The sequence below is a fragment of the Cervus elaphus genome, chromosome X (assembly GCF_910594005.1).
Source record: "Cervus elaphus chromosome X, mCerEla1.1, whole genome shotgun sequence".
In the NCBI taxonomy this organism is placed as follows: Eukaryota; Metazoa; Chordata; class Mammalia; order Artiodactyla; family Cervidae; genus Cervus; species Cervus elaphus.
Genome location: NC_057848.1, coordinates 76,955,629 through 77,096,855, shown reverse-complemented (window position 1 = coordinate 77,096,855; position 141,227 = coordinate 76,955,629). Strand labels below are relative to the sequence as shown.

The following is a 141,227-nucleotide window of genomic DNA, read 5'->3' as shown; positions in this document are numbered from 1 at the left end:
AAAATTTTTAATTAAAAAAATAGTAAAAATATATCTAGGAATTTCTCTGTAGCTGTTGTGGGCAGTGTGGGTTTGGTTCCGTTTCAGATAGCTCCTTGTTCCAGCTTACACTTCTCAATATCTATAGGCCCCTTCTGTTGTAGTCAGTGTTGCCTACAGACATTTTAATCTGTTGCACCTGTCACTTCTGAAGTGGTTCCCTTGGCTTCTGTTTGCTGGTCTCTTCAGTGTCTAATGTCCGCCCTGACACAAGCGGGTGGAGGTGGTCTCTTGTTTAGGTTTGCTTGTTCAGTCATGCTGTGGGGAGGGAGGGGCACTGCAGACTAGTGTCACTGGCGTGTGTGGGGAGCACTCGCAGTGTTCCGGCCACACTAGGATTGCCCCCACTCGTGGTGTGTGTGCTTTCCCTATCTACACTGCTCAGGCTCCAGGCTGCTCTATAGGGAGTGGGCCCTGAGTTGCGTGCGGTTCCAGTTTTTGGGTACTCCACAAAAGCTCAGACTCGGTTGGGCCTGCGTTCTGTGCCTTCCCTGGCCCAAGCAGCTCAGGCAGTCAGGAGCTTGACGAGCACACTCTCCCCGGGTGCAGCGTGCCTTATCCCCTCCGCGGTCCCAGCTTCAGTTTTTGCGCGTGTTGGTCGGGTGCGCCTGGTGTCTGTTCTGGGGAGCTGATCTCTGGCTGCGACCCTCCCAGCGGATGTCAACCATCCAGAATCTCAGGAAGCCTTTGGTTAGAAACTGGAAGCCTGTTTGCAGTTTGGTAGGGGATGCCATCTCTGGGGCCAAGTTTGCCCCTTTCCCCTCCCCCCTGCCTCCTGCCTCCAGCGGGGGATGGGCCAGTCTGCAGCCGACTAGCTCTTCTCTGGAATTGCTCAGTCCTTCCTTTGTTCCTAAGCTATGCCGCCTGCTCCTCTCTGTTCAGCCCCCACTTGCTGGTGGTGGATTTGAGCGTCTGGGGTACTTTTCTGAGGGGAGTTGCTTTTAGGCATGTAATCTGTGGGTTTTATTTATTTTTCCTCCCAGTTATGTTGCCCTCTGAGATTTGAAAATTTCCCCCAGACCCGCCAGTGAGAGGGTCTCCTGGTGTTTGGAAACTTCCTCTATTACGACTCCCTTCCCGGGATAGAAGGAAATGGCAACCCACTCAATTATTCTTGCCTGGAGAATCCCATAGGCAGTGGAGCCTGGTGGGCTATAGTCCACGGGGTCACAAGAGTTGGACACGACTTAGTGACTAAACCAACAGCCAATATATATAGATATAGATATAAAATGTCTCTTATTCATTTTGTTTCCTTGAATAACTCTAATAAACCTGGAACATCACAGCCAGCTGCAGCTGTTAGACTTGGCTTCATAGTCCTCAAACAGTACTCAGAAGAAACAGCAAAATCAAATACATGAAAATTAGTTCCAAACTATGGGTGAGAAAACGAAGATACCAGAAACAAACAGACAGATACTGGCCCGGAGGGGTTTCTTTTCCACTAGATTAGCTGCTCCTTTGCAAACCCAGAGAAAGCTTACAGGTGAGCTCTTCTAGAACTGGAGTAGTTAGGTGAGACTCTGACAAAGATCCAGAGGGCAGGAGAGCTGTGGCAGGCCTTGCCCAATAATCAGTAAAGGATGATTAATCCACATGGGGAGGGAAAACAAGTAAGCCTGGGGCCATTGATGTGAATCCTGCCCCAGGATCTGCAAGTCTTTCCCATGTGTTACTAGGCTTGTCCCTCTGATTGGCGTCAGCAGATGGATACATGCTGGACCTTCTCAATCCCTGGCATACAATAACCACTACCACACAGGTCCTATCTTTCAGATCACAAGTGTCTCCTTGATCTGTGGTCACCATTCATTCTTTTTATTTTATTTTCTCTTGCCTAACTGGGCAGCTTATGGGTTCTTAATTTTCTGACCAGGGACCGAACCTGGGCCCACAGCAATGAAAGCACTGAGTTTTAACCACTGGACCACCAGGAAAGTCCTACTTTTCATTCTTGTCTCATTTATACTTCATTCCATGTTCATGGTCTGTCTGAAGAAAATAATAACTTCTTACCTACTGTGCACAGAACATGGGTTTGAGGTATGCTCTTGGGATTCATATCACAATTATTCCTCCTACCAGATGAATATTCTTCATTGTTTTTTGCCTCAGTTTCCTAATCAGTAAAGTGAGGATCCTAAAAAGAACTATGTCATCAGGCTGCCATTACCCTTAGTAAGTTCATGAAAAGCATTTACACCAGTAAGCTTTCATGTAACAATAACTAGGACTGTTACATGATCACCATGCATGTCTCTGGGCAAATACAACCTCCTTTCTGGAGACTTTCCCATGCTAGCTCCACCAACGGTAATCTACTTTCTTGGATTCTTTTTCTACTTACCATTCATGTAACATAACCCACATCTTACAACTTATTGGCCAGTTTGCCAGTTGTTTTGTTCCACAACTATTACTTTCATCTATGCTAATGTCTTTGTTGACTTATTAACTTTTGCATGTCTATATCTATATGTCTTGTTCTTAAAACTTTTACCACCAGTTTCCAATTCATCAGCTTAGTAGCTCATTCTCTCCTGGTATAATATAGCTCAATATACAGTGCAATACATATGAAGATTCAATAGCACATATGGGGACACTGAAATAGTACCTTTCATTAGGAAAGCCCCCATGATATTCGATATTCCCCATGAGAATGTCATAAACTCCCTTGTCCACTCATTGGTTTTACCAGAAGGCACAATGCAGGTGGTGCCCTGATTAGAGGAATTGGCAAAAATGTACTGAAGATTTGGTTGACCGTATCAGGGCTGTCTGTCAAGAAAAGATGCACCAGGCTGAAATGTGTGTTGCAAGAGAGTTGACGTGGAATGTGGGCGAGAGAGGAGACAGTTTAAAGGATTAATGAGGAGCAAGTGAACAGGAGCAGGAATGTGAAAGAACATGGCCTTCTCAGGGAAGAACGCATATTCTGGCCTCAAGGGAGAAGAGAGTTAATGATATAAACTGCAAAAGGTAAACAGAAAAAGATAAGTGGCCCATAGCAAGGACACATGGGTTGGATGTGGTAAACTCCATTAAGATCCAACTTGCTTTTCAAATCTACCATTTGGATGTCAGTGTGCAGAACAGATCAAAACAGGTGGTCAGCAGAAAAAGGGAGACTGAGCACCCATTGTGGCGTCACTCCAACATCATGTGAGTCTTGTGCGTGCACGAGCCTGCCTTGTCTGTTACCACATGGAACAGGGCTGTGGATGTGGGTGCTGAAGACCAGGACAATGGCATAGCCAGACAGGCAGTGTACACCGTTATCAGCCGCATGTTGGACCAGGTCAACGCCTGCCTGGACCACTTGGAGGAGAGGAATGACCACCTCCCTGGCTGCCTCCAAGAGAGCTTGAATCCAACTGGCAGGCGCATCTTGAGATCCAGCAGCCACTCAGGGAGGCCCCAACCGATTGGCAGCCCCTAGTGGAGCCCTCCAAGGACCCCAGAGCCAGGCCTCCACTCTGCCTGCCTGGCTGAGCCAGGCTCTAGCCTGAGCCCTCACCACCTGGCTTACGACTGGCCTCCAGATGTCCTGGGAGATCTACCTGCCTAGGCCATCCTTCTGCTACTTCCCTTTTGCATGCTTGGCATGCCCCCACTACCTGGCATCCTCTCCTGGGGTCAAGTGTGGGCCTGTGACCCACCCAACTTGCCTACCTGCCCAAATCCTGGATGCTCCTCACTCTGCCCAGGCCTTGAGTGTCCCCACTGAACTAGTCTCCATCAGCATGTGCATGCATGTGCACACACACACACACAAACACACACACACAAAAAGTCATTCACGTTCTCAACTTTATATAATATGTGCAAACCTCCTACAAAAGATGTCTTCCAAACTTAATCCACCCACGAATGGAATGAAAGTGCCTGCTTTCCTGCATTCTGAATGTTAGATTTTCCAACCATCATTGTATATCTTATAGGGGAAAGTTGTGTTTTAATTTCTTTGGTTTGAATGTCTTTGAATATTTGAGGGCAGACTGAATAATATTTGAATGAAAATGATATTGAATGTTCACTGCACTTCTGTAACTATCCTCTGTAGATTGCCTGATCAAGACCTTGGCCCATCTATCAGTTGGTCAGTGTGAGAGTGTCCCTGGTCAACCCAGACATGTGCTTGGTTTCTGAACTGGTGGCGTTCTGGCTGAGGACTGTACCCTTAACCTGTGAAGTTCAGCCTAAATATGGATGGTTAGTGTCAGAGTTGCCACCCTCCTTCACCTCATTTGATGGGCTCCATGCTGCCAAAAACATAGGGCTGGGCCAGGGTGTAGAAATTGTGGTGGGTCGTCTTCTGGGACTTGGGTCAGTCACTGAGAGTAGACCTAACATCTGGAAGCATAATGGCTGCCCAAAGTTGACCCAGATCACTTGTCTAAATCAGCAGAGAAACTCAGACCACACATAGTAGGAACTGGATCTTCATGTCTGTGCCACTGTGGCTAGAGACCAGGACGCAATTGTAGCCTATGTCCCTAGTCTGTGTCCCTGGGATACAGATAGATAGATAGATAGATCGCTGCAGGGGTATAGAGACAGAAAAAAAAAAGAATGGGGAGGGAGGAGGAAGGCTGAGAGGACACCAGCACAGGAAGTAAGGCAGACTAGCCTGCATTTGCTTGAGGAGACTTGTGCCCTAGGGCCTTCCACGATACTCACAGCCTCTCCAGTCTGAGTCCACCCTTGCTGTAGGCTTCACCAGAATCTCTCAGTGCCTGGAGAACCATCCCAAATGTCATGAGATGACCACCAGTCACTCCCAAAATCTTGGCAAAAAGGTGCTCCATGCCTTTCTAGTCTTGGCATATCTGGGGTGGGGAAGAGAACCAGAACAAAAAGCAGAAAAGGAACCTAGAATGGGCAGGCCCCTCCTCATCCCTTTTTCCTATAGGCTTCCTGTCACCCAGTCATTCATCTCCAAGTTGACACCACATTTAAGGAAAAAGGAGGGTAGAAGGAGACATGGACCCCTTGCTCTGAGTCTGTGTGTGGTGGTGGTGATGGTGGGGCGGGGGGAAGGGGAACACTGAGTGTTACTGACTTAAGAGATCCTTGGTCTCCACCAAAATAACAGAGTTCTAAAAGTGCACATATGGTCCAGGGGTTATGTGGATGCTGCATGCATGTGCCTGTGCAGTGAGACCCTGCTGCTGAGTGCCAGGGTAGCCAGTGTTTTGCATAGATGCCCTTTCAGTATCATATTTATCCTCACAACAATAGTTATGAGGGAGACACATACAGCCTAGCCCATGAAAAGCCCTAAATAAGTGGGAAAAAAATTATGCACACTCCTCTCAAGTCTTCCCCAGGTCCAACATCCCTTGTTCTCCTACAAAACACAAAATATGTCAATTAATTAATTATTTAGTTAATACCTGACAATCCTGTATTCAGAGGACAGATGAGAAGTAGGACCCACCCCCATCCCCCCCCTTCCAAATCTCAGCCTGTTTCTCTCATAGCTGATGACTTGGACTTGCATAGCTAAGTCGGGTAGCTCACATCTTAATGGATAAGTCATTCTTTAACACAAGTAGGTCATAATACTAAGATAAAGAAGTAAATTACAGCTGTGATGACAGTACAGAGGACCTTCTTTGACCTCCACATCCTGAGGAACCCCTCGGGCAGGAGGTGACATATTCCAGCTTTGGGGGACCCCTAGACCAGTGTAGGAAGAGGTGAGTTTGCTGACAGCCGCAGCCTGTAAGATCTTTATGAATAATTGGGGAGAGACCCGAGCCCACCACCCAGCGGGCAAATCTTCAATCAGAACAGACTGTGATAGTCTTGCTTTCTTTTCCCCAGGAGGATGATTTCAATGAGCACAAGGTTTTAATGACTGCCCTCCACCCTCCCTGCCTCGGCTGTCCGCGCGCCCAAAGTACTGCCTCACTCTACGGCCACGTGAGCCTTGCACGTGCAGGAGCCCTCTGTATCTGGAGGCCACGTGGAACAGGGTGTGCCTGTGGATGTCCACACGGAAGGCAAGGATGACGGCTTCACCCAAGAAGCAGGACAGGCAGCCATCAACCCCATGTTGGACCAGGTCAACAACTGCCTGGACCACCTGGAGGAAAGGAATGACCACCTCCCTAGCCCCCTCCAGGAGTGCTTGAATCTAACTGGCAGGTACATCTTGAGTTCCAGCAGCCACTCAGGGAGGCCCCAAGTGATTGGCAGCCCCTAGTGTCAAGCTCATGTCCATCGAGTTGGTGATGCCATCCAGCCATCTCATTCTCTGTCATCCCCTTCTCCTCCTGTCCCCAGTCCTTCCCAGCATCAGGGTCTTTTCCAATGAGTCAACTCTTCGCATGAGGTGGCCAAAGTATTGGAGTTTCAGCTTCAGCATCAGTCCTTCCAATGAAAACCCAGGACTGATCTCCTTTAGGATGGGCTGGTTGGATCTCTTTGCAGTCCAAGGGACTCTCAAGAGTCTTCTCCAACACCACAGTTCAAAAGCATCAATTTTTCAGCGCTCAACTTTCTTTACAGTCCAACTCTCACATCCATACATGACCACTGGAAAAACCATAGCCTTGACCAGACGGACCTTTGTTGGCAAAGTAATGTCTCTGCTTTTTAATATGCTGTCTAGGTTGGTCATAACTTTCCTTCCAAGGAGTAAGCGTCTTTTAATTTCATGGCTGCAATCACCATCTGCAGTGATTTTGGAACCTCAAAAAATAAAGTGAGCCACTCTTTCCACTGTTCCCCTATCTATTTCTCATGAAGTGACAGGAGTTGGTGATGGACAGGGAGGCCTGGCATGCTTTGATTCATGGGGTAACAAAGAGTCGGACACGACTGAGCAACTGAACTGAACTGAGTGAAGCCCTCCAAGGGACCTGGAGCCAGGCCTCAACCTTGCCTGCCTGAGCCAAGCTCTAGCCTGAGCCCTCACCATCTGGCTTAGGACTGGCCTGCAGATGTCCTGGGGGATCTGCTTGCCTGGGCCATCCTGGTACTTCCCTTCATAGGCCTGGCATCACCTCACCTACAGGCATCCCCACTTAGGGTCAGGTGTTGGCCTGTGACCCACCCAACTTGCCTGCCTGCCAAACTCCTGGATGTTCCCCCCTCAGCCTAGGTTCATTAAGCAGATTGAGAGTTATCTTAATATTCTCTGGAATTAGTATCCCTGCACCATATTGCCAATTATATGGCTATTTCATAAAATGTCTGCCGGCTGCTCTACAAAGGGTTTGCAAATTTACTATTAGAAATTTTACACAATGTGTGAAGGGTTTTTTCTTTTTTTTTTTTTTTTTTTAAGCACAAAACAATTCTGCCATTCAGTTACCTTTTTGATTCTGTCCATTCATACTCTGGTAATGAGTGTTACATAGCGAAAAGTCAAGGGACTGTATTCTAATACAAAATGGACCAGGAGCTTATTGTGTGCTTCCAGATTTTTGTTCCCACGACCTCTGATGTTCTCCAGAACTATGCTGGGCCACTCCTTGTATCCTCACTCTTAGCAGGATCAGGAGATATCCCCAGCACCCGCACAATATCCAGGCACGTATCTCTCATTCTCATGAAGGGGCCAGAAGGATCACTTCACCTAGGAAGATGTCAGATTACCTACCATCTTTCTTACCTAACAAGGGGAAAACTTCAATTCCGGCCTGGAGACCCTTCACCCTGCCACCCAACTCCTTGTCGTCAATGCCCCAGATTACTGAGCCCAGAGTCCCACTTGGTACCTGATGTGATGCACACGCAGAGCCACATCTTCATCAATCATGCTTGGAGTCATCACAAATAATAACATCTACAAGTGGGAGCTTTTCCATCATACACATTTTATTGGAAAACAAAATTTTACAAATTCAAAATATTTTACACAATCTTCTGTTCCCCTCTGAAGGAGTGGAACAGTACATATTCCACTTGCCAAGACTGGTGAGATCATCAGAGCAACTGAAACCATCTGTAAACAAGGCCTCTGGTTATATTCCCTACTGCAAATGTCCACAGAGAATTCGCCATAAGGGTACAGGTTTTGGTAAAATACAAGTGAGCTGGAGGGTGAGCAATGGCTCCTACTTATTCCTTTTCCTTGAGTTACCTTTAGCACAAGTTCCACTGAAGGAAGTTCCCTGCAGCCTGAGTTTGACCAGGGTGTGGCAATCACAATTTGTGGGGGACAGACACCTGGGGGGACGTGGTATCTCATGTTAGGATACTGGAGGGCAAATACAAAGTGACATAAGAAACAAAGGTTTAATTATCCCCATTGAAAAGTGAGAGCAGGTTTTCACCCCTCCCTTTGCTTTAAAAGGTTTACTTTGGAAAACTTGTCAGTTCTTTCTCTGCCTCTTTGCAATATGTGGAAATCATCTTAAAAACCTCAAAAAGCCTCTTGCCAATTTGACAACCCAGGAATGCTCCTTTAAGGACTGGAAGCAAAAATCCTTGCAAAGGGGGAGAACTAGGTAAAGAGAGAACAACTTAAGCAGTTGAAACCAGAAACTGCTAGACCTTCTGGACAATCAGAAAAAGAAATGACCATCGAAACAGTGCACCAGAGTCAATAAAGCTGCAGGAGAAGATTATAAAAAGGCAGCATCTCAGGAGGATTACAACTTCCTCAGAAGCAAGAGGTGTTCCTTCTCAGAACTCCCTCAGCTTATGTTATTGTGCAACAGCATAAAACATTATAAACAATATTAAACAGTGCACAGAAAGAGCAGCAGTAGCAAGGGGAAGGGTTTCTTATCTCTCCTTGCTATTCTTTGGAACTCTGCGTTCAAATTCCTTTTTTACTTTGCCTTTAGCTTCTCTTCTTTTCTTGGCTATTTGTAAGGCCTCCTCAGAAAACAATTTTGGCTTTTTGCAATTCTTTTACTTGGAGATGATCTTGGTCACTGCCTCCCATACAGTCTCACAAACCTCATTACTTATCAAGGCATTATTCTCCACAATATACAAACAGCTCATGTAGGCCAGTATAAAAACAAAACAAAACAAAACTCAATCAAAAAACAGGCAGATCTAAATAGACATTTTTCCGAAAAAGACATGCAGGTGGCCAAAAAACACATGAAAAGATGCTCAACATCACTAATTATTAGAGAAATTCACATCAAAACTACACTGAAGTATTACTTCACATCAGTCAGAAAAGTCATCATCCAAAATTCTATGAACAATAATTTCTGTAGAGTGTGGAGAAAAGGGAACACTCTTGCACTGTCAATGGGCATGTAAACTGGTAGAACCACTATGATGGACAGTAGGGCAACTCCTTAAACACTAAAAAAAGAATTACCATATGACCCAGCACCTCACTGGTGGGCATATTCCTGGAGAAAACTTTAATTCCAAAAGATGAATGCACTCCAATCTTCATTGTAGTACTCTTTACCATGGCCAAGATACTCAACATTTTTTAATCATAGAAAAAATGGAAGAAAAGAAAAACAAAATCTTGAAGCAAACAATCTCTAAACAGGGGATAAAATTACTAGGTATTTGTAAAAGTAAATGCTTAACATTAATCAAACAAAGCAAGAATCAAGTATCAAAACCAAGTTGTATGCTAGCATTCAAATAGCAGAAAAGATGATTTTATACTAAAGGAAGAAGCATACCCTCAAGTCCCCGTCCCAGAACTTGGAATTCTGATCCAATGGTAAAGTGAGGTCATGGGTAATTTTTTTCTTTCTTTGTATTTTTTTCTGGCAACTTTATGTTTTCTGTTATGAGCATGTATCAATTTTTAATAAAGGTATACAGTATCTTTTCCAACATGTATAGAATACATCTGGATTTTATAAATTACATTGATAAGTATTCTTCTGTTTCTCCATGAAAGGACAGCAAAAGCACAGTAAATATTTATTCATACACACATGTATGAGAGAATACATCTGGATTTTATAAATTGCATTCATAATCATTCTTCTATTTCTCCACGAGAGGGCAGCAGAAGCACAATAAATATTTATTCTAACCCACATATAATCTGTAGAGTCCCTTGGACTGCAAGGAGCTCAAACTAGTCAATCCTAAAGGAAGTCAGTCCTGAATATTCATTGGAAGGACTGATGCTGAAGCTGAAACTTCAATTCTTTGACCACCTGATGTGAAGAACTGACTCATTGGAAAAGACTCTGATGCTGGGAAATACTGAAGGCAGGAGGAGAAGGGAACAACAGAGGATGAGATGGTCGGATGGCATCACCCATTTGATGGACCTGAGTTTGAGAAAGCTCCAGGAGTTGGTGATGGATAGGGAAGTCTGGCATGCTACAGTCCATGGGGTCGCAAAGAGTTAGACATGACTGAGTGACTGAACTGAACTGACTGATATATATATATGATCCTAATACAGCCTCAAAATGGACGTACTATACCAAGAGTGGTATACTAAACACATTTTAATAATATATTCATAAAAATAACCACAGATGAATACCTCTATGTCTGGTTAAGAGCATCCAAGAATCTGTACAGTTACAACAATAAGGCCATTTGAGGCAACATGCATGGACTGAGATGATCATACTAAGTGAAGTGTTACACACTTCACTTAGTAACAAACACCAAATATCACTTAAGTGTGAAATCGAAGATATGACACAAATGAACATATGCATGAAACAGAAACACACTCATGGACATAGAGAACAGACTGTGGCTTTCAAGGCAGACAGCATTGGGGGTGGGATGGAGTAAGAGATTGGGGTTAAGAGATACAAACCAGAGTATATGGAATGGATAGACAAGTTCCTACTGTAAAGCACAGAGAACTATATTCAGTATCCTATGATAAATCATAATGGAAAAGAATATATATGGGACATCCCTGGCAGTTCAGTGTTTAAGACTCCACAGTTCCATTTGAGGGGAGGCACGTTCAATCACTGGTCAGGGAACTAATCCCACAGGCCACACACTAAATAAAAGAATGTACACACATATACAATGTATATATACAAATGTATATGTATAACTGCATCACTTTGCCATAAAGCAGAAATTAACAGAACATTTGTAAATCAACTATACTTCAATTAAAAAGTAACATGACTGGGAAAAAAAAAAGATTGGCATATTTCATTGTATGTAAAGTTAATATCCAAAGAAAATTGCTGTAAATAAACATGGCTCACTACTTAATGGCAGGCTTGCTGAAATACTTAAGGAGACATATACTGATGTTTGCAATTTACCACAAAATGCAACAAGGAAAAAGATCAACTATTGATTGGAAATAGGGATGGACAAATGGATAGATAGATGACAAGGGAAGTATTGTAAAATGGTTACAAAACTAGAACCCTATATATGCTGTCTACAAGAGACCCACCTCAAACCAAGGGACACACACAGAGTGAAAGTGAAGGACTGGAAAAGGATATTCCATAGAAATGGAAACCAAAAGAAAGCAGGAGAAGCAATAGTCATACCAGATTAAATAGACTTTGAAATAAAGGCCGTGAAAAGAGACAAAGAAGGACACTACATAATGATCAATGTATCAATCCAAGAAGAAGATATAACAATTATAAATATATATGCACCCAACATAGGAGCACTTCAATATGTAAGGCAAATGCTAACAAGTAGGGAAGGAGAAATTAACAGTAACACAAAAATAGTGGGAGACCTTAATACCCCAGTCACACTTAAGGATAGATCAACCAAACAGAAAATTAAAAAGGAAACACAAACATTAAGTGATACAATTGACTAGTTCAGTTCAGTCGCTCAGTCGTGTTCCACTCTTTGCGACCCCATGGACTGCAGCGTGCTGGGCCTCCCTGTCCATCACCAACTCCCAGAGTTTACTCAAACTCATGTCCATTGAGTTGGTGGTGCCATCTATCCACCTCATCCTCTGTCGTCCCATTTTCTTTCCTCCTTCAAACTTTTCCAGCATCAGGGTCTTTTCAAATGAGTCAGCACTTCGCATCAGGTGGACAAAGTATTGGAGTCTCAGCTTCTGCATCAGTCCTTCCAATGAACATTCAGGACTGATTTCCTTTAGGAGGGACTGGTTGGATCTCCTTGCTGTCCAAGGAACTCTCAACAGTCTTCTCCAACACCACAGTTCCAAAGCATCAATTCTTTGGTGCTTAGGTTTCTTTAGAGTCCAACTCTCACATCCATACCTGACTACTGGAAAAAACATAGCTTTGACTACATGGACCTTTGCTGGCAAAGTAATGTCTCTGCTTTTTAACATGCTGTCTAGGTTGGTCATAACATTTCTTCCAAGGAGTAAGCGCCTTTTAATTTCATGGCTGCAGTCACCATCTGCAGTGATTTTGGAGCCCCCCAAAATAAAGGCTGTCACTATTTCAACTGTTTCCCCATCTATTTGTGATGAAGTAATAGGACCAAATGCCATGATCTTAGTTTTCTTAGACTCCTAGCTTAGCTATCCTTAATTAGCTCTCCTTAATGTAGTTCAAATCTCCTTAGTGTGGCTCTCCTTAGCAAAGCTCTCCTTAATTAACTCTCCTTATCTTAGCTCAGCTCTCCTCAGCTCAGCGCTCCTTAGCTTAGCTCTTCTTAGCTCAGCTCTCCTTATTTCAGCTCTCCTCAACTCAGCTCTTCATAGCTCTCCTCAATTAACTCTCCTTAGCATAGCTCTCTTTAGCTCAGCCCTCCTTAGGGTAGCTCAGCTGTCCTTAGCTCAGCCCCCCTTTTCTAAGCTCTCCTTAGCCAAGCTCAGAATGCCTTAGCTCTCCTTAGCTTACATCTCCTTAGCTTAGTTCTCTTTATCATATCTCTTATTAGCTATCCTAGAGAGCTATGTAGAGCTAAGGAGAGCTGAGCTGAGGAGGGCTAAGCTAAGGAGAGCTGAGTTATGGAGGGCTATGAGGCCTGAGCTTAGGGGAGCTGAGCTAAGGTGAGCCACTTAAGAAGTGGCTTATTTAAGGAGTAATTAAGTAAGTAAGTGCTTACTTAAGGAGAAGTAATTAAGGAGAGCTAAGGAGGGCTGAGCTAAGGAGAGCCACGGACAGCTTAGCTAAGGAAAGCTAAGCTAATGAAAGGAGAGCTGAGTTAAGCAGAGCCACTCTCAGGATCAGAGCCATGCTCAGGAGAGATAGGGGGCTGAGATTAGGGGAGCTGATTAAGCTTAGGGGAGCTGAGCTAAGGGGAGCTAAGCTATGGAGAGCTAAGCTAAGGAGAGGTAATTAAGGAGAGAGAAGCTAAGGAGAGCTACGCTATGGAGAGCTAGGAGGGCTGAGCTTAGGGGAACTGAGATAAGGTGAGCTAAGCTAAGGAGAACTGAGCTATAGAGAGCTACAGAGAGTTAAGCTAAGGAGAAGTAATTAAGGAGAGCTATGCTAAGGAGGGCTGAGCTAAGGAGAGCTACAGACAGCTAAGCTAAGGAGAGTCAAGCTAATGATAGCTAATCTAAGGAGAGCTGAGCTAATGATAGCTATCCTAAGCAGGCTGAGCTAAGGAAAGCTATGGACAGTCAAGATGAGTATGGCTAAGCTATGGAGAGCTACGGAGAGCTAAACTAAGGAGAAATAATTAAGGATAGCTATCCAAGAGTGCTGAGCTAAGGAGAGCTATTCTAGGGAAAGTTAAGCTAAGGAGAAGTAATTAAGGAGAGCTATGGAGAGCTCTCAAAGAAATAGAGGAAAACAATAGAATGGGAAAGACTAGAGATCTCTACAATAAAATCAGAGATACCAAGAGAACATTTCATGCAAAGATGGACACAATAAAGGACAGAAATGGTATGGACCTAACAGAAGCAGAAGATATTAAGAAGAGGTGGCAAGAACACACAGAAGAACTATACAAAATAGATCTTCATGGCCAGATAATCACGATGGTATGATCACTCACCTAGAGCCAGACATCCTGGAATGTGAAGTCAAGCAGGCTTTAGGAAGCATCACTATGAAAGAAGCTAGTAGAGGTGATGGAATTCCAGTTGAGCTATTTCAAATCCTAAAAGATGATGTTTTGAAAATGTTGCACTCAATATGCCAGCAAATTTGGAAAACTCAGCAGTGGCCACAGGACTGGAAAAGGTCAATTTTCACTCCAATCCCAAAGAAAGGCAATGCCAAAGAATGCTCAAACTACCACACAATTGCACTCATATCACACGCTAGTATAGTAATGCTCAAATTCTCCAAGCCAAGCTTCAATAGTACGTGAACTGTGAACGTCCAGATGTTCAAGCCAGATTTAGAAAAGGCAGATGAACCAGAGATCAAATTGCAAACATCTGCTGGATCAACAAAAAAGCAAGCAAGTTCCAGAAGAATATCTAATTCTGGTTTATTGACTATGCCAAACTCTTTGACTGTGTGGATCACAACAAACTGAGGAAAATTCTTCAAGAGATTGGAATACCAGACCACCTGACCTGTCTCTTGAGAAAATCTATATGCAGGTCAGGAAGCAACAGTTACAACTGGACATGGAACAACAGACTGGTTCTAAATAGGGAAAGGAGTATGTCGAGGTTGTATATTGTCACCCTGCTTATTTAACTTATATGCAGAGTACATCATGAGAAACGCTGGGCTGGATGAAGCACAAGCTGGAATCAAGATTGCCGGGAGAAATATCAATAACCTCAGATATGCAGATGACACCACCCTTGTGTCAGAAAGCAAGGAAGAACTAAAGAACTGCTTGAAGAAAGTGAAAGAGGAGAGGGAAGAAGTTGGCTTAAGACTCATCATTCAGAAAACTAAGATCATAGCATCTGATCCCATCACTTCGTGGCAAATAGATGGGGAAACAGTGGAAACAATGACAGACTATTTTTTGAGGCTCCAAAATCACTGCAGATGACGACTGAAGCCATGAAATTAAAAGATGCTTACTCCTTGGAAGAAATGTTATGACCAACCTAGACAGCATCTTAAAAAGCAGAGGCTTTACTTTGCCAACAAAGGTCCATCTAGTCAAAGCTATGGTTTTTCCAGTAGTCCTTTATGGATGTGAGAGTTGGGCAACAAAGAAAGCTGAGTGCCAAAGAATTGATGCTTGTGAACTGTGGTGTTGGAGAAGACTCGTGAGAATTCCTTGGACTGCAAGGAGATCCAACCAGTCCCTCTTAAAGGACATCAGTTCTGAATATTCATTGGAACATCTGATGCTGAAGCTGAAACTCCAATACTTTAGCCACCTGATGTGACAAACTGACTCATTTGAAAAGACCCTGATGCTGGGAAAGATTGATGGTGGGAGGAGAATGCGATGACAGAGGATGAGATGGTTGGATGGCATCACCAACTCAATAGACATGAGTTTGAGTAATTTCTGGGAGTTGGTGATGGACAGGGAGGCCCAGCACACTGCCGTCCATGGGTTCACAAAGAGTTGGACAATACTGAGTAACTGAACTGACTGACTGAAAGAGAGCTGAGCTAATGATAGTTATCCTAAGGAGGGCTACGCTAAGGAAAGCTAGGAGGTCTGAGCTTAGGGGAGGTGAGCTAAGGAGACCCATGGACAGCTGAGCTAAGGAGAGCTAAGCTAAGGAGAGTAAAGGTAAGGAGAGTTGAGCTAGGGCAGCTACACTAAAGAGAGCTAAGGAGGGCTGAGCTAAAGAGAGTGAGGAGACGCCAGGTTTGGTGGCTCCTCTGTCTCGTTCTACTCTAATGTACAACCAGGCATGACAAAAACTCTTAGACAACAGTAGCCATCCTAAAAGAGGAGGGAATATAAAAGACCTTGCAGCATGGAGGCTTTTCTCTGTAACCTCAGCCTTCAAACAATTGCTGATGGACATCTGATATTCACAAGCCCGCTGAACTCAACATGACCCCTACCCTTCAACATGTCAGGTGAAACACATAAAAAAACAATAATAATAAAAACAAACAGAAAACAAAAATGGGACACACTCTGGAAGAAAACATCACCAGGTAAATACAGCCCAAAATGCTTTCAAAAAACGAAAACCCCATGAATAGTGCTCAACAGGGTTTCTTATCAGACATACAAAATATAAACTGCCAAGAGACATCAACTCTGAGCACTGGAAAAGGCCACCATGGAAAACGGTCCAGACCAGAAATGGTAGGTTAACATTAGTGCCCAAACAAAAGTGAAATGGACTTACACTCCTGGTAAGAAAATTACAGTTAGCAAATGGTGTCACTGGGTGAGAGGCTGAAAGGTGAAGGCTGGAATAGACTTCTTCCCACAAATACTTATGCAATTCATAATCCACATGGACCTCCTGTATCAAGAGACATGTCCTCAACAGATTCCAACAACATAACTGTGACAATAACTGCAGCTGAATACTTCCAGGTATCTGTGGAAGGGAAGGAGAAACTGTTTACCTGCAATAACTACAACGGTGTAAATAGTCTTAAATAAGAAATAAAAGTTTCACTTAAAGAAAAAACCTCAAAGGCTAAAGAGACAAAAAGATTTTGGTGGTTTTCTCTTTCTCATTTTACTCTCCTTTACAACCAGGCCTGGGATAACCTCCCAGGCTGCTGTTACCATAGCAACAAGAGGAGAAATGCTGCCGCCTTGTGGACATTTTTTCTAACAGCAACCTTAAAATGCTTGCTGATGGCCACAGTATTCACAAGGGTGCTGAGCTCCAACCGATACCCACCCATAACAAACAACCAGAGCTCACATGGGGCGGGGGGGGGGGCAGTAAATAAAACAGAGGAGAAGCTAACAGGAAGAGGATATGAACAGGTAAACACAATTCCATGTTTATTTTAAAAAGCACATGACAATTTACACATTGGGTGAATTCTAACAGATACAAACATCGAAGTTGTGTGGACATGAAAAAAGGCCACTGTCAAAAGCTGGACATGGCGTCAATGGTAGAGTAACATTACTACAGTGGACGACTTAGGGTACTGGTGGGATGGACCTGATAAGTCCCATATGAGCATGACTAGAAAAGTGCACTCCCATGAGAGAGAAATAAATAAAGAAATAAAGAGGTAGAGACAGTAAGATAAGTCAGATCCTCTCCTGGAATATTTCAGAAATGAGCAGATTTTGCACACCACACACCCCAAACCTGGTTCTGTGGCACCATTCAGAACATTGAAGAAATGAAAGCAAAGATAGCGTACCTGGAGAGAGCAATGGATAAATAAACATAATAGAGGTCTAGAATGATTTTTGAATCAGGATTGAAATATGAACATATGCTGCCTTCAGAGATAGAGATAAATCCAGAGATCATCACACTGAGTGAAGGAGGGTTGATTCAAGAAACATTATGGGATGCAACAGACAGGTGGGATACAAAAATCCAGAGCAGTGAGCACCCACATAAAGGTGACATGGACATCCAACCTGGCATGAAACTTATGGGTAGCAGAGGACCCTGGTGGATGAAAGGGATACATCTGGAGCTTGGTATTAATTACTTCCCACAGATACATATAAAATACAGGATCCATGTAAACCTACTTCAGTGAGAGTGGTAGACGAAACACGTTCTAATAACATGTAGGTGAAAAGCACAACTGAATATCTAGTATTCTCTGTGCCATGGAACAAGAATCTGTACACGTAAAACAAATGTGTCCTTGTCAATCAACTTAAATAGAATAGGAAGTTTTACTTAAAATCCAAGTATGAGCAGTCACCAGGTTTGATGGGATCCTCTGGATTGTTTTACTCTAATGTACAACCAGGCTTGAGTAAAACTGTCAGGTGGTGCAAGCCATCCTAAAAGAGGACAGAATAAAGAAACCTTTCAGCGTAGAGGATTTTCTTTGCAACCGTAGCATGAAAACTATCGCTGATGGGCATCTGATATTCACAAGGTCGCTGGACTCGACATGACACCTAACCTTGAACATGTCAGGGGTCACACACCCAAAATTAAATAAATAAATAAACACACACACACATAAAAAAAAAAACTGGGACACTCTCAGGAAGAAAATATCAACAGGTAAATACAAATCAAAGTGCTTTCAAAAAGCAAAAAGACCATGAATAGTATTCCATAAGTTTTCTTATCAGAGATACAAAATCCAAACTGCCATGGGACATCAACTCTGAGCACTGGAAAAGGCCACCATGGAAAACGGACCAGACCAGAAATGGTAGATTAACATTAGTCAGCGGGATTCTTTTATAGTAGTGGGGGCATATCAGTGGGAGGAGCCAGTATAAGAATCACTGTCCAAGTGCCTTTATAGAAAAAAAAAATAGAAAGTATGACAGGGACTCTCCTCTCTTATGATACCTCAGAAATACACAGATTTTGAAAACCACATGCCCCAGAGCATGCATTGCAGCAACATTCCCAATGCCCAGAGATGAAACTACAGGAAGTACACGGGGATGGACAGATGAATGGATCAAGGAATGAGATATGGGTTCACGACAGATTATGATTCAGGCATTGAAGCGAGGAAATAATGACATTGTCAGAGGTACAGATAAATGTGGTGATAATCAGAGTCAGTGAAGAAGGGCAGCTGCTGCTGCTGCTGCTAAGTCGTTTCAGTCGTGTCCAACTCTGTGCGACCCCATAGACGGCAGCCCACCAGGCTCCCCCATCCCTGGGATTCTCCAGGCAAGAACACTGGAGTGGATTGCCATTTCCTTCTCCAATGCATGAAAGTGAAAAGTGAAAGTGAAGTCACTCAGTCGTGTCCAACTCTTCGCGACCCCATGGACTGCAGCCTACCAGGCTTCTCCGTCCATGGGATTTTCCAGGCAAGAGTACTGGAGGAAGGGCAGATGAGAGCTGTGTCATAGGATTTACCTTTCAAATGGGACAGACAATATTGCTGCCAGTGAGTACCCTGAGCAAGGTAAAATGGACACCCAGTGATGGGAACTCCCTGATGCTTACCAAAGGGGATGGGTGAGAGGAAGGCTTACATTGGAAGGCTGAAATTCACAGATTCCCACAAATACCTGTCACATACATAATCCACAGGGACGGACTTAGCGAGAGTGATGTACTACACACTTTCTGAGAGCAGGTCAGAGGAAATAAACACTGCTGAATGCCTCTGTGTATCGGTGTAAGGGAGCAAGAATCAGTACAGCCACAACAAAGGCAACTCTGCACAGCTTTGTCAAACAAGAAATATGAACTACAATAAAACTGAGAAGGAAGCAGACACAAGCTCTCGGGGCGGGGGGTGCGGGGGTGCGGGCTTCCTCTAGCTCATTTTGCTCTCATTTACAAGCAGAAATTGCTCATACCTCTGAAGATGCTGTTGACATAGTAACAAGAGAAAACCCCGAAGCAATGCTGCCGCCTTGTGGCCGCTTTCTAGAGCAGTAACCTTAAATTGTGGGCTGATGGACACTGACTATTCAGAAGGCGACTGGGCTCTAAATGACCCCTACCATTATGAAATGGCCAGGGGTCTCACACCAAAATAAAAACAAGAACAAATCACACGATCAGGAAGGAAAATTCAACAGATAAATACTTAGTTGATGCTTAGAAAGAAGCCTCCGGATATGTGCTTCGTTTGCTCTGTTATCACTGATTATGAAAACTTAAACTGCAACACAATATCACTACCGGTATGAAATGAAATGAAACAGGCTGGTATCCAAACTCTACAGACAGGGAAGAGTAGAGCAATATTAGTAAAGGAGACCCCTGTATGCCAGTGGTGGGAGGTAAGCAGTCGTAGCCTTTATGAGCATGACTGTCAAAGGGCCTTGGAATCACAAAATGAGACAGATAATGTCATATGGCAGCTTCACTCCCAGAGTATTTGAGAAATCAACAGATCGTGGAAAACACACAGCCAAACCCCCAACTCCACAACATGCACTGCAGCAGCATTTACAATGCCCAAGAGATGAAAGGAAAGAGAATCGTTGGGTGCAAACGAAAAGAGAAAGAAATGGGACACAAAGACACAACGAAATATGACTCAGACATTATGAAAATGCAAAAAAAAAAAAAAAAGCCATTTTCGGGTATACACAGAAATCTAGACTGAATCACAGTAAGTAAAGAAGGATGGATTAAAGACATATCACAGCATATACCTTCCAGAGGGGATAAAAAACATATTGATGACAATGAGTACCCAGACAAAAGTGAAATGGACTTACACTCCTGGTAAGAAAATTACAGTTAGCAAAGGGTATCAGTGGGTGAGAGGCCAAAAGGTGATGGCTGGAATAAAGTTATACCCACAAATACCTATGCCCTATGAAATTCATAATCCACAAGGACTTCCTGTATCAAGAGACATGTACTCCACGGATTCTAAAAGATAGCTCTGACAATAACCACAGTTGAATACCTCCAGGTATCTGTGGAAAGGAAGGAGAAACTTTTTCCCTGCAACAACACTGATGTAAATAGCCTTAAATTAGAAATAAAGTTTAACTTAAAGAAAAACCTCAAAGAGTAAAGAGACAAAAAGTTTGTTGACGTCCTGTGTCTCATTCTACTAGCATTTACAATCAGGCCTGGGATAACCTCCCAGGATGCTGTTACCATAGTAACAAGAGGGGGAAATGAAAAATGCTGCCGCCTTGTGGACATTTTCTCTAACAGCAGCCTTAAAATGCTTGCTGATGGACACACTATTCACAAGGGTTCTGAGCTCTAAGTGTGATACTCACACTTAACAAATTGCTAAGGGGAAAGAAACTAAGGTAAACACAGGGGAAGCTAACAGGAAGAGGGTATGAACAGGTAAACACAATTCTGTGTTTCTTTAAAAAAGCACATGACAGTTTGCACACAAGATGAATTCTAAGAGATAAAAACATCTAAGCTGCAAGGACCTGATCACCTCTGCCTGAGCATTTAAAAAGGCCACTCTTAAAAGCCGGACATGGCATCAATGATAGAGTAACATTGGTACAGTGGACGCTTTAGGGTATTGATGGGATGGACCTGGTAAGAGCCACTATGAGCATGACTAGAAAAGTGCAGTCCCATGAGAGAAAAAATAATAAATAAAGAGCTAGTTCTTTGGCCCATTTTTTGATTGGGTCATTTATTTCTCAGGAATTGAGCTGCAGCAGTTGCTTGTATATTTTTGAGGTTAATCCAGACATTTCTCCAAAGAAAACATACAGATGGCTAACAAACACATGAAAAGATGCTCAACATCACTCATTATCAGAGAAATGCAAATCAAAACCACAATGAGGTACCATTACACGCCAGTCAGGATGGCTGCTATCCAAAAGTCTACAAGCAATAAATGCTGGAGAGGGTGTGGAGAAAAGGGAACCCTCTTACACTGTTGGGAATGCAAACTAGTACAGCCACTATGGAGAACAGTGTGGAGATTCCTTTAAAAACTGGAAATAGAACTTCCATATGACCCAGCAGTCCCACTCCTGGGCATACACACCGAGGAAACCAGATCTGAAAGAGATATGTGCACCCCAGTGTTCATCACAGCACTGTTTATAATTGCCAAGACATGGAAGCAACCTAGATGCCCATCAGCAGATGAATGGATAAGAAAGCTATGGTACATATACACCATGGAATATTACTCAGCCATTAAAAAGAATTCATTTGAATCAGTTGTAATGAGGTGGATGAAACTGGAGCCCATTATACAGAGTGAAGTAAGCCAGGAAGATAAAGACCAATACAGTATACAAATGCATATATATGGAATTTAAAAAGATGGTAATGATAACCCTATATGCAAAACAGAAAAAGAGACACAGATGTACGAAGACTTTTAGACTCTGTGGGAGAAGGCGAGGGTGGGATGTTCTGAGAGAACAGCATTGAAACAAGTATACTATCAAGGGTGAAACAGATCACCATCCCAGGTTGGATGCATGAGACAAGTGCTCAGGGCTGGTGCACTGGGAAAACCCAGAGGGATGGGATGGGGAGGGAGGCGGGAGGGGGGATTGGGATGGGGAACACATGTAAAAAAAAAAAAAAAAGAACTTCGACCAAGTGAGCTAGGAAGTGGGGAACACCACCACCCTGCCCAGCGCACAAGGTGGTTTTGTTTTTTTGTTGTTGTTTTCCCTTCACAGCCTGGCCCCAAATCGTAATCACTATTTCCAGAAATGATTTTCACCAAAGAACTTCAAAATAGGCTCTGTATTCTGCTACAAGTCAAACACCAATGAAATAGAATCGCCCCCACACTGTCCTCTCTTTGGCACATTCATCATTAAAGTCTAAAACTTTTGTTCATTATGATAGGTACTGGGCAAAACAAATGCAAATCTGGTGACCTGGAGGTGATTCTCTGTGAACAAGTTGGAACCTGACCTTCCCTGAAAGCCTGATGCATGTGATGAATATTCTTGGTAAAACGTAAAGGCCTACTGTGGTGTGAATCATTGTTCACACCATTCCAGGAGGCAGGAATAGTGGAACCCTGGCAGCGAGACTCTTCCAACAGGGCCTTAACACCAGATGGCTGTGAACTTTCACCTCCCAGATCAATCTGTCTTCAGGTAGGGGCAGCCACTGCTTTTACTCCTTATCAGTAGGACGCGGGGCTATCTTTGCTTAAGACTTGCATGAACTGAATAGGCTTACTCACATTAGAAAAAAAAAAAAGTTGACAACCAAGGATTACAGGAGATCAGGGCCTGGAAAGTCCAGCAGAGAACACTGGAAGCTGCATGGTAATCCATAGGGAGCACATAGGGAGTATAGGGAGTATGTTTCTTAGTTGTGGACAGACACGGTGGAAACATGTTTGGGGAAAATTAGCAGAGAAACAGGAGGCAGAGTTGCTTGGAATATCTAGAATGAAGATCAAGGAGGAAGACTTGGAGGTAACCACAGGGACCCCCAGTTGAGGTGATGACAACTGAGGCTATTAAACAGTCTAAGTGGGAGTGGAGAAGCAAAGAATAGATGAGGATCTGGAAAGAAAATCCAACCAGATGGGAATGGAAGATGAGAGAGGATTCAGACAGGGACGGTCCCTTTAAAACACAGCCCCACACAGTTTTGGTGCTCAGTGCCTTTGTCTAGGTTAAGATAATGTCGAAACTTCCATCCAGTAAACACCCTTGCCGTTATTCAAACAAAAGAAAAACAGGGAAATATTATTAAATTTTAGGAAACAAATTCTGGGAAACCAAACAAGGGACTTTGGGCTTTACACTTCAATGCTAACTCCTTTTGCATCAGGGCTGAACTAATACCCCAACAGGTTGCTAGGAGAAATTATCTTGAAATACATGTTTAAACAAAAGACAGTATTAAGGCCTTCATCATTTACAGAGTGACCTGGTTCAAAGATAGTCCATTTAGATGTAATGGGTGGATGTACAGGAGTTCATAGATTTACTCAGAGTACATCTGAAATATTCCCTCAGTGTAATAACTTAATTGATTCACGGGAAGGCTTCTCAAAATAATTAGAAGAAAAATAATAGAGTAACGCCCACCTTTCATTTCAGTTCACTTCAGTACAGTCGCTCAGTCGAATCTGACTCTTTGTGACCCCATGGACTGTACCATGCCAGGCCACCCTGTCCAACACCAACTCCCAGAGATCACTCAAACTCATGTCCATTGAGTCAGTGATGCCATCCAACTATCTCATCCTCTGTCATCCCCTTCTCCTCCCACCTTCAGCCTTTCCCAGCACCAGGGTCTTTTCAAATGAGTCAGTTCTTCACATGAGGTGACCAAAGTATTGAAGTTTCAGCTTCAGCATCAATCCTTCCAATGAATATTCAGGACTGCTTTCCTTTACGATAGACTTGTTGGGCCTCCTTGCAGTCCAAGGGACTCTCAAGAATCTTCTCCAACATCACAGATCAAAAGTATCAATTCTTCGGCACTCAGCTTTCTTTGTAATCCAATTCTCACATCCATACATTACTACTGGAAAAACCATAACCTTGACTAGATGGACCTTTGTTGGCAAAGTAATCTCTTTACTTTTTAATATGCTGTCTAGGTTGGTCATAACTTTTCCTTCAAGGAGAAAGCTTCTTTTAATTTCATGGCGCAGTCACCATCTGCAGTGATTTTGCAGCCCAGAAAAATAAAGTCTGCCACTGTTTCAACTGTTTCCCCATCTATTTGCCATGAAGTGATGGGACCAGGTGCCATGATCTTAGTTTTCTGAATTTTGAGCTTTAAGCCAACTTTTTCACTCTCCTATTTCACTTTCATCAAGAGGCTATTTAGTTCTTCTTCACTTTCTGCCATAAGAGTGGTGTGATTTGCATATCTGAGCTTATTGATATTTCTCCTGGCAATCTTGATTTCAGCCTGTGCTTCATCCAGCCCAGTGTTTCTCATGGTGTACTCTGCATATAAGTTAAATAAGCAGGGTGACAATATACAGCCTTGACGTACTCCTTTCCCTGTTTGGAGCCAGTCTGTTGTTCCGTGTCCAGTTCTAACTGTTGCTTCCTGACCTGCATACAGATTTCTCAAGAGACAGGTCAGGTGGTCTGGTATTCCCATCACTTTAAGAATTTTCCACAGTTTGTGGTGATCCACACAGTCAAAGGATTTGGCATAGTCAATAAAGCAGAAGTAGATGCTTTTCTGGAACTCTCTTTCTTTTCGGATAATCCATCGTATGCTGGCAATTGGATCTCTGGTTCTTCTGCCTTTTCTAAAACCAGCCTGAACATGTGGAAGTTCACAGTTCACGTACTGTTGAAGCCTAGCATGGAGAATTTTGAGCATTACTTTACCAGAATGTGAGACAAGTGCAATTGTGTGGTAGTTTGAGCAATCTTTGGCATTGCCTTTCTTTGGGATTGGAATGAAAACTGACAACTTCCAGTCCTGTAGCCACTGCTGAGTTTTCCAGGTTTGCTGCCATATTGAGTGCAGCACTATCATAGCATCATCTTTTAGAATTTGAAATAGCTCAACCGGAGTTCCATCACCTCCACTAGCTTTGTTCATAGCGATGCTTCCTAAGGACCACTTGACTTCGCATTCCAGGATGTCTGGCTCTAGGTGAGTGATCATACCATCGTGATTATGTAGGTCGTGAAGATCTTTTTTGTATAGTTCTTTTGTGTATTCTTGCCACCTCTTCTTAATATCTTCTGCTTTTTTAGGTCCTTAACGTTTCTGTCCTTTATTGAGCCCATTATTGCATGAAATGTTCCCTTGGTATCTCTAATTTTCTTGAAGAGATATCTAGTCTTTCCCATTCTACTGTTTCCCTGTATTTCTTTGCACTGATCACTGAGGAAGGCTTTTTTATCTCTCCTTGCTATGCTTTGGTACTCTGCATTCAAATGGATACATCTTCCTTTTCCCCTTTGCTTTTCGCTTCTCTTCTTTTCACAGCTATTTGTAAGGCCTCCTTAGGCAGCCATTTTGCTTTTTTGCATTTCTTTTTCTTGGGGATGATCTTGATCCCTATCTCCTGTACAGTGTCACGAACCTCTATCCATAGTTCATCAGGCACTCTATCAGATCTAATCCCTTGAATCTATTTGTCACTCCCACTGTACAATTGTAAGGGATTTGATTTAGGTCATACCTGAATGGTCTGGTGGCTTTCCGTACTTTCTTCAATTTAAGTCAATTTCACAATAAGGAGTTCATGATCTGAGCCACAGTCATCTCCCAGTCTTGTTTTTTGCTGACTGTATAGAGCTTCTCCATCATTGGCTGCAAAGAATATAAGCAATCTGATTTCAGTGTTGACCATCTGTTAATGTCCATGTGTAGAGTCTGCTCTTGTGTTATTCGAAGAGGGTGTTTGCTATGGCCAGTGCATTCTCTTGGCAAAACTCTGTTAACCTTTGCCCTGCTTCATTCTGTACTCCAAGGCCAAATTTGCCTTTTACTCCAGGTGGTTCTTGACTTCGTACTTTTGCATTCCAGTCCCCTATGATGAAAAGGACAGCTTTTTTGGGTGTTAGTTCTAGAGGGTCTTCATAGAACCATTTCACTTCAGCCTTTTCAGCATGACTGGTTGGGGCATAGACTTGGATTACCATGGTATTGAATGGTTTGCCTTGGAAATGAACAGAGATCATTCTGTCATTTTTGAGATTCCATCAAAGTACTGCATTTTGGACTCTTTTGCTGACTATGATGGCTACTCCATTTCTTCTAAGGGATTCTTGTCCACAGTAGTAGATATAATGGTCATCTGAGTGAAATTCACCCATTCCAGTCCATTTTAGTTCGCTGATTCCTAAAATGTCGACGTTCACACGCACCTTTACTATTTTCTTTTTACCAGTCAATGAGCAGAAGGTAAATAAGTTGGCAGGGATGCGTGGAGTGAGACGCCCATGGCCCTTTAAACCTGTGGTTCTGGCCTTCAGCTGCGAGCTCAAGATCATGGGGCAATGAAGGTGATTCAACACTACGGTGGTAGACCACTGGCTGACTCATATAAATCCTTTAAGCCAGCAATACTTCTTAGGATGAATGCACTAATGCCGTGGTCCAGCCCTGGCAGGTCCAGGAATACCCAAGGGATGAGTGGCATCAGTGAGGAAGAAGATAGACACACACAGAAGGTTTCGTAGAAGAGGTAGCTTTTTTATTTTTAGGATAGCTCAGTTTTTATAGAATGACCGTTACCTCCCCCTGAAGTCATCACATATTACATCAGATATTGGTTTCGTGCTCCTGTCAATATTTTTCTTTCCCATGTTTTTCCCCTATGCATTCATCTAAAACGTTTCCGATTACAGGGTTTTTTCTTAAATGTCCCGTACATTAATCTTCTTGCCTCAATGGCCTAACATTTTCATTCTAACAAAACAATGTTCTACAAATCTCAGGTATAGTGTAAATTCTTTGGACAATAAAACAATACATGGGAAGGGTCACAGTAACATGCTTGACATTTCTGAGAATAGTACCATGAGAAAAACCTTGATATTTTTCTTTACCTAAAATTACAAAGTTTCAATTTACAATGATTAACTATTAAACAGCAAAAACACCTCTAAAGCAGCAAAACACCTCTATTAATAGTGAGATAATGGCAGTGAAGCTGGTTAATATAAATCTTCTATTGAAATCCTATGTACCCCATTTCCTAACTCTACAAAAATACCCATAATCTTCCATGTTGTTTAAAGAAAGGGAAGCAATGAACAATTAATAACAAAGAAATAGCAATAATGAAAACCCTCTCAACCAAGGAGCAAGTAAACTGAAGCAGTATATCTACTTCTAAATCTAAATGCCTCTACTCTTTTCTATTCTAGAACATTATAATCTTTTAAGTAAGCAGCCAACCTATACCTGTGGCCTTTTCTTTCCTGACTTGATGTTTATGGTCGTGTCCTGAGGCAGAGCAATCATGAGCATTTCTAAGTAGGCTTGGACTTTTCCAGGGAGGCCTTATTACTATATATTATATTTCCAAAAATTAATAGAAAGCCCAACAACAGTAAGACAGAAGGAGGAAAGGGACATACCGGGCCCCCGGGACAACCTCGAGGGGGAGAGCTGCCTTGCAGATTCCTTTCTCGTCCCGTGACCTTGTCACAGACTGGGTGTATCCCGGCAGCTCCCCACACACTAACAGAAAAAGATTCACAAAAGAGGCAACAGAGAAATAGCTTCTGTGACAAAACCTTTCCTCCTGGGGCAAAGACAAGTGATCCTGTCACCAAACCAGCTGCAGAGGCTACCTGTTACGTGCACAGTCAGGTGAGGCCTGGCTAACGCATTCATCCACAGCCTTGTCCCAGGGCTCCTCATTCCAGAACTGTGGGCCTGGCTGTAAACAGCTTTCAGGGGGTTAAGGGAGTCTAGAAGGTTGAAAGTTACTCAATGTGGAATGTCTGTAGCATTGTTCTGAGTAGTCACTGGGAAGACTTCAACCTCTGACATGCTCAACACCAGCATGAGAGTAACGAGAAAGGGCTTAGGGTCAGTGGGCTCAGCAGAGGCTTTACTGCACACCCAGGGCAGCTTGCATTGTTCCTCAGAAGTCTGTTTCTCTCACAGTCACTTGGACACCTATTCAGAAGCAACTCCCTCAGTTGCACCCCCATGGACCATGAAAACTTCACAGCAGGTATTAGAGCAGCCCCATAAGGAAACATGCGGCTCAGGCACAAGACAGCTTACTAAAACCACACCACCCTGATGCAAACACACCTACCCATCATGGAGATGTGATACAAGAGCACAAGCTAAGAAAAGCCAATAAGGACACGGGTGGAGGAGAGGAGGGAGAAGGTGAGATGCATGGAGAGAGGACCATAGACATTTACAAGACCACATGTAAGATAGACAGCCAATGGGGATTTGATGTATGACTCAGGAAACTCAAACAGGGGCTCTGTGACAGACTGAAGGGTGGGATGAGGAGGGAGATGGGAGGGAGGGCATATGGGTGTACCTATGGCTGATTCTTGTTGATGTATGACAGAAAACCACAAAATTCTGTAAAGCAATTATCCTTCAATTAAAAAAAAAATTTAAGCCCATAAGTACGGAAAAGATTGGGGTTTTGTGTTCATAGAAGAAAAAAGGCAGCATAGTTGATTTGATGCAAAGGCATTTCCACAAGGCAGGACATTAGAACACCTTTTCCTGCAAGGAGAGCCCTAGGGTTCACCAGTCGATAAACCGCTTACCACCTTACCACAGAAAGAAATGGATGCAGTCTTGTTGCTTAGCCACTAAGACATGTCTGACTCTTTTGTGACCCCATGGACTGTAGCCCACCAGGCTCCTCTGTACATGGAATTCTCCAGGCAAGAATACTGGAGGGGATTTCTAGTTCCTTTTCCAGGGGATCTGCCCAACCTCGGGACTGAACCTGAGTCTCCTGCATTGGCAGGCAGATTCTTTACCATTGAGCCACCAGGAAAGCCCCAATCCAGTACATCATCTTGTTAAATTAGAAACCACAGCATCATCTCTAAATATGGGCATTTCATAGGCACACACAGGTAGCTAGAAGCAGGTGCCCTTAGTGTTGGTTCCCCCAGAATCACAACCTAAAATAAGAATTCTAGAGCAAATAGTTTCCTTGGGAGATGTGCTTTGCAGAGGAAGGATGGAGAGCTTCCATAGAGATAGGAAGGGAGTCAAGAAAAGGTGCATTTGAAGAAAGATTATGGGAGCTTAATCCTGCTGGACAACTCTGCAAGCCTATGGAGAGTTATCTGTTTTATCATGTTTGATGATGAGGGAGCTGGGGTATTTATACTCCAGTTCCTAAGGGTCATGAAGCATCAATTCTCTGGCATTTTCAGTCTGCCCTGAGCACTGACAAACTAGGTTTCAGGCACAAGGAAAAAGCCTCCAAGCTACTGACGAGATGCTGGCAGTTTAATGTCTGGCTGGTATGTGCCTCAGCCACAAGTGAGAGGGGATGTGGGCAGGATCTGCTACACAGGTTTTAATCAGAAAATCTCCCAAATATTAGGCCAGGAGACAGAGTTTTTAGGCAAACATGTTGTTTCTCCCAAAGTATATTTTTCTCCCATTTCCTTCAAGCAGATCCCCATTTCCCATTTTCTGGAGTCATATCATTAGGAAGAGGCAAAGGTCCAAAAGGAGAAGCAGGTGTTAGTTTGCTAGGGCTGCCAGAACAAAGTGTCACAGACTGGGTAGCATGCACAGTGGAAATTCATTTACTTTTTAAAAAAATAATTTTATTTGTTGATTTATTTTTTGCTTTGCTGGGTCTTTGTTGCTGCACAGGCTTTTCTCTAGTTATGGAAAATGGTGGTTACTCTCTAGTTGTGGTGTGCAAGCTTCTCATGGTGGTGGCTTCTCTTGTTGCAGAGCATTGGTTCTAGGGCACACAGTCTACAACAGTTTTGGCTCCCGGGGTCTAGAGCACAGGCTCAACAGTTGTGGTGCATGCGGTAGTTGCTTTGTGGCATGTGGGATCTTCTCAGATCAGGGATCAAACCTGTGTCTTCTGCATTAGCAGGCTGGTTCTGTACTACTGAGCTACCAGGAAAACCTTAGAAATTCATTTTCTGACAGTTCTTAAGGCTGGAACTCCAAGATGAAGGTGTCAGCAGGTCAGGTTTCTCCTGAAGCCTCGCTCCTTGGCTTGTAGATGGTGGCCTCCATCCTGAAACTTCAGATGTCACCTTCCCTGTGCATGCCCAACCCTGAGTCCCTTTATGTTTCCATCCTTCCTCTTCTTATAAGAACCACAGTCAGAATGAATTAGGGTCCACTCATATAGCCTCATTTAACCGTAATTACCTTTTTAAAGTCCCTATCTTCAAACAGAAGCACATTCTGAAGTGCTGGGGTTAGGGCCGCTGCTGCTGCTGCTGCTAAATTGCTTCAGTCATGTCCGACTCTGTGCGACCCCATAGACCACAGCCCACCAGGCTCCCCTGTCGCTGGGATGCCCCAGGCAAGAACACTGGAGTGGGTTTCCATTTCCTTCTCTAATGCATGAAAGGGAAAAGTGAAAGTGAAGTCACTCAGTTGTGTCCGACTCTTAGTGACCCCATGGACTGCAGCCTACCAGGCTCCTGTATCCATGGGATTTGCCAGGCAAGAGTACTGGAGTGGCTTGCCATTGCCTTCTCCGTTAGGGCCGCAACATGTGGATTTGGAGAGGGGCACGAAATTCAGCCTATGACAGAGAGTAATGAGCATATTCAACACTTAGATTTGTAAAAGTTCTATTAAGAAGGACCAAACAATTGCAGGCAAAAAACAAATAGGTGGAACTTTAACTGCTCTCTTAATTTGGAAGAGACCTTTCACGAGTTTCTTGGGATCTCAGTTCAGGATGTGAGGATCACTTGCAATAAGATCAGCCTTGCCTTTCAGTAAATCTTAGCTCTATTGTATTAAATCCTGAAATGCAGAAATGGTAAGGACCTAACAGAAGCAGAAGAGATTTAGAAGAGGTGGCAAGAATACACAGAACTATACAAAAAAAGGTCTTAATGACCAGATAATCACGATGGTTTGATCACTCACCTAGAGCCAGACATCCTGGAATGTGAAGTCAAGTGGGCCTTAGGAAGCATCACTAAAAAGAAAGGTAGTGGAGGTGATGGATTTCCAGCCGAGTTATTTCAGTCTTAAAAGATGATGCTATGAAAGTGCTGCACTCAATATGCCAGCCAATTTGGAAAACTCAGCAGTGGCTACAGGACTGGAAGTTGTCAGTTTTCATCCCAATCCCAAAGAAGGGCAATGACAAAGAATGTTCAAACTGTTGCACAATTGTGCTCATGTCACATGCTAGCAAGTTAATGCTCAAAATTGCTCAAACTCCCTCAAGCTAGGCTTCAACAGTATGTAAACCGAGAACTTCCAGATGTACAACCTGGATTCAGAAAAGGCACCAGAGGAACCAGAGGTCAAATGGCCAACATCTGTTGGATCATAAAAAAGCAAGAGAATTCCAGAAAAACATTTACTTCTGCTTCATTGACCATGTTATAAAGCCATTGACTGTGTGGATCACAACAAACTGTGGAAAATCCTTAAAGCAACGGGAATACCAGACCACTTTCTTTGCCTCCTGTGAAACCTGTATGCAGGTCATGAAGCAACAGTTAAAACTTGGCATGGAACAATGGACTGGTTCAAATTTGGGAAAGGAGTATATCAAGGCTATATATTGTCACCCTGCTTATTTAACTTTTATGCAGAGTACATCATGTGAAATGCCGGGCTGGATGAAGCATGAGCTGTAATCAAGATTTCCAGGAGACATATCAATAACCTCAGATATGCAGATGACACCACCCTCATGGTAGAAAGTGAAGAGGAACTATACAGCCTCTTGATAAAAGTGAAAGAGGAGAGTGAAAAAGCTGGCTTGAAACTCAACATTCAAAAAATGAAGATCATGGCATCCAGTCCCATAATTTTATGTCAAATAGATAGGGAAAGAACAGAAACAGTGACAGAGTTTATTTTCTTGGGCTCCAAAATCACTGCAGATGGTGACTGCAGCCATGAAACTAAAAGACACTTCCTCCTTAGAAGAAAAGCTATGATCAACCTAGACAGCATAGTGAAAAGCAGAGACATTACTTTACTGACAACGGTCCGTCTAGTTAAAGCTATGGTTTTTCCAGTAGTCATGTATGGACGTGACAATTGGACCAGAAAAAATGCTTGGTGCCAAAGAATTGATGCTTTTGAACTGTAGTGTTAGAGAAGACTCTTCAGAGACCCTCAGACTGCAAGGCAATCAAACCACTCAATATTAAAGGAAATCAACCCTGAATATTCATAGGAAGGACTGATGCTGAAGCTGAAGAGAATGAGATGGTTGGATGGCATCATCGACCCAATGGACATGAGTTTGAGCAGGCTCCAGTAGATGGTGAAGGACAGGGAAGCCTGGAGTTCTACAGTTCATGGGATCAAAAAGAGTCTAAACAACAATTGTATTAAATCATGAAAGCTGTGACAACAAGATGAACTGACCTCTCCTGAGTGCCTTCTCCGCATCAGGCGCTGTGCTATGCAATCTACACCTATTAAGTGATTCCTATAGGTTTGATAATACTTAATAGATAAGAAAGCAGGTTTAAAATGGCAAAGTAACTGCATTTTTAGTTCTTTATTAAAGCAACCGAACCTGCCTTGTCATTAATAAGAATACGAAGAGAAGCCTCATCTTTACTGCAATTTTTATATTTAATTCAGCAAATATTTGAAACGTAAACCTATTAAGCACTGAGATCAGACTTGGGGGAAGATGGGAAGAGTGAGGTAATTAGACTTTGAACTTGTCCCAAGAGGCTGACTGTGTAACTGGGAGAGAGGAGAAATGGACCAGGTAAAAGGAAGAAAGGATACAGCCAGGCATGGTACAAAGCCTTGGGAGAACTTTGGCCAAGAGGACACTGATCCCTACAGAGAGGACGTGGGAAAGCTCGGAAGTGCAGTCTGCACTGAGCTGAGTAAACTTCAGGAGGAGACATAGAAGCAGGCAGGTTCCCCGAGTCTGTCTCCGTTCTTCAACAGTATGCTTTCATGAAAATGAGCAGGCAGTGTGAGCTGAGGCGGGAGCACTTTCAGACAGAAGATCAACGTCTGAGAGCAAAGCCCTGGCAAGGGCAACACTGTGTGGAGACGGTGCAGTGGAGGAAGGAGAGGGCCACCTGTAGGTTCTACATGAGTGCAAGTGTAGGCAGCTGGTGTGGAGAATGCCTTTATAAAATGAGCCAACATTAAAAAACCGGAAGATCTCTTACTGAACTTCAGCATTTTTGGCCACTCTGGACAAATCAAAAGGCCTGGACCTGGCCTGCACACCCTCCTATTGTTAGTGGCAGCTCCTCCTGGGCTAGATCATGCTCTCTCCATGTGTTCCAGCTCTCTTGCTCGCTGTGGTTTGCACCCGCTGACCTCACTTCTTCAAGTTGCCTGCCAGGGTCCTTGAGCAGCAGGGACACTGTCACTTGGCTGAATCTCATGGTGAGTCAGAGGACTAAAAAGGTCAACAGGTTCTGGGCTTAAATCTTGTTGCTACAATTTAACTACCTGTTACCTTAGCTTCCTCATCTGTTAAGTGGGTGTAATAGTATACTCAAATCTATAGCAACCACTCAGTATGTGTAATTTGCTTAGCATAGCATCTCGGCCCATCAGTTCAGTTACTCACTCATGTCCAACTCTGCAACCCCATGGACTGCAGAATGCCAGGCTTCCCTGACCATCACCAACTCCCAGTGCTTGCTCAAACACATGTCCATCAAGTCAGTGATGCCATCCAAACATCTCATCGTTTGTCACCCCCTTCTCCTCCTGCCTTCGATCTTCCCCATCATCAGGGTTTTTCCCAGTGAGTCAGTTCTTCGAATCAGGTGCCAACATACTGGAGTTTCAGCTTCATCATCAGTCCTTTCAATGAATAATCAGGAATGATTTCCTTTACGATTGACTGGTTGGATCTCCTTGCAGTCCAAGGGACTCTCAAGAGTCTTCTCCAACACCACAGTTCAAAAGCATCAATTCTTCAGCCTTCAGCCTTCTTTATGATCCAATTCTCACATCCATGCATGACTACTGGAAAAACCATAGCTTTGACTAGAAGGACCTCTGTCAGCAAAGTAATGTCTCTGCTTTTTAATATGCTGTCTAGGTTGGTCATAGCTTTTCTTCCAAGGAGCAAGTGTCTCTTAATTTCATGGCTGCAGTTACCATCTGCAGTGATTTTGGAGCCCAAGAAAATTAAGTCTCTCACTGTTTCCATTGTTTCCCCATCTATTTGCCATGAAGTGATTGGACCAGATGCCATGATCTTAGCTTTTTGAATGTTGAGCTTTTTCACTCTCCTCTTTCACTTTCATCAAGAGACTCCTCAGTTCGTCTTCACTTTCGGTTATAAGGGTGGTGTCATCTGCATATCTGAGGTTATTGATATGTCTCCCAGCAATGTTGCTATGCCAACAGCAAGCTGCTTAAAAACAGTCCCCAAAACCCCAGAGGAACGTGATTAGCAGGCTGGAGACAAGGTGGCATGGAGTACTTTCTTCTGCCCTTGTCAGCCAATGGTAGTTCCCCAAAGCAGATGAAAGACCCTGGCAGTGTTCCTGGTTCTCTTCCCTGTAACGTATTTGCACACCAAATTTACCCCAGCCTTTCAACTCATGAAACCCTCCCTGCTGTCCTAGCGACTGTGCACTGTTACTACACCCAGCATACAGATGTGAAAACTGAGGCTGCAAAAGGGTCATCACTGGCTCAAGACCTTAAACCCTGGCCTCTGAGCCATGACACCACAATGCCAAGGACAAACCCAGGCAAGGACACTGATCTGGGCTGCTCAGCCCTGCGCTTAGGCTGATGGCCATACACCCTCATGGGTAACTGGGGTACCTGGAGGGTCACCGGAGCACAGAAGCCAGGGTGGGAAAGCAAGAGACAGCTTCCAGATCATGGGCTGGCAGAAAAACCACAATTTTGCTCAGGAAAAACCTGGCCATTGCAATTTAGGGTCCAGGTTAATCCTAAGAATGTGACTAGCTACCAAGCATGGAAAAGTGAGGCCAAGGTGCCACTCCCTAGAGGCAGCTTTCCATCCTGTCCAAAGTTAATGCACAGGCTTCTCCGAGACAGAGGGGGGTGTCCAGCAGGGCAAGCAGCACCAGCAGCAGCACAATGCCCTTTCCGCTCATCTCTTCTACTTGCATTTCCTATCGGCGCTTGAGAATTGTGCTATGAAAGCAAGTCAACCAGGTGAGCCTAACGCTGCTGAGCTTCCGGTGTCATTGCCTGTATCCCCAAACCAGAGATTCTTGAATCATGTTAACACCCCCAGAATTGTGTGGGTGGACCCAGATTTTGTGGGGCTGTACTGGGAGACCACACCAGACTCCAGGTGTCCTGAAACAAGATGGTGGACAAGTTTCTAGAATTACAAACTAGTGAATACATGTGCTTGCCAAGGGTCCTTCCTCTTTTTAGCTCTAGGTTCCTCCCATTCTACCACAGAAGACCATGGTTGTTACCCTAAGATTCCATATCCTGAGGCAATTTGGCGATGGTGGGGTGTGTAGTCATCCAGGTTGACATGGGGCTGGCCCTCAGTCCTGCCTGTCCCAGGAAGGGCATCCCTGCAGGCCGAAGGCTGGAAGGTAACACATCCAGTACCCCTGGGCCTCTGTCAGTCTTCTGAAAGTGTTGGCTCTTATTGGGGCTAGGATCACTTGTGCCTAATGCTTTGTCCAAAAGCCTTGGAGGCCACAAGAGTTTAGGGATTTAGAAATCATTAACAGGGACGCAGAGATCATCAACACCCAGGCAGGGGCTGGCAAACACACTGACATGGCTGCAGTGAACCACATGACTGTTAATACCATGTGGGCTATATAGAGAAAATTCGGGATACTATAAATAGCTTCTTCATATCATCCATTTTTGGATTTACTAATAAAAGTGGTTATGTCAAGCTAGTGAAAACACTTGGCCACTGAAGTGTTCTGGGAGTCGGAATGGTGGACAGCAGATCATGGACCTGAGGCAGCTGGCAGATGTTGACTACTGCACAGTTAAGGCCCCCAGCTTCATGGATTCCTGGTCCTGCTACAGCCCCCAGTTCACAAAGCCTGGCAGTCTGACTCAGCTCACACTGCCTTCTGTCCCCAGGGGCCACTATATACATCTTTACTCAAAATCCACTGATGGCCCTCGTCCCAACCCAGGCCACATCCTATAGGACCTTTGGGACTGGAGACCGATGGTGTCCATGTTCTCCTCCTTTCCAAATTGGAGGCTCTTCACTGTCTCCCTGTCTCCCAGCTGCAGGCTTCAAGGTACACGCCTGCATTCCCACTCATCCTGGGGAAAGCTCTCTTGGGAAAATGAGATGCCTCTTCAATCACTATTCATAGTAGGTGCTTTCTGGTTTACAGATTGCTTTCACATGAATCATCCTGTGACTTCTCACTCCCATCAGATACACCAACAAATAGGATTATTCCTAATGGGGACATTTCACACTGTGCTCATCCTCAGATAAAGAAATGGAGACTCATAGAGGGAGTGATTTGCTGAGACTCACATTCCGGCAATGGTTGTGCTGCAGATCAATCCAGGTTTGAGACAGCAGAGCGGAGTGTCTGCTTCCTCCCACACCACCTCTGTGGAGGACCAGAGCCTGCCCAGCCTACCTGGGTAGCACTTCACATACCAGCACACAGCCTTGCCTCTGCAGGCAATGGATGCAACTTCACAGCACATCAGTCTCTAGAAATCCTCTGCCAAAACTCCTGGGGACCTGAACAGATTGTGTCAGGCTAGGGGCCCTCCACAAACTTGCCTGGTCCAGCTACACTTCTGGGCTCAGTTCCCTTCATGGGTCTGATCCTTTCGGGGGCCCTTCCCCCATTTCCCAGCCAAGGAGACCCTTTTCACAACAAGACCCAGCCCGGACGGCCCTCCTGTCTGTAAAAGCCCACCATGGTCCATCACTGTGAATCAGTGTTTGGTTCCCCACACTTCATGCTCCCCAACCTCTGACACGTTTCAGGCTTTGCTCGTTATAGAGGTCTGCCTGGAAAATGTGCTCCAGCCTCCCCACCCGCCAGCCCTGAGTGATGCAGGGGTGAGTGGACACCTGGCGCCCTGCACAGTGGAGGAGTTTCTTGCAGGACAGATATCTTTGGACTTGAATGCACTTTGCCTTGTGAGCTCTGGCATCCAGACCTGCCCTCTCCCATCAGGCTGTGCTTACACTGGGGCTAGCAGATGGCCGGGTGGCCTTCGCACTGAAAGCAGTTCTCCTGCCCAACCCAGCAGTTGTCTAGTGCAAAAGACACCAAGAGCCCCTCCCACCAAGCTGCGTGCAGGGCAGAGCATGGTGCCACCCAGGCAAAGGCACTTGACGTCCTGTGTGTACACAAAGCTACCGCTCAGGCACCAATTCCTGGTGTCACTTCTCCCATTTGGTCAATAGTGATCACGAGGCCTCAGGCACTGTGAGGGCTCAACCACCAGGGCCCACTGTGGACACCTCCAATGCCTGTCTGTGCTCTGCACCTCCCGACGGGCTGGCAGGAACTGTCAGGGCAACATTGCAGGTGAAGGCATGCCCTGCCTACCCCTGCCTGCTCCCTGTCCCCTTGGTGGTGAATCCCCAGCCAGCCTCCTGCACCAACTCCCCCCCGCCACCCCCAGGAATAGCCTCACAAAGGACCCATCCCGAGAAGGCTGGCCCTGCAGTGGTCTGAGGAGAAGTGGCACAATGGGGCCTTGGTAGGGGGTTGACATCCCCTGCCCCATTGGTTATGAGGAGCCGTCCTCGGGGTAGTCAGTGTGCCTTCAGCCCTGGGCTCAAGGCCACAGCCCAGCTGCTAGAACTTTCACTGGGCTGGCAGGGGGAAAGGAATTCCCTGGCAAGTGAGAAGATCCAGGCGTGTGGAACGTGGGAGGAATAGAGGGAAGTGACTTCTTTGCTCTGCTGTCCACAGGCAGATGACCCACTCAGGGTGAAGAACAGTGAGAACAAGGGGGGTGGCAGGGTCTCCCCAGTAGCTGACAAAGCTTCAGGCAGTGAACAAACATCAGCCCAGGATTCGACAGGAGTGGCTGAACCTCAGAGATGAACATTCTGCCAAGGCAGGCCCGAACCGCTGGCACTGGAGGTCCTCTTGGGAAAACTTGCATCCTGACACAAGGGCCAGGGAGACTGGCAGGCAGGGCACAAAAAACTGGGACATCCCAGATGTCTGAACTTCTGAGCCTGCAGCAGCCGCCCACCTCCCCCACCCAATAGTTGGTGTCCCCCCCACCCCCAAGGGAGCAAATGGGACCGGAGTCCTCCCCCACATGTGCCCTCCATCCCAGGAAGCATGGGAGCTGACTGCTCCGATCTGCGGCAGGACCCACAGCACTACCAGCACAAGAACCAAGGAACCATGGGAAGAGCTGGTCATCTACTGCCCGGCCACCAAGCAGAGCAAAGTTACTGTGCAACACAGGCCAGGCTCGACGGGCCTCGTGGTGGAGGAGACGGATGACACCCCCCACCCCTCACCACTACTCGGGCTGCAGCAGAGGTCACGCGGTCGCTCTGAGCAGCCAGGACCCAGGGACTGTGACAAGGTCTGCCGCTACCCAGGAGGACGGACCCACAGAGCAGGGCAGGTGGTCAGTAAAATGCAACCTCCCGGAGGCTCAGGAGGTGGGCAACCGACCAAGGTACAGTCCAAAACGACACTGAGGCCAAGGGCAGCTGCCCCAGTCATCAGGTTAAGATCCCTTGTCCAGGTTCAGCCCCGAGCCAGTTCTCAGGTCGAACTGAGGAACAGGGACAGGGCGGGCCCCTGGGGGATGGACGCTGCCGCACCACAGGAAACAGACACAGGGATGACCCCAGCCCCTCCCAAAGGGACGTCAGGCTCTGCGTCGGTGACCCCACATAGGGTGGTGGGACCACCAGAGGGGTGGAGGTTGCCAGACAGGGTCAACTTGACACCGAAGTGAGAGACACAGTTAACTCTGACTCTGCGGCCACTTTGGGAGGACCCCCGGGGCTGGGGTTTCTGGGCACAGGGGCTCAAGGGGCAAGAAACATAGTGCCAGTCCCGAGGACTTGCCAGTCGGTCTTGACCTGGGAGAGCCTGGAATGCAGTATCCCCCAGAGCTGGGTGCAGGGCTTAGTGAGACGTCTGTCGAGGAGTCCTTCAGAACCTGGGGGAACATGTGATGTGAGGAAAAGATGGTAAGGCCAAATGGAACTCCATCAGGTAAACTCCACTGAGTAAAAGAGAAACGCACAGAAAATGGGGAGGGGTGGATACACGCCCCACTCATGAACTGGAGAACTTTCCCACCTCTGGTGGCGCCTCATGGGCGGCCTCTGCTCCTGACTCCTCACATCTTCTCTGTGCTTGGCCAAGTCACCACGGTGGGCATGCAAGTTCTCACAGGGTAGCCGGATGGGGCTCCTGCCTAGCGCATGAGAATTCACTCACTGAAGTCCTCTCACCATGGGTATGGGATGGCAATGCACACTCCAGGCCGCCCTCCTTGCTCCTCAACCTCGCAAATTAAACAGCTGGACCCGTTCAGTGGGCCGCAGCCTGGTGTTTGGGTTGTGGCCAACCTGCTCAGACAGAGGACAGTGAAGAGTACATAGACCCCAGAGCTCAGGAATGATGGACACTCGTAAACCAGCATTTCCCACCCCTGGGTCAGATGTGATATAAAGGCCTGTGATGTGAATGCGAGCGGGGCAGCGCCAGAGGCTCACAGAAGCTCCCCAGGCCCCCCTGGGCAGTGCCCCAGCCCTTTGGCAGACAGCACTCCAAGCAGCGGCAGCAGAGTGGCCACCCGTGTCCGCAGGTCCCATGTGTGCCACGTCCTCTCAAAGAACTGCAACGGAACTGAGATGAAATCAGAAACGCGTCCGGTTCTCAGGCTGGCCCTTCCATCTAGGCGGTATGGAGAGGGGTGTGGACAACGGGAGCTGCCCTGAGGACAGAGAAGAAATAGGTCTGGCTCACCTCCTGGAGCTACATGGCTGCCCCTGGGCTTGTCCTGTGTGCAGGGTCCAAGGCAGGCAGGGACCAAGGGACCAAGGGACAGACACAGATGTGAAGGAGCCCTCTCTCATGGGCAGAGTGCGGGACGCCAGGGCAGCGTCTCCTTGGGGACTGCTCGCCCCAGGTGTGAGAGGGTGGATGGCGGCCCCCAGCGGGAGGGCCTGACAGACACGCGCTGACCTGTGGGGCACTTACAGTTCCAAGAGACCAGGTGAATACTGAGTCCATTGCTAGCCTGCAAACAGAAGAGGACGAATCTGCAATACAAACACCAGGGTGGGATGAATGCCCAGACCTCAAAAGAAGTGCCCACATCCCGGCACAAAAAGGACACATGACTCAGCAGAGAGATGGGCAACAGGTATTTCAGAGAAGAAAACACACTGGGCAAGGAGGGCATGAAGAAAACCGAGAATCTGGGTCAAGCCCATCCAAGGTCAGTGCTGCCTGCAAACGCACAGCAAGAGGAAAGTGGAACCCTCACCAAGCCTCAGAGACCCAGGTGGGGTGAGAGGCAGCACTCCCCGTGGCTCAGTCCACACATGTGGGCACATGAGGAGAGCTGGGGCCAGCAGCAGGGAAGGGACAAGTGTGGAAAAACGCCATGGAGCAGGTCCTCACAGCTGCCCCATCAGCAGCCACACTTCATAGGTGTCCAGTTCACTGGGCAACGTCTAGTTCAAAACCAGGATTAGGGAGGATCAGCAGGATCCCACCTACCATTCACAGAAACCTCCCTCACGATCTGAAACCACTACCAGGAGGTTCTGGGGTTTCTAGAGGCAGCTAGTAACCACTCTCAGGGTGAGGAGCAGAGCACCAGCATGAGGGAGTTGGGCGTGGTGATCACTCGGGTACCCGCAGTGCTGAGGCCTCAAATCCAGGACGCAGCCTCTGCCCCTCAACTCGTAGCTCGAAGGCTTCTGCAAGGAGAGAGCAGGCTGCATGCTAGAAGGGAAAGCACTGCTCCAACTCAACATTCCCATGGCAGCAGTTGTGTGGGTGCCCAGCTAATGGGAACCAGGTAGACACCGACCTTACCTTCCTGGGTCTCGGTGATACTCAGGGGTCCAGACTTGTGCCAAGCAGCTGCAGCCTGGGAAGAGGGGGGCAAAAGCAGGCAGCAAGAAGATGCAGGGCGCCTCAAAACTCCCAGATGAGAGCGGCTGACACTCGGGTGGACGGAGAAAGAGATGTTACAGTCATGCCTGGAAGGAGGACATTAGGTTGTCAGGACAAGAGGAGCCAGTAGTCCATGGGCAGAACTGCATGAGAAAGTGTGGGGTCCCGGATGAGTTCTGCACAGAGTGTAGGACCAGCACAGCCACCCAGAGTGCTGGGTGATGAGGAAGGAGACCTCAGACCATCAGAAGCCCCCCAGGGCACCATGGACGGGTTGGGGCTTAAACAGGAGAGGGCTCAGCTGCTCTTTCAATCCGGGATTGACGAGGACAGATGTCTGTGTGATGTGACACAGAACCGATGGTGTGTGCAACTCCAGCTGGAGGAGAGACAGGAGGGGTCCAGGCGAGTGTGGGGGCCGAGGTGGGGGGGGCGTGCTAGGCTGACAGCACTGGCCCCAGGCCATGAGGCCTGAGCTCAGCTAGTAACAGTGGGGACAGGAAGAGGATCGTTACTCTGATCAGGCACTTGGGAAGCTGGGGCACAGCAGGGAGGGCGGCGGTCAGGAGCAGAGTCAGGGGGCTGTCCTGGGTGGGCTGAGCCCCCAGACCAGAGGAAGAGGACAGGAAAGAGTTTTGAAGGCGAAGCTTCTTTTCTATGGGACATCTCAGGCCCCAGGGGCAGCAGGAAACTGAGGATTTTCCTTCGCATCTGCAAAAAAAAACAGATTGTTGCTCAGCACTGGGCCAGCAGGCCCAGGGTGGCTTGGAGGGGAGCCAGCCTGAGCTTTCTGCCCAGAGTTGGGGAACTCCGCCCAGAGGCTGCGCCTCTTCCCGCTTCCCTGGCCCCTGGGGTCCACCCTGAAGCTTGGATGCAGTCGCTGAGGACACTGGGTCGCGGTCACTTTGACTCTCGCCGAGTCTCGCGGACTGGATGCCTCTGGCACGGACTCAAAAGGGCACACTCTGGGCTCCGCCATGGAACTGGACAAGCCCAGCCTCCGTGGGTTCCCCAGGCCCACAGCTCCATCCCTGTAAGCCCCGCTCCGCTCCCCTGGTGGCTCCACCCCGCTCCGCCCCGCCCCGCCCCGCCTCCCCTCCTTCTCCAGAAGCTCCTCCTCACCCAGGTGTTTCCCACACTTCAGCCCCAGACCCCTCGCCCTGCTCCTCTCAGCAGCTCACTTCGTGGTCCTCCTCAGGGTCCCGCTCCAGGCCACAGGTCTCGAGGCTTCTCCCAGCCTGACCTTCCAGGCACCTCAGAGCGTGGCGACTCCTATTCTGTCTCCTAGCAGACAGGGGCGGCGAGAGAAAGCGCCTTTGTTCCTACGTGCGTGTCTACGTAACTGCGTGCCTGCGTACCTGCGTGCCTACGTGAGTACGGAAGCCGTACACACCGGAAATCAGGGGCTTCAGTGTTTTTGTGGGCGCGACGGGACTAAGGCTAACTGGCACCGTCACTTGACAGCGGTCCGTGTGGCGGACTACTGTCTTGCTTGGGGGCCGCTGCCCGGCCATCCCAAAAAGGCGCCCGCGACTCGCTCTGCTTGCAGGAAGGTAGGACCTGCCTCGTGCGCAGACGGTACCTCCGGGCGGGGTTTTCCAGGCTCTGGGACCAGGAGCCCCTGCCAGGACCTTCCGGTCCCCTCCACGGCCACAGTCCCCGCCTGCTTTCCTTCCACGTATGTGTCCTGGAGATGCCCTGGGACACATGCGAAGATGCCGACCTACCCTCCAGCCTCCTGCTTCTCCCCCGGACTGTGACCTCACACGAGCCCCACCGACCCGCTGTGTGCTGGGCCCTAACCTGAAGAGCTCACTGCTTGTACGCGTTCCCCTCCTGGTGGGGCCCAACCAGGGGTCCATGGAGGGCGGCCAACTGACTGTGCCGACCTCCGGATCCTTCCAGAGTGGCAGTGTAAGGGGAGGAATTGTTTTCTCTTCTTAGTTGCCCCAGTCTCCTGGGCTGTAAATCACCATCACTCCTGGGGGATGGGTTTCTGTGCTGACCGTTGAGACATTGTGGGGTCCCTGTCTCAGTCACATGAGGACAGGCCAGCTGCTGTGATGAGCAGAACCCACCCTGAGGGAACCTGCACTGTGTGTTTCTCATCAGTTGGGCCTTCCTGGGTCCCCGTAGTCTGAAGCCCCTGCCAAGGAGAAGAACATGATGGCTTGCTGTCCAACATTGCTGTCTTCTCATTGGTGCTTTTCTCCCTGTTCCTCTGGTCCTCGTAGAGGTGAAAACGTGCAGACAAGCAGTCGGAAGAGTGTTTTCATCTCTGGCCACCAAGCAGGCACCTTCTGCTTCGAGTGGTAGGAAAGTTTGAGCCCTTTCTTGGCCAGGGATTCCACCCACACAGGTGAGATTCAGAGGCGCCCAGGAGGAAGGGGTTGGGTTGGCTGAGACACTGAGTGGAGGAAACTGGGCAAGCCTGGGATCCAGTCACATACCTCAGTAGAAGACATAGCAATGGCCATGCCCCAGGGGCCAGCCAGGCTCTCTGGTAACCAAGCCAGAACCAGTGAAGAGGGTGACCCTTTGTCACCCAGCAGGTTGACAGAGGTTCAGGGGGATGATGATGCTCGGGGCCAGCCAGTGTGTGAGGACATGGCACCCTTGCCTGTGGTTGGTGGAGTGGACACAGGGAAGCCTTAGTGGAAGACCATTTGCTGGCGTGTGTCAGCACCTCAGGTGTGTGCCCTGTTCCCTGGACCGCCTCCTGCATGGCTCTTCAGTCAGTGAATGTGTGGTCATGTCGAGTGGCTGTATTGGCAGAATGAGTTTTCCCTACCTTTCCAGCAGGAGGGAAGCATCAGTAACTTGTGGGACCCCCAACACTGGGAGGTGTAAACAGACACCGTGTAAGAGTGAAAACAGACGCATGAAAAGAGATGTGCAGACGTGGAGGAGTGTGCCCAAGGTGCTGGGAGTGGAGAGGCCATCCCCCCTTGCCCCTGTGGAGAGATGTCCGGACAGGGCCGACCCTCTAGCTTCGTTTGCTGGCAGTCATGTTAGGGTCACACAGGCTGGGGGCTCAAATATGAACCGTGTTGGTTCAGGAGGCTGGCAGCTGAGGTCGAGGAGTCAGAGTCGAGCTGACCTTGGCTCTTGTGAGGGCTGTGGAGAGTCTGTCCCATCCACCCCCTCACTTCCGGGCTTTGCTGGCCATGGTGGGTGTGTCTGGGCTTGAAGAGCTCCGCCTTCCTCTTCACCCCAGTTCTTCTGTGTGCCTTTCTGTCTCTAAATGTGTCCTTTGTATGGGGACAGCCGTCCTGTTAGAGGAGGGTCCATCCTAATGAGCTCACTTGACCTCCATCAGCTCTGTGAAGACCTTCCCTTTGTCTGTAAGGTCATGCCAAGGTACTTGGGATTGAGACTCCAGCACCTGAATTTGAGGGGACATGATGTGACACCTCATACCCTACAAAGGCTCTGAGGTAGGAACAGACTGGAGTGTTCCAAGGATGGAAGGATGGCCTTCATGGCTACTGGGGGTGAATCCAGGGGCAAGAACAGGCCATCAGGCTAGGAACCAGATCACATGGTGCCTCATGGGCCTGGGAGAATTGTGGCTCTCCTGTGCTCAGGGAAGGAAAGGCCCAGAATGCCCTGGGCTGGGTGCCTCTGGGACCTTGTCCCCATCCTTACAGCCACGTGGAAATGGAAGCTCCCTCGGAGGTGCTGAGACTCTACTGAGGTCCGGGCCCATGGCTCTGATCCTCCGCCTCCACTCCCCTAAAGTGAACAGGGACCCCCCTCCAGGTACAAGGAAAGAAGTGAGGTTGGAGGTATGTGTAGTCAGGTCCCCTGCAGTCATGGGCTGTGACTCTGTGCCTCAGCGCCTCCTCAGGTGTCGAGCAAGGTGACAGTAACCCAACAGGTTATTTGAGGTTTGAATTCTGTGATCCCTGCATGGTGCTGTCCCAGGCCCTGGCGAGGACAGGGAGCGTGCCAGTCCCAGTAGTTGCTGCTCACCATTCTTTCTCTAGGCTCTGGGCAAGGGCCGGGGCATCTGATGACAGTGGAGGCAGTGGTGTGGGAAGGACTGGGAGGAATGGGGCTGCCAAAGGTTGGGGAAGATACCTGGCAGGGCCGTCTGAGGTCTAGGGCGCCCCAGGGTCAAGGCCAGATTGATCCGCATGGATCTGCCCTCAGCAGCTCTGAGCTAAGATGGAGATCGCCAGAGCATGGGCAGGGTTGGGGCCGGGAGCTAAGGGGTGGGGTGATGGCTGAGGGTAGGGGAAGCCAAGCCCAGGACAGTGCCTCTCTGTGCTGGGAGAGGACCAGAGCCCGGCCACTGGGCTGTGAAGCCAGGGGGCTTGCCCTCCCTCCTCAGTGCTCCCAGGCTTTCGAGTCCCTCTGTCTTGGAACTCACCACGTGCCTCTCTCCCACTGTCCTGCCCTCCTTCCTGACCTCCCCACAGACTCCATGTGATGGACGGGTCCTCTGGGTCGCCACCCCCCTATCAGTGGACCACGTGGAGACGGATGGAAGGAGCCAGCCCTCTCTGACCCCCCACATTCAGCGTCAGCAGGCTTGGAGGATGCTCAGGCACGTGGGGCTGAAGTCTAGCACAGGGCTGTGAGCTTGCAGGCCACTGTGTCAGGCTCCTGACCTTTGTGGTTCTGTGTTTCTGCAGCCAGGTGAGGCCCTGAGAGCCCTGGGAGATGAAGTTCGGCTGTCTGTCCTTCCGACAGCCTTATGCAGGTTTCATCTTAAATGGTGTCAAGACCCTGGAGACGCGGTGGCGGCCCATGCTACGTGGCCACGAGCACTGTACCCTGGCAGTCCACATCGCACACCGGGACTGGGAGGATGAGGCCTGGCGGGAGCTGCTGGAGCAGAGGCTGGGGATGAGCCCCACCCAGATCCAGGCCTTGCTGCGGGACGGGGACAAGTTCGGCCGCGGAGTGATCGCAGGCAAGTGACACCCTGCCCCACTCTGTCTGCATGGCCCTGATGCTGCCCTACATTGTTTTCTGTTGAACCAGTTGGTGTGGGGGGAGGGGGGAAGCTGAGGTTTCTTCAGAGGAGCAGCAAGGGTCCCTTGGCTGGGAGATGATGGCCCGAGGTCCCTGACCACCAGTCTGGGCCTCAGTCCCCATTTGTGCTCTGAGGCAGAGGCGGGTCCAGGTCTGCAGGTGGCACTTGTCTTTGTGTGTGTGTGTCCTCACGTGTGTGTGTCCCCATGTGTGTGTGTGCACCCGGCAGAGATCATGAGAGGCAGGAAAGCACCCAGCCTGGGTTCCCCACTGCCACTGCCTGCAGCCAGGCCTGAGCAAGTCCCCTGACTCCCCAGGGGTAAGACCCCACAGCAACAACTCTCTGCTGGTGAATCACTTGGGGAACTGATGCCCACAGGCTCCCCGCCAGGGCCCTCCTGTTCTGTCCCTCCAGCCTGCAGTGGGCAGACTGAGAGCTGCCTGTGGCCTGGTGGGTTCGTGGAGCACCAGGCCTCTCCCTTTCATTTCGATCCTTCCCTCGCTTGGCCTTGCCCCAAGTTCCCTTTGCCAATGTGAGCCCATCTGGAATGCTCAGCCAGAGGATTCAGTTCACCCTGGTTCCCTGCCATGATACGTCTTAGTTTCTAGCAGGCGAGACTTTGAATGACCTTGTTCTCATTCTGTGTCCTGTCTTTGCACACAGGTCTCGTGGACATTGGGGACACTTTGCAGTGCCCAGAAAACCTAGATCCCAAAGAGATGGAGGAGCTGGAAAATCAAGCCCTGTTGCCTGATCTGCAACAGAAGTACCTGACTGTGCTCTCCAACCCCCGCTGGCTGTTGCAGCCTGTCCCTAGAAGGGGCGGGAAGGACATCTTCCTGGTGGACATCCCCCAGCATCTGATCCCCTTTGGGCAGGAGGCCTGTCCAAGCTGAGCTTTCAAAAGGTGACAAGAGACCAGCACATGGTGACACTGTCGTCACCATTGCACCCTGGACGTGCCCGTCTGGTTCAGTCTGAATTGGCCCCACCCTGGAATGTGCTGCCAACTTTGTGTGGGTCGGGGTGCCGGGACACCCCTCGTGCAGTGCTGCTCTGGACTCAGCAAGAGTCTCCCGGACTTTGACCTTTACGATAAGATGGCGTTGCCATTCATTTTGGCCCTGCTGGGTCTGGGTGGTTGAGAGAAATATGTTGATAGGAAACCGCTTAGTGTTTTTCCTCTCTGTTCTGGTCCAAACTCGCCGATGTTGGAACAGTGTCCAGGGGGCAATGGGGGAAGGCTGGGGGCCAGGCTGTGTGTTGGCAGGTGGAGAGGCATCCAGCACACGGAGAGGCCCACAGGCCCAGAAACAGGCCCCTGGATCGGGAGCTAGAGATGCTCAGCTGCTGATCAGAAAGTTGTGGCATTGTTGGGGGACCCTTGAGGAGCCCCTTCTGCTTCAGGGTGCAAGACTCAAGGAAGGTGACACCCCCAAGATCAGGAGCCCGGCTGGGCCATCTGCTGAGTGGCAGGCAAGGCCCAGGGACCAGCCTGTCCTGGGCTCGCCTCAGCGCTCGGCTTGTGGGTCAGACCCTTGGCCGAGCGTGTGAAATGCTGCTGCTTCAGTTGAAAAGGAACCATGAGGACCGGACTGAAGCCTGCCTGGGCCATGGGCTTCCAGCCTCATCTGGTTTACCCTGTGCCATGTGTGAATAGCATGGACAGACAGAAAGAAGGGAGACTCACAGTTCTCATTCGATTCTTTATTTACTCCTGTGGAGTTTTGCTCTACTTTATTACAGCCAGAAATCTGTTTGATTACAAGAGAGTACTTTTGAGTGTCCCTAGGGACCTAGCAGTCAGGGATTGGGCTTGTCCTTGACCTGCTCACAGAGGACACACTTGTAATCTGAGGACTCTCCCTGCTCCTCCTCCACCTCAGGGGCCTCGTTTGGGGCCATGACTGAAAGGGCCACCATCAGGATGGAGTAGCAGGTGTTGTGCAAAGCCATCACTGAATCATAATCTGGGGGCTCTCGGGCAGTTCCCCTGCTCCATCCCTTCCAGAAGTAGCTGGGAGCACAGACGTGGCATTGCTGGACGTGCCCTCTCCACTGTGACCGCCCTGCTCACTGGGGAGATAGTTTCTCCCGGCCCGCCCAGCTACACTGCCCATAGACCAAAGGCCAGAGAACACAAATGAGCACCAGCTGGGGGTTCTGTGAGCAGGTGGCATTCCCTTCTGGACTTTCTTGCTCGCCTCTTGGGTGCACTGGTTGTGGTGGAGTCGAGGAGAGTGTCTGGTTGCCACTGCTCACTTCTTTCTCTTCGTGGTCGCTGTTGGGCTGGCAGCAGGCTGAGCAGTTGTTCCGGGGTCGCCTTTCCTCTGGATGTTCTGCAGGAGGAGAGGCTTGTCTCTCTGAAAGTTGGAGTTGGGATAGACCTGAAAGGAAATGAATCACTTTTGCCATCGGGTGGGAGAAGAGCCCTTCCTCGCTGCCCTCCTCCCCGCCACCATCCCAGCCTTGCCTAACTGTGGAGACAAGGTCTCTTCATTCCTGGCAGGTTATGAGTCCCTAGCATGTTGTTCCCTAGAGCTCCCCTGGGGCTGTCTTCACTTGAGGTGTCACTGGCCCTCCCTGACATCAAGTGGCCCCTCAAGGTTTGGGGTCACCACTGTGGGTCCTGTCTAAGAGGGATGGTAAAACACAACACATCCTGCTTTCTCCTCTTTCCTTAACCACCCTCTTATGAGAAAAATTTTTCCTGGGAAATGAAACCCATCCAGCACTCGGCTTGTCTAGTCTAGTCTCTGCAGAAGGGCTTTCTGTGTTATCATCATCATCTTCTTCCCTGCAGAGTGACCCGAAGGGCAGATTTTACTGAACCCATACAGGTTCAGTTCACTGATGAAACTCTTGATGCTGTCTGTCTCGAAGATCTGGTCCATGCCTCTGTGCTGGAGGACCTCCATCTGGAAGAGATCTACTTTGATGACCACTATGTCTTCCTCGTCATTCCAGCATGCAGAGGTGAAGGCCACATCCTCCACAATCCTCCAGAGCTTCCTGGGGAAGGACAGCCTGAGGATGGCGTTGTTCTCTTCCTCCTTGGCTGTTTTTGGGTTCAGGCCCTGTGGGGGCAGATTGTCTTGGAGGCTTGGATCTTTGCTCTCGGGTTGCTCACCCTGCTTCTCCAAAACCTCCCCTCAGTCCACGTTTAGATCTGGGGAGGAATCACGGGAGTCCCCTGATGCAGGTTCCCCATCAGTTGATGGGACCAGCTGGGCTGCGTGTGCCTCATGGGAACTCTGACTAGCCATGGAGCCAGTCTAGCTCAGGAGCATTCTCTACCCAAGTAGTGAATGCTCAGGGCAGAAGGGCCTCAGACCAGGGTCGGGGTGCCCAATAAATACTGTCTGGAGATTCTAGAATCTGGATCGTGGGACAGGCAGCCAATTAAGTGATCTGCTTCCTTAAGTGATAACAGTATTTATTTTTGAGGATGAAAGTGAGGTTCAGGAAGGGGGTCAAATATGGACTTTTGCTTTTTACTCAATTGTATCATTTAATATTATAAATATTAGATAAATGTTTGTCCAAGTAAATAAAAGGATAAATATATGTCACTTACCATTCAAGAGGGCAAATAAGACACAAACAATACCTGTAGAATGATCCCATTTAAATAAACCACATTGTATATGTATATATTTATATGTATGAGTGTTAAAGGAATAGGCAGAGTTCTGGAAGGATGTTCACTGAGAGGTTGACAGTGTTCTTTGTGAAGGGAAGGAGACAGAGGCGAGAGTGTGACACTATTTCTTCTCTATTCTTCCCATTGTTTGAACTGTTACAAAGAAAATACAGTCAGGGAGCATGGTAGCTGTTTTTATGTGTCAACTTGACTAGGCTATACTGCCCAGTTGCTTGGTTAAACATGTCTCTAGATGTTGCTGTGAAATTATTTTTAGATGTGATTGAGATTTTAATCAGTGCACTATAAATGGATTATTCTCCATAATCTCATAATCTAAGTTGGCTGCATCCATACAGTTGAAGGCTTTAAGAGAAAAAGACTGAGGTCCCTCAAAGAGGAAGAAATTCTGCCTCCAAACTGCCTCTGGACTCAAGTTGTAAAAGTAACTTTTCCCTGAGTCTTCAGCCTACCTGCTTGCACTTAACAATTCAGAGATATAGATACAGATATGGATATAGATTGTGTGTGTGTGTGTGTTTCAAACACATTCATTGGAGCTGAAATGGCCTGACTGGGAATTCCAGCTTCCTCACTTCTGTGTTCTTAACCAATTAAATTAAACCTTATAGGTTTCTATTTACTTATTGGTATATACAAGGGAAATAATGGAAATAATTATTTGCATTACTCTGAAAATCAAGTGACATAGTGCTTGCCTGGTTCATTGAGCATTATCACAAATCAGCAAATACCATTTATTGTGATTAAAAATGTTTTTTCAGTTTTCAGGGTAGTTTTTGGCAGACAAATGCTCCTACAGAGAACAACAGGAAAACCCCATTAAAACATCATGTATTCCTACCACACACCCAAAAAAATGATAATTTTGTGATATGATAGATGTGTTAGCTAACCTTAAGGCAGTAACACATTGCAACATATAAATGTATAAAGTCAATACATTGTATACCTTAAACTTACACGATGTTATATGCCAATTATATCTCATTTTAAAGGAATTTTTAAAAAAGAATAATGTAGGATAATGGCATGAGGGTGGACTAGGAATAACTATAAATGAGGAGGGTACCTAAAGCTCACGTGCATGGTGGGTTTGTTACCAAGTCCAAGCTCATGGGGCTTCAGGTGGCGCTAGTGATAAAGAACCTGCCTGCCCATGCAGGAGATGTAAGAGACGTGGGTTCAATCCCTGCGTCGAGAAGATCCCCTGGAGGAGGGCATGGCAACCCACTCCAGTATTCTTGCCTGGAGAATCCCATGGGCAGAGAAGTCTGGTGGGCTACAGGCCATAGCGTTGAAAACAGTCGCACACAATTGAAGCTACTTAGCATGCACACACGCACAATAAGCTCATATTGCTAAGCACATGACAGGCCAAATAAATAGACAAAGTGTTGGAGCAAGGAATAGTGACTTTATTCAGAAAGTCAGCAGATCAAGAAAATGGTTCGTTCATATCCAAAAGAACCATTTTACCCAAGTTAGAATTCAGGCTTCTTTTATAGTAAAAAGGGAGAGTGTAGCTGGTTGGTGCAGACCTCTTGGTGCTAGGCAGACCCTAGAGGAAATGTGATAAACCCTTGTTCTTGCAGGTGTCCAGGTAGGTCAGGTCATGAAGTTCCTGTAAACCTTCAATAAGACAAATGCTATTTTCTGTTCTGCAACTTTTTATCTCTGTATGAATGAAAAGTGTTATGGCTTTAAAGGCTAAACCTGGGAGTCAGAGACTTGAGAAAAAGTCTATTATATGTTTTAGGTGATAGGCAATGTTCTTTTATTGACTGAAGAGATGAAGGTGCAGAGCCAGCATGACTAAGCGCAGGTGACAGCACAAAGATTAGAGCTAAAGGAAGAGGTCCAATACAGAGTCAGACTTGTTCTCTGATACAGATTTATGGGATTTTCTGCAGTTCCTTGGACTGTTAATGTACATGATACATTTTTCCCTTTGTATATATACAATATTTTACAACAATAACATTAATAAATAGCAAACACAATTATTTAAAGTATGACAAAAATAGTTTAAAGCCATTGGAGAACTACTGAAGTGATCAGGACTTAAGGAGCCAATATGCTGGATAAAGGAGAACCATGGGAAGATACACTGACATTTTGCAGCTTCTTTTCCTCTGGAGACATTTGCCAATTCTAGGGCACAGTAAAAGAGGCTGAGAATCCAGGCTTCATCCAGGTAGATGGCTATATCTGGGGACCAAAAAAGAAAAACAAAACAAACAAAAAAAAAAAAACACAGCTTTCAGTGGTCTCACAGGCCCAGAGAAACAAAATTAGAGTCTTAAGGAGCCAAGACTGCAAGGAGAAAGAGATGGAGGACTGAGTCTGTCACATTGCACTCAGAAGCTAATGGGCTAAGCAGAAAGTCTTTCTAAGACAGATAATAGTATTTGTCTCATGGTAAGAAAAAGAAATAAAAGGTATTCATTATTAGAAAAGAAGTCAAACTGCTATTACCCGGAGACAACAGTTTCTATATATAAAAATCTCATGAAGTGAAAGTTGCACAGTCGTGTACAAATCCCCATGGACTAGAGTCCATGGAATTCTCCAGGCCAGAATACTGGAGTGGGTAGCCTTTCCCTTCTCCAGGGGATCTTTCCAACCCAGGGATCGAACCCAGATCTCCCACATTGCAGGTGAATTTTTACCAGCTGAGCCACAAGGGAAGCCCAGGAATACTGGAGTGTGTAGCCTATTCCTTTTCCAGCGGATTCTTCCTGACCCGGGAATTGAACCATGGTCTCCTGCATTGCAGGTGGATTATTTACCAACTGAGCTACCAGGGAAGCCCCCAAATCCCATAGAATCTACTAAGAAAAACCTAGAAGTAATAAGTGACTTTAGCAAGGTTGCACGGTACATGTGTGTTAGTCGCTTAGTCGTGTCTGACTCTGTGACCCCATGGACTGTAACCGGCCAGGCTCCTCTGTCCATGGGATTCTCCAGGCAAGAATACTGGGGTGGGTTGCCATTTCATTCTCCAGGAGATCTTCCTGACCCAGGGATTGAACCCAGCTCTCCCGCATTTCAGGCAGATTCTTTACCATCTGAACTATCGGGAAGTCTGGGACTTCAAAGGGATATGAGAAAGCTTGAGGGGGATGGAAATGTTTATTATACTGATCATCATGATGGTTACATGGGTGTAAAAAGATATCAACATTTATCAAACTGTACACTTTAAGAATGTGCATTTCAATTATACCTGAGTAAGGTCTTTTAAGTAAAAAGATTAAGTGAAGAAGGAGATGGCTGACAGAGACAGAAAAAATCAATGAAGGCTCTGAAGAGGTTGGAAAATGACCACAGTGAGGAGTCTGTAATCAGAGAGTGGGACACTTAAATCACTGATGATCGAGGTGGGAGAGGGCAGTTGTAGGAGATGACAATGCCCGGGAAGTGACCAGGGGAAGTGGGTGGCTGAGGTAGAGGTCATTTTTCTGCCTATTGCATACTCTGTTCTTTTTGCCTGAGCACAACCTCCCTCACTCTTTGCCTGGCCAAGTCCTACTCATCCTTCATGTTTCAGTATTCCTCTCCCATCACCAACAGCACCTCAACTGGCATTCCTGTCCCCACCTAAGTTAAGTTCTTCTCTAATGCAATCTTGTAGTACTTGCTTTTCTTAAGCACTTAACACAATGATTACATATGTTGCTGCTGCTGCTGCTGCTGCTAAGTCACTTCAGTCGTGTCCGACTCTGTGCGACCCCATAGATGGCAGCCAACCAGGCTCCGCCATCCCTGGGATTCTCCAGGCAAGAACAATGGAGTGGGCTGCCATTTCCTTCTCCAATGCATGAAAGTGAAAAGTGAAAGTGAAGTCGCTCAGTCGTGTCCGACTCTTCTCGACCCCATGGACTGCAGCCCACCAGGCTCCTCTGCCCATGGGATTTTCCACGCAAGAGTACTGGAGTGGGGTGCCATTGCCTTCTCCGATGATTACATATGTATTTCTGCAATTCCTTCAGCAGTTCTAAGCTCCACAATGGCAGGAACCACGAGTAGTTTCAATGTCCCTTGTATCTCTAGCATCTATGGCGATGCATTGCTGTTGTTGTTCAGTCACTCAGGTGTGTTCGATTCTTTGCGACCCCATGGACTGCAGCACACCAGGCTTCCCTGTCCTTCACTATCTCCTGGAGTTTGCTCAAACTCTTGTCCATTGAGTCGGTGATACTATCCAACCATCTCATCCTCTGTCTCCCCCTTTTCCTCCTGCCCTCAGTCTCTCCCAACATCAGAGTCTTTTCTAACTTGTTGCCTCTTCGCATCAGGTGACCAAAGGATTGTTGCTTCAGCCTCAGCATCAGCCCTTCCAATGACTATTCAGAGTTGATTTCCTTTAGCATTGACTGGTTGGATCGCCTTGCTGTCCAAGGGACCCTCAAGAGTCTTCTCCAACACCACAGTTCCAAAGCATCAATTCTTTGGTGCTCAGCCTTCTTTATGGTCCAACTCTCACATCCATACATGACTACTGGAAAAACCATAGCTTTGCCTAGATGGACCTTTGTCAGCAAAGTAATGTCTCTGCTTCTTAATAGGCTGCGTCTCTGACATTTGGGGCAATGCATGGTGAAACATACATCTTTCACATTTTCCAACTCCAGTTTGGCTTCCTGAAGGACCTGAACTGACACATTTCATTTGAGGGTAGAGAATACCTCTCCTTCTCCTCTTTCGTGGCAAAGGTAGGAGAAAAGCCAAAACACTTGGTGCCGGGAGCCAACACACAAGATCCTACCCATGACAAGGTCATGAGGGAGAAAACCTGACAGGCAAGGCAGATAATATTTTCAGGGATTTTGAAAAGGCCAGCTCACGAGACTCCACCCATGACAAGGTCATGAGGGAGAAAACCTGACAGGCAAGGCGGATCAGGTTTTCAGGGATTCCGAAAAGCTGCCCCCATCACTCACCTTAAAGATGATATCTGTCTTTCTGATGCTTGCTTCAATAGACTACTCCCTAATTTCTGCGACACAGGCAGAAGGCCTTCCCTGATCTCTTTCCAAGTAAGAATCAATTTAGAACTTTAAATAAGTTTCCCGGGTGGTGGTATTTTATGAGATTATCCAGGATGAAAGGAGTGTTTCAATTTAAACTCCTTTGCTGGCATTCTAGTTTGATTAGCAAATGTGTCTATGCCCTTGGTACTAATATTCATGACTGCTTATAATACCCTAATCATAAAACAGCATAAAGAACCTGATCATATAAAGGCCCTAATAGACATAGAGCCCTTCAGGGAGTGAGGAAGCCCTATTAGAAAACACAAGAAAAATTATTCTAAAAGTGGCTATTGGGTTAACATTTGCTTGCTGTATTTTTGCTCTTAATGTGCTAAGGTTGTGTTATGGAAACCATTGTTAATATAGTTAAAGATCTAGGAAAATAAGAGCTTAACCCTAGTGTGGTACCAATGAGACGGTTGTTAATTATTAGCCAGGAGTGCTAGGCAAGGGCTGCCTCACCAAAGCCTCAGAGTCTGTGTGGGATAAACCTCTTAGATAAATTCAACTGACAACTTCTACAAAAGAATCAACTTTTGTGTTAACAAGGTTATACTTCTACTATGTTGTGACATGCTGTAATGTTGTCCTAAGAGACTGCAACTTTTCTGTTAAGATCACCACAGAAAGGAAATAGGTTTACATTCACCTGACTTGTATAAAATGTCAATAGACTCCAAGACCAGAAGATAATGTACAAGACCCTCATAAACAAAGAAGTATGCAGAAAACACCCTGGTTTTGTGAAGGACAAGCTGATGTAATGTGAAACTATCTTCCCCTTAGAAATGTACTAAATTAGGGTATAAAAGCTACGGTAAAAAAATAAAGCATTGCCAGACTCTGCTGCACACCCCCAGTCTGGTCTCTCTCTCTCTCTCTCTCTCTCTCTCTCTCCCTCCCTCTCCGACACCGTTCATCCTGAGGGTACCCCTGGATCCTGCTGGGGCTGGACCCCAGCAACTTTGTGTCCCATAGTCAGGCATGTGTCTCTACCAGGGCCCAGAAACACACCAGAAGCTATTTCTAGAAAGACATATAATCTCTGATGCTGATGGCATGGCCTTCCTCCAGAACCCCAGGGACCTAGGTGGCAATTCTCTTACAGGGGCTGGCCTTGAACTTGACACTGTATCCCTGCCCATTACTGATACATCTGACACCATGAGGGCTGTCATAAAAGATGGTCCACACTTCCACTGCAGCCTGAACCTGCTGCAGGTTCCTCTCCTGCACCCCAGCTCTGAGCCTTCTGCATCATCATATGGACTGTAGCAATAACCCTGCTGTCTTCTTTGTGGTGGAGGATTCAAGATGCAATTATTTGTCTTGCACTTTGGAGGGGACATCCTGGCATGCCTCTGATTACTTAACTCCTAAAAACTTTACTGAATTGTCAGTTCCCTGGATTTTCATAGGGTTTACTTCCCATGCTCTTGAGCACATGTGTCTTACAGATGCCTCTTACTCATCTTCTTCAATTGATATTATCATGTCATTTAACTGATCTGAGTGATGTTCTATGGGCTGTCTAGATGATCCACATCTCTTTGTACTATGTTATGAGGTCGGGTATGATGTAGGGCAGGAGAGTTAACATAGCAGTGGAGTAAACTGTAAATAGAGATGTCTGTCTACATGATTGTGAACTACTTGTCATCCTCTTTCTCTGGTTGGAATAGAAAGAAATGTACTCATCAAATCAATGGCCACATAACATAGACCTAGTTCAGTTCAGTAGCTCGGTCGTGTCCGACTCTTTGCGACCCCATGAATTGCAGCACCCCAGGCCTCCCTGTCCATCACTAACTCCCGGAGTTTACCCAAACTCATGTCCATCGAGTCGGTGATGCCATCCAGCCATCTCATCCTCTGTAGTCCCCTTCTCCTCCTGCCCCCAACCACTCCCAGCATCAGGGTCTTTTCCAATAAGTCAACCCTTCGCCTGAGGTGGCCAAAGTACTGGAGTTTCAGCTTCAGCATCAGCCCTTCCAATGAACACCCAGGAATGATCTCCTTCAGGATGGACTGGTTGGATATCCTTGAAGTCCAAGGGACTCTCAAGAGTCTTCTCCAACACCACAGTTCAAAAGCACCAATTCTTCGGTGCTCAGCTTTCTTCACAGTCCAACTCTCACATCCATACATGACCACTGGAAAAACCATAGCCTTGAATAGACGGACCTTTGTTGGCAATGTAATGTCTCTGCTTTTTAATATGCTATCTAGGTTGGTCATAACATTCCTTCCAAGGAGTAAGTGTCTTTTCATTTCATGGCTGCAATCATCATCTGCAGTGATTTTGGAGCCCAAAAATATAAAGTCTGACACTGTTTCCACTGTTTCTCCATCTATTTGCCATGAAGTGATGGGACCAGATGCCATGATCTTAGTTTTCTGAATGTTAAGATTTAAACCAACTTTTTCACTCTCCTCTTTCACCAAGAGGCTTTTTAGTTCCTCTTCACTTTCTGCCATAAGGGTTGTGTCATCTGCATATCTGAGGTTATTGGTATTTCTCCCAGCAATCTTGATTCCAGCTTGTGCTTCCTCCAGCCCAGCATTTCTCATAATGTACTTTGCATATAAGTTAAATAAGCAGGGTGACAGTATACAGCCTTGACATACTCCTTTTCCTATTTGGAACCAGTCTGTTGTTCCATGTCCAGTTCTAACTGTTGCTTCCTGACCTGCATATAGGTTTCTCAAGAGGTGGGTCAGGTTGTCTGGTATTCCCATCTCTTTCAGAATTTTCCACAGTTTATTGTGATCCACACAGTCAAGGGCTTATTAATCTGCTTGAGCAATCATACCACATCCAGCACACAGCATCCACAATCGGAATTACTACTTGGTGAAGCCTGGAGTATACAGTCATTCTACAGGATTCAACCAATTTCTGCAGTCAACAGATTAGCAATGCAAATGGAGATATGATGGGGACCACCACCCCTAAATCTTTAAAAGTGGCTCTAATCTCTGTCATGTCTCCTGTGATATTGTTTGTAATTGAATCTCTTGGTAGTGTGTGGGGGGGGATGGGGTGCGAGTGGTGTGCAGTTCCGTATACTTGCACATAACTTCCACCAATGTAAAGACAATGAATGACAACCTAAAATTTGGTTTGGATGTGGAGACCAATGACACCCCCCACACACACACACCCCACCCACATCAAGAAGTCAAGAAATGGTTCATTACTTTCAGAATCAAGGGTTCTGAAGAGAGCAGGACAAGCCTCTCAACCAGTTGTGAAGTGACTTTTGAGAGCAAGGAATAGAGAGTGGCCTGGGATTTTACCATGGAGAAGAGGTGGGGCCAAAGTGAGAGTTCTCACATGTAGTTACCAGCACACATGGTTCTGATCTCCCTGTGGTGCTAAAGGAAGGAGCACCCAGGCTTTCTTCCCAGTTTACCCAGATATCACGCACAAGGGGGAGAGGAATGGCTAGCTGAAAAAGGAAAGGCCAAATTCTACCAATGATAAGGGATGGAAGTGATACTCTTCCCTGCACTGTTGCAGCTCTGGGAAATGGAGGCTTTTAGGGCTGGAAATAGAAACCTCAAAATGGCCTGTGCTGTGCCTGGCCTTAATTCAGGGAGAGCTTTTGCTAGAAGAAATAAAAATCAAATAAGGCAGAAAAGCAGAACCTGATTGTATAAAGGAAGACAACAAGAGGCATAACCATGTTAGATGTCTAAATAGAAGAGTCGGTGCACTCGCATAAGCATCTGGGAGGCAGGAAGTTAGATCACAAATAGGACATTTGAAGAGGCACCTCTCACTCATGGCTGAACCGACTGCCTGAGCACCATGCCCACCAGGCTCACCAAGGCCTTAGCAGTAGTAACTACCCACAAACTGGAAGCAGTATATATTGTAATGACAGTAACAGAGGTCGCCGACTTAAGCGTAGTTCTACAACTTGGTAATCAGGGTAATCCTCTCATTTCTCTCCTACTCACTTTCTACCACTGAAAAAGGAAAGGCGCAAGCCACTGCTATACAGATTGGACCACCCAATCGGTCCATCTCCCTCCTCCACCTCTTGATAATGACGTCCCCTCCCCACGGAGCCCCAGCGCCCTGAGTTGGCAGGTCCACTCGGGGTCCCTCGGGTTTGAAGGGTCGAGCTGCCCTCCCCGCGTGTCCATGGGTCCTGGCCGCGGCCAGCTCTGAGGACCGGCATCCAGCGTCCAGAGACCACCAGGGCAACTCGCCAAACATCCCCTTTGGATCTTTGCGGGCACCCAGCTCCCTTCCTCTCTCCCGCCTCCGCCTGCACTGTGGTGATGGTGCACTCGGGTTCAGGGGGTCTGCGTCAGCTCTAGGCCAGTGGGAACACCCAGATCGTCCAGGGGGATGGGCAACGAGAGCCCCGGGCGCCCAAGATGGGCGGCAGGCAGAATTGTGATCCTTGCCCGCCATCTGGCGGCCGTTATGGGAACTGCCGCCGAGGCTTCTCGCGCCCAGGGTAGCCATTGGAAGCGAGGATGGTCGCTTTTCCCGATAAGCACCGCGACGCAAGCTCGCGGCTGCAGGAAATGGCGACGCGCGCAGGCGCAGAGGCGCCGGACGTAAACGCGCAACCTCACGGGGCACAGACACGCAGGCGCACGCAGGATGGCCTCAGGCTCGAGAACATGTCTCTGGAATCAGTGGTGCTTTCTACCCTGGTGAATGCACTGCTCACCGAGGGTTCTGGGGGTGCCGCAGACCCCAAGTCAGCCTCTGGGCAGGAAGGGGCTATCGCTGGGCCCCTGTCTGCAGCCTCCTACTGACATCCCCGCACCTTGCCTTTTGCCTGCTACCAGAACACAGGACTAGTGCGGGGGAGTGAGACAGGGAGAGGGGTGCCCGTGCCTCTCAGCAGGCCACCCTGCCCTGGATTCAAAGTGGAGAACAGTGCTGCCAGCCTTTCCCCGCCTCTGAGGAAAGGGGGTTGTGGAATTCCTGCTGGCCCACCCTCCTGTCTTCGGACATCACACCACCCCCCCACCACCCCCGTCCCTGGGTGCCCAGAGCCGGGCTGGCCGCTGTTGGCCAGCAGGGGTAGACTGATCTCAGGAAGGTGGGCAAACACCCGTGCCCTGGAATCCTGCACCACACTCCTAACAGTGGCCATGATCTCACACCAGGACCTTTCTGTGGCTGGCTGGTCCTTGGGATGGCACAGGTGACCTCTCTGAACCATCTGGGTGCCTGGAGTCCCCACGGAGCTGCCAGGGATCCTGGAGCCTGGCGTCCTACCAACTGACCCTACCCTCCCCCCACATCTAACCCACTCATTCCTGGGGGCTCCCTGAGATTCCTGGGGACCTAACCAGCCACAGTCCCTGCCCACAAATCCCTGTCGCCAAGCTCCGTCCGGCCCAGGGGGCCACACAGACCATCTCGGACCCTGCCGGGACCTCACTGCAGTGCCGACTCGGGGTACCAGGCCACTGTACCCCCACACCAGGGAGCCCCTCCCCTCAACTATCCAGAGCAGAGACAAGACAGCTGAAACTTTCAGGAAACTTTATTGAAGAGCAGCACTGACTGAAACTATTGAAGACAGGGAATATCAACACAAAGAACTCCTAACGGCCACAGGTCACGGTCCTGCCCCCCCCCCTCCTCCCAGGGTCCCCCACACAGCGGCCCTCCCTCCCCCCACACTCTCCCTTCCTGAGGGCCTCACAGGCGGTGTCTTGCCAGGAAGGTGGACGCTGGCAATGCCCGATCCCCCCAGGGCAGCTCCTCCCGCTTGGGCCCACATGCCCTATGGTGGGCACAAGTCAGTCACACAGCAGGGCATGCTGCACCAGGCCGAGGACGCAGAATCCCGAGGAAGCACAGGGTGGCCCAGCAGAGCACAGGTCCTGGGGGCTTCCCAAAGCCCTACTGCAGCCCCGATGCAGATCTTCCTTCCAGAAGTCCCAGGGTGGACGCTGGCCGAGCCCTCGTCCATCCCCTCCTTCCCACTGGTTCCTGAGAGTGGGCTGGGGTGTCTCTGGGCCACGGTGGGGGGAACTTCTCAGAGAAGAACACATGCACATCTCCAGGAGACCAAGCAGAACTGAGCCTGAATCTGCACCGGGAAAGCACACACTGAGCTGAGGACCCGGGACCACAGCGGGTAGGGCCTTGGCTGGTGCTGAAGCTCAGGGCATGTGGCAGGGCCCAGTGGTGGCTGACTGGGTAGGTGGGGACACCCGGCCCAGGTTCTTGGGCACCACAGGGCTCTGCGGGGTGTGGGGGTGTGTGTTGTTGGGGAGGGGAGAGGGGACTGGGGCAAGGAGGGGTTCCTTGAGACCTGGGTCACTAGGGGGCCTACAGGGACACATCTGGACTTCCCAGGACAGGGATCAGCCTTCCCCAGGGGATACTGAATAGGGGTCCCCTCTAGGGGGGTGGGAGGGGGAGGCCCAGGCACCGTGACATGGCCCTTAACGTCTCCCAGGCCAGTGTGGGCAACAGCTGTTTGCAGGCATCCCTCACTTAGGCAGGGGCTGCCCACTCAGGGCTGTTTCCAGTTGCAGGCTTTGGGGCTGACCTTGGCATTGGCAGCTGGTGAGTGGTACTTCTCCAGGCAAGTCCCAGGCCTCCAGTGACCAAGCTCAAACCTAAGCAGAACAAAAGAACCCTCCCTCCCACCAATGAATTATCCTCCTCCTCTTCCTGCATCCCCCTCCTCCTCTTCCTCCTCCTTCCCCTTTTCCTCCTTTGGAACAAAAGTTTACACACACACCCACTCACACCAAAGCCAGTTGTGGGGTACTGGCCCAGCAGGTACCCAGGGCCCTATCACCTGCTCACAGTCTTTGCTGTCCTTGTCCCTACAGTCCTTCCAGGCTGCAGGGGCTGGGGTGGGGGAAGACGGCTTGTAGGCTGGTGCTGGGTGCCATGGGCCTCTGGTTCCCTGCCCTCAACTTCAGAAAGGTTCTAGGGTGCTGCCTTCCTGGGGACTCCCTAGGGCAGTGTAGATGATTCTGAAGACAGGCTGGATCCTGCGGTCTCCCCACCGGAGCATCTCCCGTCTGCCCCACAGCTCTTCCTTGCCAGCACTGGCACCTTGTGGCAGAGATAGCCTCCAGAGAGGCTCCTCTAGGCCCCATGTGGCCTGGGGGACCATCAGCATCGTTAACTCAGAGCCTACAGGGTGGGCGTTTGCAGGTGGCCAGAAGCCAGGGCCAATGCCAGAGCCCCTGACTACACCTTCAGTCTCTGCTAAGTTGGGGTCTCTGTCTGAGGCACAGGCACCCCTTTTGCTGCACCTGATGGCCCCCTACTTGGGTCTCCTGCACCTCCCTGAATTGATTTTGGCTTGGTTGGTGGAGCACCTTCCAGCTGGTAGAGGCTGAGGGGGCTGGGCCTGGCTGCCCTGCCCCTCTGTCCCACTCAGGGCTCCCCCTGTTTGTGTGGACTGCCTCTTCCCCCGTTACACTTCTTCTGTTGTCTGCTAGCAGAGGGGGTACCTGGATATGTTGAGCCTATGCTTCCTAGGGCTTGGGATAGCTCAATGGTCCCAGCCCCTTTCTTGTTCCCCGACTCTTCTGCTGCCAGCTGAGACCTGGGCTTTGCCGGAGGCTGGTTCTCGGCCCTAGGAAATAATGCCTGGCTGTGGCCTTCCTCCCCAGTGTCACAGCTGGAAGATAGCCACCTGCACTTCAGAAATGGAACGATCCCTTCCTGGATGGTCTGAGTGCTGCTCTCAGCAATTGACCCTGCCTGTACCATGACCTGAGGGATCAGGACACTGTCTTCTGATGCCCTGCAGACCCTTTCTGCTGGACCCTGATTCTTCTCGGTCACTGCCATGGGGGCCTCACACTCCTCTTCATCTCAAAGGAGCTTCATTAACTGCAGGAAAGTGGGCACACACTCTCACTGATCCAGTAGCTTGGGCTTGCCCCAGAGGGCAGTGGTCATGGAGGCTTGAGCTAGGATGTGTTTCAGGTGAATCGTGTCTGTGCTTCTCACTGACAAGGGGCTGTGCTGCACAGCTTTCTGAATCAGGGGCTCTAACCGTACCACAAAACAAGAGATGTTCTCTCTAGACTTCTGGAAGGTCTGGGATAACTTAAACTGTAAGGTTCTGTGGTCCTCTTTAGCCCCAAATATCTGCTTCAGGGCCTCCAGGCACTCTTCCACTGTCATGGAGTCATTGCTGACCCTGAGCACCCACATGATGGACTAGGCAGGGCTGCATAAGCTCTCCAGCAAATGCCGCCACTTCTCAATCTGACGCCTGCAATAGCTGCATCATCTCAGTCACCTGCTCTAGCCAGGTTTCAAAGCTCTCTTCACCTGGTCCTGGGAGAGTGTTTCCTGAAAACGTCTTGAGTTTTTGGTACCACAGGCTTTCTTTCAGAGGCTGCAAGACTGGTTGCCTGATTTGAGCCAAGCCCTCTGGCTCTGCCCCCTCAGAGTGAGTGCTGTAGCCCAGGGTTTTGGCCACATCTACCATTCTTCAACTCTCATCTTTTAGGAAGTACTTCAGTCTGTTGATAAATTCCTCATCTGGGCTACGGGATTTCACCACTTCCCAGGTACCTCCCTTTCCTAGGATCTGGCTGGGCACGGTAGCATAGTTGATAGTGTCAGTCAATTCAAGGAAAAATACCTTAGCCTGGTCTTCCCTTCTGAACATTGTGCCCAGCACCCTGTAGGTGCAGAGGGACTCTAAGCCCCTCCTCAGGGTCTCTTTAATTTCCGCCTCACTACACTCCATGGGGATCCCCACAATTAGCAAGACCTTCCTAGGGTCCAGGTCCATTCCTCTGCACCAATCCTCCAACAGTCACAGCCATTGCTCCCAGTTTCTATGGACTGGTCTAATACTAAGGGCAGTAATCAGCTCACAATGTGACCAGAAGTCAAGGAATTTTGGGTCAATGCCAAGTATGAAGGCGGAATCGTCTCCGTTTTCCACAGCCTATATATGCAAATGGAGTGAGAACAACATTAATGCTCACCCTCCCAACTACCACCAAAACCCCTCCACTACCCCCTTCCCCTTTCTGGTCACAGGGATTCAGCCCCTGCTTCCCAGGGCTTCCCCAATCATTTGGTGGAGGGGTTTCTTTAGGCCCAGCTTCCTCCACCTCATCGTGTCCCTGCTGACCTCCGCTTGCTGTGGGCTTCTCCTCACAGTCCCAGGACTCTGCTGTGTGTCCTGGAGGTGACTGTGGTGAAAAGGCCAGAGGAAGGAGGCGGGGCCCCGCGCATGCGTGTGTGCATGCCCATGCCCTGGCTCAGGGCTGTGCAGTCCCAGGGCATCTGGTACCCACTTCTCTGGGGCAAAGGTTAGAGGACGAAGGGGTCCAGTTCCCTCCTTCCTCAGAAAATGCCTGACAGATGAGAAAGATGACTGGAGCTCTGCACAAGGCAATGAAACTGATGGGAAGAACTGAAGAGAATGTGTGACAAGCTGTCATATTGCCATGGATACCAAGGACAGCATGGGCCATGGGTTTCCATCACAGAAGGGTGTCATGTGGTAGGTAAGGTTAAGGAGCAACAGGTGATGTCACTGGCCTCTAACCAAAGAAGTATCTTTTGTTGGGGGGAGGGAAGATGGGGGCTGGGCAGCAAGAACCAAGAGCCGAAAACATGAGCCTATGTTTTCCAGCTGTCTGGAAGCTAGAATCAGAGGCAGAAAAGGGACCCAAAAAGGGTCTCCAGTGCCACACTGCAGGAACAGACGACTCCGAGCATAGGTGTGACCCTACCCTGCAGACCCTGTAAACCTTGGCAGGCAACCCCGCCCCTCCTGCTTTTTGCCAGGGTTACAGAGGCCTCTTCCATCTCACAGCTGTTCACCATGCTGGTTAGGGATCCAGTGGCAGTGCAGATGCTAGAATTCCACCCACAGGCAGCGCCAGACCTGCTCTCCAGCGCTTCACACAGGCAGTCCCTGGTGCTGGGGCAGTGGACACTGCTTCATTGGATCTGTTCCAGGCAAGGCCGAGGTTCTGCCTCACAAGCCCCTGCTCAGGCTGTGCCAATTCTGAGTCTACAGAAGTGCTCACAAGCACTCTGGTACAGGTTTACAAGAAACTGCTCAACTGGTATTCAGCGCTAGTGTAGTTAAGATTATTGCTGCAGTGCGCGTGCTTATGTGTCCGACTCTTGTGACCCCATGGACCATAGCCCATCAGGCTCCTCTGCCTATGGGATTTTTCAAGCAAGGATACTGGAATGGGTTGCCATTTCCTCCTCCAGGGAGTCTTCCCAACCAAGGGATTGAACCCACGTCTGCCTGCATCTCTGGCAGATTCTTTACCGGCTAAGCCATCGGGAAGCCCTCAATTATTATCACTCCGCCCTCAATTCCAGCCCTCTTTTAAACCTTAATCTGCCTGCAATGCGGGAGACCTGGGTTCATTCCCTGGGTTGGGAAGATCCTCTGGAGAAGAGAACGGCTACCCACTCCAGTATTCTGGCCTGGAGAATTCCATGGACTGTATAGTCCGTGGGGGTCGCAAAAAGTAGGACACGACTGAGCGACTTGCAGTCCCTCACTGGCCCTTAAACCTTGCCCCCGCTGCCAAGTCCCACCTCCACTGAAGCGCAACCAACGCCTTAAGTCCCACCCCTGACGCTGAGCCTCCCGGCACGTTTGACCCAGGTCGCCACCAAGGCCCACCCCATCCAAGTCCCACCTCCAATGAAGCCCCACCCTCAACTGAGCTCAGCCCCTAATGCCAATCCCCACCCCATTGGAAGTTCAATCTCTGCCCCCATGAAGCCCCACCCCTTCCCGTGACCCAACCCCCACTCAAGTCCCATCCCTAATGAAACCTTGCCACTACTTAAGCCCGATCTCTACCCCCACTCAAGCCATGTCCCACCTCTTCCCAAGCACAATGTCTATCCTAAGCCCTGACCTCACTCAAATCCAACTACTGTCCCAAAGCCTCCGCCTTCATTTCCCTGTGGCCCCCACCCTCACCTAGGCCCACCTTCCTAAATCCCTCCACCCGTTTACACACTCTCTACCTCAAACACTCCTCATTCCAGAGCAGGAATACGTCTGATCAATGGAAGTTGGTAGAGGCCAGGAGAGAAAGGGCTGAAGCCACTTTCCCCTCCAGGGTAAGGCCCAGAGCTCCCAGTCCTGATTGCAATGGCTGTGAGCAGGGTTAGGTGTGCAAGAGGTTCCTTTGCAATTCCGAGGCTGGTCACAATGTCTGGAAATGGCACGGTACTGGTGCACACCATGCCTGATCGGCACGGTACTGGTGCGTGCCAGGCCTGATAAACGGCATGGTCCTGGTGCATCTGGCCTGATATAGTGGGATCCCACTTCCAGGGGAGCTTGATAAAAGTGCAAGTTGTGATTCAGGAGGACTGGAGTGGGACTGAAATTCTGTGTTTCTCCTTTCTAGAAAGCTGGGTGATTACTGAACAAGATACTTACAGAATCCCTTTTGAGTGCAGGTATTTCCTTTGTCTGAGAAGGGGAACACAGACCTAAATATGCCTGACTTCACTAGAAAGTACTATTGAAAGCATGTTAAATCAATCTCCTTCCCATGCCAAGAAAAAGTGGTTACCTGCTGGTGTCAGAAAGCCACAGAACCCAAGTGGGGCATTTTACCTGAGGGCTCTCATAACACAAGTCCACTGTGGCTCTGTGAAGCCCCCACTCAGCCACATGGCATTACAGGTATGATAGGTGTCACAAAAGGTGATACCATGGGAAGAGGTGCTCTGATTGCCATCACAGAGAACAGTGGAGGTTAAGAAACATGTCTGAAAACACATTATATTGGTTTCAAGTTTATAACATAACAATATTTGTATATGTTGCAAAATTATCACCATTATAAGTCTAGTTAAAATTTATCAATGCACATAGTTTTTTTTCTTACAATGAGAATTTTAAAAAATCTACCCTCTCAGCAACTTTCAAAAATACACAGTACAGTACAGTTTTATTAACTATAGTCTCCATCCTGTACATTACATCCCCAGGACTTATTTATCTTACATTTATGTTTATGTGTGTGTATGTGTATATAATATGTCCTACCCTGATGGTATTACCGAATTAGATTATGAAAGCCCTTCAAGGAGCTCTGTTATGATTGGTTTAGAGATAATTAACTGCTTTTTATGAATTGAACACTCTTAAAGTTCTCAGGAATTAGTGAAAGTGAATTTACTCTCACACAACTTTATTTTAGCAGTAATTATGTTTTATATATATTATGTCAGCCTTAGTTTCCAAGATCTTTTGCTAACTTAAAACTTGATACTTATACTAAGATAACTATACAAGATGTGCAGGATGTGTTTTTCTTAAGGAAAAAGAATAATTTTTTCCTAAAGTAAAATTACTGGTTGTTCAAGAATGAAAAAGATGAAAGGGCAGGACAAAACATGAATGGATATGCTTCTCAGAAAAAGGATTTTGTTTCTTGTGGTCAAAGCTGCCTAGAGATCAATGGGTTTGTATATAATATTTTAAAAACTGAGCTATGATATCAAATAGTACACTGATGCAAAACTAGAATTTTTTTTGTTTGTGTGTTTTATTTATTTTTATTATTTTATTTTATTTTATCTGTTAAACAGGAAACATTTCCTTAGATTATTGGTACTAAAATTACTAAGGCTGTAAAATGTTTTTCTTTAATTTTTGAATCATCTGCCTAGAAAGCAAAGATTCTTATCAGAATAATTTTCTTTGCTTTATGTTGACTTTATCATGGCCTTCAGTCAAACCTCGTCAATTTTGAAAGAACTAAGGTTCTTTATAATTGCATTTCATTCAATATGTACTTTCAAAATATTTTGTCACTTTGGTTAAATAGACAAGTAGTGTTTGTTATGGACCTATGATCTTATTTAACCCAGTGTTCAAATTTCCTGACACCTCTTTTATTTTACTTTCCCCACACTCAAATCCTAAGTGATATATCCTTTGTTTATTCCCCCCACCATGCCAGAAGGCTTCTGGGATCTGATTTCCCTGACTAGGGATTGAACCTGGACCCTTGGCAGTGAAAGCACCAAGTCGTAACCACTGGACAACCAAGGAATTCCCTTGAGTGATATAGTCTTTATTCTGAAACCCTATTTGAGTTTTCCTAGAGAGACCCTGGAAAATCACAAAGGATCTTTCACCTTGTAAAAATTTTATTTGATATATTGAATTTCATGGGAGGCTTTGTCAAATCACAAGAGATGCCTAACCTTCCCTAGGTTCCATTTGTGTGGACAAAATGTTATTGAAATGAATGTTTCAAAAACAGTATGAATTTCCTGGAGGTTTGTCAATGCCCTTACTGTTTATGATATGTCCTGGTGCTGCTTTGCCTGATATTAAACTGTTTAAATTCATGCAAAGATGGGCACGATAAGGGAACAGAAACAGCAAGGAGCTAATAGAAGCAGAAGATATTAAGAAGAGGTGGCAAGAATACACAGAACTATACAAAAAAGGTCTTAATGATCCACATAACCACGATGGTGTGATCACTCACCAGGAGCCTGACATCCTGGAGTGTGAAGTAAGGTGGGCCTTAGGAAGCATTACTACATACAAAACTAGTGGAAGTGATGGAATTCCAGCCGAGCTGTTTAAAATCCTAAAGGATTATGCTGTTAAAGTGCTACACTCAATTTGCCAGCAAATTTGGAAAATTCAGCAGTGGCCACAGGAAAAGGTCAGTTTTCATTCTAATCCCAAAGAAAGGTAATGCCAACAAATGTTCAAACTTCCATACAATTGTGCTTATTTCACCAGCAAGGTAATGCTCAAAATCCTTTAAGCTAGGCTTCAGCAGTACATGAACCAAGAATTTCCAGATATACAAGATGGATTTAGAAAAGGCAGAGGAATCAGAGGTCAAACTGCCAATATCCATTGGGTCATAGAGAAATGACGAAAATTAAAACACACACACACACACACACACATCTACTTCTGCTTCATTAACTACACTAAAGACTTTGACTGTGGATCACAACAAACTGTGGAAAATTCTTCAGGTGATGGGAATGGCAGGCCACCTTACCTGCCTCCTGAGAAACCTATATGCAGGTCAAGAAGCAATAGTTAGAACTGGACATGGAATAATGGACTGGTTCCAAATTAGAAAAGGAATATGTCAAGGCTGTATATTGTCACCCTGATTATTTAACTTATATGCAGAATACATCATGCAAAATGCCAGGGTGGATGAGTCACAAGCTGGAATCAAGATTACCAGGAGAAATATCAATAACCTTAGGTATGCAAATGATACCACTCAAATGGCAGAAAGCAAATAGAACTTAAAGGACCTCTTGTTGAAGGTGAAAGAGGAGAGTGAAAAACCTGGCTTAAAATTCAGCATTCAGAAAACTAAGATTATGGCATCCAGTTCCATCACTTCATGGCAAATAGAAGGGGAAAAATGAGAAACCGTGATTTTATTTTCTAGGGCTCCAAAATCACTGTGGATGGTGACTGCAGCCATGAAATTAAAACACACTTGTTCCTTGGAAGGAAAGCTATGATAAACCTAGACAACATATTAAAAAGCAGAGATATCACTTTTCTGACAAAGGTCCATATAGTTAAAGCTATGGTTTTTCTGGTCTTCCCTGTAGCTCAAACAGTAAAGAGTCTGCCTGCAACACAGGAGACCTGGGTTTGATTCCTGGATTGGGAAGATCCTCTGGAGAAGGGAATGGCAATCCACTCCTGTATTCTTGCCTGGAGAATCCCATAGACAGAGGAGCCTGGCAGGCTACAGTCTGTGGGATCACAAAGAGTCGGACACGACTGAGTGACTAACACTATTACTACTATGGTTTTTCCAGTAGTCATGTACAGATGTGAGAGCTGGACCATAAAGAAGGCCGAGCACCAAAGAATTGATGCTTTCAAACTGTGGTGCTGAAGAAGCCTCTTGAGAGTCCTTTGGACTGCAAGATCAAACCAGTCAATCCTAAAGGAAATCAACCCTGAATATTCATTGGAAGGACTGATGCTGAAGCTGAAGCTTCAATACTTTGGCCACCTGATGCAAAGAGCCGACTGATTGGAAAGGACTGTTATGCTGGGAAAGATTGAGGGCAGTAGAAGAAGGGGACAACAGAGAATGAGACGGTGGGATGGCATCACCAACTCAATGGACATGAGTTTGAGCAAACTACGGGAGATAGTGAAGGACAGGGCAGTCTGGCATGCTGCAGTTCATGGGGTTTCAAGAGTCAGACACGACTTAGGATTGAACAACAACAAACAGTGTAGTGTTAGCAATCGTAATTCTAGTTATCTTTTTAATTGTTGCACACCACAGAAACAACCAAATTTCCTTGTCAGTTGCATTATTTTTGTGTTGAACTCTCATCAGATCTTTAACTATGGCATTTTAAATCTTTTGTCTTGCACTTATGCTTCCCCAAAAACGCTTGCAATCACCTACAGGGCACAATGCTTTCTCTTCAAGAAAAAGGGACTGTCTCAGACCCTCAGGAAAAGAACTTTGCCAAATGTTCTGAGGCACGAGTTTCTGATGCCATTACTTAAATAACTTTGAAATCCTATCACTGCAGTGAGCCAGAGTTTTCAGAACTCTAGGGTATAAGCTGATAGGTTCATGAGGCTGCTAACCCAAGACTGAGCAGAATGAGAATTAATTACATAGGACTTAACTAACTGATGAAGGATGATTATGGGTTTTGTTTGGAACATTGCTGATGCTTTCATGCTCTATATTCTGGATAAAAGAAACCCTTTCTCATTTATCTTAAGATATCTGTAACTCTTAACAATATAGTGGGCACCCAGAGGAGCAGGTCAGCAGACAGGAGTTCCTGGGCAGTGAGGGATGGGATGAGGAGGGAACACAGGGGGCATTCATGAGTGGGGCTGAGTTCAGAGGATGTTCAGAGAAAAAAGAATCCTGCAGATGTCATTAGGTGATGGGTCTGGCACAGAAGGTGCTCCTTGGGCTACAGCACTGTGCAGAAGGGGTTTGGTGTGTACAGTGAGGAAGGCCTGGTGCGGGGTTTTTCATGGGACAGGTGACATGATGCAGAAGCCACTCACAGGCAGGGTATACAGTGCAGAGGAAGGCTGCGTGGAGACAGCATTAACAGGGTAGCCCATCAGAAAAGCAGTGCCACTCTTCCCTAAGCAGGAAGGGTTGAGAATAGGAAACCAGTGGCTTTCACAACCAGTAGAAGGGTTGGAGCAGTGAAGGGGAGGGAGGCTGCTGCTGATACACTAGGGAAAAGCCCCCAGTGATTTCAGCTGCAGGCAGGACTGTCATGGATGATTCTCAGGAGGTTTCCCAGAAGTCACTGGGAAAGAAACCAGGTATAACCTCTTTTTGACACTCCTTAGTGCCCAGTGCTGCTGCCAGGGAATAAGGGCTTCTTCTTCTCTCAAAGTACTCTAGTAGCTGGGTAATCAAACCTGGAGGCACTTTGATAAGGGATTCTAGAACATGTAGTTCCTAGGACTATCCCATATATTGAGTAGAAATTGTACAAAGGGGCAGAGATGTGGCCTAGTTGCTAACAGCCGATCCAACACGGTCCAACTCTTTGACCACTCATCATCCATAATACTTCTCTCTCCATGATTTTCTTCCAAATGGTTACAGTAGCAACACCATGCTTCTGCTTAGCATGATGCAACCATTCCTCATACAGGTGAATGCACCTCTGTCTTCTCCAGGAAGGCGGGACGGCAAAAGTCCCATTAGATACACTCTCATTCTCTGGGGGATGTCTGTTTCTTCTCTAGTTCTGCCATAATTACACTTTGATATACTGTACTCTATAGGTTACAGGTTATTAAGTACCACCCACACAATTCAAATACAGCATTTGGAAATGGGAGAAATAAAAATTAATGGGCATGAGATTCAACCATATAATAACAAAGCAAGATAAAGTATGTGTAGCTTCTATAGTTGTTATTTTGGCAACTGGCCATGAGGTCATACTCAGTATTTATAACTTCCTTCTTCCACTAGCACTTCAATTCCCTATGACCTCATCTAGCTGATTGTGGTTGTTTATGTGGAGGTAAGATACAAATCTTTATTCCTAACCAATCTGATCTCTTACTGGCCCTGCGTGAGTCATTATAACCATCCATTACCTTATATTATTGGATATGGGAACACTAAGAGACACTTTCATTTTTTTCTCTTAGGTTCCAGATATGGTCCTTCTTGCCTCCACGGTGTAGTAGTAACTCCATTCCCCCTCAATAATCAGGAGCAGTCAGCCAGCAGGTAAAAACACCTGTCTTGTTGATTCAGTGCCAAGAGGGGTCCCAAATGACCGGGTGGCAATCTCCACTTCAAATTCAATATAACCACTGTTGGGTCCCCTGGTGGAAGATTTCCTCCACTGGGAAATTCATGGGGGAAAGATATTGTGCAGAAAAACAGGACAAGAGGAATGTGTTTTGTGGAAATTCACAGGTGGAATACATTCATAAGTAGAGTCCCCCAGAGGACCCCATGTGGGGTGTATGGGTTGAGGGCCCTCATAGGTGTGGATCTGTAGAGGGGAAGGAGGAATAGTGGAGGCTGAGTATGGTGATCAACTGGCTTGCTGGGAACCAGCTCTGCTAAGTCATTTTTCAAAATAACACTACCCTATTTGGGTGGAGTGTGGGTGTTTGTATCACATACTATCACCAATAGATTCCTAGAAATATCTGGTTAGGAGCTATTGTTATAGTTCTTGTCCTTTGAATTGCTTAAGCATCTTCTTCATTTCCCAATGGTACTCATGTAGCCAAGATGGTGGCTGAAGGTGCAGTGAGAATGTAGCTACAGGAATACTAGTTCAATATCAACTGAATATTGGGTCCCAACATCCCTACTCAGTAGTGGAAGGATTTCTCTGACATGTCTTCTATCTTTGGGCTGATTTCCTGATCAACCCTTTTTGGCCCCAGGTGGGATCAAGACATAGATGGCATGTAAATTATATTTTCGGGTACAAAACCTGGAAGCATGGATCACCTAATACACAGAATGGCTGTTCAACAGGATTCTGACAGCCTGGGCCACTAGCCCTAATGAACAAGATGAAAAGTCTTTCCTGTTGGTACACATCTGGAGGAATGGGTTGGGATGTGTGGTTGAGGGGGCACCTTTGAGGAGGGTGTTGGAGAGATGTCTATTCAGAATTACTGCCAGAGTTGATGGGAACAGGAGTGCTAAATGGGAAGAGTTGACAGAGGAAGAATCCAATAAGCATATTTACGTATTTTAGGAGCTAGCATACAAGAGAGGGATTATAGATTATCAGTGGATGATAGTTAAAGGGAACAGGTTGTAACTCAACTGAGGAATGCATTTCCAGAGACAGAATGGGCTTGTAAGGGACTGTGGTCCTGGTCATTGCAAGTGCTCAATAAGGATGAAGCAGCCACCTATCAGCAATGAAAGGATGGGCCCAAAAGAATAAAACATTACTCATTAAGATCTGACAGGTCTAAAAAAATCTGACAGGTCTATTGAATAGGAAGGAACTCCAAAAGGGAGGGGGGATATATGTATATGTATAGCTGATTCACTTTGCTGTACAACACAAACTAACACAACACTGTAAAGCAACTACACTCCAATAAAACTAATTTTTTTTAAAAAAAGATCTGACAGGTCAAGAATTGCACACCTCTAGTGCATGTATAGTTTCTAGATAATGCTGGGGTTTTTTTTTTTTTAGCTCTTTATATTTGGTACTTCTTAAAAGTATTTATTTGATTTTGTAAAGAGAATGGCTTCAAATAATAGGAGAAAATTAATCACACAGCCAAATGCACCAAGTTATTACATTTAAAAAAAGGAAACCTTAACATTTACATATGAAGTATCTCACCATTTATTATGTTTGTGTACGTTACTGTGAGTCAAGCAAGTATGATTAAAAATTCTAGGCAACTAAAAAGAAGCAAAGTGTAATGCAACCACCTCTCTTCCTTAAGTCTGCAGAAATGTGAGCCATTTCAACCACGAAAGAGATTTTTTCAGATTAAAATCAGTATCTTGCACACTGGTTCTAAAACTCCCTTAAAGGCAGAGTGTATCTTGAAGGTGGGGAAGCCAGCCTATCTTGGACCTCTTTCCCTTTCACTGATTCATTCAGCATCTATGTGTCAATCCCTACCATGTGCCAAGTCCCAGGCTGAGGGCTAGTCTTGAGGAAAACCAGCTCATATTTTGTGTCAGTACGTGGCATGCTGTGCCAATTTTCCCATCTAGAGCAAATCTGATGCACATCCATGTAAATAAATGGAATGTTCTTCTCTGATCATTTTGCAAGAAGAACAAGTCCACCATCCAATGTGCACAGGGCTCAGAAACTGGACATAGATGGAGAGACATTTTCTAATTAAATCAAGAGAAGGGGTGGTCCCAAAATGGTGGAAGAATAGGATGGGGAGACCACTTTCTCCCCCACAGGCTCATCAAAAAAAAAATGTTATTTTAATGTGGAGCAACATCCACAAAACAACTTCTGAACGCTAGCGGAGGACACCAGACACTCAGAAAGGCAGCCCAAACTCTTCGAGATCAAGAGAAAAGGCCCTCATTTTTAATCAGAGAAACTGCCAGTTTGTCCTTTTGTGGAACTTACACAGTGAAAGTGAAAGTCGCTCAGCCGCATCCTACTCTTTGTGACCCCCATGGACTACACAGTCCATGGAATTCTTTTGGCCAGAATACTGGAGTGGGTAGCCTTTCCCTTGTCCAGGGGATCTTCCCAACCCGGGGATCAAACCCAGGTCTCCCACATTGCAGGCAGATTCTTTACCAGCTGAGCCACAGGGGAAGCTCAAGAATACTGGAGTGTGTGGCCTATCCCTTCTCCAGTGGATCTTCCTGACCAAGGAATTGAACCAGGATCTCCTGCATTGCAGGCAGATTTTTTACCAACTGAGCCACCAGGGAAGCCCAATTTACACAGTAATCCCAGTACCAAAGGTGGAGGAGCCCAGTTGCACGGGCCTACATCTGTCCAGCAGGCCAGTAGGAGTCCCTGTTCCAAGTTCCTGGGGTCTTGGTAGTTGCTGCTAGCTTGGGATCTGTCTGGACTGGAAAATGGGACATCACTGAGGGCCCTGTGCTCAGATCAGCTAGCCCACTGGAGCTTCCCCTGGGTTGACAAGCTCTTCTTTGGGAAGACCTGTGAGTCAAATCTCTTCCCAGCGAAGAGTATTTCAGTTCAGAAGTGTTTTCATGGAAAAGGGGGGTGAGGAGGGCCAGTTTGGCTCTTGTATTTTACCCAGGATGCCCAGAGGAGGAGTGCAATTTCCCACCTGCCTCTCTTTGTAAAAATGTGCCTCAGGGAAGGTCTGAGGGGGGCAGATTCCCCAGGAGGACTAGGTTAACCTCCACACAGGCTCAGGACTATGGTTACAGTTACTGGAGAGACACAGCAATGGTTCTGACTGCTTATCTGAGCCTCAATATCCTCTTTTGCAAACTGGGGAGAAGAACACCCTATTCACAAGACTAGAACGGGGATTAATGCCATCACTCTGTTATAATGCCTGCTACATAGTAAGGCCTTAAGAATGCTAGCTGATTTCCTCCCTTCATAATCTTACTGGAGTCTATACACTCTAAGACCTACTTTAGGGGATCCCTGTATACACTTTAGGGGTTGGAAATTGAGGTCTAAGGTATCAATCAGCTATCAAAATTCAGACACAGGTGTCCATTTGGTCAGTAGCCTCTTCAGAATTACATCATAGAGAATTTAAACCTAATGTGTAAACTTTCTAATACATGCCCACATGCCTGCGGGGAAGAACTCAGCTATACTGAAAGGTAGGTAGGAGGAGGTAACTAAAATCTGCTATGTAACTCAATTGAAAGCAACGAACTAGTTGTAAAAGGATATGGAGAGTCCAAAAATATATATGCTAAATAGACAAGTTAAACATTCACCTATGTCGATCCCTAGCATTCAGTGTCTGCAATTTACCCACCAGGGATCATCGGCATTCTTTACCCTGGCCCCTAAGAAGCTTCAGGGGGGTCTCCTTCTGCTTTCAAGTCCCAAAGGCACACTTAGGCCACCTAAACTCATCAGGAAGCTGACTGGTCTTAGGGAAGTCAAAACAGAATTATGGTTCAACACTCTTTGCTTGAACCTGAAGTAAGATCATGGATGGGAAGTGCTTTTTCAGCTATGAAAAGGTACACACACAAGGGATTATCATAACATCATCAAGATATGCTACTGGATATAAGCAAGTTCAACTTAAGAAGGGCAAAAACATGAACAAATCTGAAGCATGAGGGAGGAAGTGAGGGAAGAAGAGCCAGCAACTTGGGGCAACTGGGAATAGTCAAACTTGTCCAGGAGTCATCACTTTCTTCTCAGCCTGGAGGAAGTAAAAGAAAATAGAAGTATCCATGAGATTGGAAACACACACCCAATCCAATGAGCAGTCAGAGACTCTTGGGGAGGGCGACTACTCCAGGCATGGGAAGTGATAGTCCAGATCAATGTGTCTTCTGGAGAAAAGGTAGAACAGGCTCGTAGGTGGTGGAGGGCCTGGTTGCTACCCATTCCCATTGCCTTCAAGGGAGATACTCTGTCCTGTGCTTCTAGTTGAACAGGTGCTAAGGAGGATGGGCTGCCAGGATCACCAGGCCCCATGAAGCTCAGACACTAGGGTCAATTCTACTGGTTTTTAGCATGCAAACCTGTGTTCAAGCAGAGTTGACAACGTGACCAGAAGCTGCCCAAGCACCAGGACAGCACCATCACTTCCCACACATGCTCACTTATCCTGGCCTTTACCTGCTGCTGGTCCCCAGCTAAATATCTTGTTTTACTGACTATCTTGGCTGTTGAGTCCTGATCTGATGCTCTCTGAGCAATGCTGGAGGCAGCCCAGGGGACTGTGGCAGAGAAGCTGAATATGAAGTCCTGGGTTGAGGCCCTGGTTGTGCCATCTACAAGCTAAGTGCTTCTCCATGTCCTTTTCCTTTTTAGGTCTTTACTTCCTTGTCCCCAGATGGGCCAATGATCTAGCAGGGCAGCTAGTGGGCTTAGCTGAGCTGCCGCATGGAAGGTGCTCCTTGAGAGGAAGAGACTGGGGCTTCTGCAGCTTGGAAATGTCCATGGGAAAGGTCTTCATCTGTACCACCTAAGACTTCAAAGTGTCAAAGGGCATAGGGACACAAGGACTCAGGCCCCCTGAACATAAAGGCTAGGAGAGATAGCAGTGCCTCAGGTCAAGACTCAGGGAGACACTAGGGCACATTTCTTCCCCTTAGTAAATTTCCTGCTGCTTGGCAGCACCCACCTAGAACAGCTTCTCATAGCATTTCCCACAGTGGATGGTATCACGGTGAATGAAGATCTGATCCAGAAGCTCACCCATTGGTTTACTGCAAATCCCACACTGAAAGAGAAAACAAGCTAGAGGTCAACATATAAGTGCAGCAATCTAAATGAGTGGAGTGGGCAGGCACCAAGCTGATGTCACATCCTGGACTTTGAAGCAGACAATTTAAAACTGGCATAAACAGAGACAAAGCCCAAACAAAAACAAAAGCAACAGTAAAACAAAAACTAACAGGCAGAATGACCACACAGTCGTTAGGAGCCCAGGTTTCACAATTGGGCCTGAGTTTGAGCCCTAAATCGACTGCTCCTTAGCTGGCTGAGCTTGGATGAGTTACTGAGGCTCTTTTTCCTCATCTATCAGAGAGCCTTAATTGTGATGTTGAAAGTGAAAGGAAGGTGATATGAAGGCGCAATGAAAGGGAAGGTGATTTCAGCAGTCCAGCCCCTCTGGCCTGCCTCTCCAAACAACTTCTAAAGGATGAAATGGCTATCCATCTGCTGCAGACCCTCCTGGTATGAGAGGTTAGAGCAGAGGGGCCTGCATACAGTCTCAAATAAGAGGAGACCAAGAATCCCCATATGTCTGGGACCCCAGCTGTCTCCAGGCACACCCTGGACAAGCCTTCTGCTTCCGGCTGAAAGTAGTGGAGATCAGCTGCTAGGATCCCTAAGTCCCTCTGCTCATTCTCATCCAGCACCTCTCTGACGTCTTTCTTCTTCTACCTTTCAGTTCCTGTCTCCTGGCCATTTTTTCACTGTCTGTCATTTTAGTCACTGTAGGCCAGGGCTTGAACCTCAACTTAGCCAACTAGTGGTGGTGATGCATTTAGAGGATAACCTCTTCTAACAGGAAAAAAAAAAAAATCAACAGCCCCGACTTGCAACATGCCTCGCTCTGTGGAGAACAAGGAGTCTAAAAGGCTGTTATGATGCTGTGGACATTAAGTGTCCTCTCTTTATTCCAAAACATAACAATACAAACTAGTGTTTTAAAATGTTATGTCAATCTAAAAGAGGTAAGATAAACCTCCGATAAAGGACAGTGACAGATGAATTTATACAGATGAACCTGAGCAGTGGAATGGCATTTCCTGGGAGGCTGCAGAGTACAACTTGGACAACATTCACTCTGATATTGGAGCCAGGATTTTGACCTTCAGTTCTGAGCAGCTCTGTGATCTTGTGAAAGTGATATCCTTTCCACCTCTGTGCTCACGGCCTCCAGGGGTGGATCTCAGGCACCCTGCCCACATTCTAGGAATTTCCCAAGAATACCAGGTCTCACTGTTTTGCCACAATTCTAAGTTTCCCTGCCCTGTGTGCAACCCAGTCAGGCAAGTTTAAAATTCCTGCCACTGTGGGCCTCCTCCTCCCATGCCTGCCAGCCTCCTGCTGGCCTCTTCTTTCTCATTCCCTCTGCACGCATGATGGATACCTGTTTAGCCACCTGGAAAATACCCCTGGACATGTCTTCATCTCTGACTCCAGACCCACCTCCCTCACAAAGCCTTCCCTGGATGCCCACCCACTCCAACTGTACCTTTCCTCCAACACTGGGCTCTGTGGGAACAAATGTGCCAAGAGTTGCTTAGGTAATTCTGTTCTGTGTTTAACAGGGGTGCTCTGTGATTAGGGTATATAAACAAAAGTTGAAAAAGCACTCTAGGATTTTTTATTTAACATTCTTTTCCTCTGTTAGCCAAGTTCTAATTATATAATATGATACTATTAACTACAGACACTGTGCCATGTAGATCTCTAGAACTAACCCATCTTGCATACCTGACACCCTATCCTTTGACCATCACCTCCCCATTTCACCTCCTCTCCAAGCTCCCAGTAACCACCATTCTACTCTCTCCTAAGGATTTTGCTATTTTAGATTCCTCGTATAAGTGGTACTAAGAAGTGTTTGCCCTTCTCTGTCTGGCTTACTTTGCTTAGCACAATGTCCTACAATTTCATCCATGTTGCTGCAAATGACAGGATTTCCTTCTGTCTGTAAAGGCTGGATCATATCCCATTTTAATATATATACCACATTTTCTTTATCCATCAGTCACTGCATATTTAGATTTCTTCCATGTTTTGACTATCATCAACAATGCTGCAGTGAACAGACAGTGCAGAGACTGCTTTGAGATCCTAATTTCAATTCCTTTGTGTATATACATAGAAGTGGGATTGCTGGATCATAGCATAGCCCTGTTTCTAATATTATGCTTGACTTGGTGTCAGGATAATGCTGGCTTCATAAAATGAGTTTGGAAGTGTTCTTTCTTCTATTTTTGGAAGAGTTTAAGAAGGATTGGTATTATTTTTTCTTTAAATATTTGTTAGAATTGCCTGTGAAGACCTGGCCCTGAGTTTTTCTTTGTTGAGAGGTGCTTGGTTGCTGATTCAGTCTATTTATTATTGGTCTCTCCAAGCTTTCAATTTCTTCTTGGTTCCATCTTAGTATGTTGTATGTTTCTAGGAATGCATCCATTTCTTCCCAGTTATCCAATTTATTGGTATTTAATTGTTGAAAACAGTTTTTTCATAACTTTTCACATAAGTCCAGGAATCAGGAAAACAATGTTTTTGCCAAACCACATGTCACAGTCTCTCCCTGTACCTCTACTCCTGAGTCAATTCTGCATCCGCGCAGATGGAAGGGCTTCCAACCACCTAGCATTTTGTTCCTTTCTCCAATGTCCTGGGCCCCTCTCTACCTCAGCCACTACCCTGGCCAGACTCTCTGTGGACTAGCAGCCTCAGCATTGTCTGGACTTCTTAGACAAGCCAATTCTCAGGTCCCACCCAGATGCACTGAGTTAGAAACCTTGCTGGGGCCCAGCACTCTGTCTTAAGAAGCCCTTCAGGGGATAGTGAAAGTGTGAATCACATGCTCCAGTGTGAGAACTGCTGCACTAGACCTCATCATAACCAATAAGTCATTCGCCCCTCTCCTTGACTTCCATGTCCTCCAACTCACTTGGATAGTCTCTGCCATTGCCTCACTGTTATTGTTCCCTGAGCACAGACTAAATCGTGCTAAACCTGGTATAACCTCTGCCCCAGTAAATGCTAGTGTCCCTGTTTCACCTCTGTGGCTGAGCCTGGCTAGGGAACAACACACTACATGCTAACTGGTCTCCAAAGGAATGCATGAGTCCTCCCTTCAAGCAGGCTCTGCAGGGCCCATCCACCCTCCTTGTCTCTGAGACAATTTTCAAATCCTCCCCTTTCCTTTCAAGTGTCCAACACTCCTCCCCATCCCTCAAAGGTAATCCTGTTTTCTCATTCACTGAGAAAAACAGAGGCAACTACTGAAGAAGTTCCTCATCCTTCTACCCACCAACCTGGGAACCTCTCCATAGTGACCCACAGATTCAGCCTTTTCTGTCCCTGCCATGTGGGACATGGGACCCATCTTTCTCTCCTCCAGATGTGCATCAGGATCACCATCAGCATCTGTTTCTCCTGCATCATCAGTGTCTGCTTGCTACTCTTACCATTCCCATCAGCATAAACCCATGCTTGGCACCTCTGCCCCACTGTCCACTTGCACTGCTCCCTTATAAAGCCAACCCATCAGGAAAGTGTTTCAGAGTGACTCTGTCCATTCCCACATGAGCCCACTCCAGTCAGGCTTCTATCCCTATCACTCCACCAAAACTCTTCCAACTGAGGTCAACGACCACCATGCTGCAAATTTCAAGCACAGTCCTCAGGCTTCATCCCATTCGATCTCTCAGCAACCACTGACACTGGTGACCACTGGACTCTCTGGAAAAACTGTGTCACTTGGGGCATTACATTCTGTGTTACTTCTCATCCTCCTCTGTAGACCCCCTCCTCTTCCCAACCTCTAAACACTAGAAAGACACAAGGCTCAGCGTCAGCCCCCATCCCCACCTACCCACACCCTAGATGATTTCATCAGCCCTGGCCTTTCCCTGGAACACAAACACACATATCCATATGACCACAGGCGCTCCCCATGTAGCTCTCCCTGAAATTTCACTCATCTACACCTCCCCTTTGCTCAAACCTGCTCCCCTCCAGTATTTCCCTTCTCAGTAAAAGGCACCACCATCATTTCAGGTAATGGCTGGGCGCCAAACTTTAGAGTGTCCTTTGACTCCTCACATTTTTTCACACCCCACAGACTGCCAGCTCTATTTTCAAACAGTATCCCCAATCCAGCCACCATCTTGACATCTGCCATGCCAACTCCCTAATCAAGTGGCTGTTTTGTTTTCTCTAGCTTCAGTCAGACCTTGTGTTTCTACCACCCAAACCCTCTAGTAGGTTCCAGCTTCATTTAGAATGAAATCTAAAGTCTCTCTGTGTCCTCCAACACCTACATGACCCAGTTCTTCGGCATCCTTGTGACTTTATCTCCTACCGCTAATCTCTCACTCATGCTATTCAGGCCATGTGAGCTAAAATACTCCATGCTCCTGCCTCAAGGCCTTTGCACTTGTTGGCCCTCTGTTGGGAATAGTCTTTCCCCATAAGACTGCTTTTGTTTCCCTCACAGTATTAAGCACATAGAATTGCCAACACTCATTAACCCCTTTAGACTTGAGAGCTCACACAGCTCCCACTTCTGCAAAGCCTTCGAGATGGAGCATGAGCATACAGAAATCAAGCCTTCTCCACTCTCCCTGAACCCAAAAGGAATCCCCAGCTCTGGATGATGTTCGGCAATACCACCCCTCTTTCTTACCTTAAAGCAATAGTCATGGCAGCAGATGCCAAGGTGTTCTAGGGTGATCTTTGGACAGTCTCGGATCTCCCGGCTGCAGTAAGTACAGATCCCTCCACTTGTTCTGGAAAATGAAAAAGAAGAATCCATGGTCAGGCTAGTATGCAGACTTCTGTGATGTGATACAGGCAGACTCTGTGCTTTGATGCAGGCGGCCTGACATCTTTACCTGTGGTGTGTAACTGGTCATATATAGCCTTGGGCCACACTGGACCTCAGCCCATTGTAGACCCTCACACTGTTTCCAGAAACCAGTCATATATCTTCACCCTACTCTCTATCATATGTGTGGACACTGCAATGTGATTCTTATTTCAGGCAGCTTGCTTCTCCCTGTCCCCCTGCCAAACATACCTGCATGGTGGGCTTTTCCCCTCTAGAACAGGAAGACCCATGTCTTCTCCTACAGGAGACATGCCCTTATATGCCCTACCCAGCTCCCTGTCTTGATGGCCCTTCTCTTCATGCCTGGGATTACTGGGTCCTGCCTGGAATATCATAGGGACAGCAAGGACCCAAGGACTATCACAAAGTGAGTTTGGCTGTGGAGCCTGCTGGGACCTCATAATGAAGTCCTAGATACTGACTTGTAGATTGAGTATCTCCCCAGTTCCAGGATTTCTGCCTTTGTTCCTGGAGTCACCCCTGCTTTTCCCCCTCAGACAGAACTTGCTGAACGTCCCTGCCTGCCCTGCTGCTGGCCCAGGGCTCAGTTTCTTGACACTGTTGCTAAAAAGACACCTGCCCTCGTCACAGCTCTGCTCCTCCCTTGTATTTTACCACCGCCAGTTTCAGCTCACAGTTAGATGGCAGAGCAGTCAGGGCCCTGGGGTTCATCCTAGCTCTGTCACTGATTCACTGTGTTTGCCTTCTGGTCTTAGCTGGATTCAAAGGCTTTGGTTGCCACAAGTGTGACATCTGGATGAGGGAAGCATGCCCTATGCTGTGGTGTGACACATCACATCTGGAAATGGATCAGAAGTAGCAAAGCAGTAGACAAAAGCAAATGGACTTAATGGCTACATCTCCCTCAGCTGCTTCTCGTCTGTAGACCTGTGTGCTCCTTGGTAACACAGCAGACTTACCTCTCAGAGTACAGAGTACCGTCATATGAGAGTTTCTTCTCCATATTGCATGAGTCCTCATTGCTGCCAGTGCTTCAGGGAGTGTGATGGGAGAGAGGAGGGCAAAAAATGGGAGGCAGATTACTACTGCAGTCATTAGTGGACAATGCTTTTCTGATTAACCCTGTGGCCACAAGCTGAGACGTGATTGCCTGGCTTGCCATTGTCTGTTATGCTAAATGGTAGGGGAAGCTTTAAACTGGGTGCCACCAAGGCATAATTCTTGCAGAGAAGATCCCTTGCACTGGGGGCAAAGAAGACCTGCCATGATGAGGAAGATGACAAGTGTGTGGCTAGGATTCTGGAGGCTGTAACTGTCACTTTCACTGACCAGGGGGAAAGGACCATGGCTTTTCTCCCCACATATGTGCCTGGGTTATAATGTGACAGTCACCAGGAGCCCACTCACAGCAGAAATCAGACACTAAGAACAGGAACAAAAAAGGAAGGAAACATTCCAACATAATACCTGTGCTTGAGTTACAGAGTGCGATTCAGGGTGGCTTTTTTCCTTTGTATGTCTTTATTTTTCAATAATATGACTTCTTATATAAAAACTAATGATTAAAAATTATTTCCAAGGAAGAAAAACTAGCTACAAGCTCTAGGACATGCTTTGGTGAAGCTTCCATTCTCATAGGAGCTGTGCGATAACCTCCTGAGGTAAGTGACCTGGCTACGGTCATGCTTGCAGTAAAAGGAGTGAACTAGAATTTCAGCCCAGCTTCTGATTTCTTTTGAGCACTAAGCTTATTTCTAAACCTCCTGGAATGTAAAGCAAAAGGGGAAAACACACTGAGCTACACAATTCTAAATGTTCAATTAAACAAAGTACTGGTGGGACTTGAAGAAGAAATACCAGATTCATAGACAGTGTTCATAGAGGCAAAGATAGCTCTCTTGAGGGTGCTGGAGGTTTATAACAGTAAACAGTAGTTCTCATATCTCATAACAGTATTTCTCATATCAAAACCTCCCTGAAAAGTCTATAGAGACAGAAAATAGTGGTGGCCAAGGGCTGTGGCTGGTGGTGTGTGTGTCAGGTGGGGGGAGGGAGAGAGCTGCTAATAGGTGTGCATTTCTCTTTTTGGGTGATAAAAATTTCTGGAATTGGATAGCTGTGATGATCTCACAACATTGTGGATGTACCAAAAATGACTGGGCTGTACACTTTAAAGAGTGAATTTTGAGATATGAATTATATTTCAAAAAAGCTACTGGGGAAAAATCATTCTAAGGAGTTACAAATGAAGAAACTGTGACCATCTTGCCCAAAATGACCCAACAAATGAGGGTTGAGTCTACTTGAACTTGATCCTCATGCCCATGCTCATCATTCCACAGCAGCAGTGAAAGCTGGCCTGGGATCCCCAGAGGCCGAATCCTGAAATAAAGCCAGGATGTTCCTTTCTGTTACTAAAATCCTAACCCCAGAAGTGAGGGGATGTGTCATTTTTAAAAATTCCCAGGAGGACACTGTCTCAGTGTGGGTTAGTTTTTAGCTGAGGTGGCACAGAGGTAGACTTCAGTACAGCATCAGGAAGCAAGCAAAGAGAAGATGAGTGGAAAGTTATGCATGTATCTGTGTGAACACACACAGTCAAATGTGTGTTCAAATGAAGCAAACTGGCATGCTGGAAGGAGCATGGGATCTGAAGAGAGGAGCTCTGAGTTCTGGAAGGATGGAATTAACTAGACAGTTCTTAAGGGCCTCAACAGCTCTATCAAGAGTGATACTCTCAGGATTTCACAAAAAGAAAGCTTGTAGTCTACTGAGAAAGGTAGAAATGGATGAGGCTGGAAGTGGAGCATAGGATGAAGTAATGATAAAAGCGGAGCACAAGACATCAAGTTAGGTAGAACAGCTGGAAATGTATATCTTATCCATGGGCGATTAAATCATCCACCTATACAATAAATGAAGGTACTCGGGCCATGTACTTAGTGAGGTACTGGGGATGCAGTAATGAGAACAACACAGGGCCTGGCAGGAGAAGGCCATGATATGAAAGATCTGGGACTTCTTACCTGCCATAGAATGAAGACAGTGGCTTCCTGGAAGATACCTCACCAGCATTCACATACTCCTTCACAAAGAGAATCCCTTTGCTGTAGAAAAAGCATAACAGAACAGAAAACTGGATACTGGAAGATTCCAGGGGACTGGGCCTGATCTAAAGCAGGGGTCCAAGGCAGGGAGAACCCCCATTTAGTGGACTTGGGCTGAAAGCAAAGTTCATGGGTATTGCCGGTTGTATGCAGATATGATAGCTCTAGAAAGAGGCTCCCTACAGCCAGTGGTGGTACACTACCCTCCTGAGACTTCAGTCCAGTGGGCTTTCTTTTTTTTTTCCAGTGGACTTTCTATCCTCCTCTCTCACCACATTTTGTTTCCCCTTTGTCTGGGACCGAGGTTGCCTATAAGTCTCAATCCTAGATATTCAAATCTTCACCTGCAATCTAATCTCTCCTTTCTCTCCCTTCTCACTCATGGAGTTCCAAAGGTTGAGAAGTTGCCTCACCCTGGACAAGCCACTGGCATTATTGAAAACAAGGTCTACTTCATGATAGACTCATAATGACCCCACATTTGGCCCCGTTCTCATGCTCTGCATTCCAGCCTGCTGGCTTGATGGCAGTAGAGGCTCCTCTGATCTCTCCTACACACACACACACACACACATACACACACACCTCACTCAGCCTCCTTGCAATGACTCCCTTCCTGAACTCTAACATGGCATGGGGGCCAGGAGCAGAGGTGAGGCAGTAGGTATGTGCCTCTTCTCACAACAGATAACATGAGAGAGACAGACAACATAGGCCCTGGCCTCAGAGGTATTTCTTTGGCCTTTTCAAGCATGTTCCCCAAGAGACACTAGCAAGGTCCAAAGGGTAGCAGAGCCCTAGAAAGTGGCACATCAGCTTCTCACTGGGAGACTCCGTTCAGGCCTCCACACAGGAGTTTATACTAGGGGAACCTGGGCCACACTTTATGGCCCCTTGACCAAGGGGCCAACAGGTTGCTGGGAATTGCAGTAGACACTAGAACTAATGTCAAGGAAGTAGCATGAGACAAAAGCTGAGTCTTTTAGCTCCAGGGAATAGCCCAAAGAACATCTCCCAGATGGTCTCTTCTTACCTGGTTGAGTTGGGCTCCAGTTCACTTGGGGAGGCTGGCATGTGAATAGGATGCTGCTCAGAAGGGGCAGGCCTGGGAACTGAGACCATGCAGCCCGAGGGGTTTCTCATCCTGAAAGAAGTGGAGGGAGGGGCAAGTATGTCAACATTGAGAACTGATGTGTTGCAGAGTCACTCAGGGTTATCAGGGGCTAATGCCAAAACTGCCATGTCAAGGAGTTTAAAAGAATGCCAGTGTTTTTTAAACAAACCTTGAAGATCACTGAGCTTCTGTTCTTTGAGGCTCCTGAGATCAATGGGTAGAAGCACTCATTTTGTAAGTCAGAGGCAAGACCCCAACCTTCCATCATGTGCTCATAACTACTCCTACAGCCAAGGGCCTTGGCCTGTGACTCACTTGGTTATAGCATAGCTATAGGGCTAGCATGAACTTGACAGACTCAGCCCCTTCCAGGAATGAGCTCCCTGCCCCCTTCCTCCAGTGAAGTCTCTGGAGAATACAAAGCTGAGGAAGAGAGGGACAAATTAATTTAGGCATCACCAAGGAAGAGATGTGGATGGACCTCATTCTGGAAGTCACCTGCCATAAGAAGAGGAAGAAAACTTATGGGTATAATGGTTTTTCTGAATCTCAACCCTTTGGTGTAACACACAACCCTTGGCCTGGAATTGGACCTCCTAGCCAGCTCACAAGGTGTTTTTCTGGCCAGGCCATTACTTGCTTTTATTCTGCCTGCTCCTGGATCAGCAGTCCCATACCAAAGGCTGCTGCAGCTGCCTGCCTGTTCAGGGAATTCTTTTAGGTTCCATCCCTGAGCCTTCCCCATTTGTGCCATCACCTCATGTCAACTCCCTGTCTAACATCTTCAGCCCAGCTTTACGGGAACACACTGCCCTGGGTTAACTCTGGCTTCTCTCCAACATGGTGCCACTCAGATAATGTCCTGAGTGTGGCTTCATCCACCTGCCCTAGCCTCTGGGCTACCACCCCTTTGCCAGAAAATCCAGTGCACAGGACTTCAACTAGTCTAAGAGTGGGGATTGTAGAGAACAATCATAATCTAGCACCTGCCCAGCTCCCAAGCCCCATCTTTAGGGACTATGTCATGTGCATCTGACCTCTCTGGCACATTTGCACACGACACCACCTTCTCCTCTGGGAAGCCCTTCCAGGGTACCTGCCTTCTCACCCCAGGCTGGGTGAGGTTCCCTGCCTCAGTGTGCCCAGTTACCCTGAGATAGTCCTATATCACTCTAGCACACAGGAATGCACCATGGAGACTGGAGGAAGTGGACTGGCTGGGAGGGGAAGCCCCGTGGGAACCTGGAAAGACAGGTGGGGGGATAAAGTACAGAACCAGACAGTGAAAAGAAGACTGAGTACAAGAGGAAGGAAACAGCATCCATTTCTGACTGAGCAGCTAGCAAGTGGCTGGCATCCATTTATCCACACCCAACACAATAGTTCAGGCGACAAAAGAGCTGAAGCATCAAGGAGACCTGAAGGATAAGATGAGCCAGTTTATCAAGAATGGAGAGGCTGCAGATATGACATGGTGATTAGCAAAACAGGCCCTGGGCTGACTGTGTTTTAATCCCTATTAAGCCACTGTCTGGTTGGACAACTACTGGCCAGCTATTCAACCTACTTCTGCCTCAGTTTCTTATCTATAGAACAGATAATAATAGCACTTTTCCCATATGGTTGGTGTGAGAATTAAGTGAGTACACATAAAGCATCAGAAGGATGCCTGCACATTCTCAGCTCGAAGCAAATGCTAATGGTTATTACTGTGGTGTAACTGCTGTTGTAGTTGGTCATTGGTTCACTGTGTGCTTCATGAGAGTGGGGATAGAGGGCTGGTCATTTTGTTTGTTACCTACAGCTGGCTCACATGGAGTATTTAGGTTCTTTTGTCCATGGAATACCCCAGGCAAGAATACTGGAGTGGGTTGCCATTCCCTTCTCCAGGGGATCTTCCCGACCCAGGGATTGCACCTAAGTCACTTATGCTGCAGGCAGATTCTTTACCATCTGAGCTACCAGGGAAGTCCATTTGTATATCATTTCCCAAACTTGTGGCCACTCTGGGGAAAGATCTTGGGGGAGCTAAGGAACATGGATATGCTGCCATGCAAGGCCATCCTGGTGGCTGTGGCAGTGGAAGAATTTATTCACATTGTAGCACACTTTCCTCAGAAATCTTCCACCCCCACAAGTGGCAAAGGCACTCTATATCCCTCTGCCAACCCAGGTCTTCATGCTCCAAACGTCTGTCATGCTTGGTGTAACAGATTTGATGCTGTGGCTTCAAACTCAAGCCAACAGAGACCTACCCCTGGGATGCTCATTGCTGGTCAGCTTCACAAGGACTCCTAGCCAATCACACCTGCAGAAGGTAACGGGCATGACTAGTGTGTTAGGATTTGCTTTGGGGTGTGGGCCCTGACAAAACTCCAGTTCAGGCAGGCTAGCAGAAGCCTGGCACAGAGTAGCCCTTACCTGTTGTCCGGGCTGTCCACTTCCAGGCACTGCTCAGGATTTCTGGGGCTGCTCTGCTCTGAGGTACTGGGGTCTGTGCACTGCTGGGTGGGTACGGCTGGGTCTTGTTGATTATCTTGCAGGACTCCAGGCCTCCCCTGCCACGTCTCTCCCACCTTGGTGACCACATTCTTCTCAAAAACAACCAAGGTGCTGAGGAAGAATGAATCCTTGGTCATCCACTGCACACCCATATCCCCTCCTGAGACCATAGCAGGCTCCTCTCCTGGGGAGGTGGGATTGGGGGGCACAGAAGAGCCTAGCATGGCCCCCACCTCAGGGAGCATTCATGTCCTCCTCAGGAGGACCCCAGCACCACTGCTCCCCTCCCATCGCAAACACAGTCCCCAAGAACACCTGATGACTTCAGCTCAGTTCAGCCACTCATTTGTGTCTGACTCTTTGTGACCCCATGGACTGCAGCACACCAGGTTTCTCTGTCCATCACCAACTCCTGGAGCTTACTCAAACTTATGTCCATGAAGTCAGTGGTGCCATTCAACCATCTCATCCTCTGTCATCCCCTTCTCCTCCTGCCTTCAATCTTTCCCAGCATCAGGGTCTTTTCCAATGAGTCAGTTTATCTCATCAGGTGGCCAAAGTATTGGAGTTTCAGCTTCAGCATCAGTCCTTCCAATGAACATTCAGGGCTGATTTCCTTTAGGATGGACTGGTTGGATCTCCTTGCAGTCCAAGGGACTCTCAAGAGTCTTCTCCAGCACCACAGTTCAAAGCATCAACTCTTCAGCACTCAACTTTCTGTATAGTACAACTCTCACATCCATACATGACTACTGGAAATGACTACTGATGACCTCAATGATGTTTTAAAAGACAAAGACCTCTCTTAGCTGGAAACAGTGGCATTTCTGTCCCCTTCATCCTGTTGCCATGACTCCTTTCTCCAAATTTCCCCAGTCCCAGTTCACCTGTCCTGCTTAAAAAGTCCCAAGCCATCCTGTCTTCTCCCCAGGCCAGGGTGCTCAGAATGCCTGTGCACAAAAATCCAGCAGGGCACCAGCTCTCTGGCAAGAGGCTTCTCCCCTCAGCTGCTTTGGCTGGCTGTGTGTGTTAGCAGCTCAGTCATATCTGACTCCCTGCGACCCCATGAACTGTAGCTTGCCAGGCTTCTCTGTCTATGGAATTCTCCAGGCAAGAATACTGGAGTGGGTTGCCATTCCTTTCTCCAGAGGATCTTCCTAACCCACAGATGGAACTCTGGTCTCCTGCATCACAGGTAGATTCTTTATTGTTTGAGCTACAGGGAAGTCCTGCTTTGGCTGGCTGGGGGCTGTGGGGGCGCGGGTAGGGGGGCAAAGGAGTGGGAAGAGAATCATCAGGGCTTGCTACATTCTCAAACAGACTGATGATCCTGCAATGCGCGGGGAAGGGCCATGAAAACCAAAAGCCTTCTGAGGACGCCCAACAGGTGATCCTTGCTTGCCATCTGCTGGCTAACATGGGCAAAGCCCAGAATAAGCCCTGCCAAAGCTGAGCATGCCCAGGACAGCCATTTTCTTTACTGATAGTCGTATTTCACGACGGACATCGCGGTCAGAGCTCTCAGCTGCAGAAAATGGCGGCTGTTGCAGGCTCACACCTGCCAAACTCCACTGAGCATTAGCCCGAGGCACACGCACAGGCTCAGGTGCAGACGTACCGTTGTTGCCCATTTGTTGATCACAGTTAGGATCTCCTTGTCTTTTTTATTGCCAAGCAGTCACAGTTATTTTTAACGAAGTAATAGCATTTTCATTCCCCTACACACACATGAAAATTATGGGGTGAGGATCTGCTTGCAGGTCACAAATTGCACTCAGGATGTAACTTCGACTACCCTTCCCATCCCCAGTCTGATCAAGTAGCTGCCACTACACTTCCCATCACTAAGTCTGCGGATGGAAGTGGGATAAAAGCAGAAGCATGGGCTAATAACTTAGACGGCCCATTTAAGGCAAACAAAAAGGTCTTTCTTAACTTCAAATACCCCACCCCACCCCAACTCCGCAGCTTCTCTCCCCCCAGCAACAGCCAAGCTTCTTGAAAGAGCTGGGTGCACTAGCTCTTCTCACTTCTTCATTCCCATCTCCCTGTCAACTCTCCACAGAAGCTACTATTGCTTCCCAATATCCCAAACTATCTGTGATGAAGGACTTCTCTTCCCCTAAGTGTCTAGGACAAATATGTTGCCTTCTAGGTCCTGCCTCCACTGGCGGGAAGCTCTCCGTGGTCACAAAGCATAAAAACAACATGCTGAAAAACCTAATTGGAAATGCTCTAGATATTTTGTCCAGGTAGATAACTGTTAAGATATCCCAAATGACTAGTTTCTCCTTGATCCCTCACCCAAAATTTAGTCTACAGTCTCCATAAGATTATATATCAAGGCAAAAAAAAAATTTAAAGCCTCCTGTATAAATATTAGCAGGAAGCTTTAGCCTTTATGTCAAGCAGGTGACCTCAACTTGTCCCATCTGCCAGAAACAGAATTCTGATAAAAATATAAAGTGTGGCAAAAAGGAGAACCAGCTCTTATACAAACCAATGAGTCTTTAATTTGTGTTTATACCTGACACATGGCTGAAATTTTAGAATTCAAGCCATAAGATCTCCATTTGAGTCTATCTGAACATTTATGTACATGTGTATGTGTAATATCTTTTTACTTGTGAATAGAATTACCAAGTAAACGTACAAGATCACTTATCCTTTATTCCAGTTGACTTAGGGATAAATAAACACTTATATAAATTAAATATTTCTAAAACTCATTAAAATTTTTCTAGTACTTTGAATGTACAGAAGAAAAAGTATTCTTTTATAAGAATTTTTTATAAACTAACATGAATTTTTAAAAAATTCAAGTTCAAAGAATTTAGGTAAATCCTTGGCAAACAAAGCTAGTCTAATATTGTTAATTTAATAAAAATAGCTGTCTTGTGAGTTGTATATTTGTATTTTATACTGTACAATATACAATATGCTTTATATTATATAAATTACATGAGAAGCACTAATCCAATAATAATAAATAATGATAATAATAATGCAAGGCATTTCCTAATTTTTATGGGTAAAATGTTAATTACATAAATATTTCAGAAACCATATAAAATTCTTAGAGATTTGTCAGTGCCCTCACTGTCCATGATATGCTTTTATTTCTCAGAATCCCAGTGCTGCCCTGCCTTGCCCAATATTAGAGAACAATGTTATCAATCACAATGTTATCAGTCATAATTTCAATTATTTTTAAAATGTTAATTTAGGTGCAATTTTACTTTTTAAAATTTAAATTCAGGTATTCTAAGTCAGTGGGTTTCTACTGGAAATTCTTACCACTTACCTATGGAGTTTTATTAATATACATATGTTCAAGACCTTTTCCTTCACTGGCAATTTGATTTCATTCATCTCCTAAATCTCATGATTTTAAATATGTTCTTACTACCATGTCTGTTCCTTAACTGACTTGAAGCTTTCCCTTTTAAAAGGGGCATTGCAACTACTGCTGCTAAACTTTTGTTGGAACAAGTACTCCCTTATGAGGAATTCTGATTCTTTCAAGTAATTGAGGAATAAATTTCACCAGTTAAGTCATCCAAGAAATCAAAGGTCTTCCTCTATATCCCAAATTACATTGCCTTTGTTATACTCAGGCATCGGAAATGACAGAGCTATAAAATTATTCAGTTCAGTTCAGTCACTCAGTACTGTCCGACTCTTTGTGACCCCATGGACTACAGCACACCAGGCTTCCCTGTCTATCAACTCCAAGAGCTTGCTCAAACTCGTGTCCATCGAGTCAGTGATGCCATCCAACCATCTCATTCTCTGCCATTCCCTTCTCCTCCTGCCTTCAATCCTTCCCAGCATCTGGGTCTTTTCCAATGAGTCAGTTCATCTCATCAGGTGGCCCAAGTATTAGAGCCTCAGTTCAGCATCAGTCCTTCCAATCAATATTCAGGACTGATTTCCTTTAGGATGGACTGGTTTGATCTCCTTGCAGTCCAAGGGACTCTCAAGAGTCTTCTCCAACACCACAGTTCAAAAGCATCAATACTTCAGCGCTCAGCTTTCCTTATAGTTCAACTCTCACATCCACAGATGACTACTGGAAAAATAATAGCTTTGACTAAACAGACTTTGTCAGCAAAGTAATGTCTCTGCTTTTCAATATGCTGTCTAGGTTGGTCATAGATTTCTTCCAAGGAGCAAGCATCTTTTAATTTCATGGCTGCAGTCACCATCTGCAGTGATTTGGAGCCCCACAAAATAAAGTCTCTCACAGTTTCCATCGTTTCCCCATCTATTTGCCATGAAGTGATGGGACCAGATGCCATGATCTTAGCTTTTTGAATGTTGAGTTTTAAGCCAGCTTTTTCACTCTCCTCTTTCACTTTCATCAAGAAGCTCTTTGGTTCCTCTTCCCTTTCTGCCATAACGGTGGTGTCATCTGTGTATCTGAGATTATTGGTATTTCTCCCGGCAGTCTTGCTTCGAGATAGTGCTTCATCCAGTCTGGCACTTTGCATGATGTATTCTGCATATAAGTTCAATAAGCAGAGTGACAATATACGGCCTTGATGTACTCCTTTCCCAATTTGGAACCAGTCTGTTGTTCCATGTCCGGTTCTAACTGTTGCTTCCTGACCTGCATACAGATTTCTTAGGAGGCAGGTAAGGTGGTCTGGTATTCCCATCTCTTGAAGAATTTTCCACAATTTGTTGTGATCCACACAGTCAAAGGCTTTGGCATAGTCAAAGCAGAAGTAGATACTTTTCTGGAACTCTCTTGCTTGCTCTATGATCCAACAGATGGTGGCAATTTGATCTCTGGTTCCTCTGCCTTTTCTAAATCCAGCTTGAACATCTGGAAGTTCATGGTTCACATACTATCAAAATCTGGCTTGGAGAATTTTGAGCGTTACTTCACTAGCGCGTGAGATGTGTGCAACTGTGCGGTAGGTTGGACATTCTTTGCATAGTCTTTCTTGGGATTGGAATGAAAATTGACCTTTTCCGGTCCTGTGGCCACTGCTGAGTTTTCCAAATTTGCTGGCATATTGAGTGCAGCACTTTCACAGCATCATTTTTTAAGATATGGAATAGCTCGACTGAAATCCCATCACCTCCACTATCTTTGTTCATAGTGATACTTCCTAAGGCTCACTTGACTTCGCATTCCAGGGTGTCTGGCTCTAGGTGAATGATCACACCATCATGGTTTTCTGGGTCATGAAGATCTTTTTTTGTAGAGTTCTTCAGTGTATTCTTAATATCTTCTGCTTCTGTTAGTTCCATACCATCTCTGTCCTTTATTGTATCCATCTTTGCATGAAATGTTCCCTTGGTATCTCTAATTTTCTTGAAGAGATCTCTAGTCTTTCCCATTCTATTGTTTTCCTCTATTTCTTTGCATTTCTTCCTCAAATTGAGGAAGGTTTTCTTATCTCTCCTTGCTATTCTTCATAACTCTGCATTCACATGGGTATGTCTTTCCTTTCCTCCTTTGCTTTTAGCTTCTCTTCTTTTCTCAGCTATTTGTAAGGCCTCCTCAGACAACCATTTTGCCTTTTTGCATTTCTTTTTCCTGGGGATGGTCTTGATCACTGCCTCCTGTACAATGTCAAAAACCTCCATCCATAGTTCTTCAGGCACTCTATCAGATTTAATCCCTTGAATCTATTTGTCACTTTCACTGTATAATAATAAGGGATTTGATTTAGGTCATACCTGAATAGTCTAGTGGCTTTCCCTACTTTCTTCAGTTTAAGTCTGAATTTGGCAATAAAGAGTTCATGATCTGAGCCACAGTCAGCTCCTGGTCTTGTTTTTGCTGACTGTATAGAACTTCTCCATCTTTGGTTGCAAATAATATAATCAGTCTGATTTCAGTATTGACCATCTGGTGATGTCCACGTGTAGAGTCTTCTCTTGTGTTGTTGGAAAAGGGTGTTTGCCATGACCAGTGCGTTCTCTTGGCAAAACTCTGTTAGCCTTTGCCCTGTTTCATTTTGTACTCCAAGCCAAATTTACCTGTTACTCCAGGTATCTTTTGCCTTCCTACTTTTGCATTCCAGCCCCCCATGATGAAAAGGACATCTTTTGGGAGTGTTAGTTCTAGAAGGTCTTGTAGGTCTTCATAGAACTGTTCAACTTCAGCTTCTTCAGCATTACTGGTTGGGGCATAGACTTGGATTACTGTGATACTGAATGGTTTGCCTTGGAAACGAACAGAGATCATTCTGTCATTTTTGAGATTGCACCCAAGTACTGCATTTCAGGCTCTTTTGTTGACTATGATGGCTACTCCATTTCTTCTAAGGGATTCTTGCCCACAGTAGTAGGTATAATGGTCATCTGAATTAAATTCACCCATTCCAGTCCATTTTAGTTTGCTGACTCCTAAAATGTTGATGTTCATTCTTGCCATCTCCTGTTTGACTGCTTCCAGTTTACCTTGATTCATGGACCTTAGATTCCAGTTTCCTATGCAATGTTGCTCTTCATATCATTGGACTTTACTTCCATCACCAGCCACATCCACAACTTGGCATTGTTTTCATTTTTGCTCCATGTCTTCATTCTTTCTGGAGTTATGTCTGCATTCTTCTCCAGTCACATATTGGGCACCTACTGACCTGGGGAGTTCATCTTTCACTATCTTATCTTTTTGCCTGTTCATACTGTTCATGGGATTCTCAAGGCAAGAATACTGAAGTGGTTTGCCATCCCCTTCTCCAGTGGACCACGTTTTGTCAGAACTCTCCACCATGACCCATCTGTCTTGGGTAGCCCTATATGGCATGGCTCATAGTTTCATTGAGTTAGACAAGGCTGTGGTCCATGTGATCAGTTTGATTCATTTTCTGTGGTTGAGGTTTTCATTCTCTCTGCCCTCTGATGGATAAGGATAAGAGGCTTATGGAAGCTTCCTGTTGGGAGAGACTGACTGTGGGGGAAACTGGGTCTGTTCTGATGGGTGGGGCCATGCTCAGTAAGTCTTTAATCCAATTTTCTGTTGATGGGTGGGACTGTGTTTCCTCCCTGTTGTTTGACCTGAGACCAAACTATGGTGGAGATAATGAAGATAATAAAATTATAAAATATAAAAATTAAAGCTTGCTAAGCTGATGGAAAAACAATCTCCCACAGCCTGAGATTTTACCCTTGGTAATGACTGTCCTCTGGTCCTCTTCTGCTGGGCCATACCAACTGTCCCTATGTGAAATTATATGCAACCCACACATAAGAATTCTCTATTTTGTCTCAGCTCTCAACTACTCTAACTTGGCCAATTCAGACATTCTAAGATCCTGATTGGATTTTTTTCTATCCTCCATCCAAGTCTCCTTCACAATTCTGCTGTTATTGTTGCCTGTGTCCTTGCAGTTCTCACTCTGCCCTCTTCCGTGCTTCTTGGAATCCCAGGTTAGTCAAGCCACATCCACTAGAAGGGTGCATAGACCACCTTTCCTTCTGACATATGTCCAGGCTGGGGCTGAGGAACTGATTGTTACTTGAGACTATGAGGAGTAAGTGGCCCTTAATTCCCTGGCCTACACACTCCAAATGCCACATTTTCTGATAAACCTAGTCTGTTGAGATACCATGCCAGTGACTGGACCCAAAGACTGGAAGTGGAGAATCATTTGGGTCTGTAAAGAGGGCTTGTCCACAGCCACACCTGGAAGCCAGAGCCTTGCCTCAGGTGCCCTTGTCTGTTGACTCGTTTGAGACTGCTGCCTTGGCTTGGTGTGTCCGTGAAGGGCATTTGTTCAGATGGCTCCAGGAAGTGCAGTGGCAACTTGGAGAGTTGCCCCACCACGTGAGCCAGGAGGGGCTACATACTCCACCTAGCCACATACTTTCTGACTTGACACTTCTCTCTTCCTCATTGCTTCCCAAATTCTGGGTTCATTATTCTTATTAAACAGTTCTGTTTCCATCTCCACAGCTGCTATCATAAATAGGGCCTCATCATCTCTTACCTGGAGGACTGGGACAACTTCTAAGCTTTTCTCCCTGCCTGTACCTGCCCATTTCAAGTCCATTCTTTTCACTGACACCATAGAGATAACTGTAAAGCACAAATCTGACCACATCAATCGTCTGCTTAAAATTTTTCTGGCTCTGTAGGTGGGAATGGAAAATGCTGCAGCTGCTGTGGAAAAACAGTACAGTGGTTCCTAAAACAACTTAAATATAAAGTTATCATATGATCCAGCAATTTCACCTCTGAGTATATACCCAAAAGGACAGAAAGCAGGATCTTGAAAATATATTTGTACACCCATATTTATTGCAGCACTATTCACAATAGCCAAAAGGTGGAAACAACCCAAGTGTTCACTGACAGATGAGTAGACAAAAAGCAGTATGTCCACATTATGGAATATTATTCAGTCTTAAAAAGGAAGAAAATTCTGATATGCTACACTGATGAACCTTTAAGACATTAAGACTAAGAGAAAGATGCTAGTTATAAAAGGACAGATACTGTATGGTTCCGCTTCTATGAGGTATCTATAGTAGTAAATATATAGAGGCAAAAAGTAGGATGGTAAGTGCCAGGGGCTGGGAGTAGAGGGTATGGGGAGCTGTTGTTTAATGGAAAAGTTCTGGACATTGGCTGCACAACACTATGAATGTACTTAATGCCACTTAACTGCATACTTTAAAATGGTTAAGATGGTAATTTTTATGTTTTGTGTATTTTATAACAATTTAAAAAGAAATCTTCTTGGCTGTTTTTCCTCTGCAGAAAGTCCAAGTCCTTATGGCATAAGGTTCTGACCCTGCCCACCTGTGCTTGTGATCACAGTTTTTGTCCTTTATTGGGTTAATGTAGTGGGTAGTGTGCTGGTATAAGACCACCCTCGGGGTCAATGATTCACTAGAACTCCCAGGACTCAGCATACAGTCATCCTCACAGGCCCAAATGACCTTATCACATCTCTGCACATCAATCCCCACTAACCTCACCAGCTGTCAGCTAGTTCCTATCAAACCTTGGAGCCATCACTACACACAGTTGCTCAAAAGTGAAATCTTGGGAGCAGCCTTGGCTACCACTTTCCTTCACCTTTACCTTTGATAAGGCAACTTGTCGGCCATCTCTTGGCTGGGCAAACAGCCTCTTGACTGGTGTCCTCCCTTGTGTTGCTGTATATCCACCCCGCTTGACATGTCTGGTCTTTAGACTCTCCTTTGCAAAACCTGTCAGTGGCGCCTGGGGCCCTCAGAATGTGGGTCATGCTCGTCAGTCTAGGAGTAGGTGCCTGCCCAGCCTCGCTCATCACTTCCCACCAAGCCAACCATTAACTCTTCCTTCACTGCAGCCACCCTGAGTCTATATTTCCATCACAATGTATCTATCTTTCTGGCAAAGTCTTCCAGCTTCAACCTCATCCCACCTATAAAGAAAGACTCTCCTGACATCCACCCTAACTCCCCCCCACCCAAAGCCCAATCACCTCCTCCTTTACCTACAGGCTGCATTTTTTTTCAACCTTTCTAACCAGAGAGTACACTGAGTACTGTGGCGCAAAGTCCAGAGTTGTCCATTCAGTATCTTGGTCTGGGCCCCTACAGGGCCTGAAGTCAAAGATGGGCAAAAGGAATCAAAGGCCAGTTGGATATTCTTAAATAAGAAAACCTGTTACATCTAACACGTGAGCCTGGCACTAAAAATAGCCTCCTATTTAAGTATGGAACCTTTATGTATAAGAACCCCAGTATCATGAAGATTGTTGTTCAGTCTCTCAGTCATGTCCAACTCTTTGCAACCCCATGGACTGCAGCACGCCAGGCTTCCCTGTCCTTCATTATCTCCCGGAGTTTGCTCAAACTCATGTTCATTGAGTCGGTGATGCCATCCAGCCATCTCATCCTCTGTCGCCCCCTTCTCCTCCTGCCCTCAATCTTTCCCAAAATCAGGGTCTTTCCCAATGAGTCAGCTCTTTGCATCAGGTGGCCAAAGTATCGGAGCTTCAACTTCACCATCAGTCCTTCCAATGAATATTCAGGACTGATCTCCTTTAGGATGGACTGGTTTGATCTCCTTGCTATCCAAGGGACTCTCAAGAGGCTCCTCCAGCACCACAGTTCAAAAGCATCAATTCTTCAGCACTCAGCCTTCTTTATGGTCCAGCTCTCACATCCATACGTGACTATTGGAAAAATCATAACCATGACTAGATGGACCTTTGTCAGAAAAGCAATGTCTCTGCTTTTTAATACACTGTCTAGGTTTATCGTAGCTTTTCTTCCAAGGAGCAAATGTCTTTTAATTTCATGGCTGCAGTCACCGTCCATAGTGATTTTGGGGCTCAAGAAAATAAAGTCTGCCACTGTTTTCATTTTCTACCTATTTGCCACGAAGTGATGGGATTGGGTGCCTTGATCTTAGCTTTTTCAACGTTGAGCTTTAGGTTTTTATTTTATCTGTCTCTGCAATAGGAGCTACAGCTACTGTTCCCTGTCTCCTGGGTTGGTGAAACACTGGTGTTCCCTTCTAGCATTTCTCTCTTGCTTGGATCTGCAGAAGTGATAAGTGCTTTCATTTATTCTCCATGAAATTTCCAAGCAATACAAACCTGCTGTGTTTCAATCATCTTTCAGCACATCCATAAGCTTTATAGGACACGAATGTAATGTTCAGCCAGGCAGATGCCATCAGGAGAGCCTTGACTTGAACACCACACACCGATACCACAAAGTCACCTCTAGTGACAATTACACCTGTCCTGTCACTTATGCATATCACACACCAACACATCACCAATCATAATCCCACCCCCACCTTTACTGCCAGTATCAGGGCACCTCTCTAATATGCTTGCACTCTCCTGTTTTCCCCCTGTCACTGTGACCTTCTCTCTCTGCTTCACCTTGTTGTATTCTTTCACAGTCTCCCCTTTCCCCCATCATTTCTAATTATCTGGCAGAGCCTTTTTACACATACATATAGCCCTCATCTTACCTGGGGCCACCCTTGCCCCGACTTGTGGTGCTTCTATACTCTGGGAGACCTTCTTCCTCTTCCACACATAAGAAATTAGCCAGGGTTTCTTACCTCTGGGAACAGATGACTGCTCCCATCACAGGCTCCATCTCAGTTCCTTCTGCCAAAGGAAGCCCCTTGATACTGCTCCATGCCCGGGGAATCACCATTCTAACTGCATTCACCAGGCAGGAGCCTGAGTAGCTAGGTGTGCAATGTGCCAGGCACTGGCATGCATGTGGGGCAAAAGTGGGTCTTACCTTGGTCATGGCCCCTGGAAAAATTCCAGTTCAGGCAGGCTAGCAGGAGCCTGGCACAGAGTAGCCCTTACCTGTTGGCCGGGCTGTCCACTTCCAGGTGCTGCTCAGGATTTCTGGGGCTGCTCTGCTCCGAGGTGCTGGGGTCTGTGCACTGCTGGGTGGGTACAACTGGGTCTCCTTGATCATCTTGCAGGACTCCGGGCCTCCCCTGCCACGTCTCTCCCTCCTTGGTGACCACATTCTTCTCCTCAAAAACCACCAAGGTGCTGAGGAAGAATGAGTCCTTGATCATCCACTGCACACCCATATCCCCTTCTGTGACCACAGCAGACTCCTCTCCCGGGGAGGGGGGGAGGAAGGAGCCTGGCATGGCCCCCACCTCAGGGAGCACTCATGTCCTCCTCAGGAGGACCCCAGCACCGCTGCTCCCCTCCAACTGACAAAGGCTGTCCCTGTATAAGATGAAGCCTGAGCCCAGATGCTTTTGCCACACTCTGAATCCAGCAAGGAGGCAGTGACCTCCCAGCTGTCCTCAGTATCAAGTTCTTTGGGAGATCTTCTGTCCTTCCTGGCCTGACATCACACCTATACTTGCACATCCCTCCCATCGTCATTCATCCCCATCCTGGCATGCTTCCAAGGGCCTTGTTCTCCTCATTGGTGCCTCCTCCACATCCTGTGTGATGGTGCTGGTGCCTGATGGCCTCAGGCACCAAAGATTTCATACGCCAACTAGGCCAGTGGCCAAGACTGAGTCAGGTTATTGAGAACATGAGCCTAGCATTCCAGAAAATGACTATCTAGTTCACCATCACCTTGATCCTGGTCCATCCTGAATTCAACCCTGCCAATCAGCAGCCTGCCTCCAATTGCTTGTAGGGCTATATTAGGGCAAGAAGATCATACCACCAGCTACCTCCAGCCTTGGGACTCTTTATTCATGGAAGTTAATTGCATAGTAGGCAGACTCACTGCCTTCAAGCTGGAATAACAAGAGGAGCAGAACTCATAACTTTTGGAGAGCATGCTCTTCTCCAATAGTGCCACTCCCTTAACCCTGACACACTCACCCCACCTTTGCCTATGACATATAGGCTTGAGTCAATGACAAACCAAAAAGGCCTAAAGAGCATGTTTCCTGACTCTGGAAGCCCTGAGCTAGCTTTCAGTTCAGTTTAGTTCAGTCTCTCAGTCGTGTCTGACTCTTTGCGACCCATGGACTGCAGCACACCAGGCTTCCCTGTCTATCACCAACTCCCAGAGCTTGCTCAAACTCATGTCCATCAAGTCGATGATGCCATCCAACCATTTCATCCTCTGCCATCCCCTTCTCCTCCTGCCTTCAATCTTTCCCAGCATCAGGGTCTTTTCCAATGAGTCAGTTCTTCACATCAGGTGGCCAAAGTATTGGAGCCTCAGCTTCAGCATTAGCCCTTCCAGTGAATATTCAAGACTGATTCCCTTCAGGATTGATTGGCTTGATCTCCTTGCAGTCCAAGGGACTCTCAAGAGTCTTCTCCAACACCACAGTTCAAAAGCATCAATTCTTCAGCACTCAGCTTTCTTTATAGTCCAACTCACATCCATACACGACTACTGGATAAACCATAGCTTTGACTAGAAGGACCTTTGTCAGCAAAGTAATGTCTCTGCTTTTTTAATATGCTGTCTAGGTTGGTCTTAGCTTTTCTTCCAAAGAGCAAGCATCTTTTCATTTCATGGTTGCAGTCATCATCTGTAGTGATTTTGGAGGCCAAAAAACAGTCTCTCACTGTTTCCATTGTTTCCCCATCTATTTGCCATGAAGTGATAGGACCAGATACCATGATCTTAAGTTTTTTGAATGCTGAGTTTTAAGCCAGCTTTTTCACTCTCCTCTTTCATCAAGAGACTCTTTAGTTCTCAGTATTCTTGCCTTGAGAACCCCATGAGCTAACTTTACTCAATCAGAGTCCTGTACCAACCCATGGCTCCAATAGAATTATGATAATAGAAGTTTTCCTCACCAAGCTTGTGAATAAAGCCAAGATTCTCAGCAAAGAGCAATTTGAATGTCTACTGTGACACAGGGACAAGTCGATGAATAAAGCTGCTTTTCCCTAAGCCTCAGAGCAGAGTCACTACAATTATAGAAGGTATAACCCACCTGACCCATGAAAAATAAATTTTAGTGACACAGTCACAAGAAGTCTTGCTGAGCAATATAATAACCCAGAAGTCCTCCTGGCCCCTAATACATTGCCTAGAAGTCAAGTGTTTAGAGATAGTAAACATATTATAATACTTCTGGCTGTAACTAGATCAAAAATCTGGAAGCCTAGTCCAGCTACTGCCAACTGTGGACACAGTCATATTCTTTACACAGAAGACAACAGCTCCTTCCACTCTTGCAGTACCTCCATTAGACTCTTCCAATGACTGACTGCAGTTGTCCACAGTGAATACATGTGCTTAAAGTCCACCTGTTCCTAATGCAGAGAGAACACAAACCTGAAAAACCCAGACTTGCAACACAGAGGAAAACAGTATACGCTTTAGATGTAAAGTCTAATGACAAAAATTTACTGGGGAAGGGGTGAGCGGCTCTGTGTCTCATTAAATGAAGTCAAGCCAATAAACCTGGAAAAGAGGATCAGAGGCAAGCCTTCCCCATGTCCTTAAATAGTTCTGGTGGAAAGAGGTATTCCTCTGGGGCTGGTTATTTAGCTTTAACTTTTAATAAAACGAGACTCCAACATGTATGTAGTACTTTGTGCCAGGAAATGGCCTACACACAAAACCATTTAACCCTCACAACAGCCCTACGTGGTAGGATGTATTTTTGCCACTATTCTACAGGTAAGAAAACTGGAGCACAGAGATGAGTAAGATACCCAAGGCCACACAGCAAGTAAGGGACAGGGGTTACATTAGAGCCCAGGCATAGGAGTTCATGCTCACTACACTATACAACCTCTTCCTGTACCTGTCATGTACTGTGATGAAGCAACCAAAGTCAGATTAGCGCAGTTCTTCAACTTTGGGACAAAGGCACTGCTGTGCAGATTGGACGACCCAACCTGTCCACCTCCCTCCTCGACCTCTTGATAATGACGTCCTCTCCCCACGGAGCCCCAGCGCCCTGAGTTTGCAGGTGCGCCCAGGGTCCCTCGGGGTTGACGGGTCGAGCTGCCCTCCCCTCGTGTCCATGGGTCCTGGCCGCAGCCAGCTCTAAAGGCCAGTCTCTGGCGTCCAGAGACCACCAAGGCAGCTCGCCAAACAGCCCCTTTGGATCTTTGCAGGCACCCAGCTTCCTTCCTCTCTCCCGCCTCCGCCTGCACTGTGGTGATGGTGCACTCGGGTTCAGGAGGGCTGCGTCAACTCCATGCGGGTGGGACCACCCAGATCCTCCAGACCATCGGGGGATGGGCAGCGAGAGCCCAAGGCGCCCAAGATGGGCGGCCAGGCAGAATTGTTATCCTCGCGCGCCATCTGGCGGCGTTTACGGGAACTGCCGCCAAGGCTTCTCTCGCCCAAGGTAGCCATTTCGAAGCGTGGACTGTCGCATTTCCCGACAAGCCCCGCGACGCGAGCACACAGCCGCAGGAAATGGCGGCGCGCGCAGGCGCACAGGAGCTGGACGCATACGTTCACCTCCCCCCCCCACCCCCACCCCGGGGCACGCACGCGCAGGCGCACACTGGAAGGCCTCTCGCTGGCCTGGAGTCAAAGGGGTGCAGGTGTGCGCCTGTGCAGGTGCGTACGTTCTGCTCCCACTGCTCAGCTACCTGCAGCGAAGGTGGGGAGTGTGTGCGCCGTTTTTTCTTCCCAGCCCGTATCTTCTGACTTTCCGTAGAGATCAGCTTTAGGACAGCGTTTGTCAGCCTCGCCATCATTGAAATTTTGGACTGGATAACTGTGATGGGAGCGGTCCTGTGCACTGTCGGCCATTGGGCAGCATCCCTGGTCTCCACCTACTACTTGCCAGTAACACCCTTTCCCATTTGTGGCCATCAGCAGTGTCTCCAAACATTGCCACGAGACTCGGGGGTTGGAGGTGGGGGAGATGCCCCAGGTTCAGAACCACTACCCTACAGCAATTAAGTCTAAATCTCTGCATGGGTTCTGGATACTTAAAAAAATAAACAAAAACTTCCCAGGTGGTTATCAAATGCAGCCAGAGTTGTGAAACACGGATCAATAAAGTTTGTTTTGATTTTGCAAACTTTTAAGCAGAGTAAGAGTTAGCCATGTGAAAGTGTTAGTCACTCAGTCATGTCTGACTCTTTGCCACCCCATGGACTATAGCCTGCCAGGCTCTACTGTCCATGAAATTCTCCAGACAAGAATACTGGAATGGATTGCCATTCCCTCCTTCAGGGTATCTTCTGGACCCAAGAATTGAACCTGGGTCTCCTGCATTGCTGGCAGATTCTTTACACTGAGCCACAAGGGAAGCCCAGAGTTAGCCGTGTCTGAGCTCTATCCCTAGCTCTGCTCTTCACAGGAGCCCTCTGTTTCCTCCACTGTCAAATTGCATAGCAAGAAGCAAGATCCTTCCCCAGGTTTGAGGAATATTACATAAGTTAATGGATAATTCAAGCTGATGTCTAAACCCCACCCCAGACATGTGCCACTGTGGCCCAGGAGAGCTCACTGATATACTACAAAATAACCACACTTTTCCAGCTCTAGCACATGTGCCCTAGGCAGAGAGTCCATACAAAGCCCACAGGGGCTTTTTCAATTCCCTCACATGTGCCCTTGATGTGCAGGTGTGTCCTCAAGTAACCTTAGGCATCCAGGAGTCCACTGAGGGTTCATAAATATTCTATACATACATACATACATACATACATCTATACATATATACATGATTATAACAGACTGAATTTTACGGGAAAGAATGTGTGATAGAGCCTGTTGTTATGCAACTTCCAACTGCCAATCAAAACTGTCAGTCCATGCTGGTCTAGGTGAATATGTAAAAGCCCTCTGTATTGAAAAAAACCCTGTACTTCATCATTCTGTTGCCAGTGCCTCTCTTGGCTTGGCCCATGTCTCAGTTGAGGTGTTCTTTCTGTTTTTTTTTTCCTTAATAAACTTTCTTTTGCCATGGGTAAGACCTCAGATTCTTCTTTGGGTCCTTACCAAGAACCGAGGCCCATAGGAGGGTCCTCTTTAACCCTCCCCAAATGTGGTAACAGGTGTCAATTTTTGTTTTCACTCTGTTAACTTTCAGTTAAATTCAAAACAAACAAACAAAAAGTCACATAATAGGGCCTCATACCTTAGAGATCTGTTGCCCACCCAACCCCCAGCTCCGTGGTTTATGTAGGGGTGACAAGTGTAAAAATAAAAGTAGCTATAATGAGGTGTAACATTGCAGGAATTCACTCACTTTTTAAACACCTAAATCAGACCATGTCCCTCTCTGGCTTAAAAATTGAAATAAGATGCAGTCTCCGTCTCATGGCTTACCAGGGCCCAGTTCCATCTGTGATCCCCCTCACCAGGTTGGCTCCAGTTACTTGATGCTTAGGAACCTGCTAAGTGTTCCCACAGCAGAGTTTTTTAGTGTATGTTTGCCCATCTCCAGTTCTTTTCTCCTTGCTCTTCCTTGAGTTGTTGGTTCCTTCTCCTCCTTAGAGGAGCTCTCCTGAATCATCGCCCCACTCCACTCATCTAAGTAGTACCCTCCTCACCACCATTACTTTCTTATCTTAGCAACTTGGTTATTTCTTTCAGAGCACTGTTCTTCCCAGGAGTCACAGAGATGTGACTTCTAGTCCTTTGTTCTTCATTATAATTAGGTGCAAAGCTCACAATTGTGGGGAGGACTGTATAAGAAACTAAGTACGGGACTGTGCACACAGGAGGTACCCCAAAGTGAAGTAGTTGTGATTATTAATGATATCCGGTACTAAAGGCCAGTCAGCCCATGCCTACTGTGACAAGCCTGTCCACACTCAGCTACATACAGTGCCAAGTAAATACCAGGTTGTTTGGAGTCTTATGTATATACTGTTCCCTCTGCTTGGAGGATTCCTATTTACCTTTCAAAATTTAGCTCAAAATCACCTGTTGCACAAGGCTGTGTTAGGCCCCACTTCCCCTATTCCCGTCTTGGCTGGGTTTTGTCTATGTGCTCCAACCCCCAGGACAGGGCAGGTGCCGTCCAAGTGAGTGCTGACCGAAAGAGTGGATGACTTCCTGGTTATGGAGGATTTCCTAGCTAGATGCAACAAGGTGTACTGGGAGGCTCTGTGGCCTCGGAGGCACAGGCCAGAGGTTTGTAGCTGGAGCTTCAGCCCTCACCACATCCCTTTGGCTAGTAGGCATCACTGATCTCACCTACCCAGCCAAGGGCTAATGCATACCTGAGCTGCATCTCTCCACCACAGAAGCACCGTTGGCTGATGCCTTACCCCTTTGGATTTGTCTCCATATCCTCCAGGTCTGCCAGGCTGTTGCTCTTCCTGTTGGCCAGGACAGCAGAGGCCGATATGGCATCAGAGCTGAGGGAGGAAGCACACAGGCCTGCTGAAGCCTCAGACCAAAGAAGACTGGGGGCCCGGGTCTTCCCTTTCCTAGCTGCATTCTCATGGGAAAGGAGGACCTATGTATGCCAATAAAGGCTGCTGTGAGTTAGAGCATCCTGTGAGCCCTGGCTGTGGCCTTAATACCCCAGTTCAAGACTAAGTACTGGACATGAACAGTTTGGAATCCCTAGGGAAGTGTCCTGCTAGTTTTGGGTTCCAGAATCTTTGCATGACTTACATTTCCTGGGGCTCTGTGGAAATCCAGAAAGATCTTTACTTACTAAATGCTCCACAAATTCATAGTAAAATGGTTTCTCTCCACTGGTGGATTGGTAGATCAAATAGGGCAGAGAAGCGTGCAGCCTGGGAATGTACAACCTCTTTCCATTGCACATTTGCACCTCCCCCAGCCACCTCAATGGCTCCCTGGGACTGAGCCCTCTACTGGCTGTCCCTGGGATTCTTCCCCTTGACTCCTCCGAGCAGGGTCTCTTTCTAAGCTCCAACTCCCAATGCGTTCTTCTCTGCCACCTCAGCTTGAGTCCCTGTGGCTATGTGCTAAGTTTTCTGGGTCACCTGACTTATCACCCATATCTTCTCTCCCACTGCCCCTAGTGGGTGGGCTAACCTCTATGTCAAGGCCCCTTCTAGGCTTCCCTGTCCTGTGGTGATTGCCTGATGTGAAGATGTCATAGAGCTGAGAAGTGCGAGGGGGAACCTGAGGTGCCAGAGGCAAAGAGGTTGATCACTGCGAAGTTGGCCAACCCTTACCTGATGGTTGCTGGTGCAGGCTTGCAAGGTTGTGAGTTGGCACTGGGCACCTCCTGATCATCCAGGAGAGGGGTGAAGCCAGCAGGTGAGCACGGCCTGTGGAAGGAGTCCAAGCCTGGTCTTGGTTCAGGACTTTGTGTCTTTATGTCTACTCCCCCCAAGAGAGTGGCTTCTGAAATGGGGTGATAACTGTGTCTGCCTCATACATTTACTGAGAACAGTGTGTGTGCAAGTATGCTAAGTCGCTCAGTCATGTCTGACTCTTTGCGACCCCACAGGCTGCAGCATGCCAAACCTCCCTCAGTTCAGTTCAGGTCACTCACTCAGTCATGTCTGACTTTCTGCGACCCCATGGGCTGCAGCACACCAGGCTTCCCTGTCCATCACCAACTCCTGGAGCTTGCTCACACTGATGTCCATCAAGTAGGTGATGCCATCCAACCATCTCATCCTCTGTCATCCCCTTCTCCTCCTGCTTTCAGTCTTTCCCAGCATCACCCTGTCCCTCACCATCTCCTGAAGTTTGCTCAATTTCATGTCCATTGCATTGGTGATACCATCCAGCCATCTCATCTTCTGATGACATCTTCTCCTTCTGCCCTCAATCTTTCCCAGCATCAGGCTCTTTTCTAATGAGTTGGCTGTTCACATCAGGTGACCAAAATACTGGAGCTTCAACTTCAGCATCAGTCTGGGCCCTAACACATGCTAAAACATTCCTGTGATTATTACTGGGCCCTGTGGCTATCTGTAGAAGCAGCAACCATTTGCAGTCTGTCTTTGCCCGTCAGTTTGATACAGATTCAGTGGGTGCTGTCTTATGCAACCTTCCTAGGTGTAGGCTGAGTTCTCTGTCTCTGCATGAATCATAGCACTCCGCGAAGTCAGGGCTTATGGAGCACCTGGTCACCTGTACTAGCCTGTACACTCCACCTTGCGTTTGTTCCCAAACCCACCATAATCACTGAATTCAATTATTAAGTAAACTCAGGAAAATGAATGGAAAAGGAGAGTGCTTTTTTGTTCATGACAAACAACTTTTTCTTTAGAAAGATCATAAAAGCAAGTCTCTTAACAGTCATTGTCAAAATAACTATAGAAGAGACAGTGTAAAACACTGCATTAAAAGTTATAAAAATCTAGAAGATTCTTCAGATAATTTTGCAAGTTAATATGAGCTTCAGCTTCATTTTAAGGAAACTGAAAACAGAAATCAAAGACTTCAATTTGTCACGGGGCATACGCAAGAAGGATGATCTGGATAAATATCCGAAGAGGAAGTAATCAAGAACCAAGTCCAGTAATGTTGGACCAGAGAATGGAGTCAATCTGCAAAACTGTGCTGGCCAGCACCATGACACTGGCTGCAGGTGTGGGGCTCTTGCACAGCCCTCCCCACTATGGGAAACTCAGAGAACCAAGGCCCTGGCCCCATGGGCTTTCCTGGCACCAGAGGCCCCAGCCTGCCATCCTCTTCCCAGGTGGGCTTGTGCTCCTGATTTGGAAGTGGGGGTCAGGGCTCAGGCATCCGTTGCAAACTAGTAACCCTAGGGAGGGCAGAGGCTTCCGGTGGGCTCGGACAAGTAGGGGCAGCTGAAAGGACCAGTTGGGAAAACAAAGGAGTCCCTCCTCAAACAGACTGCTGTAGGGCAGGGGTGCTGGCTGGCAAGTGCTTTAGCAGCTCTCTGCAGGCATCACTTTCGCCATTCCTCTCTGGCCATCTGCTCTGAACCATGAGGGCTGTAGTACAGCTTGGAGCTGAACTATCTCTACCAACATCTGCACACCTGGACTTTTCCCCTCAGGAAGAGTTATGCTTGGTTTGGAACCACTTGGAGACAGGTGGGACCTTGCCACTCCACAAATCACCTGAGAAAATGGGCCCTGACTCCATCGAAGTCCAAGAAGTCAGAGCCCAGGTGGATACACTTGTCTCCCACTTTTTCTCCTGGGCCACTGCTCTTCCATTCACTGAACCTGAGAGCATAGCTGGCCAGAGGAGGAAGACTGGGGTAGGGAGGAGGCTTTGGGGCTTCTGGAAGGGAAGGGCAAAAAGCAGAGATGAAGGACTTCTTTCTAGCTTGCCCTTAGAGCTCAGCCAAGAATCAAGAAGGCAGTGATTCACCCATCATTCTCTCCTTCCCACGGATCAACCTAGCTCCCCATGTTTACCTTGTGCCTACTTGGGAGGAACTTGAGAGCCAGTGGAAGAGAGTAGGAGAAGAAGCAAGATTCAAGGAGAGGTAAATCTCGGGAGTGGAAAGTCCAGGGACAAAGGATGTGGTGGTGGTGGGAGTGCTGGAGATGGGAGAAGCAGTGGGCAGGACTATGGAAAATGAGCAGTGCTCTGCCCCCAGCAACCCAAGCAGCTGTGGAGGCTTGACTGTTACCAGGAACATGAAAGAATCAGCAACTTGGGGCCACTGGCCTCCCCAGGGTAGCTCACCCTCCTTTCCCAGAGCTGACATCTGCTCCAACCAAGTCTTCAGCTGGGGAGCCCATGGCTTCCAATCCCATGTTGCCATCACTTGACTGTGCACTTGATCTGGATGGGAAAAGAAACATTTGCTGATTTACAGGGTTTTGATTTAATGTAAATTTAATTTAATGTAATTTAATGACTTAATGTAAATTTGATTTGATGTAATTTAATTCAGTTCAGTTCAGTTCAGTCACTCAGTAGTGTCTGACTCTTTGTGACACCATGAACTGAAGCACGCCAGGCCTCCCTATCCATCACCAACTCCTGGAGTCCACCCAAACCCATGTCCATTGAATCGGTGATGCCATCCAACCATTTCATCCTCTGTCATCCCCTTCTCCTCCTGCCCTCAATCTTTCCCAGCATCAAGGTCTTTTCAAATGAGTCAGCTCTTTGCGTCAGGTGGCCAAAGGATTGGAGTTTCAACTTAAACATCAGTCCCTACAATGAATACCCAGGACTGATCTCCTTTAGGATGGGCTGGTTGGATCTCCTTGCAGTCCAAAGGACTCTCAAGAGTTTTCTCCAACACCACAGTTCAAAACCATCAATTCTTCAGCGCTCAGCTTTCTTTATAGTCCAACTCTCATATAGTCCAACACTCCATACATGACCACTGGAAAAATGGGCTTTAATTTAATTTTACTTAAATTAACATAAATTAATTTAATGTGCTTCCCTTGTGGCTCAGCTGGTCAAGAATCTACCTGCAATACAGGAGACCTGGGTTTGATTCCTGGGTTGGGAAGATTCCCTGGAGAAGGGAAAGGATACCCACTCCAGTATTCTGGCCTGGAGAATTCCATGGACTATATAGTCCATGGGATCGCAAAGAGTCAGACACGACTGAGTGACTTTCACTTTCAGGCATCCTGAGAGCAGTCCTCAAGGACCAGAAGCCCAGGCCTTCAGTTGCCACTCTGTACTGCTTCAACAGAAGCCAAGATGATACCAGCACTATTTTAGCTTTCATCCCAAAATTGATTGGCTGGGAGCAAGAGTGGAGCCAAGAAACAGAGCAAGGGGGCACAATGGGAGGTGGGCGGGGGCATGACCAACAGAACAAAGGACAAAACGGTTGGGGCCACTAATAAACCACAGAGCCCAGGGCTGAGGTTCCACAATGAGAAGGCGATAGCAGGTGGACAAGCCTGTAGGCTCTTCGTTACTAGCTACCAGCTTCTCACTGAGGACGTGCCCAACTCTCAGCCCCTGCCCACCACACCCAGGCTCCCCTGGTTGGGCTTCAGGGAGACGTGAGTTCGATGGTTGCATGATGTTGGGCACAACCAGCCCCTCTGGACTTGTCATTCCCTGCTATCATTCTGCCTCCCACCCCTGCACCCCTTCCACATCTCCCTTTGTCCACAGGCCATCCTGGAAGTCCCTGTGAGATGCTCTGCAAGGGCCCATACATCCTTTGATCAATGACTTCCCTAAACCTCCAGCTCAGGGCTATGCTTGCCATGGCTGTCCACAGGGTTGCTTTCCATGGAGTAAAGGCACAATGAGGTTGGGCCAAGGGCTGGGGTTGGGGTGGCCTGGCCTACAGTTTTGTCTTCCTCTAGAGTTTTGTCCAAGTGGCTCCCTGAGGGATCTTGGCGGAGGCCTACCCTTCTCCAGGCCTTATGCATTCCTTCATTCATTCTTTCAACAGATATTCATTGAGGACCTGCACCCCAGACACTGGGGACACAGTGAGGAATGGAATAGCCCTGGTCCCAGCTCCATCCACTGACCTTGGATGGGGGGCCACATGGGCTCTGGTCCCTGCACCAAGTTACCTTTCAGAGTCTGCATCAGGGCTCCTGAAGGCTCCTTCACTAGTCAAGCTTCTCTTGGGCTCTCCGGGGTGAGGGACCTCTTTGTCTTTGGAACCTGAGGAAGACCTAAAGTGGAAAGAAACAGAAGTTAAGCACCCACACTTAAGTGGGGGCAGCTACCTCATTCCCAAATGCTAATTTTCTCCGAAGAGCTTAAGTCCTGATGTTGCAGGATTGGCTAATTATCAGGATCTACTAACAACTACTATTGATTGACAGTGAGACCCCATTCTCATGACTCTGCATGCATTAGCTCTTCACATCAACCCCACAGCATGGTCACTGTTCTTATCCATGCCCACTTTCCAAATGAGCAAACTGAGGCACAGAGGGCCTGGAGTGACTTGTCCCAAGTTCCACAAGGAACAAGGGGAAGAGCCGAGATTTGAACCCAAGCAGTCTGGCTTCTTCAGAGTTTTGGACTATAATCTTCTATGGGGTAAAAATTGATCCTACCTTCTTGATTCAAACTCCCTGTATTCTCTCTGAGGTCATCAGGGAGTCTCATGGTGCCAACCCCAACAGAAACACTCCCGTCATTGTGACCATTCAGGAACACTGACCCAGTGGGTAACTCCCACCTTTTCTCCCCCATCCATCCTTCATGACTCTGTGTCACCGCTTCCTGCTTGCCTTGCCACACCTTCCATATCTCTTCCATCTATTTCTCCTCTTCTTCCCCTTAAATGTTGGTGTTCCTGGCATTCCTCACCATTTGCATGCTTTGCCACTGATCTTGGTCACCTCCTTTGCTCCCATGGTGTCAACTGTCATTCTGAAGCCAATGACATCTGCCTTTTCCCACTTCTCCATATACCCACTACTTCCTGGGCTGACCCTCAGGAAGCTCACCCTCAACATGGCCAGAACTGACCAACCTCCCCAGCTGCCTCCAGGGGAATGACTAGGCAGCCACCACCTCCACAATATGATCTGTGCTCAGTTTGCCAGCTCCTCTCTCCTCGAGCCCCTTGACACTGTACCCCATGTAAACATCAAACTTGAACCCCATTATTTCTACTCTCATCCTTCTACATAGAACATGGAAATCTCTTGAGCCCTGACCTCTCTCCCAAAGCTCAACCACAAACTGTGAAAGGCCTCTTGGTAAGGTAATCATAAATAGTAATTTGTAAAGTACTAAGTATAGCATCCCTCCCTGCCCTCTACCCCTAGCCCCCACTACTGTATTGAGTTATGGAGCAAAAAGTGTGGGGTGGGAGTCAGGCAGGCTAGGTGGGAATTATGGATCTGCCTGCTCTTGGCCATGGGACTTAGCAGTTACTGAACCATTCAGGGTCTCAGTTTTCTCATCTGTAAGATGGACACAGTGATTGCATCTACATCCTGCATGGGGACATGGGCTTGGCTGTTTGGGGCAAGGCAAGGCTTAGTGAATTCTATTAAGAGTTTTCCCTCTTTCTTCCTTTTCTCCAACTTGACTTTCTGTTGGAAAGTTGGAGGGGGCACTCCAGGGGATCTCAATGGGCTGTTATAGCTTTGTCACTTCCAGACAAAATGCCAGAGGCCTATGGGGCACACAGCGCAGACCTTCCTCAGAGACAGCCCGGCTTCCTCCTGTGTCTTTCAGGGTCACTTTGCCCTTGTTTCCCAGGTACTTGTCACCTTAAGGAAACCAGTGAAGCAGCTTCCAGTGTTGCCATATTAAAGACATTGTCACACTGGGTAATTCTCAATTATTCCAGCAATAAATGCTACTGTGGTCCTGTTCTGGGACAGGCTCTGGGCTCTCCAGGAACCTGGGGTTCTTGGGGCAGGGCCATCCGTGTGTGGACAATCATGACTCTGTGTGGAAGACTCTCTGTGTGAGCTCAGTATGGAAAGCCCTTCACAGAAAGACACACAGATGAAGGAGGTGCAGCAGATGGGAGACATCCTGGCTGAGACTGGACAATACAAATGGCAAGGGCATCCCCGGCAGAGCCTACAGCCTGCACAGCCAAGTGGGGCTGGGGAAGGCTGGAGGGCAAGGTCCAGGGAGGAGTGTATATAAGGGGAGCCAGGAGGGGGTGGTTGGGCCCCATCAGGCAAGGTAGAGTTCAGGCTGCAGAGCCTAAAAGGAAGGGGGTATTGCAGGGGTTTTCGCCAGGCCTGGCAGAGAACTACTGCTGCCCTTTAGAAATGGCACCCAAGTAGAAATATGAAGATCCTGGGATGGGGTGAGTGATAGAGGAGGCCTGGCCCCAGGGAAGCGAGTAGGGACAGAAATATCTCTAAAACAGAATGGACAGGACTCAGTGCCTGACTGGGCCTGCGGTGTAGAGAGGGAGGAGCCAAGGAAGAGTCAAGGGATCCACAGATCCATCAGGAGTCATTTTAGATGTCAGTTCCTCCAGGAAGCCTTCCTTAACCACCCCCACCACCATGCGGGTGAGAGGCCCTTGCTTGGAGCTCCCACTGCCCCAAGGATTAGCCTGGGTGTCCATTCTGGCCTCCCTCCCCAGACTTTGGCCTCATGAGGTGGGGTCCCAGTCTGTCTGCTTTCCTGCAGCCTCCCAGGTGCTGGCATGGAGGCAGGTGAGTAGCTAAATGAGCAGGAGTCAGAGTGCCACAGAGAAGCACAGAAGTCTCCCTCCCTCCACGGGTCTCCCCTCCCTGCTCAGATTTCCAATTGCTCCCACCTCAGCTTTGCTGGACCCATCCCCCCATCCCCCAAGCCCTGCCTGCATGTTACCTGTCTGCCCCCTACCTTGGGAGTAAGCCTGAGTCCACTGTGCTCCCTGCTGGTTGTGCATCTCCCTGAACCGCCCCCACTCCTGAACTGTCGAGGCTGATCCAGTGACCCCGCCCCATTCCTGGTGGCCCCAGTCACACACAACGGCCTTAGTGGCCTGGGCAGGGGGGGGCTCCACAAAGCCCAGATCCCCACCCAGTACAGTTGGCTGCTCCCATCCTCAGGGCCCAGCAGGGTGAGCCATCACTTCCAGGGGCTCCTGGCACATGGCTAGGTTGGCATCTCAGGCCTGACCTCACTTGTGTCTGTGTCTGCCTCCCCCCACCAAGCAGACAGTCAGCAACTCCAGACAGGGGGTCCCCAGGGCTGCATCTGTTCCCCCGTAGAACCAAGTGCTTGCTCCCAGGAGTTCTGGAGTGAAATGGGATGGGGCAAAGAATCCAGGTTGCTCATTTCTCCCACCAACCAGCCCGCAGACCTCATCACTTGCAGCCTGGCCCTGCTGCTCCCATCTCTACAATCGTGTGTACCTCATTTCTTCCAGGTGTGGGGCCACCAGGTGGAGTCCTGCCCCGGGTGTTGTGATCTGCAGGTGGACAGTCTCCTCGCCTCTTGCACTGCAGCCAAAGGAGAGGTAGAGAGTTGCTGGTAAGAAAGGCCTCCCCTTCCCCATCTGTGCTGGGGGTCCCATGGTGTCCTCTCTCAGGAGCCTCCTGGCTAGTGCAGTGGGACACCCAGACCTTGCCCCTCCCTTTTTTTCTCTTGTCTCCTCCTTGGACTTGAGTCTTCTTGGTGCTGCAGCTGAGCTTAGGCCACTGACTTCCATGTGCCAGAGGAAGGGGACCAAGGGACCTCTTATCAGTCTCGTGTTCTTGATCCCAGCTTCCTTCAGACACAGTGAGGGGCCTTCTGGGTACAGAGATGAGCCCTGTCTGTGGCCGCACTGCAGCATCCAAAGTGGCAATTTGTGAGTTCACATGGGCTGATGGGAACACATGGTGAGCAAGATCCCCAGGAAACCTACACGCTGAATCTGGAGTGACAGCCAGTGAAAGGGGAGACTCAGGGCTTGAAGGTCAGAGAACAGGTGCCCATGAGCTGGAACCCGGGCAGGATCAGACATTCTCAGCCCTCAGAAGGTCCCTTTGAGCATTCCCTTGCTCAGAGCCTGGTTGAGAATGACTGCACACAGCCCTCCAATACCACTGGATTTTGTGTCCCCACTGCAGGGCCTGACACCCAGGAGGATCTATCTGTGCTGATGGTTAGGGCTGAAGAGAATCTAGAACGTTGGCTTTGTGGGGTTCTCCTTCACTCCAAACCACACCTATCAGGTCCACATTACAGCCACTCACTCCTTCTTTTGGTTGTCCCTGGCCACTGGGGTACAGGTAGGGGTGAGTCCCAGGCCTCCCCTGGTGAAGCCCCTGGCCCAGCAGGGAACAGGATGAGGGCCAAGTGGCATGGGCACTGACACAAGTAACCTGTAGGGCCATGCCCAAATCAAGCCCCAAAGGCACCTGGAAAGTTCCATGGAGGAGTAGCTGAGCCCAAACTCACTGAAGGGAGACAGTGGGAGGAGGAAGAGGCTGGCAGGGCTCTTAAAGACAGAGGCCAGATCGACTGTGGCAAAGAAAGTCCACAAGATGTGCTTGAGGTGGGGCTGGGGCCTTGACATGATCAGGCATGTCAGAAAGGACACTCGGGGGTCCCAGGAGGAGAGGTGCGTGGGGGGCAGGATGGAGACAGGGAGCCCCTGGAGGGCAGGTCAGTGAGCTGCTCATCTCTTTCCCTTCTGGACACTTAGATGATGAGAGGAAATGGAAGGGCTGCGGTGGACAGGGCTTCTCTACACAAGAAAGCCCAGAGGGGGCCTGGTGCACATGGGTAGCTCTCATCTAGCCCATCTCCATTCATGATGACCATGAAGACAGCCTGTTGCTCCTTTGTGCCAGGGAGCAGGGACACATTCCACTTGGGGATGTCACAGGTAAGTAAAGCGTATCTTCTCCCCGGCATTTCTAGTTCTGTCAGACAGGAAATAGGAACCAAGCACTGTCCCAGCTGGTGCCTCTCCCTTAATGCTTGCTTCCTGAGCGATTTTGACTTAAAGGCTCAGCCCCCATGGGTCCTGCTACGGGTGGCATTGTGTCCCTCCTAAAAGATGTGCTGAAGCCCCTGGTATCTGTGAATGTGACCTTATTTGGAAATAGGGTCTTTGCAGAGGTAAACATTTACGATGAGATTGTACTGGAGTAGAGAGGGTGCGTTATAGAAAGGGGACAAACACACAGAGGGAAGACAGCCATATGATGGCAGAAACAAGGTCGGAGTGATGCATCTACACTCTAAGAGGTGCCAAGGACTGAAACTGAGAGAAAGGCCTGGAACATACTCTACTACAGAGCCTTTGGAGGAACAGACAGCCCCGCTGACACCTTCCTTGATTCAGGACTTCTGGCCTCTAGAACTCTGAAAGCATGCATTTCTGTTGTTTAATCCACCCAGTTTCTGGAACCCTTTCATGGAAGCCCCAGCAAATTCACACAGGGGTCTTCCAAGCCTCTCCTCCTCTGCAGCCAGCAGCCTCGCCCCTCTCCAGACCCTCAACCACCCACAGCTCTAGTTCAATCTGAAGTGGTCAGCCAGGTTGAGAGCTGCTGGAGGCCAGAAGCTCTTATCCAGTGAAGCCACAGCTGCAGGTGGGAATGCAAGTGGCCTGTGCCAAAGGACTCATCCAGCTAAAAGAGGGAGAGAAGTCAGGGAGGGAGGACAGAGGAGCTCCTTCTCGGCTGACCATGGTGGCATTTCCCTCTGACACCAACAGGGGGCAATATTGGCCTTTTCATTTGATGATGGACTTCCCTGGTGGCTCAGACAGTAAAGCGTCTGCCTATAGTGCAGGAGAGCCAGGTTCGATCCCTGGGTCAGGAAGATCCCTTGGAGACAGAAATGGCAACCCACTCCCTTACTCTTGCCTGGAGAATTCCATGGAAAGAGGAGTCTGGCGGGCTACAGTCCATGGGGTTGCAAAGAGTCGGACATGACTGAGCAACTTCACTTTCTTTCACTTTCTTTCTTTCTGCAGCTCAAGAAGCACCCAACCACACCAGCACCAAGGCACTTCTGACAGGTGAAGCAGAGAGGCAAGAAAGCTTGAGCGGTGCTGTGATGGGGGCAGCAGCCAGGCCTGGGGCTCTCACACAGGCTGGCGTCTCTGAGAGGGAGTATCCGAGTGAGTGCACTTTGGAAGGTGGGCAGGAGTTATCCTTCACATCAAGAGGGGGGAAATGAGATGAGCCCCAGAAACTAGGTCACATGGTGCATGGAGGCAGGGCCACTGCCACAAGTGGGCTGTTGAGGTGGGGAGGGAAAGGGATGGAGGAGATGGTGGAGATGGGAGCTCAGATTTGGACACTCGTACTGAGGGGCCTTTGGGGCACCCAGGCAGGTCAGGAGTCCAGAGCGGGATGGGGCATCCTGCTGTGGCACTCTTTCTGTTCCCCTGTAGGGTTTGGCGCCTGAGACGGGGATGCCCCTCCTAGTTGGCCACAAATCAGTTATTTTGGTTCAATCCCTGTTCCCCAGTGGTCTGAGCTCCTTCAGGGATACAACTAGGCCTGGAATTCTAGATAACTAGGCAGGCAGATAACTATAGATAACTATGCAGTCAGCAAAAACAAGACCGGGAGCTGACTGTGGCTCAGATCATGAACTCCTTGTTGCCAAATACAAACTGAAATTGAAGAAAGTGGAGAAAACCACTAGACCATTCAGGTATGACCTAAATCAAATCCCTTATGACTATACAGTGGAAATCAGAAATAGATTTAAGGGACTAGATCTGGTAGATAGAGTGCCTGATGAACTATGGATGGAGGTTCGTGACATTGCACAGGAGACAGGAATCAAGACCATCCCCAGGAAAAAGAAATGCAAAAAGGCAAAATGGCTGTCTGAGGAGGCCTTACAAATAGCTGAGAAAAGAGGAAAAGTGAAAAGCAAAGGAGAAAAGGAAAGATATGCCCATTTGAATGCAACATTTCAAAGAATAGCAAGGAGAGATAAGAAAGCCTTCCTCAGTGATCAATGCAAAGAAATAGAGGAAAACAATAGAATGGGAAAGACTAGAGATCTCTTCAAGAAGATTAGAGATACCAAGGGAACATTTCATGCAAAAATGGGCTCAATAAAGGACAGAAATGGTAGGGACCTAACAGAAGCAGAAGATATTAAGAGGTGGCAAGAATACACAGAAGAACTGTACAAAAAAGATATTCACGACCCAGATAATCATGATGGTGTGATCACTCACCTAGAGCCAGACATCCTGGAATGTGAAGTCAAGTGGGCCTTAGGAAGCATCACTATGAACAAAGCTAGTGGAGATGATGGAATTTCAGTTGAGCTATTTCAAATCCTGAAAGATGACGCTGTGAAAGTGTTGCACTCAATATGCAAATTTGGAAAACAGCAGTGGCCACAGGACTGGAAAAGGTCAGATTTCACTCCAATCCCAAAGAAAGGCAATGCCAAAGAATGCTCAAACTACTGCACAATTGCACTGATCTCACATGCTAGTAAAGTAATGCTCAAAATTCTCCAAGCGAGGCTTCAGCAATACATGAACCACGAACTTCCAGATGTTCAAGCTGGTTTTAGAAAAGGCAGAGGAACCAGAGATCAAATTGCCAACATGTGCTGGATCATCAAAAAAGCAAGAGAGTTCCAGGAAAACATCCATTTCTGCTTTATTGACTATGCCAAAACCTTTGACTGTGTGGATCACAGGAAACTGTGGAAAATCCTTCAAGAGATGGGAATACCAGACCACCTGACCTGCCTCTTGAGAAACCTGTATGCAGGTCAGGAAGCAACAGTTAGAACTGGACATGGAACAACAGACTGGTTCCAAATAGGAAAAGGAGTATGTCTAGGCTGTATATTGTCACCCTGCTTATTGAACTTATATGCAGAGTACATCATGAGAAACACTGGGCTGGAAGAAGCACAAACTGGAATCAAGAATGCCGGGAGAAATATCAATAACCTCAGATATGCAGATGACACCACCCTTATGGCAGAAAGTGAAGAACTAAAGAGCCTCTTGATGAAAGTGAAAGAGGAGGGTGAAAAAGTTGGCTTAAAGCTCAACATTCAGAAAACTAAGATCATGGCATCCGGTCCCATCACTTCATGGCAAATAGATGGGGAAACAGTGGAAACAGTGGCTGACTTTATTTTTCTGGGCTCCAAAATCACTGCAGATTGTGGTTGCAGCCATGAAATTAAAAGACGCTTACTCCTTGGAAGGAAAGTTATGACCAACTTAGACAGCATATTAAAAAGCAGACATTACTTTGCCAACAAAGGTCTGTGTAGTCAAGGCTATGGTTTTTCCAGTAGTCATGTATGGATGTGAGAGTTGGACTATAAAGAAAGCTGAGCACTGAAGAATTGATGCTTTTGAACTGTGGTGTTGGAGAAGACTCTTGAGAGTCCCTTGAACTTCAAGGAGATCCAACCAGTCCATCTTAAAGGAGATCAGCCCTAGGTGTTCATTGGAAGGACTGATGTTGAAGCTGAAACTCCAGTACTTTGGCCACCTGATGCATAGAGCTGACTCATTTGTAAAGACCCTGATGCTGGGAAAGATTAAGGGCAGGAGGAGAAGGGGATGACAGAGGATGAGATGGTTGGATGGCATCACCGACTTGATGGACATGGGTTTGGGTGAACTCCAGGAGTTGGTGATGGACAGGGAGGCCTGGCGTGCTGTGGTTCATGGGGTCGCAAAGAGTTGGACCCTACTGAGGGACTGAACTGAACTGAGGCAGGCAGGAGCTGAGCATGGAGGGGCTGATGGTGACCCCTTAAGTCACTGCAGGGCCTCATGGGGGTAGCGTCAGACAGGAAGGCTGCCTGGGACCAGCCAGCAGTTCATGGGGAAGCTACCTTGTAGTTTGCAAACACTAATGGAAGAGCCTTCCTGACAAACCACTATTGCATACTTATGGTGGGGCCTTGGTTATGGTGGCCTGACCAAGACAGACAGCCACTTTGCTGTGACAGCCAGGTGGTGGGCAGTAAACAGCCAAAGGAGTTTTCTGGAATAAATGTTAAAATGCCTCTCAATTGATAGCACAACCTAGTTCTCCTCCTCTGTGCTTTAAGAAAGCATGTAAAATCAACATTAATTGCTTTTTGTTTTTTCCAAAACAGAAATTAAGGAGATCCCTGGGTTGAGGATCCTGGAGAAGAGAATGGCTTTCCACTCCAGTATGCTGGCCTGGAGAATTCCATGGACTGTATAGTCCATGGGGTCACAGGAGTCGGACATGACTGAGACTTTCACTTTCACTTTTCAGAAATGTACTTTGTTTTCGGTAAATTTTGTCCCCTCCAAAATTTATATATTTACATCCTAATCCCCAGTACCTCAGAATGTGAGCTTATTTGGAATAAGGATGTTTCAGATATAAATAAGATGAAGTCATATTGGAGTAGGGTGGCTCCTAATCTAATATGACTAATGTCCTTATAAGAAGAGGCGGTCAGGACACAGACACTCTGAGGAAGACCTTGTGAAGAAATTCAGGGAGAAGACAGCCATTTATACACCAAATAGAGAGGTCTTAGTAGAAATCAACCCTGCTGACATCTTGATTTCAAACTTCCAGCCTCCAGAACTGGGAGACAATACATTTGGCTATTTTCGTCAACCAGTTTGTGACCCTTTATTCCAGCAATGCTGGCATACTAAGCCCCTGTATTCCATTAGTCACCATGTCCCATCAATGCTACCTCGTGAAGAGCTCTTAAATTTTCCTGTTGCTCTGGCTGTGACCTGTGGCTGGCCTTGAACTCCTGCAGTTTTCCTTCTCCTCCACCAGTCTGGGCTGTAGCAGGTTATCCTATCTCTCTCCTGGCACAGAAGAGGTGGCCCCAAGGACCAAGGTCACATACAAATGGTTGAGGGACTTGAGTCAAGGAGTGGTGTGTGGACATGCAGTGGCATTACGAGACCCGTAACAGCCCCAGGGGCAGTGGCGTTCTCACAGGACTTAGCATGATTCAGCTCAGAGTACAAAGAGGTATTGATTGCCTTTTGCCTGCAGACAAAAGAGAGCACCATTATCTGCCCAACACTCTGGGGCTCAGAAATCAGGGCAAATCAGAGCCCTGCCTGGAGTGAGATCACCCACGCTCAGACTGCCCCTGCCCTGTCACCCCACTGCCAGAGCCTCCCATCTCATGGGCTCATGGGCCAGAGCCAGTTCCTGGCACCCACCTGGGTTCAGCATGAGCTCCACCCAAGTGGCCCATGACACTTTGGCTCTGCCCCTGTCTGCACTGGCAAAGAAGGAGGCAGAGGACAGCGTTGGCAGGGTGAACTTGACCAACTTACAGGAAAGCCTTGAACACGTACCCTGGCCGCAGACCATCTCACATCCCACAGTTGGCCACTACAGTGCTCAGTGATGCAAGGTTTAAGTTGACACAGATAAGCATCAGAAAGACAAGACTGAAGCACTCTCTCCCAGAAGACCAGGCTGTTTTGCCCTTTTCAACCTCAGGACATTGAGCCAGACAGGCCCTTACTGATTTCAGTGTCCCATCCTGTCACTGGGCACATGGGGACACTGACCCTGAGGCCCTGTAGGGAGGTGACCTGGCAGTCTCCAACCATGGGCAGAGGTAAGCAATTGATTACCTGCTCGAGCCAGCAGGGAATCTTGTCAGAGCACGTGGGTCCTGGCTTTTCTCAGAAGACCCATCCTCATCCACCACGTCAACCCTTTGGGCAAGAAGAGAAACAAATGCACTTGGGGCCTGAACGATATGCTTTCTTTCAGTCATGTTGGTGGCTGAGTGACTCTAGCTTGGGATAAGGACAGGACACAGGGTTGAATAGTGTCCCGCCAAAATTCTGTCTGCCTGGAGCCTGGCAACATGATCTTATTTGGAAATAGTCTTTGCAATCAATTTGTCATCAAGTTACAGTGAGGTCATACTGGGGTAGGGTGAGCCCTAAATACAACAACTGGTGTCCTTATACAAGGGAAACTTGGACACAGACACGCAGAGAAAAGAAGGTATTGTGACAGTGGAGGCAGAGGTAGGAGTGATGTGTCTATAAGGCAAGGACTGCCAGCAACACCAGAAGCTGGGAGAAAGGCCTGGGACGTCTCTATGAGGTTCCTGAGGCTGCCATGACAAAGTACTACAAACTGACTCTTAGTGGGAACTTGTCTCCAAGATCATGCTGGCTGTATTCTGGTCTGCATTTTTGGTCTTCCCACCTCTGAGTCTTTGCACAGCTGGGTCCTCTGCCTGGAACACTTGGCATGCCAAGTTCCCTTTGTTTTTCAGTCCTCAGCTTGTCATAGATGTTTTCCCTCTCTATCCAACAGAATATCCCTAATATTCAGCTTTCCAGAAGTTTTTTTTCCCCTGTCCTCCCCAAGTACTCTCCTCTCCCAGAAGATGTCCTGTCCCGTCACTCAGCGGCAGCATCCTGATGTCCTGATCACGGCCCACTGGCTCTTGTTCAGCCTTTAGGACCCATCTCCAATGTCATGGTCATTCCCAAGGGCCTGGTCAGGCAGGGGCTCTCAATTACCCCTCCTGCCAAGGCATTGTCCAGCCAACCCCTGGTAGGGTGGGAAGGAGTGCAAAGGAACAACTGCTTTCTTCCCTGGTACCTATTCTTGCTGCAAAACCCCAGAGGCCAGTGTGCAAAACCCCAGTACAAAACCCCAGTGTTTCCAAGAAACACTACAGCTCCATCTTGGGTCAGGGACCTGGTCCTATTGGCCACTGGCAAATGGAAGTTTCTCATCACCAGCCATGTTCTCTGAGCCAAGCTCCTGCCTATGCAGCATTGCTTGCCAGGGTCTTCTGTGCCACCATGGCCAACCATGGGCTTCCTTGGCTTCCAAACAGAAGCCGCCAACTCTGCACAACTCCTTCTGCTCAGGGACAGCAACTCCATCCCCCCTGCACCCACTCTCCACACACTCCACCCCTATGAGTACAAGAGCTTCCCTCCCTTTGCCCACATTTACCTCTTGGCAATGAATGGGGCCAGTGTCTCCTGGGCAGGGCTGCTGAAGAAGGCAGAAAGGCGACATGTTCACAGAAGCCACACACATGTGATATCATCCCCAGCACCCTGCCTGCCCTGATGGCAGCAGCCAGACCTCTCAGGTTTCCAGAAAGTACACATGGGGTCCCTGTCAACCTACTGTCACAGGCAGAGGAAGAGCAGAGCCCTGAGGGGGAAGGACCTGGCCCAGAGTATGGAGCAGGTTGGGTGGCCCTGCTGGGTCCCCTGCTGAGCTGCTCACCCGGCATTCTTCTTGGCTGCTGACAGGACGTAGGAGTGCTCCCGGGGAGCTGTCTTCCTCACCACACTGCTGGCAGCCTCGGACCTGGGGTGGCACAGAGAGGGGGCAGCTAATGGATGAGGCAGGGCAGCTACTCAGGAAGCAGAAGAAAGCTTTAGTGACCTGCCCGAGAGCCCACACTTGGCGGGCTGCACAGTGGGAAATCAATGCCTGGCAGCCTGGCCCTGGAGCTCTTAGCTCTTCCCTCTGCTACTGTTGACTCTGCCCTTAGCATTGCCCATCTGTTGAGCCTTCAGCATGGGGGCCTTCGGTGCGTTTCCAATGTCAAGGACAGGCCAGCAGATGTTGACACTGGGGGTCAGGCTGAGGTTGGGGCCTAGCTGTGCCCAAGCACCCAGCCCTCACTTTGGGACAAGGGGCATGGGCCCCTCTAGAGACTGGTCCTGTCCCCAGCCACATGCAGGTGGCTTGTCCCTGGGTACCAGGCACTGCCTACTTCAGTCCAATTTGCTCAGGACCCTTTTGAACAAACTGATAGAGAAATTCCTCATTACCTTGGTTCTGCCCTCATAGAAAGCTCCTAAGAGGGAGTCCCTGGGCAGGCCCAGCACTGAGTGGGTGGTTCAGGGATTCCAGGAAGGCTACCTGTTGCTGGCGCTCACCCTCCGCCAATAGACAAGACAGATGCTCCACATGTCATGCACAATCCCTGTCTCCCCAGGCGGTGGAGACTTGGGCCCTGCCCTGTCCGTGGGACACCCAGCAGGCACCGTTACCTCCGTTTCTGCTCATCAGAAGAGAAGCGCACCTCCTCCTCTTCAGCAGCTCTTGATGCTGAGCTGCGCCTGATGTTGTAGGGGGCCCTGGGGTGGAGGATTGAAGATGCTGCCAGTCATGGCCCCTCCTCCATCGACCACCCTCACACCATTCCCTGTCATGCCCTCTGCAGCTTGGCCTCCTAACTTACAAGAACAACAGCATGTGTTGGCCTGGCTGCCCCTGGACTCTGTCCAAGCCACTCTTTCCTCTTGGAAAGCTAGACTTGCTGGCTTTCCCTGTTCCCACCCTTACTGTCCCCCAAGACCCAGTTCAAGCCTCAACCCCTTCTCCAGAGAGATTCCCTAGTTGCTCCATGTCAGTGGATGATGGTGACAGGGGACAAGCAAGATAAAGATGTTGGGTTCCTGGGAATGCAGGCACAATCCACATTTGTCCAGACCCCGCGCTGCTGGGTCCACAGGAGGGGGCCTTGCATGCAGCCACATGGGGAGCTCCAAGGGGGACCCCAAAGATTGACATACAAGAAGCAACCCACATTTAGTTACAAAGTGCCCTTAGCTGACAGGCTGCCAGGGCCAGCAGCACGCTTGGACTCATCAGGTGCTAGGCCAGCCTGGCACAGTCCAGGAAACAGTCAGGGCCATGACCCAAGATGCTTTCTCCAGACCCACCAGCTCCTTCCACAAGCTTCCTACAGCCCCTACTTTGCCTGAGATCAGAAGTACAAGGTGCACACTGTCCAACTTTCTGGGGCTCGCCATCCTCTGGTGGGGTCCAGGCCACAGTGGCAACTGGCAGGGAGGTCAGAGTGGCAGGACAGCAGTCTGCACTGTGCTCAGAGGCAAGCAGGCAGCTGCCCTCAGCGGACCCCGTGTCTGGGCCCTGGGAAGAGGGAACCAAGCTGGGTCTGTGATTGCCTACTCACAGCTTCTTGTAATCCTCCGTGGTCATCTTGTAGCCAGAGGAGGAAGGGCGGGGAGGGCCAGTGGGACCTGCTTTCCCCAGACTGGCCATGCTAGAGAGACAAGGAGTTTTCAGATGTGTACCCACAGACCCCCCCCCCTCCCGCCTTGCTTCCACATTTGCCTACATGGCCCAGCAGGCATGTGGCAGGTGGACAAGTGGGTGCTGGTGCCCTTTCCTCTTTGCTCTAAGCCCTGCCAGATACCCAGGACATGTGTACCACCCTCAGCAGGGCCACCCTCTTGCCATAGACAGGCCCAGCCCCCTTGGTCCTGCTTTTCCTGTTGAGAAGGCGGCGGCCCAAAGCACCCCACTCAGCACAGCTGATCAGCAAGGCTGGGCTCTGTGCAGCCTCTTCCCTGTGACTCTGTCCTGGTGACCCTGTGCCACGACTGGCACAGGGACAAGGCCACTGGTTGTGTGGTCCAGGGCCCTTCCTTACACAGGAAGAGACCTGACACTTACCACCCCCTCAGTGACAGACAGGGGACTCCCATACCTCCCACTGGACAACTGGCCAGCGCCCTGTGAACACACCTTTTTGGAGCTCCATTGGCCTTGGGGAAGTGCTGGTGAGGCTGGGACGAGCTGTCCACAGGTTTGGTGAACACTCCACTGAAAAAGAGTCCGGAAGAAGCAGCCTGGTGAGCCCCCCGGGAGAAGCCAGGGCCGTGTGGGTGGGCATGGGGAGGCGGGCGGGCGGGCTCCTGTGGTCACCTACCGGATGATATAGCCCGTGGGAGCCCTCGTGCTCAGGGGCCTGCCAAGGGAAAAGAAGGTAGGATGTGAACTGAAGCCTCACGAGTGGGCCAAGGCTGCCCGATGACAGTAAAGGGGGTGGGCTGGTGAGTGTCCCAGTGTGGTCAGAACAAGGGGAGCAAGAGGCACCGGTTGCTTCTCAAGACAGCCAGCCACATCTGCACCCCTAGCCAGGGTGCCTGTCCTGGTCTACCTGTCTCCCTCATGCTCCCCAGGAAAGGCTGATTCTTCTGGGCCCTGGCTCACAGCTGATGCCCAGGAAGGTATGTTCCATGGCTGGGCATGAACACAGAGGTATCCCATCCAAAGTCAGGTTTCTCCCTGTTCTGCCAGGCCCCGGTGCTCCCCTGAGCAGGTGTTCTTCTAGGATGGATGACAACACTCCCTACCTCTATCCTCAGAGCTGACCCAGCTCAGGCTTGAGGCTCTGTGGTCAGAGGCTGGGGGCTGAAGCCATGTCAGGTAGAACCCCTAACCTGATCTGATGCCCCACTCTGCCCAGTCCTCTCCAGGAAGACACATGAGGGTCCAAGGGGTGGAGCCCAGGCAGGAGCCAGCGAAGGCCAGCTATCCTTTACCTCCCACTCTGCTCTAGCCTCCCTCCTCCAGCCGGTGGGATGCCTTCACTCCCCGCCTGGGGGGGCAGGGAGTGCTCAGAGAGTGAGGGATGTGGGCAGGGAAGATTAGGCTTGAGTAGCATGGGATGGTCTTAAAGGGACCCACACGGGCAGGTGGCAGGGGCACTGCCCTCCATCCCCACAACTCACTTGGGCTGGGAGCAAAGCAAAAATGTCACTTATCCCATGTGTTTTCCAAACCAAAGCCCAGGCTGAGAACTGCACCCCCAAAGTAAACATACCCCACAATGAGTAGATTATCTTTGAACTGTGCTCAGGCCTTTGCCAACTGCCAACTGCTATCACAATCGGCAATTCTATCTTTTAAGCTCATCTCTCTACTTGGGTCAGGCCCCTTTACCCTGCTAGGATGTCAGTTCCCTGAGGAAAGGGTTGTGTCCTCTGTGCCCAGTACAGGACCTGGTAGGTGACAGGTGCTGAGTCACTGAGGGATTCCGGGCAAGGCCACTGTGACCAGAGGCAGCCCATTGGGCTAGCACTGAACTTGGACCCTACCCTTCCAGCTGTGGCCACTGCCCTCAACTGCCAACTGCTGGCTCTTTGGAACAAGGGTCAAGGCTGAATTTAGCACCCCCCCCCAACCAATTCCCTATCCCCTAATGCTAACCCCCTACTTCTTAGGAGTAGTTCCCCCTGATCTGGGCAGGATGTGCTGACACTTCAGAACCACCCTGGACACCTCTATGCAAAATTCCTTGAAATAGAGAGGAGAGCCAGCTGTCAAAACATGTCATATTGAACTTGGAGAGAGTTGGAGCAAGTGTTTGAGTCTGCCCTGGCACTTATGCAGGGGAGTCATGTGTGACTCTTGAAGGCCCCAGAGGATCTCAGAGACATTGTCTGCACCCCTTTGGGAGTGTTCAGTGACAATTTTGGTCTCAGTTCTCAGCTGAAGTCACGGAGGTGTAGCTGGAGAGGCAGCTGGCCCCAGGGGACCTGCATCCAGTCACTGTGCTCCTTTTCCCAGGAAGTGTAAAAGCAGTCCTTCCAGTGGAGTTCAAAGGCCTCCCTGTCCCCCGAGGACTGCAGTGTGGGCCCACCCACCTGTCATCTGGGCAGCACCTCTCACCTGGCCTTCGGGACCTCCCCAACTGATGAAAGCGAGGTGGTACGAGTCCGGCCGGAGGGCAGCTCACTGGGCAAAGAGGGAACACAAAAGGGGACTGCTACATGTATCTCAGGAACTTGGCCAACCATTCCCATCGCACCTTCTCCTTCCCCGGCCCGCATCCACGTTGCACACTCTGGCACCGGGCCTTTCCCACCCTGGGACTGGTTTAGTGTAACCCATGGAGTGCCATCCCATACCCAACCTGTTGCCGCCGGCCCTCCCAGCCACCCAGACTTACAGGGTGCAGCCCTCCGATTCATCCTGTTTGGTGATCCAGCTCTTGTCCCCCTTCAGCGTGGTGCGGACCTTCATCTGCTTGAGGACAGTATTGCGCTCCTCCTGGCCTGCTGAGAGAGGCTTCCCTGGCGGTGGCAAGGCCAGGCGGCCTCAGCAGGGGCGCCCCACCCCAGGACCCCGAGGCCTGCTTGCAGCCCTCCCCATACACTGCTCTCATTCTGCTGCCCTGTGGCCAAGTCCAGGCCCAGGAGGCGCCCAGACCTCACCTTTGCTGCTTCCTCCAAGAGCTGAGATACTCATGGTGTTCACTCTGAACGTCCCTTCTCAGTAGATTCAACAGGGCTCCTGAGGGCAAAGGCAAGCACATGGTCTGTCACTTCTTGTATTTATAATGGCTCATCACCATAAGGTCCTTGGCACACTGAGACCTTACAGACTGCCCTCTGCGCATGGGGAAGCCAGAGCTGGTGAAGTCTGGCCGAAGGGCCCCTCTGGGTAGCACATCCTGCATCTGCCCAGGGCCACTCACCTTGGGGGAACGCATGGCCTGTCTGTTGGGGAGATGGCTGAGACAGACAGGCCACCAACTCTCTTAGAGAACTCTGATGGCCAGACTCATGCCTGGTGAGTGTTGGCAGCAGTGGTTGACACTAGTGGATCCAGGAGGAGGGATGGGGGAAGGATAGAGGCTGGGGGACAGTCGCTTTGGGGTTGGGCTGTCTCTCTCACTCCTTAGTGGCCATCTGACAGACCTTGAATGGGTCATCTAACCTCTCCCTCTGACTTACCTCAGTGTCCTCATTTATAAAATGGGAATTAAAAAAAAAAGTCCACCCTTCAGGACTGCTGTGAGGACAGAAGACACCAATATTCTTGAAACTTCCCAGCACAACCTAGCACAGTGATCATAGCAACTCTCAGCCTGGAGGTGTCAGCCCTGTGTGGCTCAAGGGTAGGATCTGTGTCCAGTGGGCAAGCCCTTGGGCACCAGATGAGGTGTCCTGTGTTCTGATTTCTCTTCCTCACTTGGTCTTCTAGCCTCATTGTTGCCTCTCTGCCCCTGAGGCAAGTGCTGCCCTTCTGTGGCCTGTGAGGGCTAGGCCATGGTGGTCTCTGAGGCCTCCCAGGTCCAGGAGGGGCTGGAGAGGGGAAGCCAGCTCTCCAGAATGGAACTGACCAAAGATGGCTTTAGTCAAAGCACTGACCCACCACAGCCTGTCCCTTGGGCCTCAGGAGAGGGGCAGGAGGCTTCAGTGAGTGGCCATGCCAGGAAGCAGGGCCCCTGGCTCTACCCGCACAGTCCTAGGCACAAGGGTCTCCCTTTTAGAGGCCTGCCATCCTCTGGGCCCCTGCAGGGCCAGGGCCTGAGTAGTTGGGCCATGCTGCTAGCTGGCAAGTCCAGGACATGTTTTCACGGAGGTCAGGGGCACACTAAAATGGGCAGAGCAGGGCAGGGCGCCAAGAGCAAACCAAATTTGCCACGTCAGCAAGGCCTGGATTTCCCATAAACTGCACTGACTGAGCAGCCAAGGAGGCCTGAGCATGCCGCGTGCCAGGAACGGCACCTCATCACTGTGAGTGGGAGCCCCGCGCGCCTAGCCCTGCACTAAGGCTGCCACGTCATAGCTCACTCTGGAGGTGATCCTAGGACCACACTGCCCACTGGCCCATCCCAGCAGCCCCTGGAGCAGCCCACTGAGCAGCCTGAGATTTTGGTCTCAGGCTGGTGACTGACTGACAGGCCTTGTGGGGGGTGGGCCCTTACCTCTTCTGGGCCTCAGCTCAGGACCTCCCACTACTTGGTTGGAAACTCATCAGTTTCCCCTTGACAAGCCTCTTGGTCATGCTGCCTAGAAGTTTTCTGTCAAATCAGAACCAAACAAGCCACTTACTTCCGAAATCAGGGCAGGTGCAGGCACATGCCCAATGATACAGGCAGAGGGGCCACAGGGGACTCCCAGGCCAAGTGGCAGGGGCACTCACAAGAGCCTACGACAAGGGAGTGGAGCTGGGTGTGTCCTGCTCCAGACTCCATCTTCACAGTTTGCTGTCCTACCTCATCAGGCAAAGACCATGACGGATGTTTCGTCTCAGAAGTCAAAAGTCTTTTTTGATGGGACTATAAATTTGAGTCAGGAAGAAAAATCTTCTCATGGGACTGAAGATGGCAGCTCTTTATGACATGGAGACTTTAGGTGAGGAGTCCCAGCCAGATGGATGCACACCTGAGGTCTGAATCCGTGTCCCAGTCAGTTAGCTTCTCCCTCCCCTTTACCACCCCCCTCACACCTACAGTTCACAGGCCAGCTGCCATCTGTGCTTCCTTCTGGCAGCACTCACTGCCCCCTGATTCTTCTTGGCTCACATCAGCCCTCGCTTCTCACTCAGCTTCTGCTGGCTCCCTACCGTCTCTAAGCCTGGGGGAAAACTCCCCTGACCCAGTCACTCTTCACACTTCAATGTCAACACTGTGCTCCAAGTGGACCATACACCTCAGCATCCCTGGAAGCTGGCCCTGCCAGGTCTGTCCCCTCCTGCCACCCCCTGCCTCCTGCCCCCATTTATGCCACTGGACTAGAGGTTGGTGGGGGCCATGCTCCTGACTTACACAATATCAACACCAGTCTTCTGACCCAGTTCTTCTCTCAGACCTACCATCCCCTCCCTTAGTCTGACCCATCTCAGAACTCAACCCACACTGCAGACAGGGGCAGCTTTGCAGGATGGGGTATGGACTACTGAAGAGGGCTCTTTCCTGGAAGGCTCTCAAACAGGTTTGGCCGGCGGGTCAGTCGGGGCATCATTTTGGAGGACAAGTCTCCTTGTGTACTGAGAGCCTCAGAGAGAGCAAGGCCATTGATCCAGCCGTTCCCTTCATAGTAACTTTTCCTAAGGAGACAAGCGCATAAGTAGAACTCAGTATACAAGAGGATGTCATCTCAGTGTTGAACATGATGGTGAAAATTTGGCAATAATATAAATTCCCAGTAGTTGTCTTTAAACATATGATCTACTGCTCAAGCAAATAGTAGGCAGCCATTACAAATGATATTGATATATGCAATATTTAACAAACTTTCATGTATACTGGTTTCTATATATTATTAAGTGAAAGGCAGCTTTTAAAACAATATCTGTAGGATATGTTCATTTCCTTAAACTATATTTACATAAAAATGCACAGGAAAAGAAACATCTAAAGGATGTATACAAAAACATTTTACTCCTCTGTGTATGATCACCTTCCATCATCCATCCTGCAATGCTGCCCCTGTCTTCATTGTGGGTTGAGTTCTCAGTCGACTCAGACATGCACATGGCAGGAGACACACGCCTAGAAGCTCAAAACCACAAGGACACAGTAGGACGAAAGAGCACACAGACGCAGGCTCTGACACCAGGGCAACCCACCCGCAGTAAGCATGCCATCTTCCTGCTTCACTATGAGCAAACTCAGCTGGGGGAGGCCAGCTTCCAACACTTCCAACACTTTCACAGGGTGGTGGATCCAGCTAGAACCTAAGCACCCAGCTGTGGCTGCACAGTAGCCCTGCTGACCCCAGGTACAACATCACGGAGCCTGGGGTGCAGGTGGCCAGGCACCAGTATGGTTCTGGCTGCACAGAAGAGGCCTTGAACTTGAATCCGCCATGCACACAGTGCCTGCCCAGCCTCTTAGCCTCATGACTGACTCCAAGCCCCAGACCCCAGCATCCTCTCCGAGGTGGGCAGCCAACGCCCTGCAGCCCCAGCCTCTACCCTTCCCATGTCCAACACGCCAAGATCTCTCATGGCCAGGGCTTGCACTTGAATTCAAGAAGACATGGGAAGAGAGAATCTGTTCTAACTGCAGACCTATGCACCTCCCCACTTAGCCCATGCAGAAGGTGGAGAACAAGACAAGATGGATGCCACATCACCCAAAGGCTCCACCTCCAGCCACCTTCAAAAGGCAGAATTCCCGCCTGATCAGGTCTTCCAGTCTTCCTCCTTCTCTGGGAACTTGGGCTTCTTCCAAACTCTTCTAGGCTCTCCTGGCCCATGAGTCCCACTCTCTGAGCCTCATCTGTAAAGTGGTGTTGAGCCACCAAACCTGTGACAGGACACCCCAAAGCCAGACGATGTGCCCCTCCCTGTAATTTGGTGCTAGCTCTGTCCATGCCATGGCTTGGTATCTGGATGCTGGTGGGTGTCCTCACTGTGCACCTTTTCAGGACGACAGCCCTGAATCTACCTTGATAGGGAGATGGCTTCTCATTTCTTAGGAAGTGTCACATCACCCTGCCCAAGGGCCTGTTTTGGACCACCAAAGGAATGGGTGGCTTCCCTACCACCTTTCATCCTCTCTCTCGACTCCACTAGGCAGGACCCTTTCCCTTGCTAAATCCAACCAAGGCCCTACATCCAGACTTGTCCCAGGGCAGCTCAGGACCAAGTGCAAGTCCTCCTGAGCAAGTCAGGCCACCCTCTGTGCCCTTTACTCCCTTCTCCCTCCCTCTTCCATTTGCCTGCACTTGTCTCTTGGGGCAGGCCAGGGCAGTGTCCCTGGCAGGGCTGGCTGAGAGAGTCAGGACAGGCTCTCTCTGACGCAGGTAGCTGCCCCGCACCTTCCTCCCAGCTGCTGCGGCCTCACAAGGCCGCCCCACAACCTCCCAGGAAAAGAGCTTCTGGCCTTGACTGGATAGAGAAAAGTGAAGAGCCAATGAGGGGGATGTGTGGAGCCTGTGGTCCCAGCCACAGTGAGCCTGGAGGCATCTGAGGCCATCAGCGAGAGGGGTCAGAGGTGAGGCAGAGGAGCTTGTGGAGGCAGACTAGTGGCAGGGAAGGACCTGGGAGAGCTGGCAGACAAGGACACCAGTGCTTGGCTGATGTATGAGGAGACAGAGATTGAGAAACAGCAGGAGGAGGGGTCATCCTGTCACCTCACAGGCACATGCTCTGCCTCCAAGATGAGAAAACTAACTGGGAGAAAGTTTTCTGGACTTTCATGCCTGACTCCCCATGTCATGCCCACCCACTCTCCCAAGCAGGCTTCTGTGTCTCCACCTTTGACAAAAGGCCTTGAGCTTCAGCCCAGGCGGCGCCTCTCACAGGAGCCCTCATGTCCCCCTGGGGTCCCTCTGTGCTGTTGCTGCCCCCACACTCTTCCTTGGTGCTCCCTGGCTCATCTGGGATGGGCTGCCTTCTTCCAGACAATGGGAAGAACACCATGGTGGGGGCAAGGCGGCGGGGCTCATGCTAAAGTCAACAGCAGGCTGAGTGACCGTCCTTCTCCCACCCTAGGTGGCAGGTGCTGGGTACCAGGCAGGGACCCCCCAGGTGAAATGGGAGGGAAGAGGAACAAAACACCTTCAGCCTTGCCTTTCAGGAGCTGCAGCCAGAGGGCACAGGAGTCGGGGCTTGTCTTCATGTGTATGTGCTGGACTCTGGCCACCGTGAACAAGCATGAGTGGGTGCACTACTGGCAGGGGAGCGAGGGGCAGGCCTTCCTCCCAGAGAGGAGTTGGGACACTGCAGCCAGGGAGCTGACAGGAGGTCCAGCTGTATTTCCGCATGTGTATGGACCTTCTGCAGGGCCCCATCTCTGGCTGGCAGGGATCAGACACAGTGCAGTCTCTTGGCACCAGAGTCCTCGGCTCAGCTCCGGGCAGACACTTTAGGCATGGCTCAGAAATCAAGAGTGAAGAAGCAGTAGGACAGGGCAATAGGGCATAACTGACCGTGACCCATGCAGCCAAGCCCAGTGACTGAAAACAGATGTGACAGGGACATCTGGATGAAGTCAATGAGGCCTTGGGCCACCCAGTGCAAGGGCTGGTTGCTGGGCCAACTTGAGGCAATGTTTTAGAAAAGCTCTGTCTGTGAGCATTTTTATGTGGCTCTGGCTCCCCCACCATCGGATGAAGGTGTCGTGACTAAACCATGGAGAAACAAAACCTGCAAGGAGAACCCCGGCTGTCACACCTGTCCCCTCTAACCCTCTTATGACAAACTGCTTGAGGATCCAGTCAGCTCCCCTGGCCAGAGTCCCTCCATGCCTACCTCCTGGCTGAATTCAACCTGGGGGCTGCCACCCTCAGTGAGAAGGGGAGATAGGGAGGTGGGGAGGACACCTGTGCATGACCCTCACAGCTGTGCAACAGCTCAACACACCAGAAGACTGGCCCTGCTGATGGGGGATCTGGGCCCAGGGGTGGGGCTGGTACCCCTGTCCTCCATGAATAAGAGCCTCCAGGGGTCCCAGCATCAGGGAACAGGCTCAAAGAAAAGTCCCTGTGCCTTATAGCCACCTCCCAGAAGAGATAGCTGGGTCCTCTTTGGCTGTGTTTCAAGCAAATGCCTCTGAGCTTCAAGATGAGGGCTCACCCTTGTGTGTGAATGCCTGTGAGAGACCCCTCTCAAGATCCTTCAGGGTAATGATGTGTCCCAGGGGACGGATGACAACGAGGTAGTCAAAGCCCACCTGCTGGAGAGCTCTGCCTCTAGACAAGGGGCTTCCTTAGAGAGCTTCCCTCTGCAGGCGGCCTGGCAGCCCTGAGCCTGAAGGGAGGGGCAGCAGAAACAGAAGCTTACAGGACGGTGGGGACACTGCTTGTTTGGAGATAAACCGTCTGGGCCCACTATCTGTCACTTCACAGGAGAGGCACACCTGCTATCTCTTCCAACTCACGTGCAAAGGAAGGAGCAAGAGACACAGAGTCCAAGTCCCGTGGTGTCAGAAAAAGTCACTGGACCCATCACTTATCCTGTCTGGCTGAGGATAAAGCCTGGGTCTCAAAGCACTCCCAGACCCCTGCACCTGGCCATGAGGGGGCGGCACTGGCTTCAGTGCAGCTCATAACCAGGGCCATAGCCTCCTGTCCTTCCTTGGCAGCATCCCTGGAGGTCAAAGGCCTGGCACCCTAGCGAGGACCTGCACCCAGACAAACAACGCTGAGGCCCCAGGCAGGACGTGGCAGGGAGCAGGAAGGGGGCTGGGGATCCCTGTTTGGTTATCCTCATCCGGTCCTTTTCTCAATGCACAAGCTTGGCCGAGTATCGAAGTTTGGACCCCAGTCAATTTAAGCTGCCACTGGGTCAGCTGACCTGATTCCCCAGGCCAAAAGGGCTGGAACGATCAAACATCCCATTTTGTGAGACGGTCTCCCGAGACCAGCTCTCAGGAACGAGGACATCCTGATTCCCGGTTCCAGCAGCTGGCGAGAGGACAGTCAGCAGAGAGGTTGTTTTCCTCCAGGGGTCCCTGGGATCCAGAGATTCTCGGCAGCGGTTCAGGAGGAAGGGGCCCCTCAGAGGCCTTCCAGATTGATGGCTGAGCAGCTGGGTCATGTCCAAGCCCCTCAGTCAGCTAAGCAGCACACAGCTCCCAGGAGCCCTGGCCAGCCCCTTTGCCCTGTGCAAGCAGCAGAGTGGAGCGCCTTGCTCCCATCCTAGGCCTCAGGCCTGGAAGCCAAGGGGTGGCAGGAAGGAGGCACACCACGTGGAAAAAAGAGCTGGAGGAGACTTGGGTTGCAGAGGGGGAAAATGTAATATGGAAAAAAAATGCATGGACTGGGGGGAATATTTGTAAATGTGCTTTACAGGTAAATGACTTCTGCATTCAAGTCTGGAATTTTACCTCCCCTCATCCCACCCCTCAACATCCCAGAATCTAGACTTCTTGGCGTCAGCACCAGAAGAGCTCGGGGAGGCAGATGTCTGAGGCTGGCCAGCTCCCTCCAGGAGGTAAGGAGTTCAAGCCCCAGTAGGACATAGCCACCTGGCCACCCGTCACTTCTGTGCCCCTTTTCTAGCTCTCAGCAGGCTGGATATAAGCAGCTGCTTTGGGAAACTGGACTATTGCAGAGGTGGCTTGGCCACAAGGGACTCTGGGCAGGACCCTCTGAGATGTCTCTGTGGAGGCCAGGGGGCTGGGCAGAGTCAACATGCCGGGGACCCTTTGCCAGAGCCACTGACAAGAGCTATTCCCAGTGTGGCCACCTCCCCTGCTGAGCCTCCCAGCACACACTCCAGGTATCTCTGCAGCCTGGAACCAAGGTGGTCTTCAGTTCATTCCAGTGGGGCCCACAGACAGTCAAGGGGGTTGAAAGGGACCCAGGGGTCATCAGAGCCCACTTCCACCCCAACCAACTCTCTCCACCCCAGGAACACCCCTTCACTGTTACTCCTGCCACCCATTCAGCCTCTGCTAGAGCAGGTCCAGTGACAGGGAAGTCCTCTCCACTTGCCCCTGGTCATGGGAGATCATGAGTGAGGCTGTCATCTGCCTTCCCAGCCCCCTCCTTCCTCACTCTTGTGCACTGCAGATCCTGACTTCCCACATTTTCATTTATGGCCACATTTTCATCTGTCCCATAAGGCTTTTCAGAAAGTTGAAGCCCAACCCGGTGCTGGGCAGACAGACAGACAGGGGCCTAGAGCAGCACTGCATTTCCCAAGAAGGTGCCTTTGGCTCGGGTCTTTCTGAAAAAAAAAATGAAAGAATGAGTAGGAGCTCGCTGGGCAGAAGTAATGAGGCAAGTCCTGGTTTTGCATTTTGTTTTGTTTCAGTCTTAAACCAGGCGCTGCCTGATGTGAGCATTTGTACCCAGGATACCCATTCTGGTGGTAGGAATCCTCGGGCCTGCTCAGTGGGAAACTGACCGAGTCATCAGAAAGCCGTGTGCTGAGCCAACAATCCTGGGGACCAGAGCAAGGGGCCACACAGAGCACCCACGGTGTGCCCACGATGCAGCCAGGGACTGCCAGGGCCAACAAGCAGCAGCGGTGGGGGGCCTACCCACCATTGCTCCCAGAAGCCAGGCCTCCTCTTAGACCCAGGCTGTGGCCACAGAGCCACAGAGCCACCTTGGCTGCCACCACCTCTTGCAGTGGTTTGTGAGCACCCTCCCCACAGGAAAAGCCTAGGGAGTGTTTCTGACAGTGGCCTCTAGGTCCCTCTGGCATCTAGGTCTCCCGGGACGTGTGCTTAACTTGCAGGTTCCGGCTCCCCTAATTCCTTATGGAGTTTGAGAATGACACCCCCTGGGCCACTGGTCCTTTCATTATCCAGCCAGTCCCACCTCCTGACCCTGCTATGGCCCCTGGAAGGTGACAGTCACACAAGTGCTCCCACATCAGCTTCCCCTTCCTGAAGAAAATGACCAGAAATGTTCACAGTGGGGGATCCAGATATGGGGGGTTTTGGTACCATTCTTATCACTTTTCTGTGAGCTTTTGATTACTCCAAGATAAAAGTTAAAAACTCAAGAGTGAAAATTGTCAAAGAAAGCAAATCAAATGCTAGTTAGTAGGCATCCAGAAATGACCAAGAATGAAGTGTACTGTGGCAAATCACTTAACTGTGAGTAGACACAATACGTCCATCATTCGCACAGACTAGCAGGGATTTTAAAATAGTTTCTCTTTGGGTAGGGAGGCCATATCCCTTCCAACCTGGCCTCAACCTCACTCCTGGTGACCATGGCTCCTGGAGGAGGATATGGTGACCCTGGATCCACTGACAGCCCTGAAAGCACAGCACTCCTGGCTTCAGCCTCCCTTCTGGACAGGTGACACGGGGCCTCCAGAGCTTTCAGGATGTGCTCAGGTTTGCACAACTAGACTGTGGCCAAGTTGGGGTCTTAACCCTGTCTGGTCTCCCAGCCACTTTCCTACCACTCGACTGTAAAGGTGCCTGCATGTCCCATCACACACGCTATGACCACCAGTTAACCTCTTCTGAGGGTCACTTTCAGGCACACAGGTCTCTGGGTGGCTGCCCTTGTCCTGGCATCGGTCAGCTCTCTGCAAGTGCAGCAGTAAGGAATGCAGAACCCCTGATGGATCCCAAACTTCGGGACCCAAAGACCTGGGGTGCCATATGGATTGCTGCTCAGGACTCTGGAGCCATGGAAAGCAGCTCTTCTCTCCCTCAACCACACTCCTGTCTGATGCCAGGAGCAGGGGCTGGCAGTTGAGGCAGCCTCATTCAGCAAGCAGAAAGCAAGCGGGTATTACGCATGAGCTGGCACCTTATGAGCTGTGGCCTGAAGCAAGATCCAGTCCAAAGGGATCAGTCAGCCATGGAGGCTGAGTGGGGAAGGGAGACAGCAGGCTTCCAGCTTCCAGAGTTCATTGGGCCAGATTTGAAATTTTTCTTGGCATCAGCTGAGGGCAGTTCGGGGACCAGGTGCCGATGCCTACCATGGGCAGGTCCCTGGCCTGCTGCTGGGGGCCCAGACTCTCTGTCCCGCTGAATCTTAGGCCACAGGGGTGCTAAGCAGAAGCACAAGGCAGGCTGGAGGCCGAGGTGAAGCACTGGCTGCTCCTGGGATCAGTGCCCTCAGGTTGGGGCACTCCGTCTGGAATCCGGCTAGAATTGAGAAGGAAGGGAGGTGGACAATTTCAGAGAAGAATGCGTGGGCCTTGGCCGGGCAGTTCCTGAGCTCCTTCTGCTGCTTCCAAGTCCTCCTCCTCCAGGAAGTATTTTCTGATCCTCCCAGGCAGGCCTGCTCCCCCATCCCAGGCTGCCACAGCCCCTTGTGCTAATGCTACTCAGGGAGGCAGCCCTCAGTGTGGTCGTGGTCCACCTCTGTCACTGAGTTGTGTGTGTCCAGAGGGTACAAAAGAACAGATCTGAGCACTTGCTATGTGCCTGGCCCTGTGCTGGGCGCCTCACATCAGCTCCCCACAGTTGAGTACAGAGGCCCCAGCGAGGTCCTGGCTTCTGAAGGCACAAGGGCTAGGTCTGGGAACTGATGGACAGTGGGGGTAGGGCAGGTGAGATGGTTCTGCTCCTTCCCATCCTGGGGTGGTCCAGGGGTGATGAGGTGAACAGCACAAGTACCAGGGCCAACCTGCAAGCTGGCTCCTGGTCTGTGCATCTATGCCCTGGCCCCTTGCTTTAAAGCAATAAGCAGGGCCTCTGAGCTGGTCTCTGAGTTGCCCCTGATTTTTCAGATGAGGCAGTGGAGACCCTGGGAAGGTAGGGTACTACTCCACCTCCACCTTCCACCACAGCTCTAAGTGAGCTGGTAATGATGAGTGGGAACGTAGAGCTCCTCCCAACTGTCCAGGCCTGTTGGCCCATGGGGCCCTGTTTTCTGTTCCCAGCCAGGTAACACGATCATTAGTTCACAAGGCCATGAGGCCCAGGCAGGACTGGGTCCAGGTGCCAGGGGTCTGGACCACCTCTGGATGGGTTGTAAGGGGCTCTCTCTCAGGGTTTGCTGAGTGGTCCTGAGATGTGGCTGTGTGGCCTTCCACAGTCTGAAGACCAAGTGCAAATGGCTCAGTGTGAGCACAATTCCTATTGCAAAGCCCTGGCACACTCACCACCGACCTCATGTGAGCCCCCAGCAGCCCCGGGTGGGAGGCAACCAGGTGTCTTACCCTCTTGGACACCCCCTGCTCAGAAGTAGCAAAGTAGGCAGAGGAGTTGAGCTTTTAGTCTCTTTCCAAGGCAGAGGTATCACTGTGCCTTTCCAAAGAGGACAAGGCTCTTGGCTCCCCTGCCCCCGAAACAATCCAGCCACAGAGCCTGCTCATGGCAGATCCTGTTGATAACACCCAGCAGAGCTTGATTCGGCGCCTTCTGTCTGAGCAGCTATCTTCCCAGTGGCCCTTCAGGAGACTGCCTGGTGCCCAGCACACGCTCATCACAAGTAACTGGTGAGCCTCCTGGTCTGGGCGCCAGGGTGAACCAGACTCTGGGTCTTGGTTTTCTCATCTACAAAATGGACACAGGGAGAACTAGCTGATCTCAGATTCCCTTATTCCCGCGGCCTGCAATCAACTCTTAGAGCACCCTGGCCCCAGGCCATTTACTAACAATCACACCCCCTCTAGCAGAAAGAGGGTGGGCCGGGCCAGCCTTAAGTGCCTCTTTTCTTAGTCTCTTCACTCACAGCGAATTCAGAAAACTAAGTATCGTCCCTCAGCCGGCAGAAGCACTTAGAGAGAGTGAAGATTATGGGTGGGGAAACTGAGGCCCCGAGTCGTCACTGTCATCCGGCTGGGCTCTGCCCGAGTTCCCCTCCACCGCGGACTCTGCCAGCCGCGCCGAAGGCGGACGGCGACTCGACAGCCCTACCTGGCACAGGTGCCCGGCTCGCGGGACGGGCGTAGGGTCCGGCGGGCGCGGGGCGCGGGCTCCCTCCGGTGGGCAGCGCCGGCCGGGCCGGGCTGGGGAGCGGACGCGGGACGCGGGGCGCGGTGGGGAGCGCGCGGGCCGGCGAGGAGGCACGGACTGGGCTCCGCCCGCAGGAGAACAAACAGGTTTTCTCCTGCGCCCAGAGCCTCGCCCCTGGCCCCTCCTCTCGGCCGGCCCCCTTCCTCTGCCCTCTCCTGGGGTAGGTAGATGCGCCTGGCACATTCCGGACATTCCCCCGCCAGGGTCCTCGGCCCGCCGGCAGCTTCCCGGCCCCGCCCCCGGGGCCGCTGGAGAAATCAAAGCCGGGGCTCCCCGCACCGAGCCCAGAGCGAACTCCCGAAGGCTCGGCCGCTGTGGAAAACTTCCAGGCAAATTCCTCCGGGCTCGCGGCCCTGGGCTGGGAGGCCGCCGCCACGTGAAGGGCCCGGGCTGCCCAGTTGCGCCCCAGCCCGCGCCCGGCCCGATCTGGCCCCGGTTCGGGGTGATGACTTGCGCAGATGCTGCAGGTTCATTTTGTGGAGAGCTACTGTTCCTAGATCCATTTTACAGATGGAGATACCAGACGGGGGTCGCGGGGCGGGGGGACTGGGGGCTGTCGGCTCAGATCATGCAGGAAGTCCCGGAGGCTGGGAAGGAGAAGAAAGGCAGAGAGCCTACTACCCGGCGGCGCCTGAGTTCTCACGCTGGGAAATCCTCCTGGGAAACTTGGGGTTCCAAAAGCACTGCAGCCAACACCCTGTCCGCCTAGCCAGGGCACCCCCGCAAACTCAGTGGGGTGACACAGCCAGATCCCGAGGTCCAGTGCGGTTTCATGAGTGTCATTCATTCATTCCTGGTTTTTGAGTACTTGTGTCATTGTTATGCTTGCTGAGTACTGGTGACAGTGAAGGCACTGGGCTAGGGGCTAGGATGGACTGAGAGTCAGATGAAGCCCCTACCCTTACCTGTGGGGCTTCTCTTTCCAAGAGACCACACAGAATTGGCCAGGAGATGGCCTATGAGGATGAGAGCATCCAAACCATGGAGCTACTGGTTCTCCTTCAACAAACCCTGATGAATCTAGGTCCCAAGGGTCCTCCAATCCATCCATTTCT

General features: G+C 48.5%; 3 protein-coding genes and 1 pseudogene across 14 annotated transcripts; 1 reads left to right on the top strand and 3 right to left on the bottom strand.

The window, feature by feature from the left end:
* Positions 1-39,858: 39,858 nt before the first annotated feature.
* Positions 39,859-42,539, bottom strand: LOC122690359. Its single transcript, XM_043897393.1, has 4 exons — positions 42,419-42,539; positions 41,541-41,974; positions 40,945-41,075; positions 39,859-40,160 (listed from the first exon to the last, which is right to left on the bottom strand). The coding sequence occupies exons 1-4, from the start codon at positions 42,537-42,539 to the stop codon at positions 39,971-39,973; spliced, it is 876 nt and encodes a 291-aa protein (XP_043753328.1). The 3' UTR covers positions 39,859-39,970.
* On the top strand, positions 42,160-49,669 carry LOC122689770 (protein EOLA1-like). 8 transcript variants are annotated; one of them, XM_043896490.1, is made up of 6 exons: positions 42,402-42,578; positions 43,260-43,384; positions 44,345-44,462; positions 45,450-45,577; positions 45,666-45,946; positions 46,673-49,669. In XM_043896490.1, the coding sequence occupies exons 5-6, from the start codon at positions 45,694-45,696 to the stop codon at positions 46,903-46,905; spliced, it is 486 nt and encodes a 161-aa protein (XP_043752425.1). In that variant the 5' UTR covers positions 42,402-42,578; positions 43,260-43,384; positions 44,345-44,462; positions 45,450-45,577; positions 45,666-45,693; the 3' UTR covers positions 46,906-49,669. The 8 variants fall into 8 exon arrangements, with proteins under 8 accessions (XP_043752426.1, XP_043752425.1, XP_043752422.1 ...); XM_043896491.1 differs by lacking the exons at positions 42,402-42,578; positions 44,345-44,462 and adding an exon at positions 42,160-42,395; XM_043896487.1 differs by lacking the exon at positions 44,345-44,462.
* LOC122689772 lies at positions 47,813-49,275 on the bottom strand (annotated as a pseudogene).
* A 23,866-nt stretch (positions 49,670-73,535) lies between the features above and the next one.
* ZNF185 (zinc finger protein 185 with LIM domain) lies at positions 73,536-140,322 on the bottom strand. Of its 5 annotated transcripts, XM_043896999.1 has the most exons (25): positions 140,074-140,321; positions 129,766-129,861; positions 128,267-128,345; positions 128,002-128,125; positions 127,722-127,787; positions 125,977-126,015; positions 125,793-125,870; positions 125,218-125,307; positions 124,289-124,375; positions 123,513-123,596; positions 123,231-123,272; positions 121,877-121,960; positions 114,693-114,779; positions 111,429-111,533; positions 109,609-109,707; positions 107,163-107,258; positions 106,278-106,367; positions 99,942-100,136; positions 88,564-88,755; positions 86,062-86,172; positions 84,948-85,028; positions 82,881-82,952; positions 81,757-81,859; positions 76,996-77,094; positions 73,536-76,065 (listed from the first exon to the last, which is right to left on the bottom strand). In XM_043896999.1, the coding sequence occupies exons 3-24, from the start codon at positions 128,298-128,300 to the stop codon at positions 76,996-76,998; spliced, it is 2,058 nt and encodes a 685-aa protein (XP_043752934.1). In that variant the 5' UTR covers positions 128,301-128,345; positions 129,766-129,861; positions 140,074-140,321; the 3' UTR covers positions 73,536-76,065. The 5 variants fall into 5 exon arrangements, with proteins under 5 accessions (XP_043752934.1, XP_043752935.1, XP_043752933.1 ...); XM_043897000.1 differs by lacking the exon at positions 129,766-129,861 and having other exon boundaries at positions 123,231-123,269; positions 140,074-140,322; XM_043896998.1 differs by lacking the exon at positions 129,766-129,861 and having other exon boundaries at positions 140,074-140,320.
* Between the last annotated feature and the right edge of the window lie 905 nt (positions 140,323-141,227).

What these genes read in the sequence shown, in the direction of transcription:
- LOC122690359 (XM_043897393.1), bottom strand. Translation starts at nt 42,539, where the DNA reads ATGGCCGGGCAGCGGCCCCCAAGCAAGACAGTAGTCCGCCACACGGAC. An exon ending in ACTGAAGCCCCTGATTTCCG is followed by an intron (nt 41,975 to 42,418) that starts GTGTGTACGGCT and finishes TGCCCTTTTGAG; the next exon opens with TCCGTGCCAGAGGCATCCAG. An exon ending in TATCACCGAGACCCAGGAAG is followed by an intron (nt 40,161 to 40,944) that starts GTAAGGTCGGTG and finishes TTTGTATTGCAG; the next exon opens with ATTCGTCCTCTTCTGTTTGC.
- LOC122689770 (XM_043896491.1), top strand. Translation starts at nt 45,694, where the DNA reads ATGAAGTTCGGCTGTCTGTCCTTCCGACAGCCTTATGCAGGTTTCATC. An exon ending in CGGCCGCGGAGTGATCGCAG is followed by an intron (nt 45,947 to 46,672) that starts GCAAGTGACACC and finishes CTTTGCACACAG; the next exon opens with GTCTCGTGGACATTGGGGAC.
- ZNF185 (XM_043896999.1), bottom strand. Translation starts at nt 128,300, where the DNA reads ATGAGTATCTCAGCTCTTGGAGGAAGCAGCAAAG. An exon ending in GTGGACAGCCCGGCCAACAG is followed by an intron (nt 88,756 to 99,941) that starts GTAAGGGCTACT and finishes ATTCTTCCTCAG; the next exon opens with CACCTTGGTTGTTTTTGAGA. An exon ending in GTGGACAGCCCGGACAACAG is followed by an intron (nt 86,173 to 88,563) that starts GTAAGGGCTACT and finishes CACTTCTTTCAG; the next exon opens with GATGAGAAACCCCTCGGGCT.